General features: G+C 32.9%; 7 protein-coding genes, 4 long non-coding RNA genes and 1 pseudogene across 20 annotated transcripts in view; 5 read left to right on the forward strand and 7 right to left on the reverse strand.

The window, feature by feature from the left end:
• The window catches only part of LOC132303244 (uncharacterized), a 10799-nt gene extending 758 nt beyond the window's left edge, over positions 1-10041 (reverse strand). The window contains exons 1-7 of one of the 3 annotated variants that reach the window (XR_009481153.1): positions 9739-10041; positions 8478-8542; positions 8164-8221; positions 4040-4078; positions 3563-3925; positions 3388-3480; positions 1-500 (exon numbers count right to left, since the gene is read on the reverse strand). The exon at positions 1-500 is cut by the window's left edge and continues 758 nt beyond it. This is a non-coding gene — a long non-coding RNA (uncharacterized LOC132303244). Of the gene's footprint in view, positions 501-3387; positions 3481-3562; positions 4079-8163; positions 8222-8477; positions 8543-9738 lie in introns of all 3 variants that reach the window. The other 2 variants (XR_009481151.1, XR_009481152.1) reach the window with 2 other exon arrangements.
• Positions 10042-11353: 1312 nt separating this feature from the next.
• LOC132304965 (PRA1 family protein B3-like) lies at positions 11354-11922 on the reverse strand (annotated as a pseudogene).
• A 6567-nt stretch (positions 11923-18489) lies between these two features.
• LOC132304966 (receptor-like protein EIX1) lies at positions 18490-30945 on the reverse strand. Its single transcript, XM_059802660.1, has 4 exons — positions 30879-30945; positions 30480-30676; positions 30309-30371; positions 18490-20247 (listed from the first exon to the last, which is right to left on the reverse strand). Exons 1-4 carry the CDS (start codon positions 30943-30945, stop codon positions 18490-18492), a joined length of 2085 nt encoding a protein of 694 aa, XP_059658643.1.
• Positions 30946-31218: 273 nt separating this feature from the next.
• Positions 31219-42067, forward strand: LOC132303245 (uncharacterized). The gene is made up of 6 exons (XR_009481154.1): positions 31219-31376; positions 32084-32169; positions 39645-39850; positions 39933-40158; positions 40923-40994; positions 41502-42067. It is a non-coding gene; the product is annotated as an uncharacterized LOC132303245 (long non-coding RNA).
• An 8340-nt stretch (positions 42068-50407) lies between these two features.
• LOC132304967 (uncharacterized) lies at positions 50408-63891 on the reverse strand. The gene is made up of 10 exons (XM_059802661.1): positions 63595-63891; positions 56465-56605; positions 54491-55105; positions 54221-54400; positions 53598-54079; positions 53424-53508; positions 53266-53346; positions 52614-52696; positions 52453-52525; positions 50408-50984 (listed from the first exon to the last, which is right to left on the reverse strand). The coding sequence occupies exons 3-10, from the start codon at positions 55103-55105 to the stop codon at positions 50868-50870; spliced, it is 1716 nt and encodes a 571-aa protein (XP_059658644.1). The 5' UTR covers positions 56465-56605; positions 63595-63891; the 3' UTR covers positions 50408-50867.
• A 4113-nt stretch (positions 63892-68004) lies between these two features.
• Positions 68005-78298, forward strand: LOC132303247 (uncharacterized). Its single transcript, XR_009481155.1, has 2 exons — positions 68005-68726; positions 77884-78298. It is a non-coding gene; the product is annotated as an uncharacterized LOC132303247 (long non-coding RNA).
• LOC132303246 (receptor-like protein EIX2) lies at positions 69101-73025 on the reverse strand. Its single transcript, XM_059800428.1, has 2 exons — positions 69988-73025; positions 69101-69741 (listed from the first exon to the last, which is right to left on the reverse strand). Exons 1-2 carry the CDS (start codon positions 72332-72334, stop codon positions 69569-69571), a joined length of 2520 nt encoding a protein of 839 aa, XP_059656411.1. The 5' UTR covers positions 72335-73025; the 3' UTR covers positions 69101-69568.
• A 1252-nt stretch (positions 78299-79550) lies between the features above and the next one.
• On the forward strand, positions 79551-86211 carry LOC132302231 (uncharacterized). The gene is made up of 2 exons (XR_009480781.1): positions 79551-79911; positions 85730-86211. It is a non-coding gene; the product is annotated as an uncharacterized LOC132302231 (long non-coding RNA).
• Positions 86212-92324: 6113 nt separating this feature from the next.
• Positions 92325-94754, reverse strand: LOC132304968 (receptor-like protein EIX2). The gene is made up of 2 exons (XM_059802662.1): positions 92645-94754; positions 92325-92557 (listed from the first exon to the last, which is right to left on the reverse strand). The coding sequence occupies exons 1-2, from the start codon at positions 94752-94754 to the stop codon at positions 92325-92327; spliced, it is 2343 nt and encodes a 780-aa protein (XP_059658645.1).
• Positions 94755-96397: 1643 nt separating this feature from the next.
• On the forward strand, positions 96398-99340 carry LOC132303248 (F-box/LRR-repeat protein 14). 4 transcript variants are annotated; one of them, XM_059800430.1, is made up of 3 exons: positions 96405-96464; positions 97451-97514; positions 97721-99340. In XM_059800430.1, exon 3 carries the CDS (start codon positions 97776-97778, stop codon positions 99177-99179), a length of 1404 nt encoding a protein of 467 aa, XP_059656413.1. In that variant the 5' UTR covers positions 96405-96464; positions 97451-97514; positions 97721-97775; the 3' UTR covers positions 99180-99340. The 4 variants fall into 4 exon arrangements, with proteins under 4 accessions (XP_059656412.1, XP_059656413.1, XP_059656415.1 ...); XM_059800432.1 differs by having other exon boundaries at positions 97761-99340; XM_059800429.1 differs by lacking the exon at positions 97451-97514 and having other exon boundaries at positions 96398-96464; positions 97761-99340.
• Positions 99341-120237: 20897 nt separating this feature from the next.
• LOC132304970 (olee1-like protein) lies at positions 120238-122174 on the forward strand. Its single transcript, XM_059802663.1, has 2 exons — positions 120238-120406; positions 121816-122174. Exons 1-2 carry the CDS (start codon positions 120238-120240, stop codon positions 122172-122174), a joined length of 528 nt encoding a protein of 175 aa, XP_059658646.1.
• An 8775-nt stretch (positions 122175-130949) lies between these two features.
• Positions 130950-138780, reverse strand: LOC132303250 (GPI mannosyltransferase 1-like). 5 transcript variants are annotated; one of them, XM_059800435.1, is made up of 7 exons: positions 138287-138780; positions 136589-136654; positions 134066-134190; positions 133461-133733; positions 133205-133387; positions 131987-132531; positions 130950-131711 (listed from the first exon to the last, which is right to left on the reverse strand). In XM_059800435.1, exons 4-7 carry the CDS (start codon positions 133729-133731, stop codon positions 131403-131405), a joined length of 1308 nt encoding a protein of 435 aa, XP_059656418.1. In that variant the 5' UTR covers positions 133732-133733; positions 134066-134190; positions 136589-136654; positions 138287-138780; the 3' UTR covers positions 130950-131402. The 5 variants fall into 5 exon arrangements, with proteins under 5 accessions (XP_059656418.1, XP_059656419.1, XP_059656416.1 ...); XM_059800436.1 differs by lacking the exon at positions 138287-138780 and adding an exon at positions 136267-136327 and having other exon boundaries at positions 136589-136629; XM_059800433.1 differs by lacking the exon at positions 134066-134190.
• Between the last annotated feature and the right edge of the window lie 5399 nt (positions 138781-144179).

The raw sequence follows: 144179 nt of genomic DNA on the forward strand, positions 1-144179 counted from the left end.
CATTGAATACACTAATACTCCTCTGCTGCAGCTTGTATAACATTGGTTCACACTTAAATATAATCACAACACAGTGATGTAACACTCCAGGAATGTGTAACCATGTTGTATACACATGTAGAAAGACAATAATGCCCCTGTGACTACTTAGAATAGGAACCAAGTGTGCTTGTGTTGAACCATGAGCTTCATTAACCTGGACAGCACATTATATCTCTGAATTGATAATGCTGTATAATCTCACCAACATGGCATGGTGAGGTAATGACTGTAATACCCTTAAGGTTATAACAAATAACTTATGACATTGAAAGTGCAAAACACTTGATCAAACATACAGTCGGCCCTGGTCTCTGGGTGAAATCTAGGAGAACAAATTCACTCCGATCTTCCGAAGTTGTCGTGCATGCTCGATCTTGAGTTTTCTTTCTCTCTCGATCACAACATTGTGCTCAACAAGTCTTGGTATGAGGTAGGTGTTATTTTTTTGTGCAAACACCCTGTCATAACAAAATTCATGGATTGTAATTAACACGTGTCCCTTATATATATATTAATTATCCATGATTTAATTAAATATGTTATGTATATAATTGGTGAATTCTATGTATTAGTCGATTCGAGAATCAAACTGAAGTTATCCATTTAGCAACGTATGTAATTTGTATTTACATAAAGGGGTTCATGTACTAAATATACAAATTATGGGTATTGCGTTATCATAAATGGTTCATTGTTAGTGATAAATGATACATTCTTTATCAATAAAGAAATAAGCCGGATCAAAGATAAGTCGAGTTGTGAGAGACATTGTAGCAATTGCTCCTTGTTATCGTCATGACAAATGTCCACCTTTCCATTTTTGGCTATCCCAAAATAATTGTCCCAATTCAAAATTTAATGTACTATTTCTTTAATATTCCTAATTTATCATTCTTGCCTAGGAGTTGTAAAAGCAATTAAAGTTTAAAATAAGACCTCATGTGGACCCGCCATAGAAGGGTATATTTGAAAATTCATTTCCTACTATTATAATTAAAAAATATTAAAAACTATGCTCTTAAAAAGTTAGGTTCCCAAAAAGAGACATTTTTTGTGGGATGGACGGAGTACATTGATTTATTCGGTGAGTCATAGGATCTAATATCCATACTTTGGGTAATATTAATTAATAGTTTGGAAATATACTCTTAGTAGTTGCATCGGTGGTATATTATTTATTTTAACTTAACTAGTTTGATCAAGAAAAAATTTGGGGGCCTCCATTTTTTTTTATTATATAAAATTTGTTTTATAAATATTTATTTATAAAACAAATTAATTGATTTACGTGATCAAATAGAAAATAATCAAGGAATCAAAAAAAATGGATTAACTAAGTGGTCGGATTGATGAAATTTATTTATTCGATAGCTAATTAAACATAGAAAGGTCATTACATAAATTGACTTAGTGATTAGTCATTTTTAAATTGGAATTCAACTATTCTTATTTAGTGGAATTGATAATAATTTATGGGCTAATTGAATTGGATCAATAAAAATTGATAGGGTTAATTATTATTCCACTGAAACCATGAATAAAATGAGCCCAATGAATTTTTATTCCTAGGCTAAAGGTAATGATTTAAGCTTGAGATTGGATTTAAGCTTTTTGGTTAAAGATATTATCAAGGGAGCACTTCTATCTATTGGTTTTTGATTTTTCAAAATTCGAAAGAGTGTTATAGATAGCCTAGCCTATGTGATATTATGATATCAGATATATACACCCTCTCAACCAGTTAATTGTTAGCTTCTAAATATCTCCTTTGTTCCCACAAATAAGTTTAAGGTTCTTCATCATAGAGAAAAATTGATAGGTAAATTATTTTTGTTAAGTTTTAATATTTTTTTTCCATAAAAATGGTGTACTAAAACTAAGAGTGTGTCATTTTATTTGTTTGATCAAGTATGATCACGAGTGCAGCAGCTGCAACTGTTACTCAACCATCGTATTATATTTTTGAGTGTCATGTTTTATTTTATGTTGTGATTTTCTCTCTCTGCTTTTCTTTCATCTCAGTCTTCAACAAACCAATTCAATTTTTGTCCTCAAAACTCATCTATTTCCAATTCATCCCTCAAAAGTTAAAACCAATTCTGAAACAATAAACCACTTGAATATCTTTAAAACTCCTCTGTTTCTAATATTGGTCTCTAAATTTGGGCATATATCATTTTGGAACAACTTATATTGATTTGGAATAGTTCGTAACATATCAGATTTTTTTTTAACTCAAACCCATATCACCGAATTGATAATATTGTGTGTTTTGGTACTATAGCGAAAGAACTAAAGCAACTTTTTTAATTTTCCAAAATAAATTTTCATTATCAAATATGGTTCCAATTTCTACTCAAAACACTTCTACAACAAAACAATTATTTTGGTATTAACCAAAAACATAACACCTAAATATATCAAACGGGCCTTAAAACATATATATTGTTGATATATTTTATCAGTGGCCTTATCGCAGTACTTGTATATCTCAGTCACACATAACTAAGACCTTTTTTTTATGGTACTGCCACACTTAGAATAAAACTTCCACTGGGGATATCTATCTCCAATTAATGGAGATTTTAGCAACATACATTTCTGACATTTAGATGAAAACATAAGAACATTAGTTCAATACACACACAGCATGAACAATAAAACTAACATAAACACATATCATTGCACTTGGTTCTAAAATCCAAATCGAAAGATAGCAATACGTATAAATTCTCCACTTAGGTACTAAGAGAAATAAGCCTTCAGTAACTATAATTCTCAAAAATCTGAACCTGACAAGTCAAAAGTATCCTATTATTTCCTTAAAAGATGTCCAAGTACCAACAATTGCTGTGAAGATACCCATTAAGATGATGGCACCTATAACCACCAATTCCAATCCAACCCTCTTATAACTAATGCAAGGCAGTAAAATAAATGTGAAACCCATAAAAGCTCCAACAAGTGACATGAGAGATCCAAAAAGGGGAACCGTCACAGCCACAACAATCGTGCTAATCACCAAGCAGGTCTTGAAAAATAAGCTAAGTAGTCTCCTATTGTTAGAATGGTGAAATAGACCTTCAATCAGGTGCACTATTGGCGGACCGGATTGATCCAGGTAGTGTAGATGGTCACTTTTGAACTAATCTTTTTAGTAGGAAAACTTAAGCTCGTCTACAAAAAAATTATGTGAGGGCAGGGCACTAGTGAATTTTTTTAGTAATTTCAGCGGGGGCAAAAGTGAAATTCTATAGGTATATAATTCAAAAATAAAGAATCAATAGAGGCATAATACTAAACAAAAAAAATTTAGTGGGGCTACACAGGTCCGTGTCTGCTTACCTGTGACTCCACCTTTGAGCCAAACATTAGATACCCGATGACTGCCATGGACACATTCGCTAAGATACAAAAGAGAAAACACAGCATCATAACCTACAAGGAGAAAGCATAACATTAGACCGCCAATCACTTGTGAAAAAAGAACCTTAATTAGTTCGATGACATTGGTACATACCTTTGTAAATTGAAGCTTGTCTGCCATATAAGTGTAGAGGGTTGGGAAAACAGGATGTGCGCTGTAGCAAAAAGCATATAAGCCGGTAACGGTAGGGATTTCCTTCAAATGTAGAGTCGTCCCCTTCTCATTAAACCCAATCCCACCAAATGCACTAGTCCACAAAGTCGAGCCAAGGATTATAGCAGATGTCAGCACTCCAGTGGCAGAGATAAGGTCGTTGAACCAGACAGTAGGCATTACCACAAGGCCAACTATCACTACGAAACTTTGTCTTCCTCCCATGTGTAGTCATCTAATCTTACTTGTCACTTTGGGAGCCTAATATGAGTCATCGACATCTTATTCCAAATGCACGTTCACCTATGTTATAATAGGTTGTGAGGTTCAGATCCACGTCCATGCATCTTTTAATTAACAATACCGTATAAAACGTCGCAACGGCAATGGCTAAAAGAAATGTCAAACTCCCCCAACCTCTAGATGACTGTACATATGGGATAGATAGTAACCCAACTACAAAAATACAAGACAAAAAAAAAATTTAGTTTCCATCTGGCCTACATTTCAAGAAACAAACAAAAATAGGAAATATATATATATATAGGTGGCATAAAAATTTTGATAAGTGGTTCATGTGATGTGTGTGAGCCAATTGTGTGAATTGTATGATCTAACTGAATCCCGACCATAATTTTTGGGCTTCGGTTATTTTTTTTGGGCCTAGTGAAGTTTCAATCATCTAGAATCTGGAAAATGTACCTAAACAATAACTTTTAGGATTCTGGAGCTTCCAATGAGTTTAAGTTGCTTACAACCATTAAAAAGGTTCTTGGTATACTTGTTCTCTCTTGTCTAAATTGTTTATTTTCATTTTATTTAAATTATTATTTTATATTAATTTTGAAAGAAAATAAAAGCAAATCTTGTAAAAGTGTTGAGTTATAATTATTAAATTGATGTATCAATTACTATAAAATAAAGATGATAAAATTGACGACATGTTTTACGGACTGACTAATATAAATATATACAGTACTACAGCAGTCTCTTCCCTTTTGAATCTTCGCGAAAAAAGACCCCTCTTTTTCTCTCTATTCTTTTCTTTCATCTCACTCTTCAACAAACCAATTCAATTTTTGTCCTCAAAACTCATCTATTTCCAATTCATCCCTCAAAAGTTAAAACCAATTCTGAAACATTAAACCAATTGAATATCCTTAAAACTCCTCTCTTTCCAACCCATTCCTCGTTAACCAAACACATCTTCCTTAGGACCCGTTTGAAATGTGTTATGATATTATTTTTCTAATACTAGTCTCTAAATTTGGGTACGTATCATGTTTGGAACAACTAATATTGGGTTTGGAATAGTTCGTAACATATCAGATTTATTAACTCAAACCCATATCACAAAATTGATAATATTGTGTGTGTTGGTACTATAGCGAAGGAATTAAAGCAAATTTATTAATTTCCCAAAATAATTTTTCATTATCAAAAATGGTTCCGATTCCTACTCAAAACACTCCTACAACAAAACGGTTATTTTGGTATTAACCAAAAACATAACGCCTAAAACATATTACATGTCAAACGGCCTTTAAAGCATATATATTGTTGATATGTTTTATCATTTTCCCACCGTGGTAAACATCAATATAATTTAAAGGAACAAATAAAATTAATTTATTAAAATGGAACTAGACTGCCTTTTGTGAAAGATGGATACAGAATAGAGAGAGAGAGTCGTTCAGTCATAGACTCATAAATTATAATGGCTTATATAGCTTTAGAAATGCAATTGGGCCTCATTTATTTTATTGGGCTGATTCTTTTTTGGTGTCTAGCGTGTCTTTGGGCCATGCTATTGTTATTTTTTTTGTTATGGGCCAAATGGCCTTATTGCAATACTTGCATATCTCAGTCACACATAACTAGACCTTTTTTTTTATGGTACTGTCACACTTTGAATTAAACTTCCACTGAGGATATCAATCAACAATTAATGGAGATTTTAGCAACATACATTTCTGCTGAGTTTAGGCAAAAGATTCAGAATAAAAGTAATAATGATTTTAGAACTATTTACAAGTGTCTTATTATATATCTATTGCAGTTAATATGCCAATTGTATTAACTGCAATACATATATAAAAAGACATTAGTAAATAGTGGAGCTATTTGAATTTGAACTTGTTTAATATGGAAAGGAGGTGATGATGGGGTGCAGATAGAAGATTGTCGGATAAACAAATTAACAAAACAAACAAAAACATATATATAATCACAAAGCACATCAGTGTGTTGTGTGTGTGTGTGTGTGTAGATGGCATAAAAAAATTGATCAGTGATTCATGCGATGTGTGTGAGTCAATTGTGTGAATTGTATGATCTAACTGAATCCCAACCATACTGAAATAATGGATCCACAGAGATTCAACTCACCATAAGTTTTGGGCTTCGGTTATTTTTTGGGCCTAAATGTGCGGCCAGCTAACTAATACCATATGTTAGGCTTTTGTTCTTGGGTGCCACTGTAAATTTATACATTTAATCAAAGCTAAGATTTGGATCTTTTTACAAGTAAATGAAAAGCCTTTTTGTGTAAAATATATAATTATAAAAGTGATTCACACTGTATCGGTAAACCAACACCTTTTTCACAGCTATACCTAACCAAAAAAAAAAAATTAAAGAAAATGAAAGGAAAAGAAAAAAGTGATTGTTAAATATGGTGTAGCCCATTGATTTATAAAAAGTGTTTCTTAATCTTGAGATTGCTCACGGTATAAATGACTCAAACTTAAAAATTACGCACATACACACACAATATATATTGCCATGACAGACAGCACAAAGATTTCGATTCCCCCACTTGCGAAGTCTTCAAATCTTGTTTCCTACCAGTAAAATTTTTTCTCCTCCATCTTTTTGTAGAATCCAATTGTCCAAAGACACGATTATAAATATATTAAGTATTTGCACATTTTGTGCATAGCAAAAAAAAATTAATTCTTATAGATGGATGTGGATGGTTATTGATTTGGGTGCTCAAATTATTTATTTTTATTTTTCTTTAGCCAATCTTTGCTTAACCATGAGATTGTGTTTGACACTTCCATTTCAAGTCCCAAAATTATGTGATATTGTGAAAATTAAGAGCTAGCTTGTTTTGTCACTCAGAAAATAGTTTTTAAAAAATTTTAAAATAAAAAAACTGTTTTCAAAAACTATAAAAGATGATTCTCCAAAAACATTCAATTTTTTAACTTTAATTTTCATAATACAATTCTTAGAATCTATCTACAATTTTTTGCTTTTCAATTTTGCAAAAAAAAAAAAAAAAAAAAAAAAATTTAGAAAAACAGAAACAAGCAAACCAAGTTGACTTTCATATTCAGAAAAAAGACTTCCAAATTATTTGTTAATAATGATCTGTTGTCAATATAATGCGCATTTTGCCGATTCATTACGAAAGATTGAATAAAGTAAGGTTAAAATAAGAATATCTTTCACCAAAATTATTAGCCAGAAAGGAAAATGAGCATTTGAAGGATAATAATGAAATAATATTTTATAAGCTTGTTAGTTTGTTTCTATTTAAACTTTATGATGATAAGCAAGGGCGGATCCAGGAGGTGGGCTAAATCAAAATATACCCAAGTCTAAGTATAAAGTTACACACACACACACAAATATATATATATATATATATATGTGTGTGTGTGTATGATATACGTAGTATCATATTAGATTAGTAAGGTAAGTTATAAATATATAATATTAATTATTGTATCTGTCAGTAACTTTGAGTGCATCAGAGCTTTCCATTTCGTTGTTGTACACTTCCTAGATCCGATGCATGATACAAGCAAAGCTCACAACCCTATCGTTGGTTCACAGTTGTCGTAAACTTTTGTGCCCCCAACCATATATCTTTCTCTCTACAAGTCCATAACTATAGAAGTCTCCCGTGCCAATATTAGTCAAGACGCTCAGAGAGCTTATTTTGTCCTAAGTTGGGTAATTCTTATTGGTGGACTCTCTCTTCTTTGTTGTTTCAGTTTCAACATTTCAGAAGCTCTGTCAATGCTTAAGCTGATAAAGTTAAATTAAAATTGCATAGTCTTCTTTTTCTTTTTCACAAATAAAATTAGGGTTTAGAGAAATGAAAAAAAGAGATAGCCCAAGTAGATAAACCAAATTACACACCATTGTTTCGGAATTTCAGGAACTGAAAAATAGTGTGTGAAGTGACCAAAGATTCTTGTAACTAAAAGAATTAGACACTATGCTCAATAGTATGTCTTCAATTCTAAGTGCTTTGACTTAATTTGAGTGCATCAACATATTATCAACATCATCAGTCGTCATCACTAAAGTCAACGTTGACATCAACATCCTCATAACGTTGATATTAACATCCTCATTTAGAATCGTCATCTAGAATCACGTAATCCTCTTGCACAAATATACATTTGATTAAGAAAAACTGAAAAGAGACTTCCTATCATAATTGGTCATTTTAAATCCAACATCACTGCTAAAACGGCAAAGGGATTTTTATAATTCAATTAGCTAGGCAAAAAAAAACATACCTTTTCTTTTTCCCTACTCCACCCATTCCAATCAACTCTCTTCTTTCAGAAAAGAGACCTATATTATTATGACAGAAAGAGGAAAAGTTTTAAAAGCGTTAAAAAACTTGTAAAACATATATTCTGAAATTGAAAACTAAACTTCCAATTCTTTAATTCCCATTAATAAATTGTTCGAGCAGCTGCATCACATCATAACAATATTATATATATGTACATAGAAACAAAAAATCAGTATGTAAAACATGAATAAATAAATGTAACCAATAGCTAAAAATGCCAATTAAAATTTTAAAAAAGTAAGAGTTTGTTACCTGATGACCGAGGAGGCATATTTCTTAACCTTGTTCTTGCTAAATGTTATGGCCCGATGCTAACCCTAAAAATAAGAAAACACTCAAAGTTGTGAGGAAGAGGTTTCACAATCTCACTCATAACAATTAAAACACCACCATCTAAGTACTATCTGTATCATGTATCAACCCAACCCAACTATGCTTTCAGTCAAAATGTTGGACACCTATCCGTAGAAAGAGGTGTAATTACGGATAGGTGTGATTAGCACATATTATACTCAACTCTTATGTTAAATTAATCCAATAACAAAGTACAATGCATCAATTTAGGAATAATCTTCAAAATTAACAAATCAATATCCTGATATTCTGCATTCTAATAACAAAAGAAAATCAAAAACCAAAATTTGAAAATAAAAATATGGCAGAAAGATTGAATATATCCTCCGTGCATTATTAGTAGGGCGGGTCCAGATTTTTTCAATGGGGTGGGCTAAATCAAAATATATCAACCAAAATCAACATTCAATTTTAGCTAACTAACTATGTTTGTTTAGACAATTGACTGATTAAGGCATAGAAAATCCTATTTGGGTAATTAATAAAACAAATTACCAATTTATTTCTGAACAATTCACCACTCAGTACCCTATCTCTTCTTTAAACCAATTTACTAATCCTATTTGAGAATCTACTAGTGGAAGCAGAGTGTGAGGTAGTTCATGGCAAGCCCCTTCCAACACTATGAAATTCACTCAAAAGCATGCTTTTTGTAAGTATTTTAATTTTCAAAGAAGTAAATTTAGAGATTTACCCTATATTAAGTACTTTTGCTTGTCAAAGTTCTTGCTATGATTTTTTTTTTTTTAGTTCTGAAAAGATTTCCATCTTCAAAAATCTTGGCACGTTGATAAAAATTGTTTCAGATTCAATCTCTGCAGATTTCTAATCCAATTCAAATTCTTTTCTTTTTTTTTTCTTTTTTCATGCCCAGATTCAAATGTTCTTGTAGACATAATTGAAATGAAAAAAAAAAACAGAAATAGAAGTTATAGAAATAAAAAATATATATATTTGTTTTGCTAAAATAAAATGTAGATTACGGTGATTACCTCAAAATGCAATGCAAATTTTGTTACTTTATATTGTTCAAAAAAAAAAATTGATATATAAAAGATCATAAAAAAAATCACCAAATAGGATTTAGTATGCAAAACAAGAATTACAGAGCTTGATTAGTTGATTTAGAAAGAAAAAAAAATTAAAACAAAATACATACAAGTTAGCAGTTGCAGAGAGAGAGGGGGCAAGCTTGAGAGTTGAGAGACAGCGGGACAGCGGCTGAAGCTTGCGAATTTGCGAATCCGAACTGGAACAGCGGGCGATGGAAACTGAAAGATATGGGTTCTGATTTTTTGAACAATCTGAAAATGATATGCCGATATCGGTTTTGATATAGGTAATAGGCCTTGAAATTTTGATTCTTGCAGGAAGATAGATAAACTGAAAACCTTCTGATTCTTGTAGATTTTGTAGTTTGCAGTTGCAGAGGGGGGGAGGGGGGGGGAGATAATAGGGATGGAGGCGATTGGGGAGGCTGAAATGATTTGCCCTAAAAATCTGTTTTTTCCTGGCGGCCCATCATCCATAGGCCTATAAATTTTGAGTTCCGTAAATTTTCTTGGGCCTTTAATTTAGTACACTTGTGTCTTCGACTCTAAAAAAGGTTCAGGCTTATATGGAGGACATAAATTGATGTCACTGATCCAAAATAAAATATTACATGGAATAGAATGGAATAAGGCTGCTGCAGCGCTGCTATTCATGCGAAGTGGAATGTTACATACAGTATTAAAGAGAAAAAAAGAAAAGAACAACACAGTATGTAAAAACCCCAAAAATCGGTTTCTGGAATTTATTTTCAGCCAAACAGGCCTTTGCATGGCTTTTTGGCATTTTGGGCCACAAATAAAATTAAAAAAAAACGGATCCGCGCATGGCAGGCCGTGATCGCCATATGGGTCGCCTTCTTGACGACCCATTCCCCAATCCAATAAACATGACCCACAATGACAACCCACATTGGAGTAATTGGGTCGTCATTTATGGGCCCAAATCGCCGAATTTAAAGACGCCGGAGTCGCTCTTATTATTAATCTGGTGTGCCATGTGAAATTGGCTTTTTAAATTTATTTAATTGTAGTAATTTAATTGCTATTCAGGCCTACTTTCGTTCTGATATTTTTAGTGATTCTTTTCTTGGTCATTTATTTTTTGTTTCATGGAGTAAATCTGAATCAATATTTATTAATAATTTGATTAAATTATTAATTTTTTGAAATAAAATGGTCCCATGTGAATTTGGCTTTTTGTTATTTAATTCATTAATTGTAGTGCTTTAATTACTATTTAGCTCCTATCTTTTTTATTCAGTACTGTGTATATATACGCGTAAGTAAAATCGAAATCAATTTTAATATGGGCAAATTTCGTAAAACCTCCATTACTTTCATTTTTTGATCATAAAACCTCAACATGTTTCTAAAAATCCCTATACTTTTAAAAAGTATTCACATTGCCCCAATATCCGTATCCGACCCATTAATTCGGCTGTGAAATGACAAATTTGACCTTATCATTTAATATTAAATTAAAAAATAAAAAATATTTTTATTAAATTACAAAAACACCCTTAAATAGTAAGCATAGGCCCACCTGAGTCAACTCAGTTCCTTCAAAAGTCGGTTTCAAACTCACCAAACCAACCCTTATCTGTGTGTGGTGGTCTCTGCAATGGTGAATTGGGTGGTATGAGAGGAATCGATTTTTTAATCCTGACAAACCTCAGTGGCCTCTAGCCAGATCGAATCAGATCAGATCTAATTCCAACTTCATCATACGCGTACGACAATGGCCGGAGCTGCAGCTTCGGCAACGGATAAGGCGGCGCTGCCTAGGAAAGAGAGGAATCCGGCATTGGCAGGTTCTTGATCGTCAAGAAAGAGGTCATCCAGAACCCTAAAAGCTCCGTGGGTGCACACAATCGCCAATCCGACGAGGAAAGCAGAGATCAGAAACGATCCAACGTTGGTGAGGAACACCACAACTATAGTGGAGACCACCAACACGTTGAGTGTTTCTCAGTCGGTGAACGTGCGACCGAAGAGGACGATAGGGTGATCGGAGGGTCGGAAAAGGTAGAGAAAGAACCAGGAGACGAGAGTCCGAGAAGGACGAGGAGTGAGAGAAGAGAGAGAGAGCCAAGACGAGGGTGAGTAGAGTGACGTAGTAAACGCGAAAGTAGGAGAAGTTCTTGCAGATGCGAGAAGCAGAATCGATGAAGGAGTCAGGGAGGGCGAGGGAGGAGCGATCTACAAGCTCTAACCAAGGGCGGCGTTGGGCTAAGCCTACAAAGGGAGGAGGTGAGGGGCGTGATGAAGGAGCGAAAGGCTGGGGTGGCGATAGGCGCGTGAAGAGGGTAATTTTGTAATTTAATAAAAATATTTTTTATTTTTAATTTAATATTAAATAGCAAGGTCAAATTTGTCATTTTACAGCCCAATTAACGGGTCGGATACGGATATTGGGGCAATGTGAACACTTTTTAAAAGTATAGAGGTTTTTAGAAACAAGTTGGGGTTTTATGATCAAAAAATGAAAGTATTGGATGTTTTACGAAATTTGCCCTTTTAATATATATAATATATGTTAAGGGCTATTTTGGCATGTACTTTATTTTAGACGTTTTGTTTTTGCTTAAAATAGAAACAATGTTTTTGCTATAAGAGTATTTTGAAAAAAAAAAAATCAAAAGAACGTTTGGAACGATGTTTTGTTGTGGAAATGTCGGAAATAGAAACAAGAAAAACAACTTTTTAGTGTTTTAATTTTGGACCACCATTCACGAAGTGTTTTAACACTATGTAAAATAAAATAAGACCACACAAAATATGCTTTTGTTACTAAAATTGACACAATAGCAGCCCAAAAACAAAACAACAGGAAAAAACGCATGCCAAACGAGGCCTTAGTTTCTTATTCATTCTGATAGTTCACCAGTGGATTGCAGAAGAAGAAAAGCTTATTTTCTTGATTGCCTAGGTGGGTTGCTATTGGGCTGGGTTTACTCGTTTTGCATCTGCAGATGTCCTGCTGTTAGATTGGGCTTGTACAATTGTTTATGCTATATCTATAAAATTGAAAACTTACCTTTCAAAAACAATAAATAAATAAAGCTTATTTTCTTGGTCATTTATTCATAGTTTAATGGGCTAAAGGTTTCATAAATATTTATAACTAATTTGATTAAATTATTAATTTTTTGAAATGAAAATGGTCCCATGCTGTCATGCATGTTGAAAATTAATTCTTAATATAGGCCATCACAAATAGTAAGTACCTCTATCTCATTTTGTATATTGATTGCAGTTTCTTAGTTATTATAAAAATTAAATAAATTGATGGATTAAACTAATGATATGGGTAGCTAAATCCAAAAAAAGGAGAAAAAATTAACTGAAGTTTCTCCAGTTTTCATGAAAATCATAAATAAAACTATCATGGTGATTAATGAACTTTATTCGTAAATGGTTTCAGACCGTCTAATAATTTCATATCTCAATGATAAAAAGATAATACAACCGGGTTCACTAATAATGACAATTGCAACGGTCTTATTTGTATTTCAATTCTCTGGGCTATTTGGATTCCAGGGTCACACATGGGGGCATACCACATGTATATCTGTATTCGAGGAGTAACAATTGACGAAAAACATGTATAGGTGGTGCAAAAATGATGTACAGGTTGTGAATGGCCATGCCATCAATTTCCTAGTTGTAGATTTTGATGTTCTAGTACCATTGCATGGTCATGTTCGTGTGACCAGAAAAAAGAAGGAACAGGAAGTGTCACAAAGTAAAAAATGAGGAGGAGAAAAATAAATGGAAATTGGAAGAGAAAGTTATGATATTTTATTATCGAATTAATCACGGCACTGCCATGTAAAAAAGAAATAAATAAAATAAAATCAGAAAAAATAATTATCACATGCAATAGAAAGAAATTAAAGAGCCTGAAAGTATGTTACCGAAAACTAAAAAGCGTGTGTTATTTCTAAAAGCAGTCCACAGGACTGTGATAAGTGACTAATGGAAAAATATGAGATTGTTTTGGACCGAACAAAAAGGGGGTCCAGACAGTGAACAGAGAAGAAATATATAAATACAAAGATTTGGAGCAAGCTCACAATGGAACTCTATGTTTTATTTCTTCTTAAATTGTAAATAATTCGATCAAGATAAACTCTCAGCATTTTGAGCCCATTTGGACTGCTTTTTCTTCTTTTGGGCTCATTTCTTTTGTTGGGCTGATGTTTTTCTATTTCTGTGAGCATATGTTTGGGCCATGCTATTGTTATGGGCCTAATGGCCTTATTAAAGTACTTGCCTATCTCAGGCCCACTACATAATTATTCCTGGATCCAATTGCTTAGTCACGACACACAGAAAGAGAGTGTGAGTCCGTGTGGTTGTGTGTCTCTGAACTCTAAACATTTGAAGGCAAACATTTTTTTTTATTTATGGAAATATCACACTTCGAATAAAACGTTCCTCTGAATATCAACCATGTAAAAGTATGTAACGTACTATTAGTACACACAATCTTCAATAACTAAAACTCCCATTAATTCCATTAAGAGAAATCTGACCCTCCTCACCATTAATTCCACTAAGAGAAATCTGACCCTCCTCACAAGTAGTTACAAAGTGTCTCATTATTTATTTCAAAGACGTATAAGTACCAACAATTGTTGTGAAGATACCCGTTAACATGATGCCACTTATAATCCCCAATTCAATTAATCTGTAACTATTTGTAATCTTTAAGTAGCACAAACATGGCAGTAAAATAGATGTTAGAAAACCTAGAAAAGCTCCCACGAGTGACATGAGGTGTTCAAAAAGGGGGATAGTCACAACTATGACAACGGTGCTCATCACCAAGCAGGTCTTGAACAAAAGGCTAAAGAGTACTCTCTGATTGCAAGAATGGCAGAATCGGCTTTCAATAGTGTGCACAATTGGTATTACCGTCAATGCATACTTCGAGACTGGATTGAGCAATGTATCGTATACTGTAATCAATGTTCCTTTGATGCATATTATATTATTACCTTTCCAACAGTGTAGTCACAAAAATAAATAAATAACTAAATGCAGAGAAAAAAATAAATAAATTAGAAACTATAAATATTTTCAAACCAATACGTATATATAATATATTACCTGATAGAGTGTTGATTACGTTGAAGACAGTGGAGGCAGTACCTGCAGAGCCTCTAGAGTAGAGGAATCCTGATGAATAGGCTTCAACCATCTTCATGATTAAAAGTGTGTGAAGAATCCAAAGGTGGAATATTTAGTGTAGAAAACTGGTGGTAGGATATTTGTACCATTCCAAACTATGATGAAGTGTATTCTTAATTTCTTATTCATCCTAAATTTGAATTTTGTGCAGAGGAGGTAGTCGCTTGGTAGTAAGGCCCAAAGGGTAAAACTGACAACCATATTATGAGCTGTCTACTAGATCTTATGAGCTATCAATTTAATAAGTTTTCGAAAAAAAAAAAAAAAGGATAATCTTAAATTCCTCCTTACCACCATCTAATTCGTCTCCCTGTATGAAAAATTCTACATTTTTTCGTGTATACTTACCTCCGAGATGATGGGACTCACATGAATAATGATCCAACTGATCATTGAGATATTATAGAATTGCTCATAATGTCTATATTAAAATTGCATTAAAAAGTATATTGGTTATCCTTGTTTTCTTGTCTCCAAATTCTGTTCCTTTTCTAAACTTTAAATTTACTTTTGAAAGAGAATAAAATTAGAACTTGCAACAGTTTTGAGTTATATTTATTAAATTGATATATCAATTACTATTAAAAAAAAAAATTGATAAACACCCTCCCTGAATAATTCGAATGAGTTATTTATTTATTTATTTTCTTTCTTTCTTAGAACACGTGTATTTGCCTCATAACATACGTACCATTTAATTCAAAAGCGAGACATCACGGACTTATCTCCCGAATCCCTACTAACGCGGCTATGCCCTTAAAGCATTTGAATGAATTACTTACCAACTTTCTAAATAATTTGAATAATTATCCTCTCTACATTTGGAGTATGAGATTAACGTCTTCAAATTGGAAACCCTTAATAAATTGGTAGAAAATTTAAACTAATTAATTTTACTAATTTAATTGATCCAAGCTTCAGACTATTTTAATCTAATAGCATTGTAGATTACCATTTCCATGATGCCAGACATAGAATAAGTGTATGAGTTGTCTTTATAATTTCTCTACCCCAATTATCTATCTACACACAGTCATCTGTGAGTCAAGACATTAAAATGTGAGTCATGTTATGAGTGTGCTATATCTGTCACTGCTAAAGGTATATTTAGTTATTTTATTTTATTTGTCCTAAAAGGTATATTTAGTTGAGAAATTATTAAATTAGTCTGATTTACTTGATACTTGGTGGATTAATTTAATTACAACCTTTTCGATCATGGACTTTATTGTGATCTTATCTAGACACCATATACATTTAACATAAATTATTTGTGTTTCAATTTTATCTTAATGAATAAGATAAATTTGGGATACGAAATTTCAACTCTTATTATTAACCCAATGTCTAATTTTCACTGTTTTTTTTTTTTTTTTTTTCATGGCAGTAGCCATGATCCGATAATAAAACATATTCATTCTTTTCTTTTAACTTCATTTTATTTAAATATTAATGTATATTATTATTTTGGAGAACTAATTTCTTAATAATTTGTTTGTAATTTTTTTTTTTTAAATTTGAACCTTTTATGCTCAGGAGTCATTGAATCCAAAACTAGTGAACGATGAACTCTATTTTTAGCCAGATTTCTTTAACCTAAGTTCAATACAAAAACAAAGACTTGAATGTGAATTTCTCTCTCTCTATATATACCTGTGTGCAATAATATGGCCAGGTCTTTTATTTGCAAAAAAAAACTAAATTGCTGTGTGATTCATGTGAACCTAACCGTGATAGAGTTCAGGCTCCTCCTCACTCGGTGTCAACCCAACTTGGTCAACATTACTCATGGACCTCATGGTACGGTTTGGTTTTTAGGGTTGACCTTTGACCCATCATATAACCCGAAGTTTTGAGCTTTAAGTTTACACCACAATAAGTTTACAAAAAGAAATTAATAGGAGTATTTGCTCCAGATGCTGTTGAGTGTTTCTCACTTTCATGTGAAACCCAAACAGATGCTACATTCAGTTTTTTTCTCTTAATTTTTGGTTACCTAAATTGTATCAAAAACCAAATTATAAATAGAGCAAAGTGAAATTAGGATTTAGGGATAGGCATTACTCTGTCGATTATTAAGAGGCCTAGGGTTCCATATAATTGTGAATAAAACAGATTGGGGAAGATCCCAATCCTTGACCAGCCGAGTCTTTCAGATTACAGCATTGATGGAGGAGTTTCTCTCGAGGCGCGTTTGTTGCGTTCGGCCCACATGTAGTATGCGGAGGCAGCAAGAGCAAGTTTGCAAACCCAAACTAGGTAATTCTTTGAAAAGAAATATATATATATATATATATATATATATATATATATATATATTTGGGCACATTCTTTGAAGATCATTTCCAACAAAACCTTGGTTAATTTTATTATTATTATTATTATTTGGGTGAATAAGTATCATTTTTCTTGTATGCATACTCTTCTTGTTGTTTAATTGGAATTTGCTTCAATATATTACACTTTTGCAGAATAAAATTTCAGCTTAGTCTACAATTGAATGATGATCACCACTCAATTAAAATAACATCATCTATTTATAGATACCTATAAGAACACAGAATTTATGCCATAGGCTATCCATCAACTCACAGCATACCAATCTCCGTTACCTTTTGAACAGTACAAGACCAAATACACCCCAAAAGCCCATAGTAAAACCAAGTGCCATGCTTACATAAAACCCAACCAATCCACTTCAGGTCCATTGCCTCCCTTGCCTTCATTACCGCCTCCATTTCTAGCAGTAGGTGTTGCATCATTTACACCGAACAAGTGGAGGCCCACAAAGATTATTGCCAACAAAACAAGATGCATTAAGACTTTGGAACTGAGTGCTTACTGGTCAGTGGACTCTAATAGTCCCATAGAACCTATATTCTCAGGAATCCTTCTCGTCAACCTATTATGTGACAAATTTAAAGATAGAAGCCCAAGAAGAAGTGTCAATTCCTTGGGAATCTCTCCTGATAAAATGTTGTCTGAAAGGTCCATACTCGTTACGAGTTGAAGGATGGTGCTATATCCAAGCACTTTTCCTTTCATCACCAGTACGGCATTCTCCAAAATACCTTTAAAGAAGTAGGCAACGGTAGCATTAGAGCCATATAACATCTGGTCACTTGATTTCTGCTCTACGTACATGCCACTTAGATTCATGAAACATCGTGGAATGCTTCCCCATAAATTGTTATGTGCAATGTCCAAGATTTGAAGTGAAATGAGTGCACAAAGTTCTTCTGGAATGTTGTCGTGCAACTTATTTGACACCGTAGGATAAGGATCTTGAGATTCCCAGGTCTTTCTCTTATCCATGTTGGTATGCTTCCTGAAAATTCATTTTCACCTAAGTCTATAGCCGTTAACTCTGCACATTTTTGTAATGACAAAGGTAGTTCTCCAAAAAGGCTATTGTTACGCAAATGCAATTATTTGAGGTGACTTAGAGATCCCATGGAGTTTGGAATTTTTCCTGTTAGATTGTTGTTTCCTAAATTTAGGAATTCAAGCCATAGCCAACTCATCCAACAATCGGGAATTTCTCTTGATAAAATATTTCCCTCGAGATTCAGAAGATGGAATTTCTCTTGATCAATCTTGTAGCACAGGAAGTGGGAAATACCTGAAGATGAATTGCTAGAAAGATCCAACGTAATTGAATTTTAGGATACATGGGGTAATCTACCTCTGAAATGGTTAGGACTTAGATCAACTATTGTAGAAATAGAAAAAACTAAAGGCATATCGACAATCTCACCATAGAAATGATTGCGAGAGAGATTTAAAAAATAAACCTTGGAAGATAAGTTCCAAAACCAATTAGGAATGACATCTGAAATCCCATTATTGGATATATCTAAAACTGCTAAATTCTTTTGTGAACAAAGCCACGGGGGGAATTTTGGACCCAATTGGCCTGATCCTAATGTTAGCATATCAAGGTGAAATTGAGGAACCCAAGTTGGATCCACTTGCAAGACCAAATGATTTTCGGTACAACTGAATTCTCTAAGTCTTGTGAGGTTGGCAAAGTGAACTTCAGATATAACACCTTGTAATGAATTTCCAGACATCCAAAATACTTCTAGCTTTGCAAGTTGTCCAAGACTTTCAGGAACAGGTCCGCTGAAGTTATTATCAGCAAAATCTAAATATTTCAAGGATGACAATTCTCCTAATGACGCTGGAATGTGACCAGAAAGAGAATTATTATTAATATCTAAATATTGCAAGGTCGATAATCCCTCCAAAGATACTGGAATGTAATTGAAAAGAAGACAACTAGAAAGCACGAGGGCTGCCATATTTTTAGATTGCGTGAGTTGCTGAGTAGCATCATGAAAATTGCCAGAAAGTCGAGTCCCTGATAAATCAAGAGTTTTCAATCCACCTAAAATGCATTTGGAGAAAATATTGAAAACTTCTGATACACTGCCACCAATGCTAGTACCTGATAAAACGATTTCTTTCAAGTTGCAAAGATTTTCAAAAGGTCTAGGTAATTTTCCCACAAGCTTGTTAAATGAGAAGTCAAGCATAGCTACAGAAGTCAGGTTTCCAATTGCACTAGCGATCACACTTTGAAAGTCACAGAACGACAAGTCAAGGTATTCAAGATGGCTAAAACTATACAGCCAGTCAGGTATGGTAGAACTGAACGAATTATAGGACAGAACTAGATTCCTAAGAACAGTCATGTTTCGAAGACCACTTGGAATTGGCCCATGAAAACCACAGAATTGAAGATTAAGAGTATCGAGGCCATTGAGACTAATAAACAACCAATCGAGGATTGAAGATTGAAAGGAATTGAAGGAAAGATCAAGGGTTGCAAGAGAAGTAAAATTAACGACAGGTAGAGCAGGAAAGTGAACAAGACCGCAACCAGACAATCGTAAAACTACCAAAGAAGGGAGCATATTTGTCACCTGAAGCCAGTTAGATGCTTTGGTAAGGTTGACATAACTCAAGTCAACATGCTTCAACAAGGAATGACCATTAAGCCATTGGAGATTCTCAACAAAACCACCACGGTGTTTGAGATAACACAAACTTGAAAGATTTCCCTGTTGATGAGGAACTAGTCCCTCGAAATCTCCAGGAAGATCAAGATATCTCAAACTTGAGAGGTTCCCGAGTTGATGAGGGATTACTCCCCCAAACCCTGCATAGGAGAGGTTAAGATATCTTAAGCTCCCAAAGGAACTAATGAAGCTTGGAATTGGAATTCCCCTGAAATCGTTGTTGCTCAGGTCAAAGTGACTCAGTTGCTTCAGTTTGAGTAAGGTAGGGTTTACCTTACCACCCAGCCTGGACCTCACATATGCGTCACAATCAGCATAATTTGTGCAATCCGTGAGTGGATTTTGAAGGTGGAACTCCTTGACATTACCAGTTAAGTTGTCACAGACAACTCCAACCTATTTGCAGCAGTCCCCTTCACCACCCCAAGAGGAGAGCAGGTTTGTTGGATCAATAAGATCCTGTTTGAACCTCAAAAGGGCTTGCTTCTCACTATCAAAACGAGTTCCTTTTAAGTTTTCAATGCAGGAGATGATATCAATAGTTTCTGCTGTGAGAAACATGAGTAGAAGAAGAAGAATGTTAGCTTGTCTCATGGATCTATCCACGATCACAACTACAATAGGTTTATTATGTGTTATGCATGAGAAAGGAAAGAAGATGTGATATTTATAGTGGCTCTCATTTGTCACTTCGCGACAAAATTTCAAATTTGCTACGTGGAATAGGGGTTAATTAGCATGTAATCTACTTTGGTTCAGATAAGAGCTCATATTTTGATTGTAGCATCTCCCTCAAAAGTCTTAGAAATGTTAGTGGATGGCTAGAGACTTGATCTAAGATTAACGCATGCACAGAAAATCTTTGCAGCTAGAGATTTCCACTTTTATTTTTAGTCCCTAGCGTTAATCTTACGAGTGATTAGAGACTTCTTCCACTTCTAATTTTAGTGGCAAAAGCTAGTGCTTTCCTTTTCAAGAAAGTCTAACTTCTAGTCTTCCACTTTTATGTTTTTTTAGTGCCAAAAGCTCTTTCCTTTTTAAGAAAGTCTTAACTTCCTTAGTCTTCCACTTTCATGTGTGGTGCCAAAAGTAGTCGATCTTGTGGAAATTTTCTGCTCCCATTTATATTTTGTGTCAGTCCAGATTTCAATCATGAGAAAATCTTAGTCTAAAATATTTTTCAAACAAGAATCATGGAAAGCCCATCAGTATCTCTTTAAACCTCTTGCACATACTGAATTAGTGTGTGTGTGTGTATATATATATATATATATATATATATATATATATATTTGGGTTGTTTCTTTTTTATTTCACGGTTTTGGGGATGCTTGAAAATAAACAAAAATCATCTATTTTATTTGTCCTATTCTATCATGTTAAATTATTATTATTATTTATTTTTAGTTTTGATAGATTTTACCTTCAGTGTCAGCAATGGGTGAATAATTTAAATACCACTTATTTATTGAGAAGCATTACTTAGGACTTTTTACTGAAATGAAATTTTAATAAATATTGAAATGGAGAGAGATCATAAGTTACAAACTTAAAAGTAATCCGGAAATCAGCATAAAAGAGTGAGTGGGGTTTGCTTATAAAAGTGCAACCTGGGTTCATTATGTGACATAATAAAGAACCAGTGAATCATGAACGTGAAAGGTCGGGGTGCAATTTGGGTGAGCTAATCCGGTCTAACCCAAACCCAGCCTAAAATTTTTGAAATTTAGGCTCTTTTTTTTTTTTTTTTTTTTCCTACTTATAGGAGAGGAGGGAGAGAGAGAGAGAGCGAATTGTTTATGTATGAAATAGCTAGCCTAAGTAGACGTACGTTCAAGAAACAATATTACTATATTCATTGATTAATACTTATTTGATTTGATACACTGATTTTTCTTGATCGGGTGGTCCAGATTGGTTCTCCGGAATTTTTTTGGCATTGGTCTCATCCATCCATCCATAAAATGATAAAATGTCTGTGTGAGACATGTTTGGCCAGCCCAACTAGTAATGAAAGGTGAAAAGAATTATCAAGAACCAAACTCAATGGTAGACCACTAAAAATTTCCATAAGAATGTAAGTAGAACCAACCTGGATGTGGATGGTTATTGAATTGGGTGCTCAAGTCTTTTTTATTTTTCGGTAGCCACAGTCTTTGCTCAACCATAAGATCGTGTTTTACACTAACATTTCAAGTCTCAAATTTATGTAATATTGTGGAAGTTAAGTTTTTGCTTTCATTTACGGAAAAGAAGACTAAAACTTATTGGTTAATGATTTATTGTCATATAGTGTGCATTTTGCCGATGCAAATATGATGCAGGAAATTAGCCACTAGGTTTCAGCTTCGGAAGAAAAATGAGAATTTAATGGATCAGAATGAAGTAATATTGATAAAATCATTCAATTGAACTTCTAAGTTTGTTATCTTTTTAAAACTTGGTTAGGCCAATATGCCCAATTTGATCCTCATAGTTCTTCTATTTGTGCCTATAACTGTTCCACACCAAATATATATATATATATATATATATATATATATATATATATATATATATATATAAAATAAAAAAATAAAAAAAAATTTGTGGTTTTCATATGCCAATAGGTTTTTGTGTTATTCATGAGAAAGAAAGGAAGATGTGAAATTAATTTATAGTGCCTTTGATTTGTCATTTTGCTACAAAAATTCAAAAACAAGAAAAATTATGTCGTTTTAGATTATGTTTTCAATATTTTTTGAAAAACCAGTAAACTGTGCAAGAAATTTCAAACCATTTTATGCTTTGTATGCATTCTTAGCTCACTCATTGGCATTGCAAATTTGTAGAAGAAGAGCTCAAGTAGCTGTTAAGTAAGAACCAGGGACTTCCAATCAATTTTAACACATGAAAAGCCCATCAATCTCTCTTTCAAACAAAAATGAACCTTGCAGGCACTTCTATCTAACACAATTGTTAAGATATCATACATTTCAAACTAGCTAAAAAATTACTCTAATATTCCCCAAGGTTGATAGAAGTCGTAGATTTCTACTGGACTGACCTTAAATATTTAAGGTGAAGTATCATTATTACCGTTTTGTTCAATTAGATTACAAAATTAACCTTGTAATTATTTGAAGTGTTTGATATACTCTATAATGATATGACAAAAATGCTCTCAAGATATAAACTTGCCCTAGATTTTTCTGTTTTTAAAGATTAAATTAAATAAACTTAAAAAAAAAAACCCAGCTAAGCTTTTGCTACTATATAGTTCACATGCAGTTTTATCTAACACCAGGCTTGTTACTTTGTTAGAAACGTCATACAGCATTGCACACTTAAAGCTAACTAACACACATTCTTTTTAATTCTCTAATTCACTCACTCACAATTATTTTCCTCACCCTTTAATATATACTAGTAAAAGGCACGTGCGATGCACGTGATGAATGTTTTGTAATTTATGGAATTTTTCTTTTCATATATTTTTTAATTATTTTATAGAAATTATTTTATTTTATTTATATATATCCTTATCTAATTGGATTTTTTTTATTAAAAAAATTATAATAAATAGATAAATACATAGGTTATATGTGATACAGTTCTATTTTAAAATTAATTAATAATTTTTTTATATTAAAAAATAAATACTGAAATGCTAAAATCTTTACACTTATACTTTATTTATATGTATTATTATATCATTATATATTTTCTTTAAATATATCCATATATAGCTTGTTTTTATTTTCTTTTATTAAAAAACTCATACTAAAAGGTAATTTGAGGTAGAGTTTTAGAAAAATTATTTTATTTTTTATATCAATTGTTAAACATTTTTAATATTAATAATTCTTATCCAGTTATTATATTTTCTTTTATTAAAAAACTCATAATAAATACAAAAATAGGTAATTTCTATTAGAGTTTTATATAAACTTTTTTTTAAAAAATATTTTATTTTCTTTAAATATAATAGATAAATAGGTAATTTGTGTTAGAGTTTTATAGAAACTCTTTAAATACACCTTTGTCTAATGTGATAGAGTTTTATTCAAAATAAACTATGTAATTTGTGATAGAGTTTTATAGAAATTATTTTATTTTCTTTGAATATTTCTTTCTCTAATTAGATTTAATTTTATTAAGAAAAATAAAACTAAAATATGTAATTTGTGATAGAGTTTAATAGAAATTATTTTATTTTCTTTAAATATATCCTTATCTAATTAGATTTCATTTTATTAAGAAACTCATAATAAAAGCTAATTTGTAGTAGAGTTTTAGAAAACAATTATTTTGTTTTATATATCAATTAATAAATATTTTTATATTAATAATTCTTGTCTAATTAGATTTTATTTTATTTAAAAATTCATAATAATAAATAGATAAATAGATTAATTTGAATTTTATTAAATAGATTTTAGAGTTTTATAAAGTTCTTTTTAAAAAATAAAAAAAAAATAACTCTTTTCATATGAATCAATAAATATTTTTTTATATAAATAAATAAGTTCTGAAATACTGAAACTCTTTGCACATTTAATAATAAAACTCTTTTTTGCCATAGCTTCTCTATTTTATAGATAAAAACTATTTTTATATCAATTAATAAATATTTTTTTTATATAAATAAATAAATACTGAAACTTTTTGGCAAAGCTTTGTAATTCTTGATCTATGCCCCCACTGAATTTCTAGAATTCTAAATTTTTTTTAGGAAAAACTATTTTATTTTTTACATCAATTAAAAAATATTTTTTACATTAATAATTCTAGTCTAAATAGATTTTCATTTATTAAAAAATTATAATAAATAAATAAATAGGTAATTTGTTTTAGAGTTTAATAGAAACTCTTTTAAAAACACTTTTTATATCAATTAATAAATAGTTTTTATATTAATAATTCTAAATGAATATTTTTGATATTAATAATTCTTATCTAATTAAATTTCATTTTATTAAAAAACTCATAATAAATAGATAAATAATAGAGTTTTATAGAAACTCTTTTAAAACCACTTTTTAGATCAATTAATAAATAATATTTTATATTAATAATATTTGTCTAATTAGATTTCCTTTTATTAAAAAACTCTTAATAAATATATAAATATGTAATTTGTGTTAGAATTTAATAGAAACTCTTTAAATATTATATCTTTATCTAATGTGATAGAGTTTTATTAAAAATAAAATATGTAATTTGTGATAGAGTTTTATATAAATTATTTTATTTTCTTTAAGTATATCATTGTCTAATTAGATTTAATTTTATTAAGAAAGTCATAATAAAAGTTAATTTGTGGTAGAGTTTTAGAAAAATTATTTTATAATATATCAATTAATAAATATTTTTTGTCTAATTAGATTTTCTTTTATTAAAAAATTCAAAATAGTAAATAGATAAATAGGTTAATTTAAATTTTATCAAATAGATTTTAGAGTTTGATAGACTTTTTTTTATTTTCCAAATAAACTCTTTGCATATCAATTAATAAATATTTTTTTTATATAAATAGATACTTAAATACTGAAACTCATTGCATATTTAATAATAGTATAGATAAAAACTTTTTTTTTTTATTTCAATTAATAAATACTTTTTATATATAAATATATAAATACTGAAACAACTTGGCAGAGTTTCTGTATTTTACTGCGAAAATTAGATTTTCTTTTATTAAAAAATTCATAATAATAAATAGGTTAATTTGAATTTTATTAGGAATATTTTAAAGTTTTATAGAGTTTATATATATATATATATATATAAACTCTTTTCATACCAATTAATAAATATTTTTTTATATAAATTCATAAATACTGAAACTCTTTAAACATTTAATGAATATTTTTAAAATAAATAAATAAATACTAAAACTTTAGATTTACTTTTATTAAAAAATTCATAATAATAAATAGATAAATAGGTTAATTTTAATTTTATTAGGTAGATTTTAGAGTTTTATAGAGTATTTTTTTCGTCTATTTATTTTTTTATATATAAAAACGCTTTTCATATAAGTTAATAAATACTCTTTATATAAATTAATAAATACTGAAACTTTTTACACATTAAAAATTTTATTTTCTTTAAATATATCCTTGTGTAATTAGATTTAATTTTATTAAGAAACTCGTAATAGAAGTTAATTTGTGGTATTTTAGAAAAAATATTTTATTTTATATATCAATTAATAAATATTTTTTATATTAATAATTCTTGTGTAATTAGATTTTCTTTTATTAAAAAATTTATAATAATAAAAAGATAAATAGGTTAATTTAAATTTTATTAGATAGATTTTGGAGTTTGATAGAGTTTTTTTTTTTTTTTATTTAGAAAAACACTTTTATATCAATTAATAAATATATTTTAATATAAATAGATACTTAAATACTGAAACTCTTTGAATATTTAATAGTAGTATAGATAAAAACGCTTTTTATATCAATTAATAAATATTTTTTATATAAATATATAAATTCTGAAATACTTTGGTAGAGCTTCTGTATTTTACTCTGAAAATTAGATTTTCTTTTATTAAACAATTGTAATATGTAATACGTGTTAGAGTGTTATAGAAAATATTTTTAAAACTCTTTTTATATGAATTAATAAATATTTTTATATTTTAATAATTCCTGTCTAATTAGATTATCTTTTATTATTAAAAAAAAAAAAAACTCATAATAAAAGGTAAATTGTGTTAGAGGTTTAGAAAAATTATTTTATTTTTTATATCAATTAAAAAATATTTTTTATAATAAGAATTCTTGTCTTGTTAGATTTTATTTTATTAAAAACTTATAATAAATAAATAAATAAATAGGTAATTTGTGTTAAAGTTTAATATAAACTCTTTTAAAAACTCTTTTTCTATCAATTAATAAATATTTTTTATTTTAATAATTCTTGTCTAATTAGGTTTCCATTTATTAAAAAACTTATAATAAATAGATAAATAGGTAATTTGTGTTAGAGTTTTATAGAATCTCTTTAAATATATTTTTATTGATAGAGTTTTATTGAAAATAAAATAAGTAATTTGTAATAGAGTTTTATAGAAATTATTTTATTTTCTTTAAATATATCCTTGTCTAATTAGATTTAATTTTATTAAGAAACTCATAATAAAAGCTTATTTGTGGTAGAGTTTTATAAAAATTATTTTATTTTATATATCAATTAATAAATATTTTTTATATTAATAATTTTTGTCTAATTAGATTTTCTTTTATTAAAAAATTCACAATAATTAATAGATAAATACGTTAATTTAAATTTTATTACGTAGATTTTATATCAATTAATAAATAAATACTGAAACTCTTTGCATAAAGGCCGAGAAAGTAGTACTACACTTGATCTTAGCCAAAAAACCAAGAAAAGTTAGCCAAAAGGCCGACCCAAAAAAATTTAATACTACACTTGATCTTAACCAAAAGGCCGAGAAGGTGTGATTATTATTTCTTTAACTCTATAGTTTTATAAGAGGCTTTTATGTAATCTTTTTTACTTAAAACCAATGTAGGACTTTGTAATTTGAATTAAACTCTTTTTATATTTTGTTAATTTGAATTAATTTTAATTTTATTAGGTAATTTAAATACTGAAATACTATTCTATATATCGTGGGATATAATAATTAATGAGAGCTCTTTATTGTGAATTAAACTCTTTTTATATTTTGTTAATTTGAATTTTATTAGGTAATTTTGAGTTTTATAGAATTTATATCAATTAATAAATAAATACTGAAACTCTTTGCACAAAGGTCAAGAAAATAGTATTACACTTGATCTTAGCCAAAAGACCAAGAAAGGTTAGCCAAAAGGCCGACCCAAAAAAATTTAGTATTACACTTGATCTTAGCCAAAAAGCTGAAAAGGTGTGATTATTATTTCTTTAACTCTATAGTTTTATAAGAAGCTTTCATGTAATCTTTTTTACTTAAAACGAATGTGGGACTTTGTAATTTGAATTAAACTATTTTTATATTTTGTTAATTTGAGTTAATTTTAATTTTATTAGGTAATTTTGAGTTTTATAGAATTTATATCAATTAATAAATAAATACTGAAATATTGAACTTGATCTTAGCCAAAAGACCAAGAAAGGTTAGCCAAAAGGCCGACCCAATAATTTTCAGCAAAGAGAAGTTCTATTTAAATAATAATAACTACAGGATTCTGGTTGTGCGGCAAATGGATTGAAAACATGTTTCAAGTAAATTGTTTTCTTGTATGTATATATCAAATATGGTGAATTTTTTGTCCACAGATTTTTCCCAAAGATCTTAGTTAGTTAACTGCGTTAGGTACGAGACTACGCCATATATAACAGAACAATATTTTAAACAAAATATCTACTTTTTCAGATTTTATTCCAACGATCCTGAGAAAATTGTAGGCTTGAATTATTGGAGTCTAGTTTTTGTTGAGATATTTGAAAGAAATACAATCTTTTAGTTGTCTCTTCTTCACTAATGAGCATCTTTTAATAAGGGTACACTTGATCTTAGCCAAAAAGCTGAGAAGGTGTGAATATTATTTCTTTAGCTTTATAATTTTATAAGAGGCTTTCATGTAATCTTTTTTTACTTTAAACCAATATGGGACTTTGTAATTTGAATTAAACTCTTTTTATATTTTGTTAATTTGAATTAATTTTAATTTTATTAGGTAATTTAAATACTAAAATACTATTATATTTATCGTGGGATATAATAATTAATGAGAGCTCTTTATTGTGAATTAAACCCTTTTTATATTTTGTTAATTTGAATTAATTTAAATTTTATTAGGTAATTTTGAGTTTTATATAATTTATATTAATTAATAAATAAATACTGAAAACTCTTTGCACAAAGGCCAAGAAAGTAGTACTACACTTGATCTTAGCCAAAAGACCAAGAAAGATTAGCCAAAAGGCTGACCAAAAAAAATTTAGTACTACACTTAATCTTAGCCAAAAGGCCAAGAAGGTGTGATTATTATTTATTTAGCTCTATACTTTTATAAGAGACTTTCATGTAATCCTTTTTACTTAAAACCAATGTGGGATTTTGTAATTGGAATTAAACTATTTTTATATTTTGTTAATTTAAGTTAATTTTAATTTTATTAGGTAATTTTGAGTTTTATAGAATTTATATCAATTAATAAATAAATACTGAAATACTAAATACTGAAACACTTTGCACATATATATATATATATATATATATATATCTCTCTCTCTCTCTCACCATTTGTGAATTCTTATTTTGTCTCTCTCTCTTTGGCATTTTTTACTTTTTTTGACTACTTCATGTTCCTTTTTAATCTGCCATGAATATATGACCCTTCAACAGCAGAAGAACAAATTCAATCTTCAACCAAGAAATTGATGGCATGCTCAATCACAACCAGTACATTATTTTTACACCACCGGCATACATGTGTACTTCATTTCTAGCCAACATGTCTGATCTCTATTATTTCACATTTTTAATTTTTCCAACCCATCGATTACACCATAACCACCTTTATAATCAACACCATTATTAATTGTAGCTCTCTGTCCCATGTTTTTTTTGTTTGGATATCTCATGTTTGAAGCTCTTCTAAGTCTCACAACATCGATTTTATGATTTTTTTTTTTTTTTAGTAATATATTCTTATAATTTGTTTATTTTCAGTATTATACTTATAAAATATTACATTTGCTCCTCCTAAAATTACTAAAAAAATAATTATTGCTTCCTTACCTTACATCCTGTCTCCATTTCTGCAATAATTGGTACTTACATGTCTTTAGTAGAAACAATGGGACATTTGTAAGCTAACCAACCGAAAATATTAGCTCAAAAATGGTCATATACTTTGTACTCTGGGGAGGAGCAGCAGTCCGACCCATGCTAGCTCATTAGTTTTAATTACAAATTGGTTTATGATTTATAAAAGTTTTCAAAATGGCCCCCTAAAATAAAATTTTTTTTTCTAGAAAACAACCATTAATTTTTATTACACAAATGCCCCCTAAAATAATTATTTACCCTTGGGCCAGTTAGTTTTTATTGCGAATAGGCCTATAATTTTTTTTTTTTTTTTTTTTTTTAAATATCTTTAATTTTTCCTTTCTTTTCATTCTTACTTTTCTTCTTCTTCTTTTTTTATATTCTCTTAAAATAAAAAAGTTGCATTCCTTTATTCAAACTAATTTTTTTTTTTTTTTTCTCTCTTCAAAGTTTGGTAATTAAATTTGTTGCTAAAAGTACTCTTAAGGTCGGTATTTTATGTTTTCATTTTTTTTTAAATAATTATTTTTTAAATTATTAAATGTTATTATTCTACTATTATTAGAGTTCTATTTTTCGGCTTATTGTCTTGCGTCATTATTCATTTGAAAAAAATATAATTTATCCTCTTTAATACGACGTCCTTAAAAAAAATATAATTTATCCACTTTAATACCGAATTTCTAGTTCCACCCCGCACTGCACTGGTCAATCCGGTAGCAGAGACCACCAATGCATACTATTGAAAGCAGGTTCCAACATTGTTGCAATAGGGGACTCTTTAACCTCTTGTTCAGGACCACCCAATATTTGCAGTCGCTACAAATAACACTCCACCGGGATTCACGCTGGATGGAATAAGGCGTTTTGAACCATATACTAGTGTTGCAATGAAACGCAACCTCGAAACAAAATTATGCTGCTTTCTGGGCCCTGATGGTGGAACGGGAATTTTTGGAGGGAAGAATGGAACGGGAATTTTTGGAGGGAAGAATGCGGCAGAGTGGGTAGCATCGCTTTCCCTCTTGTAGCTATGATGCCATTCTAAAACAACACAAGAAGAACAAAAATAAAAAAAGTAGTACAACGAAAGAGTTGTTGCCATTTGGGAAGGAAGGAAAAAAAGTGAACCAGAGGAAGAGGTGGTGGGATTCCGTAAGATAAAAGAAAAGATAAAATTTCAAGTTATTTTTACCTTAAAATTAGGGATTATTACATATAAATGGGGTTAGGGTTTCATATTTACCAAGAGGCTGAGTCAAAGTCTCATATTTCTTAAAAATGAGGTTGACTAAATTGATGACATGGCACATGAATTATTACTGTTTAAAACTTGTGGTGCCTAAAATGCCCTTCTCACTATTCCAGCACATTTACCTTATTGCCCCCGTTTAATTTAGTCACTCAACTCTAAAGCATTGTTGCCCTAAAATACACAGTCGTGCGTCACAAATCCAGCGAAGCAAGCCCAGGCAAACACAGCATCACCGAACATGGAACCCTAACCCTCCCTCATCTCATTCGTGAAGAGCCCTTAAGAGCCCTCTCTCTCTCTCCCCCCATCTCTATAACAGGATTGAAGCGTAGCCGTTGAGCCCTAACCCTCATTCAAGCCCTCTCTCTTTCCCCCTCTGTAACAGCAAAGCACTTCTCCACGTCTAACCGTCGTTGGTGCGCCCTCTCTGTAACCCAGCGAAGCACTTCTCCACTTCTGCCATTCATTTATTGTTGTTCTAGTAATATGGTAAGTACTCTCTCCCTCTTAACACACACACGTTTATTTTTTAGATGATTATGGTCCTGATTTAGTGTTATAATTTTTTTTTTTTCCAATTGGATGTCTGATTTTCATGTAGGTTATGTTTATATATATTCTCCTCTTATAATTTCTATTATGCAATCATATATATATAATTTCTATTCTGCAATCAAGATTGTTGTTGCTCTGTTTGTTGTATATGTTTGAAATGTGCGTAACAAAATGTTGCTCTCTTGTGCGTGACAAAATTAATTTTTAAAACTCAGTTTTATCCCACCAACAAAGGCAAAATTTTCATAAAGTAGATACTTAATTAATCAAATGTTTTTTTTATTTTTTATTTTTTATTTTTTATTTTTCTTCTTCTTCTTTTGTAATTAGGTTTGCTTGTTTTTGAAGAGTTCATGCTTTCTTTATACGTTGACTGAACTGAAATCCCAAATGTTATCCTACAATCTTTCCACTAGCATGGGTTTTCATACTTAAAATACTCGGAATTTACTGAAGAAAACATAATTAAACAGGATAAAAAACAAATTTCCATGCATGTCCTTTGTTACCTGCTGAATTTTTTTTTATAGAACATTAATCTGATCTTAAAACTTAAACATTGTACTGTTAATGCCTACCTGTGTATAGTAGAGATTCAATGTCCCTAAATCCAAATAATTCATGTTCTTTAAATTTACTAGGACCATGTGGAAGCAAGTGGCAGTACGTGTGGTGCCTACAGGCTTTTTGTTGGATTTCACTAGTTAGCTAACTAGCTTGTGCCAAGGTAACAAGCTTAAATCCTATCTTCATAAGTCATTTGCTCTGGAGACCTTATGATACAATCAATAAATGTAAACTGTAAAGAGGCATGCATGTGATAGTCTTTGGGTAGGGACACTTGTTATCAAATGTTTGTGAAATCTACATTCCCATTTGCATTTGCTTAGTAAAAGAATTGTTTAAGATTACTAGTATTGGTTCTACAATATTAAATAAAAAACAAGTTTTTCATACATACTATATTTGTTGTGGTTTAGTGGTTGAAATGTAATTAAATATAAAATTTGAGTTTGGTTCAATTAAATGAAAATGCTTTATAATAATTTCATGATTAATATCTTGGGTGTTAAGAATCACTAATAAAGATTTTAGTTCTCAATATAAAACAAAAGGGAAGAAGCTACTCTGTTTGGATCTTTGGACTGTGACTCAGAGATGAAGTAACAAATCTTCATGGTTATGCTATGATTTGTGCCTTAGCTTACAAGGTTGGAAGTCTTTGGTAAATGTTTTCACTAGGGAAACATAGCATTTTAGAGCATGTCAGTGATGGCCTTGGTGTCTGATAATTACCAACATTTAAATAAATTAGATAAATAATTCTTTTTAGTAGACTGATTGAATATGTTAACATTTTTAAACGATTAAAAAATTTAGTCTAAGATATTGCCATGCAATGACCAGAAATGGAAAAGATTTCTTTACCATCTGTTCATGAAATTTGAATGGTTTTAAACAACAAATTTCTAGATATGCTTACAAGTTCCCCCCGCGCCCCCCCCCCCCCCCCCCCCCAACCGGTGAAGAGTGCAAGCTGCTTTATACCTAAGCCCAAATTCAGTTGAAAATACAAGACACGAACAATAATGGGAAAACTGTTATATGACCTTTACGTCTAAATTGTATTTACGGGAAAAGAAAGAGAGAATGAAAGAAAGAAGTAAATTTCGATCAAAATTCTGTCCAAGACTGATGCTTTGGAAGTTATTTAGTTTCTAACGAGATGAAAAAGAGAAAATATAAAGCAGTAGGTAGTTATCTAAACACCAGTTATATAAATAATAATAAATAAATAAATTAAGTACTTATTCAGTTTTATCAAAAGGGATGCAGAAAAACCCAAAAAGATAAACATATTGTCATAAAACAAGACATAGCATTGGTAATACTAATACCTCTTCGGGCGTTGATTCTCTTCTTGAATAGCCGAATTGGGTCATAACCCTCCAAACACGCCGCATAAATAATTATCCTGACATTGAAATTCAAGCAATTTTCAACCCATCAAAGAACGAAAACAAATAGCCCGAACTTTCTATATATATACACACACAGAAAAACAAAAATTGGTAAGAGGGGGACATAGAAGGTGATCTCTCTGGCGGCTCTGGGGCTGCAAAACCTGCCACTCTCGTCAATTCTGGGCAGCATTTCTCTGGGAGATGAGAGAGAGTTTGCCGATTTTTCAAGAACTTCCCCAACAGCCGTGAGAGCTGAAGAAGTGCGAAGAGGAGAGCTTAATAGAGAAATTAAGCTTTCTGAGAATTAGGTTTTGAGTAGCATTCTCTATACCAGATCAGAATATGACACCTCTTTGCATTATTTGGAATCAAAGTAGAAATAGAAGTTAGAACTAAATTGAAGAGTAACACTACTTTTTGTATAAATTGAAGAGTAACACTACTTTTTTATCTAATATATTCTACACCCGTACATATATATAAATATATTGTGGAACATACATATTAAATTGATGACTTAATATGAATGCCACAATTAAACACACTACCTTAGGGGGGGTATTCCCAAAGTTTCTCATTTTATCTGTTCGATTTTCTAATAATAGATAATAAATAATCTCCTATTGTGTACAGAATCACAACACTTACTCCAAAAACATATTTTATATATATATATATATATATATATATATATATATATATAATATTGTGAGTTGAGTTGAGAATTTCACTTGATAGAGCTTTGATGTCAAATAAATAAAGAAAGACAGGTTTCATAAATGAGGAGTGAAGAGGTTGAGGGAACACTGACAATATTTCTTTGTATTTTGCTCTGTTTTGAAAAGGCTACATGAGAGAGCTCTCTCTCTCTCTTTGAGGTGGATATGATTTTTTTGGTCCAAAACTCTGGCACTACAATCAAACCAAAGACACCACCTTTATGTGAAGGTGAATACGGATACTACATGTCTTTGCACTAGGAAAGGAATCAAAATCAAAATCAAAATCAAAATAGCTAATGGGTGATTTAAAGTTTTCAATGGGAAACAGATAAGTTTAGTACTACTAAAGTCTTTTTTAAGAGAAAAGCCTTCAAACATGGTAGAGTTTATAGATTTTTGTGGGGATTGCTTTATTAAATCTGCCTATGCTCTTTTAGCTGCATTATATATTTTTCTCGCAATCGAGATATACATGGTTTTACCCCACTAATTCTCGGGGCTCCCAAAGAATTATTTGTACTCATGAAAGCGTAGTCTCAAAGAATTATTTGTACTTATGAGGAATCTAATTTTAAATCTGGTGCTTCATGTACTTTTATTTTTTGATTTTCAATTGTATCCAAACATCTTATTTTTTTATATTTCCATTAAAATGGTATCTCTCTTTGATTTTGGATCATGTGTGTGATTATGAAATTATGTGTTGATTTGTAAGGTTGCTTTCAGCTTTGGACAAAAATAAAATGAAATGCTCTTTGAATTATCGACTCTCAATTAACTATGTTGGCAGCCTATTACAATCGATTAGAGTGATTAATAAATTCTTAAAATTTTGTTTCTTGTGAGGGAGGGTCTAATTTTGTAATTTTGCTTTAATGGTATTTGATAGTAACAGAAAAATTCAGTAAGTTAATATTTATATTTGGTTTTATACTAAGTCGCATAAAGTGGTAGATAGAGCGCAAAAGCAACAAAATTAAATTACAAACAAATCGTGAGAATGGGAGCTAGATTTACACCTGTTAAAAAGAATTGTATGACCTAGATTTTAACACAAACACACTTGTCATAGGCTAGCTACACCTATTGTAACTTCTGCGGCTAGCTATTGGTCACTGTTCTTGTTTGTTTGAGTGTGTTTGGATCATAAAAAAACAAACATATTTCAGCCACTACATGAATAGCTTCCCAATGAGACTGAGGAAAAACTTCAAGACAAAATGGCTGAGCTAAATCTAGTTTATGATTATGTTAAGTGCTGTTAGGAGGAGATTGAAACAGCACTGGACCGTCAATAAGCACATCAATCTTAAGAATCATAGTGTGAACTATACTCTAATACAGGTCCATAGAACACGTGTGCCATTAGGGGAGAAAAAACCCTAACGTACCTCGATTTGGAAGGAGAAAGAGAAGGAATGAGAGAAATGGTATAATAATACTTGTTTAATCTTCCAAAAAAAAAAACCTTTAGGAGTCATCCAAACCAACATGAATTTGTTCTAATTTTTACAAGAGTTAGGCTGAAATATTTAAACATAACACGACTTTGTCATATATATGTATGTTTATACATGATTTTAACACACACACACTGGCCATAAGCCTAAATACCACACATTAACTAGTACATAATGGAACACATACACAAAACTAGTAGTAATCATGATGCAACTAATAAGCTCCATATGATCAAAGTAGTTTCACGGCTTATTTATCATTAAGCAGTAGTTGCCATGGACTGATATAGATATATATTCAAAGCATATAATTTTAAAATTTTAAGCTCATTACATCAACAAACTATCAAGACTTTCATTTTATTTTTGTCCAAATCTGAAAGCAACCTTACAAATCAACACATAATTTAATAACCACACACATGATCCAAAATCAAAGAGAGATACCATTTTAATGGAAATATCAAAATTTAGTTAAAACCATTAATACTGACCATGGTTATATCCATTTGAAATTTTAAATTCACATTGTCAGTTACAACCAATACACACCACAATATTGGTCGATAGCTATGAGTAGTATCAATTCACTCCGTTAGAAAATAATATCTATGTAAAATCAGCTATATCTGTATCTTCCTACAAAAAGAGTCAGACTAAATTAGCTATATCTGTATTCAAGCTATATATTCAAGGCTCTTTGATGACTGCAGACTAAATCCTCAGCAGAACGTAGGAATTTAGGAGTTAAAATTCAAAGCCACCAACACATAGGTAGTCCAATTAGTTTTTATGTATAATTAATTATTATAACTCAATTTAGATCAAGAATTATTCAAGATTGTTGCCTCTTTCTCAAATGGCATGTAGAGTATACCTCTGTGTAATATGTCTTTAGGCATCTACGCACATGATAGAATTGATGCAAAAGCTAGCAAACTCTATAAATGAGGCTTTTTTAATATATGTATTTAGCATTAATTTATCAAAAAAATGTATTTAGTATTAATTTATTATTCCAACATTCCCTTGTACTTGTCTCCCCCATTTTCAAGACTTACACATATAATTTTTGTGTGTGAAAAATATTCAACACTCTGCTCTCTCTCTATTTAACTCTCAATTTTTTATTTTCAATCTATATTGTCCCATTTAACTCTCTATTCATCTCATAATCTCCCTCATCTTGTATATATGTTTGTTGTACACATAGTGATACAATTATCTAGTAATCAATGGCATTGATTTTGTGGTTGTATTTTGATTTGAAAAAGGTCTGTAGTGTGTGTTTAGGAAAAGTTTAATCTTGACACCGCCTATCCCTATTGAGGGAATTAGTAGTGTTTCGGTGTAAATAGATCTCTAAATTACATTATATAATTATGATATTTAATTGTTTTATATTTCATTTTTTTTTGAACTTCATATTTAGTTTTTTTTTTAAAACTAATGAGTCAATTTTCGAAGCAGTTGGACAAATGGATGAGAGACAAATTATATGCTATTGTCGATTTGATGGGAAAATTGACAAAAATGAGAATGGGGAAATTATATACATCGGCGGTGTCACAGACCCTTTTATGATAACAACAACAACAACATACGAATCATTTATAAATGAGTTACAACAACGTTCATCTTCAAACATGAGTGGTAAAGTCATATATTATACCACCGAATCTAACAAGAATGAACTTTTGAGGATGACTGGAGAATCTGGATTTAGAGTGATGCTTCTAGTGAGTGGTCCCATGCTAAATGTGTATATGGAAGATGCAGAGCCTGTAATTGCATCATGCACAATTCCTACTGATCATAGTGAGAGGTAAGACACATATATTTAAAGTAATACATTGATGTATGCGCTGCATAGGTTATGTGATTTTTAATATACCTTTTTATCCACTTGTAGACAATTTGTTGAAGCCACATCGCCAATTGGTCTTCTACAAAGTGTTGCGTCAACGTCTTCATTTCCTCCGATAAATGCGCATCGGGATTCTTTCCGACACATTGATGACATTCTTTGCGTGGATCAGCTTTTTGACAGCCCAAATGATTTCAAAGATGCACTCGTTTTGTTTGGTCTTCGTAATCATTTTCGGTTCAAGTACTTGGACAATAGCAGAAAATATTATAGAGTTGTGTGCGAGGTTAATAATTGTCCATGGAAATTATCAGCTGGTTGTGAAGGAAGTGGTGATATAGTGAGAATCAAGCGGTTTAATAATGTTCACACTCACACTGCTCAAGACATTTCAGATTATAAAGCCATTTTTTGGTCGAAGGAAATGGGTCGAGCTATTGTGAACAAGGTTAGGGACAATCCTAAATGCACCCCCAAGACTATTTCCACAGACATAAACGGTGAATTTTCTGCTTAAATGACTTACATGCAATCGTGGAGAGCTAAGGAGTGTGCACGTCATATCATTGAGGGAAATCCCAAGGATAGCTATATTTTAGTCCCGTGGTTGTGTGAACGAATAGCAGAATATATTCCTGGGACAATTACATCGTGGGAGTGCACGGATGATAGAAGATTTAAGCGAGTGTTTGTAGCTTATGGGTGCTCCATACAAGGTTTCATCAACTATTGCAGGCCCATGTTAGCAATCGATGCTTGCCACTTGAGTGGCAATTATAAAGGAACAATGCTTGGTGCAACGGGGTTCGATGCGAATGATGGCTTGTGGCCTTTGGCGTATGCTGTTATTTCTTCTGAGAATGATGATGATTGGCATTGGTTCTTGAGCAAGGTGAAAGAGATTCTAGATGGTCGCATTGTGACAATCTTAACCGACAGGCATCCGAGCCTAATAAGTTGTATTAGAGATATTTTTGGCTCCCAGTACCACTCATGGTGTCTTCGTCACCTAACGGCGAATTTTTCTACATCCATTCTTGGGAGACAAAGTTTAGGATTGAGGGCTTCGGGTAAAGAGCATGCGAAAAAATTACTCGATAAAATTGCATATGCTCGAACTGTAGATGAGTATAAGAATGCATTGGCTGCCATGCGGGTATTTCGAGGGGAGTTATGCGATTGGGTTTTGGCGAATTCACCTGAACATTGGTCAAATGCTATGTTTACTTCCAAGCGTTGGGATAAATTATACACCAATCAAGCAGAGTCCTTCAATGCATGGGTGAAAGAAGAGAGGGTTTTTTCAATCACAAGGTTGATGGATACACACATGCAAAGACTCAGCAAATTTTTATACCAAAAGAGTTTGGACGTTCAGAAGTGGACTATCCCGGTTGGGGATTGTATTGAGGAGAAAATAAAAAAAGAGCAAGAGTTAGCTCTTGGTTTTCAGTCGATGCGTGTTTCGCCTACTGAGTGTACAATATATGATCGAGACAGAAAACCATTCAGGGTGGTATTTGGCAGTGAAAATTCTTGTAGTTGTTTGAAGTGGACCATAAGTGGGATTCCTTGTTCGCATGCATGCTATGCCATCCATGAATTATCTTTAAATATTTATGAGATGGTTGATCCATGGTTTAGGGTTGAAACACAACAAAAACTATGTGAACATCTCATGTCTTCTGTCCCCATGCATGATATGCCAAATGCAGCTGCTGTTGCTGCTGCTGACGGTGAAGGTGCTTCCCATCTTAGGCCTCCTGCGGTAACACGTCCCCCTGGACGACCTCGTATTAAACGAATCGAATCACAATTTCAAAATGTAAGGTCGTTACACTGTTCGCGATGCGGCGAGAATGGTCATAATCGTCGAAAGTGCAAGGCTCCTATACTTGGATAGAATAGTTATATAATTGCTAATTCTAGTGGAGTTATTTTGTAAGGTGTTAAGGCCTTAAATATGGAATTATTTTGTAATTACTATTAATTCCTTGGAGCTCCCCTACTGCATTAGTATAACTATGTTGTGATAGTATTTCTAACTTATTTAGAAAACATTTCTAAGTATGATGTAACTTATTCTAAGTTGAATCTGTATTATTCGTCTGGTGGTTTATTTTGGTATTGAAATTATTTTCCTGGGTCCTCGTATGAGTCTCATGTGGAGTGTTATTTAAAAATCATAGGTGTGTGAGTTTTCTGGCAGCTGGAGGGTCGTGAAAGCAAGGAGGTTATGGGATTATGTGACAATGGACGGGCTTACATGTTACATGCTTACGGAAGGCTAGGAAAATAACATCATATTAAAGTCATTATGACTTGTTTCCTCACTATTAATTCCTTGGAGCTCCCCTACTGCATTATGACTGTTATTTCAACCACAATTTACCTCGTGAGTCTCTCTCTTCCTCACTTTCTTTGTGTCTCAAAAATTATATGAACATTGTGTTTACATTATCAACATTGTTTGACAGATGAGGCTGAATGGATAAATCAGTACAAAGGAAGAGTGTTCAGTTTAAACGACAAGCCTGTGGTGCATAAAATTTGGCTGCCGAATGAGGAATGCCCCAGATTGGCAATGTCTAGAGCCTTTGGGGACTACTTTATTAAGGATTTTGGACTTATATCCGTCCCTGAAGTGAGGTGTTGTCACATATAACCAGCAGAGACCAATTTGTTGTGTTGCGAACCGATGAGGTATGTATGGCACTTTTTGGTATTTATCACTTGTTCTTTTTTATACAATGACAAAGAAAAAGACTTGTTTGTTTCTCTATTAAATGTCCAAAAGATCACGTGAACGAATACGTTTCAAACTCACGAGCATAATTGACAATAATCACTTCAAATTATGTGATATCAGCTATTATTAATGAGTTTACAGGTTTTTGTTTTGGCTCAAATTGATTGGATTTTGAAATTAGTATGGATTTTTGAAGTTAATCTTAACATGCTGTGATCCTTGTTTTGTAAGCAGAATTTTTCCTATCTTTTCCTTCAAACCTTATTTAATCGGTAAGAAAATTTATTGATTTAAATTGATAGAAGAAAAATTGTGTGTTTAAGCTTCCAATGGACTTGGTTTCATGCAAATTGTTTGAGAATTTCTTTTTTATTGATTTTTCAAAGGGAAGTATGTATTTCTGGGAAAAATTGTTTCAAATAGATTTTTGGGCTTCCTTCTGATTTTTTGTTGTCCAAATTGTCCAATCATGTTTGATAGAATAAAAAAATAAATAAACAATAATAAAAAGGATTTTGCTATAATCTTAGTTGACTACTGTTACCCCATTTATTTATTTATTTTGTTTAGAGTCTTGCTTTTGGTTACTAGCGCCTAATAAAAAAGTTGTTTGCTCATATGTCCCTTATTTTTGAGTTTTTTCATTTAACCATCTCCACTTGTACAATATTTTGGTTTTATATTTTGTTTAATTGATTTGCATGTACTTCAAATGTAGTCTTCCCGCTAGGGGCTGGGAAGAGATAACAACGGGAGCGTCGATTGCATGGCTATCAAGTACATCAAATTTGTAAGTTATATGGTCTTTATGTTCGATAAAAATCTTTTATGATTGCACATTTGTAATGCTTTTTATACTCATACTCGGGGGGGGTCACATGCCTTTAAGTGACCAATTTTATGGTGTATCTTGAACTTTATTACCTTATTGCTACATCGGCCCATGTGGAGGCCATTTTTTTTTTTTCTTGTTTTAAAATGTTGAAAGCATGGGAGTATGGGATCATCGTATGTGGAGGTTTTGATTGATTGTTGTGGAGGAGAAGTTGTTGATATGTTGTTTAATGAGTTAATGCAAGTTCTCACGTTCTTCGTACATGTTGATATGTGGAGGTTTTGCTAATTTTCTCTTAAACCCAACTCATTCATCAACGCTCTCTTGCTCTCTCTCTCTCTCTCTCTAGTCTTGTTCATCGTTTTGCTAGGATTTCTACTCTGTTTTTATACAATTTTGATCCCTATATATATATATATATATATATATATGCTGTTCCTAAAACATCAATTTTGGATTCAGGAATTGGACACAAAAATGTCGCGATTCCCTCTCTCCGATCAGAAACTTCGAAGGCAAAATTTGTGCGAAAAAGTATGTGTTTCCATCTGCTTGTGTGTGTTTATGTATGTTCGCCAACCAATTGATATTTTCGGCTTTCTGTTTCGTTGCAATGAATTCAAGAAAACGAGAAAAGTTTAAATTCTTTTAGCTTTTGTATCGAATTCCTTTTGATTTTCTTTCTTTTGTTTGTCTTCGTGAATTTGTTGGACTTTTGGATTTACTGTGAACTACGGTTTCTTCGTCTACTATTTGAATGTTTCTTTTTTTTAGACGATATCTAGTGTTGTTTGCAATATCTTTAGATTTTTGTGGTTGATGTTCCCATTAATTTCTTGGATTTTGATTTTTTTTTACGTAAGGGTTTCTTTAGCATATTTGGATGGTTTATTGTCTACGAATATGAGTTTTCAGGAATTTAGGGTTTATTTGTTCAACTTGTATAGATTCTGCACGACTAGAATTTTTGACATCATTAGATAATTTTTTAAGTCATAGTCCTGTAGGTTTCTTGGTTTGGATTTCCATGGGATTCAACATGAGGATTCAGGGAAAACACACTCAATATGTTTTTGTTTCTATTTGTATAAATTTGGATTTACGTAGTTCTTTCTTTATTCAGAGAAATAGACCCAATAAAGTTTAAATAATCAATAGGTCCCATAATCTCTTGAGAGAGGTGCAATGAGATTGTGATCAAAGACACATCAAAAGAAGAAGTGAATTCAAATATATTTGATAATGAAGCAATAGGTATAGCCATTTTAGGGCTTTCCTTTCACAATTCCTCATTGGGGGGATCCACAACACTTCTCCCTTTTCCCCTTATAACTTCCTCCCACTAATTCGAATTAGGTCTAGCCGTCCTCCTTCATTCTCCATTTTTGTGTATGCTTAGTAGTGGGCTTAGAAGAGCAAGATTGGGTTGAATGACCAAAAGATTCACAATCTAACATCTGTGACTTCTCATATAGCTTCCTCTCTATATATACCAGTCTCGAACCTTGACCAGTGGGTTTATAATTCAAACCATAAGCCAACAGGCTATAAGGTGAACCGGTAAGCATTTTCATTTCTCCAGTTGTTAGGTTTCTAAGTGAGGAAAATAGATAATAATGTAATATTATCATATGTCCTATTGTCTTGGATTACAAAGAATTTTTACTCGAAAGGAACCAAAATAGTTGTAGAAGACAGTAACGATAGTTTCAGGTTTTGTTTTTGTGTTCCATATAAAGAAAATATTACATTTCAAAATATACTCTCTTTATTTATTTAATTTTTTTTTTAATATCTTTGCCTGCCTTCTTTTGTCATCGCAATAGGCTTCACACTAATCTTGCTCCTGGGTTTTAAACTCTATGGCTGATTTTTTCCTGTCATTTTGCCTTTATATATATATATATATAGGTTTTATTGGAAATTCACACTAATCTTGTTCTTTTGGGATGGCAGCTGGATAGGTTTATTCCTAACCGATCTGCAATGGATTTTGATTTTGCACATTACATGCTCAACGGTGGGATGGTAAGAAAGGAAAGCCCAACACCATGCTCTCCAGCCAAAGAAGCTTACAGGAAGAGGATCCTTGCATTTTGTGTGGAAAAAGAAATTGGGCTTCTGTCAGTTTCTTTAACTGCATTTTGTGTGGAAAAAGAAAAACTTAAAGAAAAACATGGGTTTAAATGCAACACAACATGCATTTTTATATCCCATTTAAGTTCTGATAAAGTTGGTAGTTTCTTTTACGTTTTTTTTAGTTTGGAAGAGAACAAAGTCCAGTTTAGTGGTGAAGTGCAAGGTTGAATGAGGCATGTATCATTGAAGATTTTATTATACTGATATAATGCATAAAGTGAACTACTATGAAGGATTATGGCTTGTATAGTTGGCCTATATTTTAGAAAACAAATATTAGAACTAAGAGTATTATATTCTTTATTTGGAGTGAAATGAAATGTATTTATTGCAAATTGTCACATTTCTCATGATCTAGGCATTAGATTTGATTTTTCTGGTGCCACCTCTCCATCCTGTACTCTATTTTTCATGGTTTTTCTGAACAGCTGAGGACTTTGCAAGACGGGCATAGTTCAAGGGTTGGTTCTCTTGATTGGAACAATCACACACTGTATTAGAAAACTGTATTAGAAAATTAAAAGAAACCAAAAACTGTCTTGGTATGGATGATGGCTTTAGGATACTGCTGAAGAAAATACTAAAAAAAAATAAAATAAAATAACTGTGTTGGTGTAGGAGTGATCCCAAAGTAGGGTTATTAAAGAAATTAAAGACTCAAAAGGTGATGTTTAACTGGTTAATCTTGAAATATAGTTGCAGTTTCTTTGTCCAGTTCTTTTATGATCTTGTTTTCTTACCCCTTGCTGAAAATATCCTATACTGGATCTTGGTTCCCTTTACTATTTAGTCTATTACTACTTACATATCTTGTTCACTGATAATCAAGTTAAATTATACTTGTACTTGAGAATCCAATATAATTAATTGGTCTTTCTGGGTGTATACCAAAATTTACATGAAAATACAAAACCTTTGGAATTAAATTAGGCGGGTCACGGGGATTTAGACCTCCATTACCCAAATTAATTGTATGGGAAAACAGTATTGTTTATCAGGAGAAGGCGGAATTAAGTTGCCTACTGCCCAAATTAGCACTAGGCTCTCTTATCTTGGTTTTGTTTATTTATGTATGTTATTTTGTTCGTACGTTTTGGTAGTAGTTTCTTCGCTACTTTTTGTTTGTCAATGATGATGATATCTATTTGATTCATAAATGACATTATAATAGTTTTGTTAAAATAAAGACATTAGATTAGTAAATTGTAATTACAAATAGGGATGTCAATAGTCTGCCTCATGACAACAATGGCACTATTTATAACTTTTTCAAACACTAAGGCTTTTTCTTGATGATGTGACCATACCTCTTTATCTGCCATGGTGTAAGGCTGTTTTACATTATTTGGCTTTTTGTTCAATCACATGGCTAGACACAGAATGGGACTCTTACTGAATAAATCAGCTCTTGTAGATAAACAAAAGCAACCCACTTTCATATCTTATCATCACATGGCTAAAGTTAAAAATAGTGGTGCTAGGTGCATGAACTATTATGCAAAACACCCCACTTCCTGCCAAAGAGAGAGAGAGAGGTGTAAGTCCCTTTTGTCAAATCATCACATGGGTAAAACTCATTCACATGTCTGTGAATTGGGCTTTGTAAATAGACATATGGCATATGCACAATGCCATAACATTAGCACTAGTAAATCTCAAGGACTGAGTTTTTTTGAGCAATAACGGGGAGGTGGAATTCATACAAAATACTGCATAAAATAAATAAAAAATACATACATTTCATATACATACTGCATAAAATTTAACTCAACTACTAAGTTTTTTTTAGCAATAACGGGGAGGTGGAATTACAAAGTCATCATCCCCTGTATCTGAATAATCTGACAACTCTGAAGCAACTTATAAGTCTGGATCATTAGTAATGGCTTGAATAACTTCAATTGGATCCTTATGCATCTTCTTTGCAATGGAAATGCTCTCATTCCTGCAACATCTGACATATAGATTTTTTAATAGCTTTGATCAAATATGAGAAAAAATAAAGATACTACATAATCAAAGTGCACTTAGAAATCTATTTAAAAAATAAATTAACATTATAATAGTTTTGTTAAAATAAAAACTTTAGATTAGTAAATTGTAATTACAAATACGGATGTCAATACTCTGCCTCATGACAACAATGCCACTATTTATAACTTTTTCAGACACTAAGGCTTTTTCTTGATGATGTGACCATTCATCTTTATCTGCCATGGTGTAAGGCCACTTCAAATTATTTGGCTTTTTTTTCAATCACATGGCTAGTCACAGAATATGACTCTCACTGAAAAAATCAGCTCTTGTAGATACACAAAACCAATCCACTTTCTCATCTTATCATCACATGGGTAAAGTTAAAAATAGTGGTGTTAGGTGTATAACACGACAACTATTATGAAGACACCCCTATCATGCCAAAGAGAGAGATGTGTAAGTCCCTTTTGCCAAATCATGATATGGGTAAAATTCATTCACATGTCTGTGAATTGGGCTCTATAAATAGACATATGGCATATGCACAAAACCATAACATTAGCACTAGTAAATCTCAGTTGTTGATCTATGGATCGAAAGTATATAGAACGAAAGTACTCGTTAAGAGATGCATGGATTGAAAGTAGTTGTTTTACATTCTCAATCGTTCTCAAAACTATTCCATTTATAATTCCTCACATTGATGGTTCATTTTTTTTTGTAAAACTAACCTGGCATGTAATCGTCGTCACCTCCATCGAGATTTGGTGTGTATTTATTTTTCAATGTGTTCAAGTGTGTATTTATTTTTCCCTCAATAAACGTTTCAAAAGTGTTTTTACAAATGTACCCTGTATTTATTTTGCTATTATTTGGCTTCTATTCATTATAGCATTATAAGCTATTCCATTTTTAACTCCTCATATTTGAAACTATTCCATTTTTAACTCCTCACGACATTTCGTGAGGCCATGAGACCCCTCCGACGTATAGGATTTTGCTGCTTGCCATTGTCTTCAACCATCAAATGTTCTTCCTTCATATATAAGAAAAAGTATATATAATAAGATACTAGGAAATTTTCGAACTCTAGTGAATTGTCTTCCATAAATTCATGCTAACCCTTGTAAAAATATTTTGTGTTATTAACCTCTCTCACTTCAACCCGCTACGATTTGCTTGCATAACTCCTAATTATAGACTTGGAAGATAAAACTCTATCAAATTGCTTAAGGAACGCTGGTGGAAGTTGTAGTCGTTGAGAGCTCCGTTCCGGGAGAAAAACTTTGAAGAACTATGGACACAAATCAGGTAAGGAGAACTTTTTGCAAAGTACTATTTCATAATGGAACTGGCTTAAAAGCAGCTTCTTTACCTATTAGGGAGAGAATAATTGTTTCTAGGATATCTTATAGAATAAAAAAAAAAAAATTAGCTTATGTGTAATGTTTTAATTGATGTTGGACTATATTTTGTATTACTCATTCCCTCAAGTTAGATAGATTGGAATAAAGTTTGTACTCTTTATGGCACTAATGGATTTATTTATGGATGTAATGTGCAACCTAATTAGCGGTGTGGGTTATAATACCATTTTCAATTGCAAAAATAAATCCCTTTTGCGAAGGTAACACTTTTTTTCCAAAGGTACCACATTTTTGAACTGAAGGTACCACTTTTTGGCGTCAAGGTACCACGTTTTCTCTAAACACTTATTCATGGCGCTAATGGAGCTATTTATGGATGTAATGTGCAAGAAAATTAGCGGTGTGGGGTGCAATACCATTTTCAATTGCAAAAATAAATCTCTTTTGCAAAGGTACCACTTTTTTTCCAAAGGTACCATGTTATTGAACTAAATGTACCACTTTTTGGCGTCAAGGTACCACGTTTTCTCTAAACACTTATTCATGGCGCTAATGGAGCTATTTATGGATGTAATGTGCAAGAAAATTAGCGGTGTGGGGTGCAATACCATTTTCAATTGCAAAAATAAATCTCTTTTGCAAAGGTACCACTTTTTTTCCAAAGGTACCATGTTATTGAACTAAAGGTACCACTTTTTGGCGTCAAGGTACCACGTTTTCTCTAAACACTTATTCATGGCGCTAATGGAGCTATTTGTGGATGTAATGTGCAAGAAAATTAGCGGTGTGTGGTGCAATACCATTTTCAATTGCAAAAATAAATCTCTTTTGCAAAGGTACCACTTTTTTTACAAAGGTACCATGTTATTGAACTAAAGGTACCACTTTTTGGCATCAAGGTATCACGTTTTCTCTAAACACTTATTCATGGCGCTAATGGAGCTATTTATGGATGTAATGTGCAACTTAATTAGAAATGAGGGGTGTAATACCATTTTCAATTGCAAAAATAAGTCTCTTTTGCGGAGGTACCATTTCTTTTCCAAAGGTACCACGTTTTTTAACTGAAGGTATCACTTTTTGGAAAAAAGGTACCACTTTTTGTCTAAACACTTATTCATGGCGCTAACGGGAGCTATTTATGGGTGTAATGTGCAACTCAATTAGCACTGTGGGGTGTAATACCATTTTCAATTGCAAAAATAAGTCCCTTTTACGAAGGTACCACGTTTTTGAACTGAAGGTACTTCTTTTTGGCGTCAGGGTACCACATTTTCTCTAAACACTTATTCATGGCGCTAATGGAGCTATTTGTGGATGTAATGTGCAAGAAAATTAGCGGTGTGGGGTGCAATATCATTTTTAATTGCAAAAATAAATCTCTTTTGCAAAGGTACCACTTTTTTTCCAAAGGTACCATGTTATTGAACTAAAGGTACCACTTTTTGGCGTTAAGGTACCACGTTTTCTCTAAACACTTATTCATGGCGCTAATGGAGCTATTTGTGGATGTAATGTGCAAGAAAATTAGCGATGTGGGGTGCAATACCATTTTCAATTGCAAAAATAAATCTCTTTTGTAAAGGTACCACTTTTTTTCCAAAGGTACCATGTTATTGAACTAAAGGTACCACTTTTTTGCATCAAGGTATCACGTTTTCTCTAAACACTTATTCATGGCGCTAATGGAGCTATTTATGGATGTAATGTGCAACTTAATTAGAAATGAGGGGTGTAATACCATTTTCAATTGCAAAAATAAGTCTCTTTTGCGGAGGTACCATTTCTTTTCCAAAGGTACCACGTTTTTTAACTGAAGGTACCACTTTTTGGAAAAAAGGTACCACTTTTTGTCTAAACACTTATTCATGGCGCTAACGGGAGCTATTTATGGGTGTAATGTGCAACTCAATTAGCACTGTGGGGTGTAATACCATTTTCAATTGCAAAAATAAGTCCCTTTTACGAAGGTACCACGTTTTTGAACTGAAGGTACTTCTTTTTGGCGTCAGGGTACCACATTTTCTCTAAACACTTATTCATGGCGCTAATGGAGCTATTTGTGGATGTAATGTGCAAGAAAATTAGCGGTGTGGGGTGCAATATCATTTTCAATTGCAAAAATAAATCTCTTTTGCAAAGGTACCACTTTTTTTCCAAAGGTACCATGTTATTGAACTAAAGGTACCACTTTTTGGCGTCAAGGTACCACGTTTTCTCTAAACACTTATTCATGGCGCTAATGGAGCTATTTGTGGATGTAATGTGCAAGAAAATTAGCGGTGTGGGGTGCAATACCATTTTCAATTGCAAAAATAAATCTCTTTTGCAAAGGTACCACTTTTTTTCCAAAGGTACCATGTTATTGAACTAAAGGTACCACTTTTTGGCGTCAAGGTACCACGTTTTCTCTAAACACTTATTCATGGCGCTAATGGAGCTATTTGTGGATGTAATGTGCAAGAAAATTAGCGGTGTGGGGTGCAATACCATTTTCAATTGCAAAAATAAATCTCTTTTGCAAAGGTACCACTTTTTTTCCAAAGGTACCATGTTATTGAACTAAAGGTACCACTTTTTGGCGTCAAGGTACCACGTTTTCTCTAAACACTTATTCATGGCGCTAATGGAGCTATTTGTGGATGTAATGTGCAACTTAATTAGCGATGTGGGGTGTAATACCATTTTCAATTGCAAAAATAAGTCTCTTTTGCGGAGGTACCATTTCTTTTCCAAAGGTACCACGTTTTTTAACTGAAGGTACCACTTTTTGGAAAAAAGGTACCACGTTTTGTCTAAACACTTATTCATGGCGCTAACGGGAGCTATTTATGGGTGTAATGTGCAACTTAATTAGCGCTGTGGGGTGTAATACCATTTTCAATTGCAAAAATAAGTCCCTTTTGCGAAGGTACCACGTTTTTGAACTGAAGGTACTTCTTTTTGGCGTCAGGGTACCACATTTTCTCTAAACACTTATTCATGGCGCTAATGGATTTATTTATGGATGTAATGTGCAACCTAATTAGCGGTGTGGGGTATAACCATTTTCAATTGCAAAAATAAATCTCTTTTGCAATGGTACCACTTTTTTTCCAAAGGTACCATATTATTGAACTAAAGGTACCACTTTTTGGCGTCAAGGTACCACGTTTTCTCTAAACACTTATTCATGGCGCTAATGGAGCTGTTTGTGGATGTAATGTGCAACTTAATTAGCGATGCGGGGTGTAATACCATTTTCAATTGCAAAAATAGGTACATTTTGTAAAGGTACTACTTTTTTCCCAAATGGACCACGTTTTTTGAACTGAAGGTACTTCTTTTTGGCGTCAAGGTACCACGTTTTCTCTAAACACTTATTTATGGATGTAATGTGCAACCTAATTAGCGGTGTGGGGTATAAAACCACATTTTCAACTGCAAAAATAAATTCCTTTTGCGAAGGTACCACTTTTTTTCCAAAGGTACCACGTTTTTGAACTGAAGGTACTCATTTTTGGCGTCAAGGTACCACGTTTTCTCTAAACACTTATTCATGGCGCTAATGGAGCTGTTTGTGGATGTAATGTGCAACTTAATTAGCGATGTGGGGTGTAATACCATTTTCAATTGCAAAAATAGGTACCTTTTGTAAAGGTACTACTTTTTTCCCAAAGGGACCACGTTTTTTGAACTGAAGGTACTTCTTTTTGGCGTCAAGGTACCACGTTTTCTCTAAGGAAGATCCAAACCAATTTTTCATTCATTAAACTATCCATTTATCGACACCATGGAACCAAGGAAGACCAAAACCAATTTTTCATTCATTATAAACTGCTTCAGTTTTAAACTCCATCAAATTTGAAATTAGTACATTAATATAGTAGTGAAAGAAATTTCATTGAGACCCTAATATAATAAGCCATACAATACTAATTCCTGAGAACCCAAAAGAGCAACTTCATTTGATTTCATGTAAGGTAGATGCCAATATAATAAGCCATACAATAGTTGCAAAAATATACCAACCTAATCCACAATCAAAAGTTGCAAAGCTACTATTCTTTAAAACTTTAAAAATAGCTAACACCAACAGAGTGCAAAATACATGAAAAAAAAATGACACTATTCAACAATACAAATGTCCCATATCCCACATCATTTCAGGTACCACTTTTTAGAAAATTCAACGATCGTCCTATCCCACTTCCTCTAGCTTCCAACTGGGCAAATACTGGTATGTGAGGTTCCTTGAGGTAAATGGTACCTTGTTGGCTGATGGAGGTGATGTTAGAATCATAAAAATAAAAAAAAATAAAAAAAATTACTAACCACAAGTAAGCTGATGGAAGCTTACTTGAAATCAACATGCTTGACCAAATGGATAAAGTGCTTTGTTCTTTACAAAATCCTTCATTTTGTTATTGTCATCTGAAAGCAAATTTGAAGCAATAATTGCACGTAATCTATCAACATCCACCTGCAAATTAAACCAGTTAAAGACAAATCATGAATATAGGATAGGGAAATGGACTTCATGCGTGAATACATATAAGTGTAAATAGATAGGAATCTAGTGTTGCAGAAACTATATATTTGATAAAGAAAACTTTTTCAACAATGTTGAATTTGGCATATGCACAAAATCTCGGTGATACTAAACTTTTATATGTGAAATATTGCATAAACAGGTAGCTTCATCCTTGGGAAATATGTTAGCAATTTGGTCAGATCAGCACAGAGACAGAACATAAACAAAACCAAAACAAATCTAATAATACGAAAGATCTCCCTGTCCCAAAATAGTTATCCCTTTTTACTGATTCCAAACACTCAATGGCACACACCTTTTTTCTGACATTCCAAAAGTAATCTTAAAGTGACTATTTATTTTGAAATTTTTTAATCATTCATTTCAATATGTCGTAGTTTCAGTATCTTTTGTGTTCGGTTCATTTTTAATGAGCATCACTAAGTACAGTGAAGTGACCATATAAACTGCAATATGTTCATTTAAAATGACAGGAGTCCAGTATTTGCGTATCTAATTGGTTAGGTGATGTAGGAAAAACAAGGTTGACTGATGATTTAAGCTACTGATCTCATACTGAATTCTTTGACAATGAAAAACTGTCTGAAAATATTTAAGAATATGCTATTCATTTAAACCTCATCTAGCAAAGCTGGTTTCTACTCGATAGGACCCATTATACAGTGGATGTCAAACATTTTCTATATCATTCATTACATGGTTCATTTTATTGCTTACTTCATGTTAGATTAAAACTCACTAGAGCTGGATGCTTTCTCTTTCAAAAAAATGGCACACATTAAGGGTATACTGCATTAGGGGGTTCTAAGGTTGAAAATTTTGTTGCCTAAAGGGGGTGCTTACCGCTCTCTTTGTTTCAACACGTGCCATAGTCCCCTGGTCTTCCCGCTATTGACACTACGACATTGCAGCCTAGCGGGGAGAGATCGGAAAGCGAAGTACTTGCACACAAACATGGGTTTAAAAGATGCAAAAAGAAAAAAGAAAGGTATAAGCTGGAAAACGTGTAAAAACAGAATGGGGAGTGCAGTGAAGAGGAAGGAAAACGTTATAGTGGATGCATTTTGTGGTTGCATTAATTTTTTAAATTATGTTTGCATGTATTGGAATTGAAGACCCTCCAGTTTCAACCCTTGAACAAAAGTATGTAGGAATGTGGATCAGTTTTACAAATATATTTTTTGAAACCTTTAAAGGCAAGACCCATTTCTTCCTTTGAAGACTAATGACCAGTGGGTGCTTAGATTAACAATGCACCAATGGTTTAGAAGAAAACAGAGAATTAAATGATTAACGAAGAGTATCGAGGAGATTGTGTGATTTAGTAATTCGGTATTTTCTTCATTCGGGGAAAAAAATAAATAAGACCCATGTAAAAAATAGAATTGGGCTTCACCTTCTCTTTTGGGTGACTGAGTGAACCATCCCATTTCTCCATGAAGTCCAACATGAAAGCACCACAACTATCACTGAATAAAAGACTGTTTAGGTATCTGTTAATTATAATTGTGAACATAATCAGTACACCAAACTAGGAACATTAAGTGATAAAATTACCTATCGGGCTGTTGAGGTACGTTGGGCACATTGTATATGAAGTTTTGTAGATCTCTTCCGGTGAATACCTCAACCAACATTACCTACAAATGCACAATATATAAATGATTAGAGTAAAAAATTCAGTACCACGTTCTTCAACTTGTATACTTTACCGTCCTAATTTAACAATAAATGAATACATAATCAAAAAAATGAGCTCATATGTAATAAGCGTTTACCAAATCTTTTGACATCTTATCTGGAGTACGCTTATCATGCGAAGAATGTTTGTTTGAATCCAACACATCCATACGACTATCGCAAATGTTAAAGACATACAAGCACCAATGTTTCTCATTTACAAGTATTGGAAAGAAAAGCTGCATATTTAACAATGTAAAAATTTAATTACTTTTAGAATCATATTTTTTTGATAAAAGTATAATAATTATTTATGTTTGCAAGCGATAAATATTACCATATTGAATTGGCAAACTTTGTTATCATCGACATTCCTTATCCTTTTATAGTTGTTCCAAACTGCTTGTATTTTACCTTTCCTATCAACCACTTTTGAAGGTATCTTGGAAAGTTCAATCTGAAAATGCACACAATTGATAACCTAATATGTGTCAAACAAACATTCACTATAGATAGAAGAATTTGTTACCCCAATCGAAGGCGGAAAGAAAAATTTGGTTCCTCTACGCTTTTGTTTCAGCTGGAGCATTTGGCAATAGACTTCAACCACCTACAATGATCACATTTAAACCATTAATGCATGCGTGTGATTGTTTTGAAAAATCAATGAACTTTAAGTGAACATACCATATTTGATATCCAATGATTGTAAGAGATTGTTCTCATCTCTTTTCTTGTGAGGAAAATATCATTTATGTTCACCAGCATTTCACTATAATTAAACAATAACATATTAAGTGTTTGAACATAGAAAGTAAGTAAATATAGAGCAAATAAGAAATTATTTATATAATTTCTCACTCATCATTTCTGCTCTCATCCATGGCATATGAGATGACTGCCTTTGCTTCTGGACGAAGGACACGCAATCGGTTGACCTTCATTTCAACCCAAGGTGATCCCTTATGGCGCCCAGGCTTTATAACACGTAATAAAGGGATCACTGCTTCTTGCACATCACGCTCCTCTTCCATTGCTGTGGAGGTTCCCACTTCCTCCTCCATTGGTGCGGGGATTTCTCCTTCCTCCTCCATGGGATCGTGTTTTGTAAAAGATTGCCAGGGTGAGTTTGCTTGTCTTGTGGAGGTTTCGAATTCCTCCTCCACTGGTATGTGGGATTCATCTTCCTCCTCAATCGGATTGTGTTGTGCAAACAATTGCGAAGATGGGTTAGGTTGTCGTGTGGATGAACTGGGTTCTGAGGATCTCGACCCCCTGCCTTGGCCTACATTGTGCCGTTGCTTCCATTTCTTAACAACTTTAATAATTTCATATGCCAACTCCTAACAATTTTAAACAAGTTTAATAAATATATATATCAGTTAATATATAAATGTAACCGTAGAGTTCCAAGTAATTATGAATATGCAAATATAACCGTATATTTAGTACCAATTATAAAAAGCCATAATTGACGTGATTACCTTATCGGCATCTTCAGATGTATCAGTTGTAAACTTTACCTCACCGAAGCCGAAACCATTATATTTATGCTTCTCCAAATTCAATCTCTCGCCTATTAATTTGTTGGTCCATCCACGTACGCATGACATCTCAGGCTTCGGTTTTGGTCCATTGACATCCACACGGTGTAGGTAGAAAAGCTACAACATATAAGCCATTATGATAATGACATTATAGCTATTTAAAATAAAATGATAGACACATTACAAATATTATATCTTAGAACATACCATGAGAAAGAACAAGCATCCATGTATGTATGTACAACCTTCTCTTCCTTCCTTTCCTTTATAGGACGCAATTCCTTTTTTCAACCAATCTAAAACAAACTTCCCCCAATTATACGATTTAATAGCATCCACATTGTCAACCGCTGCCAATAACCTTTTGCTTGTCTCATTTTTCGATATGGGTGCTAGAAGTGATCCGCAAGCGAAAAGGACAAAAGCCCTCTTGAAGTCATCCCCAACAGGAAGAACGTCTAATTGATGCACTAAGTTTGGCACTTCTATTACACCGTCCTTTAAAAAAATGCCATTTTCTAACCAATGCACACTTTGTACAATATAATTTGGCACATCTTCTCCTCTTCCCGAGGGTAGGCCAAGTACCTCTTCAACGTCACTTGGCGTAACATGGATCCGAGCGCCAGATTCAAGGGTGAGATGAGATGTTCTAGGGTCAAAGTGTTCTACCAACCATAAGCACAGGTTGCGCTTCAAAATGGTACACTCGATGTCTAAAAGGGACCCAAACCCAATCTCTTGTACGGCAACCTTTTTGTCTTCACTTAAATTGCAAACCGTTTCCTTGAATTTATTTGGAGAACACCGGGTATTCAACATCTACAAATAAATTACCAACACAGGCACATTAGATACAAAAAGGAAGGATAGAGCACATATATGGACATAACAGTCCAACTTAAATTTACCAATTTGCACTTCTACACATTACATGTTGAAAAGATTCAATCTCAAATTTGCTAGCTTACAAAGGCACTTGGGAGTACTCATATATTCCTAATTCATTAATTCAATACACATTCTTCGGAATTAATCCAACTAAGCACGTTAATGATAGGTAAAACACACAAAAATAAGCATATATAAAGCATCACTTAACCCAATCGAATAGATAAAAGGAAAAAAAAAAAAAACACTTACAGTTTTTATTTTTATTTCTTTTATTGAAATTGTTGAAAAGTTCTTTTCCTTGGATGTTAATGGTTGTATGGTTTACCTAATAAGGGAAGGAGGAAGGATCCAATGTCCTCATACCATTTGTTATAGGAATGAAGGTTCTACCCCGTATTTTTAATTAGAGAATAACTCTAGGGGGTTTCGATTACCATTGGAAATGCTCAGCTCAGAGGATAAGTAATGGACCTTTTTGTTGATGATCTTATGTTAATCGCAGCTGGGATGTTGAATCTGTTAAAATACTGACAGAATCAATAGCTCAATTTAGTTTTAACTTCTATTTCTAGCTTGATTCCAAATAATGCAAAGAGGTGTCATATTCTGATCTGGTATATAGACTGCTACTCAAAACCTAATTCTCCCAATTAGATATTTGGGAGTTTTATTATTGTCTAATAGACTGAATAAGCAGCACTGTGATCCTTTAATTGAGGAGTTTTGGACTACCAACTACTCATTTTGTGCTGGAAGGTTACAACTTATAAAGTCTATGCCATTCTCAGTGCAAGTTTATGTGGCTTCCCCCTTTGAATCTAGGACATTCAAAATTCAAACACACAATCAATTACCAATTAAGCACCCAAATTGGCCCACAAATATTAATAACATCAGTTTCTCGAGTCAAATAAATAAGTTAAGAATTATCCTTTTTCAAATAAAGTTTTATGACAACACCATGATAATGATGATTTTTATTTTTGGGAAGCACTGGAAGTGTTTTTGTTGCTTCTACAACTGAATAACTACACAAATCTTTCAACCTTCAAACACAAAAACACACACACAAAAGAAAATAAAAAAATAAAAAAATGAAAATTTTGTTGTTTATATATTAATAAATTTTGTTACTTTATATTGTACTTTGTTTCATATACAATTGGGTGCCTGTCTTAATTGACAGATTTATGCTTCATGCGGTTAACATCCAATTTATTATTAGCATGAAAAAAACTGGAATAAAAAATATATATATATATTTAAATAATTAAAGATATGACTTACCAGTATGAAGTGATGAAAGCACTCTAAAATATGGTAAGACCGTAGGGTGCTGCAATTGTAAAAATTATAATCCACAATAAGGGCCTTCAGCTTGTTCAAGACTAAAGTTCAACCCAAATTTACCAATTAGTCTTTCAAATCCTGCAAAGGGAGATCCTGTTTCAGTCATTATCTTCACAAATATTTATAACTAAAATTCATAAATAAAAAAAAAAGTATATAAAAAAGATCATAAAAATTTTCACCAAATAGGATTTAGTTTGCAAAACAAGAATTACAGTTACAAATCTCAGAACAAGATAACCATAAACACGAGAAGCTAGAATGAACACGAACAGTCATCTTAAGACATATACACCAACTTATTAACTATTAATAGAAAATCGAACATGACACAGATATTCAAATTTATAAGTCCAGTCTTCATTTAAGCTGAGTCTTATGCAGTAGTTATGCTACAAAATACGAACCACATGCTTTAGCTTTTATGTTACTATAATTGTAAATTAAGGAAGGCTATTCTAAGTGTAAAGAAATAAGAAAGTGTGCATCAGAAACAAAGAAATAAAGAAAGAATTAATGAAAGAAAATAGAGTTAGCATGCTTAGGAATGCAAGGCTCTCTTCAAACTGGCAACTGTATGCTAAACTAAAAACTACTTCAACCCTTGTTTTCTTTAGATATACTCTTGTTGAAACTCAGAATTTGTAATTTGGTGGTTTGACAAATCTCACACATACATGTTACTTTCAGAAATATATGTGTACATGAGTCCAGTTAACTGATGGGAGATATTCTGATGACGTTTTCTTGAGTCTCCGTTCAAGTTTCAAGTTTAAATAATTTATCCTATAATGAATTTATAAATAAGGTCACATCAAATCCAACTTCTAAATATTAATTTTTTTGTCTTTCTTAAAGGGCAATAAGAAAATTGAAGACCCAATCAGGGTCATCTCTCCTTTCTGCATTTCGATCAGCAAAAGGAGAAAAGGTTTTGGAAGTGGAAGGGACAATCACCAGCCAGCCGGTTCTTCAAGACGTGGGAATTTCTACATGGCCTAGTATATTTTTGTGATAGTTCAACTCTTTAGTATTCAAAATGCTACTTTATATATATATATATATATATATATATATTTGATAAAAAAAAGGGGTCAGGTGACATGGTGAAAGCTTAAACTGGCCACTATAAGGAGACATATTTAAGTATGAGATCAGCCATTTCGTAGGCTGTAAACAAGCTGAGTCAAGCCAACTTTATAGAGCTTATGCTCAGCTTGGCTGGTTAGAAGCAGTGTCTGAGCTTAGTTTGAGCTTGGTTAATTTTTAAACAGTTGTGATCAAACTTGACTCACTCAAATAAACCAATTACTCAGCTCGGTTCGCATAAATGAATTGAGTTCTTAAGAAGTTCTGGAGGATGGGAAATTTGGAGCCTTGTTATCATAATTGTTAGTCAAAATAAAATACGCGCGTCATGCTTTGCAACTTCTCACTGTTGGAGCAAAAGATTGAGAAAATGTGTCTGTGTGACTGTAGATTCTTAGTTTTAATTGTTGATTAAATTTGGACCATTGACTTCTTTTTCTGTAAACAAATGAATATCAAATCTAAAAGATAGGTGAAACGCATGAAAAACTTAAATTAACAGGATAATCTGCCAAGGAATGCTCTACGATGTCTCTAAATGCTAGTTCAAAGTTTCAAATTATGTATCCACATAAGGTATAAAGGAAAAAACAATCATGAGACTTGCTACATCAACAATATTCAAACATATATACAATAATAACAATGAAATAGTAAAAAAAGGTTCAATAATTGCTGTACTACTTTCACAAGTGATTGAAATTTGCAATAAATTGTACATTATGCATAAAAAGGCTTCCTAATAACTATTGGAAAATCTGAAAATTTGGATACAAGTCCATTCAACTAATCTTTTCCTAAGTCCTTATACTTTATACTATGTTTGGTTGCCAAGAAATTGGGAAAATAAGAAGAAATTAGGAAACATGGAATCTTGTAACAATTCTACTCCTTTATAGAAACTTGTTAATCTTAAAGTTTTTCTTCTTTCCTTATTTTCTCTGCTACCAAATAATGGACAGTTCAAAATTGTTGTGTTCTAGCCTAATTTAACCTACATCTTAACTTAAAAAGTCCAAGCAATGACTTAAACTTTTATAAAAGATTGGGATGATCAATACCAAAGTCCATGCCTTCTAGCAAACAAATTTAATGACATAGCTAGCCCTTTGTCCTACATTGTTAATTCTCAACATACACAAAGAAACATCATCCACATATGCTACAAAATGAAATTTTGCATAGACACCATTATTAGTAAGACAAATCCAACAAAATGAGATTAATTAATCAACAATAATCTACTTATCCTAAATTATTTTTCAGTCAACTTGTTCATTCTATAGAGAAAAGAGTATCACCCAGTGGCCTAATTGATAGAGTGGCCAGCTTCCTGTGTTCGAGTCCTTTCTCCTTCTAGTTTGCCAAGGAAAAAAAAATAGAGAGAAAATACTATTTTCATGGCTGGGAATAACATGCACTTCTACTGTTACGTTATTAGAAATAATTGTACTTTAGCTTGATGGAATGTCTGGAACAAAATTTTAGCAACTTGAGGTATAAAATCTACAAAAGAAGTACATTATTCGCTTGGAATTCAACATTTTAATAGAAAGAAATCTTTAGTATGCATATGTTTCTGGTAAGGGGAGAAAATTGTGACATTTCAGTAATCAAATAGGCATAATATGGAATCTAATCCCTAATAATTGAGAAGTAAAGTCATAAGATTAAAGATGCAAAACTAAGACAAAGATGAAATAATTAACACATTTATTGTATAAGATAACTGCAATTGTTGGTAGAATATATCAACTACTTATTCCTATATAAGAGATTATACCTAGTTGATACTTCCATAATCATTATATTCACCTTCTCACCAAAATTAAAGCACGTATGTAAAAAGCATGCTATTAACCACCATTAAACTTAACTAGAAAACTTAAAAATAATATTTTTGGAGTAATTATCTAAAAAAACAAAAGTGACTAAACAAGATTCTTGAAATTGTACCAAATAATTGAAGAAATATAATGTTAGTATCATTATTGGAGGTAGTGCATACTATGTCCCAGGAGGTAGTTAGTAGCCAATACATATATACTCCATATCTTGTAGCAAATATTTTGTAGTCGTAGTTCCTTATTTTGTAGCAGATTAAGGTACTACTTCTTTCCGATATTCCCTATGGCAACCACTTAGTTATCGCGTATGTGTCTAACTTCTGGCTATAAAATAGCACTTTTAACTACACAGTCAGACATAGCATAGGTACGTAGTCTCTTCTATACATACCAATATTGAAGAGCTTCTTCCTTACATAACTACTACTATATTAGGAACTACTTGACTGCCTTACCCATTATACATGGATTTGTGCTATATGGTAGATTGAGTTTATAAATTTGTATATAACCTCTCATCACATGGTACTAGTCACAGTTGTGAAGTCCTTGAAGAGAGTTCAGGCTTATGGGTTTTTGGTGAAGTAGCTCTGATTGTCTTTTTGGGTTAATATAATTTATAGTGATTTCGATTATATTCTTAAGAGGATTATAGAACCTAACCTTCTAAAGTTCACAAGAACAGGAATGACATCAGTTTAAAAAATCTTAATAACAACTTCCACTTTATCTTCACTAGCTGAGAACTTATCCTGTCATTATCTACAAAAAATTGAAGTCAGTGAAGGTTTCCTGTCTCGAAACAACAGAAATTTGAGATTTACCACAACTTTATGAAATTCTGCATGATTAGTTGCAAGTGTTTCCCAATGAGAACTCATTAACATCACAGTTATTTTTCCCTTAACTTTTGGATTTGACTTATTTACTTCCTTGCATAATATATAACCAATAATTTTATTGCCATCACACCTACCATGAACAGAGGAGTTATCAATAGTAATCATAGTCATATTTACAATGAGACTACAAAGAAATTACCAGTATTACTGGTATGCAGTTATTTTGAAAAATCCTCTAATATTTTTTTATCTTTTTTTTTTAAAGTAAAAAAAATCCTCTAATCTTATCTTTGGAGAAACAAGAAAGTTTAGTTCCACTTTTTATTGCAAATTAGTATGCACCCAATTGGAGCAGTAGCACAACCAAAACCAAAAAGGATAAAACTGAATCATTCTTCTATTAAAAAAATAAATAAATAAAAGAAAATAAAAAAAACCAGCAACTTCATAAGACAGAAAAACACAGCTTACAGCATATGAATCCTCAAATCTAGTGAATATGTAAACAACACATGAATTGAAATCATGTCAGCAGAAAGTAACAACAACTTAATTGATTAAAATTTTCAACACATAGTATCATTTACAGAGAGACTCTACAACTTTCTAGGGGAAGGCAGAGATGAAAGAGGAAATTGGAAAATAGTACCCGGGTTAGAGAGGGTTAGGGCTTATCCCTATGCTTGAAGAAATAACTTCTACGATTGAAGAAAAAATTAGAAAATTGATGAGAGTTCAGAGAAGGAAGAAAACAGAATAATAAAGATCAATGAATGTTTAGAAAAGGAAGAAAGGAGAACAAGGCCAGTACCTGGGCGATTTTCCTCTGAAGGTGAAACTTGCAAAAGACAAAGCTTCAAACAATCAGCCTTTGTGATTGAGGCAAAGTTATATCAGTGCTTAGAAAGGGTTAGGCTTTCATTGATGGATTCAATAGAGTGAGGGCTAGGTCTCATTTGAGAATGGGAGAGAGAAGGGTCTGCACAAATAGAAATATGAAAGAGCATTAGGGCTCTAATTAGGTCAAAGTACCTATTTCAAGAGTTATAACATGACCGGAGGCTGAGATGACGGTAAAAAACCCCAATTGTTTGCAACCGTCCAGTTATTGCCGCTACACCAGAAATTAGGAAGAGAAAGGTTAGGGTTTCAGCAAAGAGGGAAAGAGGAACCGTTGAGCCTGAGTATTTGATTTCCCTTTAGCAGATCGAAGATTGTTCGTGCCATGGCAGATTGTATCTGTATCGCAGGAAACAAGTGAGGGAGAAAGAGTCGTGAGAGAGGGTTACACCGAATGGAATATGAAAGGCCTTAGGGCTTGAAATTAGGCAAGTGTAGAAAAGGGCATTTTAGGCAACACATAAAATAGGAAGAAGGGTATTTTAGGCAACAGAAATATCAAACAGTATTTTTTCATGTGCCACCTCAGCTTTTGGGTCAAACCCATTTTAAAGAAACTATGGGACTTTGACTCAATCTCTTAGTAAATATGATACCCTAAGTCCATTTATGTGTAATAATCCCTATAATTTATAACGATTTCGATTATATATCCTAAAGAGTATGATAGTGTGCAGGGGTATTTTTCAGAGGATTATACATTCTTAAGAGGATTATAGAAACTAACCTTCTGAAGTTCACAATAACAGGAATGACATCAATTTAAAAAATCTTAATAACAACTTCCACTTTATCTTCACTAGATGAGAACTTATCCTGTCATTATTTACAAAAAATTGAAGTCAGTGAAGGTTTCCTGTCTCGAAACAACAGAAATTTGAGATATATCATTTTTCATATATTGGTCAAGTCAAATGCTCAAAGAATATTCTTTCAAAAGAACAAAGAGGCTCAAGAAAGATGCTGATTGCGAGTGTTAATCATCGAACACAGACAATTATGTTATGTGAAAACCATTGTAGCAGAAAGTACATAACCAATCCAATTATTTTAGTGCATAATAGGATATAGCTTATTTTAACAAATCAACCATTTAGTGGGTACATTCAATTTAAAGCCACTGTCTAGAAAGCACTAAGTTTAAAAAGTAAGGAACACATATTGGTTAGTATTTAAAGAGTATGATACGAGCACGATAAGAGTAATTCCTTGCTTCTTAAGTGACTACTCCTCAAATTTTAACTCTTGTTTTTCAATTGCAATGTAAAACATTTTATAAGTGCCAGCGATCCAACCCGTAAAATCACGCTCTCTACATTTTTCCTATTAAATTGAGTGAAAAAAAAAGGAGTTGCAGCCGGCTCCTTTTGTGTAGTCCCCTTATATCTAATAGTTTCTATCTTTCTTTTTAGAAAACCCAATAGCCTACAATAGCAAGATATTGACAAGATATTTAAATATTCTATACTCAAAAAACAGATAACACATTAACAAGATATATAAAGACTACCAAAAAAGAATATGGAGCTAGAGTCCCAAAAACTTTTAGGCCAATGATTAAATTGCAACGACCGTTCAAGACTCTATTTTATAAGGCCAAACTGAATATATATATAATATTACAAGCAATAGATAATAATCAAGTTTCTATTTTGTTTTCACTTATTAGATGCATGAAATGGATCAAAAAGTTAAGACAAACACTAACTTATGAAATTAGTGTTACATTTCTGCATTTCCAAATAAACCTTTTAAATTAATAGTAAAGCTATCCAAAGATCTCCAGTTGACAAGAGCCATGAATTCTCTTTATGGATAGGACTGATATAAGATTCTCAGACTGTGTTTTTACATTCACAAATTACGATATTTTTCTCAATCCAATAGCCAGTGAAGAGAGCTTATGACTCTTTTCAAGAGAGGGTGACTTCTCCTTTAAATTGATGTCTATTTCCAGCTGAAAGTAACTTTCTTTGATAAATTATCCACCACCAACAAAAGTTACTGATCATAATGTGTGAACAAAAAATGAATTCTGAAGTTTGAATGTCCATAGTGTAACATTAATGCCAGACACCCAATATGTTAATTATTATAAATATCATACTTTATCATCATATAAATAAGCCTAAATACTACAAGAAATTTCTTGAGACACCATGTATGTTCTCACCAGGACTAAAATGTTCTCATTTCATGACATCAACTGCTTTGTACTCATATTTGAGATCTATGTTGAAAGAGGCGATAACTAATGGTCAATAATTAACAAAAAAATTTTTTTTTTTAACTAAAATCAAATAAAAAATCAGGGTTTTAGAAAGTGAAACCGGCAGAAGAAATTGACTGATCAAAATTTAGAGAGCGAAAGTAGTAGAGTGAGAGAGACCTTTGAAGTTGAGAGCGATACGAACACGGCAAGAGCAAGAGCTCCCCCAGGAAGAATATAGCTTCAGCTTCATTGGCTCCTCACCATTACTCGCCTATTCACAAACAACCAATAGCTTGTTAGACAGTTAAATCAATCAGTTGAGTCTGTAGTGATTGATGTGATGGTGCTCTGTGCAATTGATTGATGATGAAGTAAGAAAATTTTAGTGACAATTTCTTTTAAAAAAAAAATAAAAATTAAAATAAATTGGAAACAGAGCAACTGATTCACAACGAATTTGAGAGACACCAACCATAGTGCACGATAAGAGTAATTCCTTGTTTCTTAAGTGACAACTCCTCAAATTTGAACTCTTGTTTTTCAAGTGCTATGTAAAACATTTTATAAGTGCCAGCGATCCATGATGTAAAATCACGCTCTCTACATTTTTCCTATTAGATTGAGTGAAAAAAAAAAAAAGGAGTTGCAGCTGGCTCCTGTTGTGTAGTTTCTATATTTATTTTTAGAAAACCCAATAGCCTACAATAGGAAGAAAACCCTAATTTTACAAAACCCAATAGCCTACAATAGGAAGAAAACCCTAATTTTAGAAAACCCAATAGCCTACAATAAGAAGAAAACACAAAAACAAGAACCATTACAACAAAAAAGCTTAAGAAACACCAAATCATCATAACTCAATCCAAATTTACAGCCGAAAAAAGAAAACAAGAAAAATTCAACTGAAACAATGAAAATGCACTGACAAATGTATGGTTTGAAGCTCACCGAGAACCCTTGATCCCTCTTCTGAGCCCATTGTAGCTGGACTGAAAATTGAGCTGGGTTTCTCAATTCCTACAGCGATAAAGCTAGAGAGAGAGGGTGGAGGGACCGGCTTAGAAAGAGTCGTGGAGAAAGAGAGAGAGAGAGAGCAGCGATGAGAGAGAGCAGCGAATGAGAGAATTTTATTTTTAGGGCCAAAGAAGATCGTATTTACCGAACGAATTAGGGCAATATATTAAATTATGGAGAAAGGGCATTTTAGGCAACACCGAAAAAAGTGAGAAGGACATTTTTGGCAAAACATTTCTTGAACAGTAATAATTCATGTGCCACGTCAGCAATTCATTTTAGGGAAATATGAAACTTTGACTCCGCCTCTGAGTAAATACGGAGCCCTAACCCCATTTATACGTAATTATCCCTTAAAATTATCCCTTACTTTATTTATGGAATTGATGAAAATTTGTGAAATTATTCTTTCTTTCCTTATATCATCTCTACCGAATTAAGGAAATTTGTTCTTTCGTTCCTATTTCTCTTCCGCCCCTCTTCTTTCTTTCTTAACAAACATAGCGTTAGGGACCGAATTCGGTAGTTCCTGAATTCAATTTATATAAAAAGAATGGTGAATTCCATCACATGATGTAATAATGACATTACACATGAATTGAATTCTATAACTAACTAATTGGATCGTTAAATTATTATTCATAAAGGGATCCTTAAATTATTATTCATAAAGGAATCATCTCCTTTAAGCAAATTGACCAATTGATTGTTTGTTAGCAAAGAATATTGAGAAATTGAATTGTTTGTAAGCAAAGAATATTTGACTATTTTATGTTGACTTTTGTAATGAATCTCTTGCCTAAATAAGAAATAATTTGGAAAATATTAATTTTAGTTTTATGTAAATATGGTTTTAATAGAGTTTCCACATACAAATCTTAACCGTACCTATATCTATCTATACTATTATTAAATGTGCAAAGTATTTCAATATTTATTTATATAAAAAAAGATTTTTTAATTGATATAAAAAAAATTAGTTTTTTTTTTATTTATTTATAGATAATTATCACAATATAACCAATCCAGCCCAGTTATGATATGTCATTATCAAGAAAGGACACATGTATATCATCTTATTAATCCAAGAAGCCTATAAATAGAGGTATTGAGGAAGGAGAAAGGGGTACAGGAATTGAGAATTCTAGAAATCCAGCATTCAAGAGTAAAATACAGAAGTTCTGCCAAAGAGTTTCAGTATTTATTTATATAAAATTTTAGTATTTATTTCTTTATATAAAAAAATATTTATTAATTGATATAAAAAGAGTTTTTATCTATATTATTATTAAATGTGTAAGAGTTTCCGTATTTATTTATTTATATAAAAAATATTTATTAATTGACATGAAAAAAGTTTTTTATTTATTTATTTATTTAAAAAAACCACTCTACGTAATAAAACTCAATTAGAAATTACCTATTTTATTTTCAATAAAACTCTATTACACTAGATAAAGATATATTTAAAGAGTTTCTATAAAACTCTAACACTAATTACTTATTTGTCTATTTATTATGAATTTTTTAATAAAAGAAAATCTATTTACACAAAAATTATTAATATAAAAAATATTTATTAATTGATATAAAAAGAGTTTTTAAAAGAGTTTCTATTAAACTCTAACACAAATTACTTATTTATTTATTTATTATCAGCTTTTTAACAAAAGAAAATCTAATTAGAGAAGAATTATTAATATAAAATTTTTATAAAAAGAGTTTTTATCCATACTATTATTAAACGTGTAAAGAGTTTCAGTATTTATTAACTTATATAAAAAATTATTTATTAATTGATATAACAAGAGTTTTTATATAAAAAAAAACTCTATAAAACTCTAAAATCTACATAATAAAATTTAAATTAACATATTTATCTATTTATTATTTTAAATTTTTTATTAAAAGGAAATTTAATTAAACAAGAATTATTAATATAAAAAATATTTATTAATTGATATATAAAATAAAATAATTTTTTTTAAAACTCTACGACAAATTAGCTTTTATTATGACTTTATTAATAAAATTAAATCTATTTATTATGAGTTTTTTAATAAAAGAAAATCTAATTAGATAATTATTATTAATATAAAAAATTATTTATTAATTGATACAAAAAGTGGCTTTAAAAGAGTTTTTATAAAACACTAACACAAATTACATATTTATCTATTTAATATGAGTTTTTTAATAAAAGAAAATCTAATTAGACAATTATTATTAATATAAAAAATTATTTATTAATTTATATAAAAAGAGGTTCTAACACAAATTACATACTTATTTATTTATTATGAGTTTTTTTTTAATAAAAAAAAATCTAATTAAACAAGAATTATTAATATAAAAAATAAAATATTTTTTTCTAAAACTCTATCACAAATTACCTATTATTATAATCTTTTTTATTAAAAGGTAATATAATTAGACAAAAATTATTAATATATTAAAATATTTATTAATTCATATAAAAAGTGTTTTTAAAAGATGTTTTATAAAAACTCTAATACATATTATTTATTTACCTATTTATTATGAGTTTTTTTAATAAAGGAAAATATAATTAGACAAGGATATATATATGTTTAAAGAAAATAAATAATTTATATAAAATTTTACTACAAATTACCTATTTTATTTTCAATGAAACTCTATTACATTAGATAATGATGTATTTAGAGAGTTTCTATAAAACTGTAACACAATTTAACTAAACTTTACCACAAATTAACTATTTTATTTTATTTAAAACTCTATCACATATAACATGTATTTATCTATTTATCATGAGTTTATTAATAAAAGAAAATCTAATTAGATAAAGATATATTTAAAGAAAATAAAATAATTTATTTAAAACTTTACCACAAATTACCTATTTTATTTTCTTTAAAATTTTATCACATTATACAAGAATATATTTAAAGAAAATATATAATAATACATATAAATAAAATATAAAAGTGTAAAGAATTTCAGCATTTTAATATTTATTTTTTAATATAAAAATAATTATTAATTAATATAAAAAGAGAACTCTATCACATATAACCTTGTATTTATCTATATATTATGAGTTTTTTAATAAAAGAAAATTTAATTTTAGAAGGATATATTTAAATAAAATAAAATAATTTCTATAAAACTCTTTTACAAATTACCTTATATATTTTCTTTAAAACTATATCACATTATAAAATGATATATTTAAAGAAAATAAAATATAACCTAGGGTCTTCCAAAAAATCACAAACTCCATACAATAAATTTTTATATCAATTTAAATCTAATGTATGATTAGTATAATTGAATTTCTATTGTAAATTTAAAATTATACTAAATTTCAAATTTTCTAATAAAATTCAAATTACAAATTACCTATTAAAATTCAAATCTTTAATATTATATATATATAATTTTTTAAATATTACCTAATAAAATTTAATTTACAAATTACTTAATAAAATTCAAATTAATTAAAAGAATTTATTACTATGCAAAACTTAAATATTTCAGTATTAAAATAAAAAAAAATTAAATATAAATATTTCCGTATTAATATAAAAATCTAAAAGAATTTATTACTCTACAAAAACTCAAACTCTACCACCAATTTCAAAATATTTCAGTATTTATTTATTAATATAAAAAAATATTTATTAATTAACATAAAAAGAGTTACAAAATTGCTATATTTTGTAAGGTTTATTATTACAAGTTTCAAATCAACAATTAGAAAAAAAAGAAAAAATGAAAAAAAAAATGAGAGAAGTTACAAAACATTCATTGCCTTTTCCTAGTGTGTGTATATATATATATATTTGTGTGTTTTTTTCCGGAAATTCAGATTGTATTAGGAAAAAAAAAAAATTAATGAACAGGTAGAAATGAAAAATGGAGCGGACCACCAAACAGTCTTGGAGAGGCCAGTCAAAAACCCAAACAAAAGGCAACATAAGAGAAGCAGCCCAACCCATCTTCTTCATTTAACCTTCTTCTCGGAGTCAATATTTTCGGGTAACAGAGAGATTGCAACGGTTGCTTCGTTGTTTCTACGCAAGGTTGGTTGATGAAGACGAATCTGGAAGATCACAGACATGGATAGCCCTAATTGCATCCTCTGATGAGATCGCAAATGCTCTGTAAAAAATTATTTGATTGGGTGGATACAGAGCCTCTGAAAATTCGAGCGTTGCGCTCTCTCTCCATAGGGCACATACAGTGGAAGATAGATCCAACTTGTTGATGGAGTTATAACATCTTCTTCCAATTCCATGATTCTTGCTGAGGTACGTTTATTTCTCAGAAATTACTTCCCCTAATTAGATGTGCTTTGTCCTCACTGTGCCCAAATTCTATTATCGTTGTTCGACACAATATTCCACATATATGCATTAGTATAGATGACTTATTTCATCTGCTTATACTGTAATGGAGTAGATTACTTTTCATCAGATGGTAAATTTTACTTCCAACGCCCTTTTTGTGTGTTTGTGTGTGCCCCTTGTGGTAAACAACTATCATTTTACCAATGGGCGAGTGTATCAGGTCCTTACTTTCTAAAAGAAGGTTAGGGGATCGAGCCTTCGTACGTGTGTGAGAATAGTATAATCATTACCAATTTATTCTACTAAAAAAAAAACAACAATTACTTTGGCCCACACCCTAACTTGAAACTTTGTTAGCATCCCAACATAGAAATAATCCAAAGCTTAAAGCTTAACAGGAGAATGCAAAGTGCAAACAAATATATATAATTTAGATATCATCCATGTAATCAACTTTTGCATAATTAAATTACAACATACTCTATAATTGAATGATGATCACCACTCAATCAAAATGACTACATAGAATTACACATACCTACAGAAACACAATTTATGCCACATGCTATGCATCACTCAAACCATACAAATCTCCAACACCTTTTGAACAGTATAGGACCAAATACACCCCAAAAGCCAATAACAAAACCAAGTGCCATGCTCACATAATACAAACCACACAATGCTCAATTTATTTTATAACTATAACAGCAAGAACAAAGTAGACACTTCAACTAAACAACCATTAAAGGAACTTTGAAGCCATTACCTCTAAAAACTTGATTGATGCCTGTCACTGGACATCACCTGGATCTCTTAAACTTCTTGCAAAACCAGTTCACTTGTAGCAGTGTGGCCACATAGATCCTGTCTTTCATGTCATCAAGAAATTTAAAATAAGCATGCCGCCAAGTCCTCTTAAAGAAAAGAACACCACAAACTCCCCAAAAGCCAGCAGCGAATCCAGGTCCCATCCCTATATAAAACCAAAACATTTCAGATTCTTCTTTATCTTGGCCCACAGGGATTTCACTTTGATATTCCCTCTCTGTTGTACAATTCTTTAAGAGAGGAGCTCCACAAAGTTCAGCATTGCCGATGAAGCTAGCTTCATCAAAGCTCTGAAGCTGGGTGCTTGAAGGGATTATTCCAGACAAGTTGTTGTAGGACAAATTCAAGTAATTAAGAAATGTCAAATTAGACATGCTCTGAGGAATTTCACCTGACAAATAATTTTTCGAAAGATCCAGGGATTCCAACATTGTCATGCCCCCGATTTTCTCTGGTATCTTACCTCTCAAGTGATTATGAGATAAGTTCAGAAAACGCAATGCATGAAGACCTGATAGCTGAGGAGGGATTGGCCCAGACAGTCTGTTACTTGAAAGGTCTATGCTCCTAACAAGTTTAAGAATGCCTCTGTACTCTGAGTTCCTCCCTTTTGTGACCAACCAGAGTGTCTCAATGTAGGAGCCATAGTCATTCCCATACTCTAAAGCTTCAAAATATTCAGAATCTAAAGTATCTATCTCAGCCATTGCGCTGATATTATTCAAACATTTTGGAATAGTTCCTGACAGACTATTGTTGGCAAGGTCCAGAACTATAATAGAAGAAAGCTGACATATTTGTGGAGGAATATTGCCGACAATTCTATTGGATTTCAAACGAAGGGCCATTAGAGTTGTTATTTCTCCCATCCAGCTTGGCATTACTCCTGTGAATTCATTTTCACCTAAATCAATGAGCCCCAATGACGTGCAGTTCTTCAACGATTCCGGTATCTCTCCTAAGAAGCTATTATCATGCAAGTGCAATGATTCAAGTTGAGATAAATAACTCATTGAGCTAGGAATTTTACCAGACAGGTTATTGCTCCCCAAATTTATATGGGTCAAAGATTGCCAATACATCCAACAATTAGAAAGTTCACCTGATAAAAGGTTATTTGACACGTCCAGAACTTCTAAATTATTGTCTCTATTCACCTTCTGGCACAGGAAAGAGGAAATGGATCCAGAAAATGTATTATTTGCCAAATTCAGGACTTTAACATTTGGTGATAGATGTGGCAGATGGCCTTTAAAGGAATTAGATCCCAATTCAATGACACTAGAATTTAGCAAGACGGTTGATATGTTACCGTTGATCTGGTTGTCAGAGAGATTGATCAACTCCATATGTGAAGCCAAATTCCAAATCCAGTCTGGAGCTGCATCAGAAATTCCCGACTGCGAAATGTCTAACTGCTTAAGAGATGTTTGTGTTCGTAGCCATGCAGGAAACTTTGGACCCATCTTGCAGGAACCCATTGCAATGGACTCGAGTCGAAAGGGAGGAACCCAATCAGAATTCACCTTAAAGGAGAAAGAGTTTAAAGAAATTTCGAGAACCTTCAATTTTGAGAGTTTCGCGAAATTCACTTCAGAAACAATGCCTCCTAAGGAGTTATTTCCAATGTGTAAGGTCTCTAGATTTGGAAGCCGCCCAATACTCTTTGGAAGAGTACCATTCAGTTGATTACTAGAAAGATACAACTCCCTTAAGGACAATAAGTTTCCGAGAGATGTAGGAATGGGACCGGACAATGAGTTCATATAAAGAAGAATATATTCGAGATGTTTCAGCTGGCCAATATTATTTGGAATTTGCCCAGAAAGATGATTGTCCTGCAAATACAGACTTTTCAACATGTGAAGATTTAATATGCTACTTGGTATGTGACCATATAGATAATTGAAGCTCAGATCAATGGAAACAAGACTATTGCTGAGATTAAACAACCAATTAGGTATCTTGCAATTAAAACGGTTGGCAGAAAAATCAAGGACTTCAAGAGATGTAAAATTAACATAACTCTGAGGAGGAGTCATTTTATCAAGTCGACAAAGGGACAAATGCAGTTCTGAAAGGGAAGGGAGCATGCTCAATGCTTGAAGCCAATCGGTTGCCTTGTGAAGATCAATGCTACTCATGTCAAGGTATTCCAAGGAATAAAGATGAGCAATCCAACTAGGGTTTTCCAAAGAAAGTTCATTTCCACCTAAATTGAGATAGCGAAGGCTTGAGAGATTCCCAAGCTGATGAGGAACCGCCCCCCCAAATACTGCTGTTGAGAGGTCAAGATATCTTAAACATTTCATAGAACCTAAGAAACTTGGAATACTCGCACCTGCAAAATCATTCCAGCTCAAGTTCAAGTAGCTTAGAAATTCTAATTCCAGCAACGAGGGAGTAATCTTACCACCCAACTTGTACATCTCATAAGAGTCATAACTGACGATATCATATGGATTGTGGAGGTCGAGCTCAATGACTCTGCCTGTTACATTGTCGCAGTGGACTCCTGTCCATTGACAACAGTCTTGATGAACAGACCATGACGATAGCCTGTTTGCAGGATCTGTGAGACCATGTTTGAAGCTTAGAAGGGCTCTTTTTTCCTTTTCGCTGCAAAGAATACCAGTTGGTGGTTGTCCATCACTTGAGCTAAAGATGGAAGTGTCTGCCAATAGAAACCAAAACAAGAGAAGCACAGCAAATGTTGCAATGAAGTTATTCATGATCATGTATGTGATGTGACCAAAAATGAAGAAAAGAACCGAACTAGTTCAGAAGGGCATTTAGGCTGGGGAAGAGGAACTGTGGTCTGGTAGTGGAGGAAGAGACTTTCATTCCAAGACTTAAAAATTCTCCTGGGCTGACTTGGACTCTCCTGCCTTGGGAGTTAACTTGTGGTTTTAAAATCTTATCATGTGAATGGAATTTTCTCAATAAGTGACAGGTTTATAACCATCTCCAACCCTTAATGCACCCCACCGGAATAACTTACTGTAATATTAATCTAATCAATTTAACCTACATATCCATCTACCAGAGTTCATGTTTTTCAGAAGAAAAAAAAAAAAAGTGGTTTTCATGGGCCAACAGATACCCTTTGGGAGAGCATTTGTCATTTTCTCAATAAATGACAGGTTTATAACCATCTCCAACCCTTAATGCACCCCACCAGAATAACTTACCCTAATATTAATCTAATCAATTTAACTTGGATATCTATCTACCAGAGTTATTGTTTTTCAGAAGAAAAAAAAAAAAAAAAGTGGTTTTCATGGGCCAACAGATACCCTTTGGGAGAGCATTGGTCATTTTGTGACTTCAGCATCTCCATCAAAAGTCTTAGAACAGAGCACCAAGTTTGTGAGACAAAACCAACCATGGACGCGGATGACTAGAGACCTAGAATGCACGGACATTGTACCTAGGGGTGTCTGAGGATGCTCAGACATGTGTCAGACTCGCGGATACTGCCGCGCACTAGAAGTGTCTTGGAATTTAAATATTATATATAGATATATATTTTAAACACGTAACACGACAAAAACACGCTTGAGACACTTTTAGGCCAGGGTAGGGGTAATGGAATTCAATGCAATTTAAAATATATTAGAAGAATAATATGAAATTTAAGAAAACAAAATTAACCAACATTTAGTTCTAAACTTCCAATTAGTGATTTCATTCACAAGTGTATGGATAAAATGTGTAAAAATTATTATTCTTTATATATAATGGTATATTATATTATTATTTTTTAACATATCCATGCTCGATTATTCTAAAATTTGCCGTATCATCTTAGCTAGAGACTTTAGCCAAAATTTGCCGTATCGTCTTAGGTAGAGACTTTAGCCAATAATAAGATCAACGCAAGTGCTTGTATAACAAGTCTATGCGTCTAGTCTTTAACTTTCATTTTCAAGGAACTCTTTTCTTCTGGTCTTCCACTTTCATTTTTAGTGCCAAAAGTTTTCCATCTCGTGGAAATTTTCTCCTCCAATTTGGATTTTGTGCCTGTACAATTATGTCATTTTAAAATAGCTATTACTGTAGTCTAAAATAATTTCAATAACCCCAAGAATATAAAATAATTTTTAGTATTCTAAAAAAATTATGTAGTTTTAAATTCCGTTTTCAAAAAAAGTTCAAAAAGGCATCTAGTGAAACTGTGAAAGAAATCAAACCATTTTCCTTTTTTCTGCTGTCTTTGAACAATAAATTATTCTTAAAAGGATAGGAACCCGTGATCTCAGCGGATATATATACACATGTATACACAAACAAAAAAACTCAGCAGCTGAAATGACCTACTTTCATAACTGATACAACATGAAATGGAAGTCCATCATCCAAGAGTCCAGCTCAGACCAAACAGGAGACGTTTTCTCTACTGGTTTCAACTAATCAAAGGAAATGGCTCTTTAACTTTCAGCATGTTCATTAATGACTGCAATAAGGGAAAAAGTAAACAGCAACCACCACCTACAATAAGAATGGGATAGAGAGGGAAAAAAGAAAAAAAAAAAAAAAAAAAAATCCGAGAATAAAATGACAATGTAGCGAAGAGATTTGAATCCGTGATCTCAAGGTGATGACTTTGCAAGCTACCAAACTACTCTACTCCGCACAATTGAGAACTAATAGACAAACAATAATATAATGTACCCCTCCACTATCCCAATCCAACAACAAGCAACGAGAAAAAACTAATCCATGACCTTTAAAACTTTCAAAATCAATCATTTGAATCTAAAAACCCTAGTTTTCCCCAGAAAACCTGGTTGTCTTCAGATACAGTGATAATACACACAATTGCCAATAATGAATTCACAAATAGATATAGAACACAAGGGATAAATAGTAGAAAATATAAAAAATTAAAATTAATTACATCTAGAAAATAGAAAGAATCAAAATTAATTACATCTTTCAATGAGAGACCTTTTATCTCAAATCGTCTAATAGTATCACCAACCTAATATGGAAAAATTGAATATCAAATTCATCTTCATTTGAAATTTTTTTCGATTCAAATCAAAATTCGATTCATTGACATGTCTAGCTACAAGGCCCTTGGTTACTATATATATAGTACAATAACTTCACTAGCATTTTATCTCTTTAGGGTCGGTAATCCGTTTAACTTAGTGGGATGAGGATGGAATACTTCTAAAAAACCCATATCGAATTAACTGTTTGTCATCCCTAATCCCATCGGACTTACTCAAGTTCTCTCCCAGATCTAACAAATAGTGCAAATCATATCATTACCAACTTTGTCACTCTAATTTTTTTTATTTAATTTTTCAAAGTCATTTTCAAATTAATTTTGTATCCATTACCTAAATTTCATTCTTTCATTATATTTAATTTTTAAAAACTATTTTAAAATCGCACTCAGGTTAAATAAAAAAGGTGGGGAAAAAAAAAAAAAATCTATACTATCTAGGAAATATGTACTACATCAATGCATTACAAAAACTGCTACTCTTGCTCTTGTTTAATAAGAGTTTGCTTAACAGGAGGATGCAAGCAAATATCTATGATTTAGATGTCATTCATATAATCAACTTTTGCAGAATAAAATTACAGCTTAGTCTACAGTTGAATGATGATCACCACTCAATTAAAATAACATCTATTTTCACACACCTATAAGAACAGAGAATTTATGCCACATTCTATCCATCAACTCAAAGCATACCAATCTCCATGACCTTTTGAACAGTACAGGACCAAATACACCCCAAAAGCCCATAATAAAACCAAGTGCCACGCTCACATAAAACCAATCCACCTCAGGTCCCTTGCCTTCATTGCCTCCTCCATTTCTAGAAGTAGGTGTTGCATCATTTACACTGCAATTGTGAACAAGTGGAGGCCCACAAAGATTGTTGCCAACAAAGCAAGATGCATTAAAACTTTGGAACTGAGTGCTTAGTGGTATTTCACCTTTCAAGTTGTTATTGGACAAGTTCAAGTGACTTAGGAATGTCAAACTTGCCATGCTTGGAGGGATTGCACCAATAAGATGGTTTGTAGAGAAATCAATGGACTCTAATAATATCATAGAACCAATATTCTCAGGAATCCTTCCCGTTAAAATATTATGCGACAAATTTAACGATCGAAGCCCGAGAAGCTTTGGGAATATCTCCTGATAAATTGTTACCTGAAAGGTCCATGCTCGTTACCAGTTGAAGGATGGTGCTATATCCAAGCACTTTCCCTTTCATCACTAGTAATGCATTCTCCATAATACCATTAAAGAAGTATGCAATGGTAGCATTAGAGCCATTAAACATCTGATCACTTGAGTTTTGCTGTATGTTCATGGCACTTAGATTCCTAAAACATCTTGGTATGCTTCCCCATAAATTATTATGTGCAAGGTCCAAGATTTGAAGTGAAATGAGTGCACAAAGTTCTTCGGGAATGCCGTTGTGCAACTTATTTGACCGTAGGATGAGGATCTTGAGATTAACAAGTCTCTCTCCAATCCATGTTGGTATGCTTCCTGAAAATTCATTTTCACCCAAGTCCATAGCCGCTAACCCAGTACAGTTATGTAATGAGATAGGTAGTTCTCCAAAAAGGCTATTATTACGCAAATGCAACGATTTGAGGTGATTTAATGATCCCATGGAGCTTGGAATTTTTCCAGTTAGATTGTTGTTTCCTAAATTTAGGAATTCAAGCCCAACCCAGCTCATCCAACAATTGGGAATTTCTCCTGATAAAAGATTTCCCTCTAGATTAAGAAGTTGCAAATTCTTTGGTTGATCCATCCTGTAACATAAGAAGGGGGAAATAGATCTTGAAAATGAATTGTTAGAGAGATCCAGTGTAATTGCACCTGAAGATATATGGGGTAACGTACATCTGAAGTGATTAGAACTTAGATCAACTATTGTCGAAATAGAAAAAACTAAAGGCATATCAACAATCTGACCATGGAAATGATTGCGAGAGAGATTTAAAATGTAAACCTCGGAAGATAAGTTCCAAAACCAATTGGGAATGACATCTGAAATCCATTGTTGGATGGATCCAGAACCGCTAAATTCTTTTGTGACTGAACTCTGAAGCCATGGTGGAAATTGTGGCCCCAGTTGGCATGCGCCTAGTGTTAGCATATCAAGTTGAAATTGAGGAACCCAAGTTGGACCCACTTGCAAGACCAAATGATTTTCAGCTCCACCGAATTGTCTTAATCTTGCAAAGTGAACTTAGATATAGCACCTTGGAAAATATCCATACTACATCCAGCTTTGCAAGTTGTCCAAGACTTTTCGGTACATGTCCACTCAAGTTATTATTAAAAATATCTAAATATTTCAAGGATGACAATCCTCCCAAAGACACTGGAATGTGACCAGAAAGAGAATTATTATAAACTTCAAAATATTGCAAAGTCGATAGTCCCCACAAAGATTCTGGAATGTGACCAAAAAGAAAATAACTTATAAGCACGAGGGCTACCAGATTTTTAGATTGTGCGATTTGATGAGCAGCATCAGGAAAATGGCCACAAAGTTGAGTCCCTGATAAATCTGGAGTTTCCAATACTTCTAAAATGCAGTTGGAGAATATATTGAAATATTCGGATATATTGCCACCAAAATATTACCATTGTGTGCAATTAGATTACAAAATTAGCCTTGTAATTATTTGAAGCGTTTGAGATACTCCATAATGATATGATGAAAATACCCTCAAGATATAAACTTGTAGATACATAGGAGGTATGCCATTGGCATCTTATTTATAACCATCAAGTCATCTCCATAATAAAGTACACCTGACTGCAATCATGTATGAAAAACACACGTTGTTAGGAACGTCATGCAAACCACATGCACTTTTATCTAACACAATAGGCTTTTTACTTTGTTTGGAGCGTCATACATAATGCATTGCACACTTCAGCTAACTAACACACAATTGTATTTAACCCATCGATTACACCACAACCACCTTCATAATCAGCACCATTATTAATTGTAGCTCTCACTGTCCCATTTTTTTTTTCGTTTGGATATCTCATGTCACTTGTACGTTGAAGCTCTTCTAAGTCTCACAACATCGATTTTACGTATACAGTAACTGCATTAGTTGGTACTTACATGTCTTTAGTAGATATAATGATGGAGACACTTGTAAGCTGACTGAAAATATTAGCTCAAAAGCAGTCATATACAGTGCACAGGTCAATTCCATAGCAAAGACCACCAATAATGCATACTATTGAAAGCAGTTTCCAACATTGTTGCAACAGGGGACTCTAAAACCTCTTGTTCAGGACCACCCAAGATTTGTCAGTCACGCCTCCATCATACTAGCGATGGAGGGAATTCGCGCCGGGATGGAACAAGGCCGTTTTGAACATATACTACTACTAGTGTTGCTGGAATGAAACGCAGGATTCGGAACAGAATTATGCTGCTTGCTGGCCCTGATAGTGGAAGAATGCGGCAGCAACGCTTTCTCTCGTGTAGCTGTGATAGCGGAATTGAATTGTTTGACTATTTTTTGTTGACTTTTATAATGAATAGCTTGCATAAATAAGAACTAGTTTGTAAAATATTAATTATTAGTTTTATTAGGAATCAAAGGGTTTATGTCTAAACTGTGTAGAAAAATATGTTGCATCATTTTCCGTTGTTGATATATCCAGAAAAAGTGTTAAATAATTTTTTTTTTAAAAAAAAATCCAGAAAAAGTGTTTAGATTTTTTTTTTTTTAAAAAATAAATCCAGAAAAAGGTGTTTGTAAGCAAAGAATGTTCGACTATTTTATGTTGACTTTTATAATGAATATCTTGCCTAAGTAAGAAATAGTTTGTAAAATATTAATTATTAGTTTTATTATGAATCTTTTGCCAATACTTAGGAACCAAAGGGTTTATGTCTAAACTGTGTAGAAAATATGTTGCATCATTTTCAGTTGTTGATATATATCCAGAAAAAGTGTTTAAATTTTTTTTTTTTAAAAAAAAAAATTCCAGAAAAAGTGTCACAGTTCTATAAAAAAAATGACTGCTTTAATTAAATGCATATTCTGGGTGTTTTTGAAGGAAAAAAAAAAAAAAAAAAACTACACATAAGTAGAGTTAGTCTTAAAAGACAAACTAGTTTATTTTTAAAGTTTATATTTTACATTGATTGAATTAGGCAAAGTAATTACATATAAATTGAGGACCGTTGATCAGGTCCAAAGTGTCCTTCATGTTGTGATAAAAAAATTTGGAAGAATGTATGATATTTCTTCCTTAAAGAGAAGGTTGAGAGTTGGAGTCTCGTTAGAAGCATGTTGGTAGTGGGTTTGCTTTAACTTCTGCTGAGAAAAAAATTAAATAAATAAAATTATTTGACCATTCATAGACAATAAAATAAAAATAAAAGCTTAGCTTCAAACACCAAAGTGAACGAATTGATTCAATTCTCAGTATAATAGTACTTTACTTTCAGGTCAATAATGACCTTCCCGAGCCATCATTTCACTGAATATCAATTCCTAACCATTCTCACAATTAAACACTTCTATTTGTCAAATCTCTAACGGTACACATAAATGGCTATCACCACATATCCTTAAGATAACAGTTCAATTAAATTGTTAATTAATTGGATATTCACTAGCATGCAGGGCATATTTGAAATAACTTAAAATCAGTTATATTTGAATGAATTTTTCTAAATTTTTTAACTGAAAAAATTATTTAATTTAAAAAAGATAATTTGGTATTTATAAGAATTTGGAGGGCATTTTGACCTTAAACAATAATTGTTGATGTGTATGTAATTATTTTACTTAATTTAACCAAAATAAAAAATATAATTTTTAAATAGAACAATTTGTAATTTAGGACTCCTGCTTCTGCTGAGAATTTTTTACCTTCAGATAATTGTATTAGTAAAAAAGAGGAAATGAAATGAAAACCCCAAACAAAAGCCAACGAAAGAGAAGCAGCCCAACCCATCTTCATATAACATTCTCAGAGTCGATAACGACTATATTTTCTGGTAACGGAGGAGATTGCAAGGCTTGCTTCGGTGTTTCTATGCAAGGTTGGTTGATGAAGACGAATATGGTGCACGAATCAGGAAGATCCCACACATGGATAACCCTAATTGCACCCTCTGATGAGATCGCAAATGCTCTGTAAAAAAAGCTTTGATTGGGCGGATGAAGAAGAGCCTCTGAAACTTCGAGCATTGCGCTCTCTCTCCATACAGTGGAAGATAGATCCAACTTGTTGATGGAGTAATAACAGATTTTTCCAATTCCATGATGCTTTGCTGAGGTACGTTTATTTCTCAGAAATTCCTTCCCCTAATTAGATGTGCTTTGCCCCACTGTGCCCATTTGCCTTTATGACTTATTTGATCTACATATACTGTAATGAAGTAAATTACTTTTCATGTTATGGTAAATTTTACTTCCAACGCCTTTTTATGGCACTGTCCTCACCTTTGCCTCAGACACACCATGTTTTTTTTTCAGTAATCGGTAGTAAGTTGTATAGAAGGAGAAAACTGTACAAACAAACATCCCTACAGCGAGCTGAGCAACATAGAAAGAGTCCAAAGCTTAAAGCTTGGAAGCAAAAGAAACAATCTATAGCCTAACAAGGGGCAAACACTTACTCGCAAATTGTTAATAAGGAATGTGCAACCACCTAAGTCCGAAGGTTTTGAAAGTTCCAGAATTCATCCAAATAGTTAAGATCCTTGATAGCTTTAATTAGAGTTTGAGGAGGAGAAACTTTCCCTATGAAAGCGGTAGCATTTCTCTCCAACCTGGTAGAGTAAAAACAGTGGCATTGAGGATTAACTTATGGATCAAAAACTTGGCAGATTTCTTGGAAGAATTCCAGTGAGCAATGATGTCAGGCCAAGAGTTAGGAGAGAGATGAAAGCCAACAAGGTGTTGAGAGTGAGTCTAAGGCTCCATTTGTTTTCACGTAAAATATTTTTTTTGAAATATATATATATTTTTAGGAAAATTATATATTTTTTATTTTTACTTTGTCGGTGTTTGGCAAAGGTCTACGTTGAGGTTAAGGTCGAGTCCATCAGGCGAGACATGTAAAATAACTTGCTGAAAATTTATGGATAAATTATTTTTGTTAAATTTTAATATTTTTTTATTCGTAAATATTTTACGACAACCAAACACCAGAAAATAAAAAAATATTTTACATCCAAACAAACGGAGCCTAAATGAAAGAGGTATATGGGCAGTTGAAGAAGAGATGATTAATGGACTCAAGGGTGACAGGTGCAAAGGAAACAAGTATTGGGGATCTGAAGGTAAGAAATTGAGTTACTATCAAGCGTATTAAAAGTCCATTCCTGAAAGCCAGCCAATAAATGAAGTTGTGCTTAAGAATACGATTTCTAAACCATAAAATGTGAGACCAACAGCACAAGGGAGCTGGGGAAGCCAAATATATTAGGGTGTTTAGGTACAGTTTAGAAATGCAGAGCTCTTGCTATTTTGATATAATCAAGCGCAAAAGAGTTATGCTGCGAAAGGATCGAATGGGGTTTATGAGAACAAGATAAATAATAACAATATAAATATAAATAGGCACACACACAATAGGAGATAAGGATTTATGTGGTTCGACTTTTGGCCTACATCCATGGAGAAGATAGACAGAATTTTGTTTTGGAATTCAAAATAAGGAGATTAAAAACAAGAAAAAAAAAAAAAAAAACCACAGAGTGTACAATTTATTGTAGAACTACCACAACAAGAACAAAGTAGACACTTCAACCAAACAACCTTTCAAGGAACTTTGGAGCCATACCTTCAAAAATTGATTGATGACTTTCAGTGGACATCACCTGGTCTCTTAAACTTCTTGCAAAACCAATTCACTTGTAGCAGTGTGGCCACGTAGATCCGGTCTTTCATATCATCAAGAAACTGAAAATAAGCATGCCTTCAAGTCCTCTTAAAGAAAAGACCACCGCAAACTCCCCAAAAGCCAGCAGCGAATCCAGGTCCCATCCCTATATAAAACCAAAACATTTCAGACTCTTCTTTATCTTGGCCCACAGGGATTTCACCTTGAGATTCTCTCTGTGTTGTGCAATTCTTTACGAGAGGAGCTCCGCAAAGTTCAGCGTTGCCGATGAAGCTAGCTTCACCAAAGGTTTGAAGTTGGGTGCTTGAAGGGATTATTTCGGAAAAGTAGTTGTATGACAAATTCAAGTAACTAAGAAATGTCAAATTAGACATGCTCTAAGGAATTTCACCTGACAAATAATTTTCCAAAAGATCAAGGGATTCCAACATTGTCATTCCCCCAATTTTCTCTGGTATCTTTCCTATCAAGTGATTAAACGACAAGTTTAGAAAACGCAATGCATGAAGACTTGATAGCTGAGGAGGGATTGGCCCAGACAGACTATTACTCGAAAGGTCTATGCTCCTAACAAGTTTAAGAATGCCTCTGTACTCTGAGTCCCTCCCTTTTGTGACCAACCGCATACCCTCAATGTAGAAGCTTTTAATGTAGTAGCCATTGATGTAGTAGTCATAGTTATACGTATAATCTAAAGCTTCAGAATAATCAGAATCTGAAGTATCTATTGCAGTCATCGCACTGAAATAATTCAAACAATTTGGAATAGTTCTTGACAGGCTATTGTTGGCAAGGTCCAGAACTATAATAGAAGAAAGTTGACATATTTGTGGAGGAATATTGCCGGTCATTTTATTGGATTTCAAGCGAAGAGCGATTAGAGTTGTGACATCTCCCATCCAGCTTGGTATGACTCCTGAAATTTCATTTTCACCTAAATCAATGAGCCTCAATAGTTTGCAGGTTTGCAATGACGCGGGTATCTCTCCGAAGAAGCTATTATCATGCAAGTGCAATGATTTGAGTTTAGTTAAATGACCCATTGAAGTAGGAATTTTACCAGACAACTTATTGCTCCCCAAGTTTAAATGGGTTAATGATTGCCAATACATCCAGTAATTAGAAAGTTCACCTGATAGAAGGTTATTTGACATGTCCAGAAGCTGTAAGTTATTGTTTCTATTCAACCTCTCGCACAGAAAAGAGGAAATAGGTCCGGAAAGAGTGTTGTTTACCATGTTCAACATTTGGAGATAGACGTGACAACTTGCCCTTGAAGCAGTTGGAACTCATTTTAATGACACTAGAGTTTAGGAGGACGGTTGATACGTCACCATTGATCCAGTTGTATGAGAGATCGATCAATTCCATATGTGAAGCCAAACTCCAAAACCAATCTGGAGCTTCATCAGAAATTCCCGAAAGCGAAATGTCTAATTGCTTAAGAGGTAACCATGCTGGAAACTTTGGACCCAACTTGCAGGAACTCATTGAAAGATACTCAAGTCGAAAAGGAGGAAACCAGTTGGAGCTGAAATTGAAGATGAAAGAGTTTGAAGACATTCCCAGAGCCTTCAATTTTGAGAGTGTAGCAAAATTCACTTCAGAAACAGTGATAGTGCCTTCTAAGGTATTATCTTCAATGGATAAGATCTTTGGATTTGTAAGAAGCCAAAGACTCTTTGGAAGAGTGCCATGTAGTTGATTATGAGAAAGATCAAATAGCCACAAGGATGACAAGTTTCCCATAGATACAGGAATGTGACCAGAAAATGAGTACATAGAAAGGCGAAGATATTCAAGATGTTTCAGCTGGCCAATCTCATCTGGTATGTGACCATGTAGAGAAGTGTACCACAGTTCAAGAGAACGAAGACTACTACTGAGATTAAACAGCCAATTAGGTATCTTGGAATTGAAAAGGTTGATAGAAAAATCAAGGACTTGAAGAGACGTAAAATTAACAAAACCACGAGGTGTAATCATTTTGTCAAGTAGGCAATTGGAGAGATGAAGTTCTGAAAGGGAAGGAAGCATGCTCACCACTTGAAGCCAATCAGTTGCCTTGTAAAGATCAACACTACTTATGTCAAGGTATTCCAAGGAATAAAAGCGAGCAATCCAACTAAGATTATCAACATAAAGTGTATATCCACCAAGATTAAGATATCGAAGGCTTGAGAGATTTCCAAGCTGATGAGGAATCGCCCCCACAAATCCTGCATATGAGAGGTCCAGAGACCTTAAACTTGTCATAGAACCTAAGAAACTTGGAATACTCATGCCATGAACGTCATTCAAGCTCAAGTCCAAGTATCTTAGAAATTCTAATTTGAGCAATGGGATAGTAATCTTGCCACCCAACTGGTAAGAATCATGTGCACTTAGGTGGAGCTCAGTGACTCTGCCTGTTACATTGTCGCAGCGGACTCCTGTCCATTGACAGCAGTCTTGATGTATACAGACCATGAGGATAGCCTGTTTGCAGGATCTGTGAGACCCTGTTTGAAGCTTGAAAGGGCTCTTTTTTCCTTTACATTGCAAATAACACCAGCTGCTGGTGGTCCATCAGTTGAGCTAAAGATGGAAGTGGCTGCTAATAGAAACCAAAACAAGAGAAGCACACCAAATGTTGCAATGAAGTTATTCATGATCATTTATGTGACCAAAAATGAAGAAAAGAACTAAACAAGTTCAGAATGTGATATTTCTGATTTTCCGCATTTTTCATTTTTTCCATAATTTTGTTAATGCGAGGGTATTTTCGTCATTTTTCATTTTACGTACCAGACACCGTGGGGTGTGCCGGATGGTTGGTTGGGGGCATTCCATGGAGTGCAGGACTTTTGGAAATGTAAGGTTAGGCATTTTCGCATTTTTTTTGTTTTTCGGGCTAGATGGTCCCGTGTGGGACCCGCTACCGGTATTGTCATGCATTGGGATTTTGGTTGGGTCCATTTGCATTTTATTTTATGTGACTTATGTGACATTTATATGGTGGTGCATTATTTATGTATGTGGTGTAGAATTAAAGATAAAAGAAAAAGGAAAAATAAAATATAATATGTGGGACCTACCATTATCACATAAATGGGTTAGAGACCACACTTTGGTCTCACTTTCTCAATTCTCTCTCCTGCTCCCGTTACTCTCTCTCTCTCTCCCCTTGCTTTGCTTTTTCTTTTCTTTTTTTTCAATTAAAACTTTAGAGCTTAATTACTCCTTCAATACTTGGAGTTTTTAGAAGCCGTTTGCGGCAAATCGAAGCCCACGACGAGGCCTTCGAATCCATACCAGCAATTTCAGTTTTGGTGCTCCCTAGTACTTTCGAAATTTGAGACCCATTTGAGGGTTTTGCATCACACTTGAGGTAGGGGTTCCTAATCCATGAAATTCTTGCTCCTTTGTGAATTATTCTTTGTTAATTATAGCTAAACATGCTTGATTTGAGATAAATGCCTCTAAAATGATTTGGTTTTGTATATGAAATTCATGATTATGTGTATATGTGGATTTGTGTGAAAAACATGCTTAAATGTTGATTTTATATGCTTGTGTGTTTGTAAACTTGTTAAAATTTACTATGTGGAAAGCATGTTTACGTGTAAATTCTTTTATGCCTATGGTGTTAGTAATTTATTAGCAATTGTTAAATGGAAGCATGTTAATTTGTGTAGTATAAAAGTCTTTCATTGTCATGACATTGAGAAAATCTGTAATGTTCATGCATGTCATTGGGCGTGAAAATGGAGAAAAGTGTTTCAAAATGAAAAAGGAGAATTTTGGGAAAGAAGTTTTGATTAAAGTGTTTTATGAAAAACTCGGTCGCCGCGGAGTCACCAAAGGGCCGGTAGGTTAATGTAACCTAGGGGGAACTAGGGAGATTGCCCTAGCGTGGTTGAGCTATCTGGGCCCAAATGACGATGCGGAGGTACCAACGGTCAGGGTCAGTAGCCAATCCTTCTCTCGGCGCTGAAGAGTTAATGAAGGGGGTTACATTAACGGTTTGAAAGTGATGGATTTGGATGTTGAAAATGGGGAGCGACATCGGCATGCTTCGCATTTTATAGCATCTCATTGTGTATGTTGAAATTGATTATTATGTTGTATATTTTTTTCGACATAGCATGACCCCGCCCCCTATTGTTCAATTCTTTGTTTGGATTTACGGGGACACAAGAGGTGTGTCTTAGGCACCGCCTACTGAGCAAAATGCTCACCCTATTATTTAATAATTTTTTTTCAGGAAATGGGAAAGAAGTGACGGATGACGTTCCACCACAGACTTAATTTGGATTTAGAATATTGTTTTGCTATTTTTGTACTAAGTCCCATATTTTTGTAAAACCTTAGTTTGTTATATTCGGTATAGAGGTTTGTAGACCCTTGTTATTGTAATCATAATTATGGACTGTAACTTTAGTATAAGTTGTCCAAACGTTGTAAGACATGTACTTTAGATCTTAACCATATATTTTGGGACTGTAATTATGATAATTTGGATTAAATGGTATGTGAATGTTCCACCATGAGATGAACCATGTTGAGGTATAATGAACGGATGAATGGGATGCCGAAATATATTATTTGTGTTGTGTGTTGGGACAGGTTGAATATGTCTTGAAGGGCCAAGAAGGGCCATTGCGTTTTTTTTTATTTGAACAGGTGGTTGTAAGCCCTTTTTTAGGAGAGGTCATGCTAAATTTATTTTAAAATCTTTTTTTTTTTATTTTTAAAAAAGGGTATCAGTTTAGGGTTGTTACACAGAAGAGCATTTAGACTGGGGAAGAGGAACTGTACGTGGTGAAGAGACTTCCGTTCAAGACTAAAAAAAAACTCATGGTTTGACTTGGACTCTCCTGCCCGGGGAGTTTACGCAAATTGTGGGTTCCTTTATATTAATCTAATCAATTTGACTCACACGTCTTCAAATTTGCTACATGGAATAAGAGTCTTATCCCTTTGGGAGAGCATTGATGATTTTGTGATCTCTTATCAAAACTCAGAAGTCTTAGAAATATTTGGACAAGCACCAAGTTGGTGAGACAAAACCAACCATCGATGTGGATGCCTAAAGACCTTAATCAAGTGTAAGATCAAGTCAAGTTCTTGTACAGAAAGTCTTTGCATCTACTCTTCCGCCCTCATTTTCAAGTCTGATCCCCCACCATGGCATCAGATTGCGATGCTCTCGCGGCTGTAATCAGACATCCACTATTCATATAGAATTTTTTTTATATTTTATACTTCTATATATTGAATTTTTTATATAATGTGCTCCTAAAATTATTTCTTATTTTTTTATATATTTTTTTCTAATTTACTTTTCAAATTCCTTAAACAAAAGTTAAATTTTCCTTGTTAAATTAAATTTTAATTGTTTTCTTTTTAAGTTGTCATTTTTCTTACTTTTTTTTTTCTCCTTCTCCTTCTCCTTCTCCTTTTTTTTTTTTTTTTTTTTTTACTTCTAGTCCTTTATATATATATATATATATATATATATATATATATATATATATATATTCTTAACATTGTGCCCCTCCTAAATTAAAATCCTGATTCCGTTCACAGGTGCATACTCGAAGAGGCTCGCATCGATGAAGACCGAACCCATCACTGAGGTGGAGGGTATTTTAGTCTTTTTTCGTTTTACGTACCGAATACCTTGGGGTGTGCCAGGTGTGTCAGAGATTTGATTGGGGGCATTTCCTTTCAGAGCTCTTGGAAATGCAATGGTCACCATTTCGGCATTTTCCGTTTTTCGAGCTGGGAGGTTCCAAGTGGAACTCGTTACTGGTATTGTTGTGTACGGGGATTATATTACGGTTACATTGCATTTCTTACATTGTTATTTTGTGCATAGATTATTTATTTATATGTTAATTGGTGTGGCAGTGAATTAGTTATTGTGTATATATATAAATATTTATAAGTTATGTTATTAAAGATTATTATAAAAGAAAAGAAAAAAAAGAAGTGGTGGGACCCGCAGGACATTATAACAATTATAATGGCTTCAGCAAAACCTCACTTTCTCTCACAACCAGTTCCCTCTCTCTCCCATTGACTTTTATTTTTTCTTTTTTTTTTACAACTTCAAACTTTGGTTTCTCTCAAACTATTGAGAATCTGATTTTACCACTTAGGGCAAATTTGATAAGCTTGTTGAGGCCTTCAATTTGATCGGAGCTGATTTCAATTTGGAGCATCCTTGGATTTCAAAATTCTAGGGTTTTGGGCTGAATTTGAGGCTTTGTTTGGCATAATCTCCAATTGAGGTACGGGTCTACCTAATGCACCTTGTTTTACCTTCCATTGAGCAAGCATCTAAGTCCTTTGCCATTTTATTTATTTATTTATTTTATGTTAAATTATGACATAATGTATATGATTGTATATTGAACATGTTTAAGGATGATTCTTGTACATGTTTACTTGGAATAGTGATGTTTTTGATGTGTTGGATTTCTAGAGCATGCAATGATTTTATTTGATTATTAAAAATGCCATGATTCTATTTGAGTATTATAAGTGCCATGGTGATATTGTTCTTGATATAGTGATGGAATTGAAATTATAAGGATGTAAATCATTACAAAGCATATCATGGCATAAAGGAGGGGTTCGGAGAAGAGGTGAAAGGAAAAATTTGATTCTTTTAAAGAGTAAAGTTTTTTTTTTTAAAAAAGATGGAAAGGTTTTTTTTTTAAAATGAACCGGATTTCGCAAGTCCAGGGCTAACTTGACCTAGAGGGAGCACGGCCCCGTGTAAGGCGTGAAAAAGTTAATACTAGGCCCTTTAACAGGTGCCGGATTTGGAACCAGGGATAATTATTAATTTCGTCTCGGTAAAGTCAGTCAGTGGATTTTTAAAAAAAGTGTGGGTTGGGTCGGTATAGATCAGATTTGGGACGAGTACATCACATCTCATTTCATTTCACGCACATTAATTCTAAAATTGTGCTTGTGACTAGGAAAATTACTTGTTAAATGGAAATGTTATTTGAACCCCATGGCATGACCCCAGCTCCATTTTCTATTCTCTTAGATGTTGTATAGCTCAAAGGAGTCCGAAACTAATGTCTTAGGCGATTTCTACTGAGTTTTATGCTCACCCCATTACTTAAACATTTTTTTTCAGGACACGGAAAAGAAGTGGCGGACAACGTTCCATCACAAGCTTAGTTTGAATTAGAAGACCGTTTTGTTAGTTTTTGCAACCAAAGTTTTACGTTGTAATGATATAATTATGTTCTTTATAATTTTGTGTTTGGAAACCTTGTAATTATAATGATGAGCATGGAGTAACTCTTGTAAAATGTCTCAGTGTATGTTAGGACTCTTAATCATGTTTTTGTGACTGTAATTATGATGTATTTGGATTAGATGGTATGTGGTTGTTGCACCAAAAAAATGAACTATGTTAGGGTATAATAAATGGATGAATGAAATGTTGGAATGTGTTATATTGCCAAGTGAGGCCATTGTATTCTTATATTTTTACAGCAGGTTGAAGTAGGACTTTTTTAGTAGAGGTTATGCCGAATTTTTGGGTTGTTACATGTGGGTTTTGTGGCCGTCGTTGTCTCTCGACGATTTTGACTCTTTGGAGAAGTGTGGCCTCGACTCCTTTCAAAAATTACATCGTACCGATAAGCTTTTAATTACAGTTCAATGAAGTGAAGTTTGTGCCTTCTTCGCATTGAATCTTCCAATAATTTTAAGTTCTGTTTTTCAAAATTATGTAGTAAACTAAAAAAGAGATCATAAAATTACGTAATTTTAAATTCCGTTTTCAAAAACAGTTGGTGAAACTGTGAAAGAAATTTTGATTCATTTTCTGCTTTGTATGAACAATAAATTATTCTTACAATTCTGAACCACGCATAGAATTTTAATATTCATCTTCATGGGTTTTGAAGGGACAAATATTGGCATTGGTAAACAAGCACTAAAGGATGGTAAAAAAAAGAGTTCAAGAAGCTGTTAATAAATTTATAAAAAAATAGAACACGAAACCAACAAACGTATTATATATATATATATATATATATATATATATATATATATGTATGTATGTATAATTTATAACCCTATTTAAATTAGGCCTATTAAATATTTATTTTCAACAGCAATCTATATATTGTGCAGATAATCTTTATTATTATTTCTCCAAATCTACTTTAGAAATGTGTTTTTTTTTTTTTTTATTACAATGAGAAACAAACATAACATCAAAAGACATTCTTCCTTTGCAACCGCGTCCACACACATGCAGTCTCCTTCCTTCCACCCTGGTGCCATCAAAGAGCATAGGAGTAATGTTAAGTCAAGTAAAAATTGTGAAGCCAATTAATCAAGTTTGAAAAATACAATTGTTAACGAGTGTCAAAAATACTACTATGCACACCTTGATTACTTATTTAATACAAATGTCATGGAGTTATATACAACATAAAAAATAAATATTTAGTAATTAGAAGGCCAAATCGATACTACTACGAATCATATTCTGCACTATATAGATAGAATTGAATCTAATTTGAGTATACTAATACTCTTGAACAACTAAGACAATAATTAAAAAAAAAAAAATTTTACCTTACTTTGACTAGTACAAAGAAAAAGAATAACATACAGGTTTTCTAAACAATTGCATCATAATTCGGAAAAGATAAGCTTGCAATTGAATCAATTACATTACGTTCAAGACAAGAATTTAAAGGTTAACATAAAAAATAATAAATAAATATAGTCTATAATTTAAAGGTTAACAAGACATGTGCCAAAGGTTGTTTTTACAAGCCAGTATCTTGTATAAATAAATTAAATATATGAAAAATATGTTGCCAAGACATTACTATTGAAAAAACTATTGATAAAAAATGTATCATATACTATAGTATAATTTATTTAAATATTATTTGTAAATATAATATTTATTATAATAATCTATATATATTTATATAGTTTAATATCAAGAAAATAAACTATAAAAGAACCTGATAAAGTCGAGGTTAGAATTTAATTCTATAGTCTTAAGACAGATACGCCCCGCTACGGTGCTAACGGACTCTCCGGCTTCTATCTCCCAGGATACAACGACTTTTCTTTCTTTGGTAGTAGCACTTCAAACCAATGGAATAGGTGAACCGGCTCAGTGAAGTACTCTCAGATTCGGATTCGGACTCGAAGTGAGTGACTAAGGTTTGAACCCAATTAGTTAGGGTTGAACCCAAACAGAATCCTTAAGGTTTGAACCCAATTGGTTAGGGTCGAACCCAAACAGATTATAAAAGAAAAAGAGGGAGAAGTAAATTCAGAAGAGAGAAGATTTTGTTCTGAATTTGGTGTGTCTTGAAATGAATCCAAAGAGGGCTATTTATAGGCTTAATGGTGCCTATTCCAAATGGGTGCACCCATCGTGGACCAATGAGACAAGTGTTCAAACAAAAATTGTTTTATGGTTTTTAATTTGAATTTAAACTCTTAATCCGATCCAGCCCAGCAAGCAAGCAAACTTCAACCATTAATAGATTTCAATCACACAGGATCCAAGCTAGCCTAGGTCTTCTTCCTCTTAAAAATTTGGGTGCCCTTGGGCCCAAATTCAAATCCCATACTAGATATATATATACTCAAGGTTGCTTTGCTACTTTTTCGATGTGGGACAAGTATTTCCCACTTTATTCACACCCATTTAGGCTTTATAAATCACTTACTTTGGAGCCAATTTCTCATTCACCCGGAAACGAATTTGAGAAAATAAATATACCACGTTCATCTCCTCGCAAAGAGGAACGCGCTCTTCAATAGATTCGCAAAAAATTCTTAGCAGAATCTATTTAAAAATCCTTCCAAAGTTTGCGTTTTCTAATGCCGTTTCCAACAAAAACATGTACCGTTATCCAAAGATTTTGAAACTAGTAGTGTCAAAATCATATTAGTTTGCTGTCTCCTCTTTGATACAGGGCTGTAAAATCTGGAGGGGAGGAGGTATGATTGAAATTCTAAATTCTATATTAGCATGTTTAGATACAGTTTGGAAAAGCAGAGATCTTGCTGTGATGAAATGAATAAAAGAAAAAGATTTCTTATTAACACAGCCATTTATAATTTTATACTATGTACAGGAAGATCAAAATGATGCTTGCCACCAAGCCACTCTGCTTTACATAGCTTCTTCTAGGTGAGTGGATTTGTTTTCGAAGTTCCTATTTCCAAATTATCTGCACTAATGTGTGGGAAGAAGTAAAAATATCTCCATTTACATATATTCTGTGAACATTATAGGTCTTAAGTAGATTTTAATTGATTTCCCAAACAAACAAAGACACCGACATTGAATCATTAAGGTTTAAGTGCTTGCAAGTATTATTATACAACTGGAACCCTCCTGTTGTGTACTATAAAATCCATGATCATTTAGAAGTACTAATTAGTATAAGTGTAATACAAACCACACTTGTGCACAATTTATTGTCAAACTATAACAGCAAGAACAAAATAGACACTTCAACCAAACAACCCTTCAAGGAACATCGAAGTCTTACCTTGTAGCAGTGTGTTCAAGTAGCAGTGTGTTCACCCGATCTCTTAAACTTGTTGCGAAACCAGTTCACTTGTAGCAGTGTTTTCAAGTAGATCCGGTCTTTCATGTCATCAAGAAACTGAAAATAAGCATGCCTCCAAGTCCTCTTAAAGAAAAGAACACCACAAACACCCCAAAAGCCAGCAGCGAATCCAGGTCCCATCCCTATATAAAACCAAAACATTTCAGGCTCTTCTTTGTCTTGGCCAGCCTGAGCTGCACCTTGAGATTTATCCTCTTCTGTGCAATTCTATGGGAGAGGAGCCCCACAAACTTCATCATTGCCGATGAAACTAGCTTCACCAAAGCTTTGAAGCTGTGTGCTTGAAGGGATTATTCCGGACAAGTTATTGTATGACAAATTCAAGTAACTAAGAAATGTCAAATTAGACATGCTCCGAGGAATTTCACCTGACAAATAATTGTTTGAAAGATCAAGGGATTCCAACGTTGTCATGCCCCCGATTTTCTCTGGTATCTTACCTATCAAGTGATTATGAGACAAGTTCAGATGCTGCAATGCATGAAGACTTGAGAGCTAAGGAGGGATTGGACCAGACAGGCTATTACTTGAAAGGTCTATGCTCCTAACAAGTCCAAGAATGGCTCTGTACTCCGAGTCCCTCCCTTTTGTGACCAACCAGAGTGTCTCCAAGTAGGAGCCATAGTCATAGCCATACTCCAAAGCTTCATAAGAATATGAGGTAGAATCTCTAGTATCTATTACAGTCATCGCACTGATATTATTCAAACATTTTGGAACAGTTCCTGATAGGCTATTGTTGGAAAAATCCAGAACTATAAGATAAGTAAGCTGACATATTTGTGGAGGAATATTACCCGTCATTTTATTGGATTTCAAGCGAAGAACTATTAGAGTTGCTCTTTCTCCCATCCAGCTTGGTATGACTCCCGTAAATTCATTTTCACCTAAATCAATGAGCCCCAATACAGTGCAATTTTGCAACGACGAGGGTATCTCTCCAAAGAAGCTATTATCACGCAAGTGCAATGATTTGAGTTGAGATAAATAACTCATTGAAGTGGGAATTTTACCGAACAGGTTATTGCTCCCCAAGTTTAAATGGGTCAACGATTGCCAATACATCCAGCAATTAGAAAGTTCACCTGATAAAAGGTTATTTGACACGTCCAGAACCTCTAAGGTATTGTTTCTGTTCACCCTCCGGCACAGAAGAGAGGAAATAGGTCCGGAAAGAGTGTTATTTGCCATATTCAACACTTTAACATTTGGAGATAGACGTGGCAATTGGCCTTTGAAGCAGTTAGAACTCATTTCAATTTCACTAGAGTTTAGCAAGACGGTTGATACATCACCACTGATCCTGTTGTCAGAGAGATTGATCAATTCTATGCGTGAAGCCAAACTCCAAAACCAGTCTGGAGCTACATCAGAAATTCCTGAACGCGAAATGTCTAACAGCTTAATAGAAGTTTGTGTTCGTAGCCATGCCGGAAATTTTGGTCCCAAGTTGCAGGAACTCATTGTAAGATACTCAAGTCGAAAGAGAGGAAACCAATTGGAGCTGAAATTGAAGACGAAAGAGTTCAAAAACATTTCCAGATTTTTCAATTTTGAGAGTCTAGCAAAATTCACTTCAGAAACAATGCCTCCTAAGGTATTATTTCCAACGTATAAAACCTCTAGACTTGGAAGAAGCCCAAGACTCTTCGGAAGAGTGCCATTCAGTTGATTATTAGAAAGATCTAATACCCTCAAGGATGATAAGTTTCCCATAGATCTAGGAATGGTACCAGACAATGAGTTTAAAGAAAGGGAAAGATATTCAAGATATTTCGACTGGCCAATCTCATCTGGTACGTGACCGTATAGAGAATTGATGGTCAGATCAAGAAAATGAAGACTACTACTGAGATTAAACAGCCAATTAGGCATCTTGCAATTCAAACGGTTCTCAAATAAATCAAGGACTTGAAGAGACGTAGAATTAACATGCCCAAGAGGTGGAATCATTTTGTCAAGTTGGCAATTGGAGAGATGAAGTTGTGAAAGGGAAGGAAGCATGCTCACCACTTGAAGCCAATCAGTTGCTTTGTGAAGATCAACGTAACTCATGTCAAGGTATTCCAAGGAATGAAGGCGAGTAATCCAACTAAGATTATCAACATAAAGTGTATTTCTACCAAGATTAAGATCGCAAAGGCTCGAGAGATTGCCAAGCTGATGAGGAATTGCCCCCTCAAAGTTTGCACTTGACAGGTTCAGAAATCTTAAACTTGTAATAGAACCCAAGAAACTTGGGATAGTCGCGCCTCCAAAATTATTCCAGCTCAAATCCAAGGATCTTAGAAATTTTAATTCGAGCAATAAGGTTGTAATATTGCCACGCAACTCGGAAGAATGCTCTATGTCGGGATCATATGGACTGAGGTGGAGCTTGATGACTCTGCCTGTTACATTGTGGCAGCGGACTCCTGTCCATTGACAGCAGTCTTGATGTGTAGACCACGACGATAGCCAGTTTGTAGGATCTGTGAGACCTTGTTTGAAGCTTAGAAGGGCTCTTTTTTCCTTTTCACTGCAAATAAAACCAGTTGGTGGTTGTCCATCAGTTGAGCTAAAGATGGAAGTGGCTGCTAATAGAAACCAAAACAAGAGAAGCACGCCAAATGTTGCAATGAAGTTATTCATGATCATCTATGTGACCAAAAATGAAGAAAAGAACAGAACAAGTTCAGAAGAGCATTTAGACTTGGGAAGAGGAACTGTACGTGGTGAAGAGACTTCCATTCAAGACTAAAAAAATACTCCTGGCTTCACTTGGACTCGCCTGCCTGGGGAGTTGACGCAAATTGTGGCTTTCCCTTATATTAATCTAATCAATTTGACTCACACGTCTTCAAATTTGCTACATGGAATAAGAGCCTTATCCCTCCTTTGGGAGAGCATTGATGATTTTGTGATCTCTATCAAAACTCAAAAGTCTTAGAAATATTTGGACAAGCTAGCACCAAGTTGGTGAGACAAAACCAACCATAGATGTGGATGCCTAAAGACTTTAATCAAGCGTTAGATCAAGTCAAGTTGTTGTACAGAGAGTCAAAGTCTTTGCGTCTACTCTTCCACCCTCATTTTCAAGTCTGATCCCCCACCATGACATCAGATTGCGATGCTCTCGCGGCTGTAATCTGACATTCACTATACATAAATTTTTTTTTTTTTTTTTTTATATTTTATACTTCTATATATGGAATTTTTTTATATAATGTCCTTCTAAAATTATCTCTAATTATTATTATTATTATTATTTTTTCTATTTTACTTTTCAAATTCCTCAAAAAAAAAAGAAAAGAAAAAGTTAAAATTTTCTTATTAAATTAAATTTAATTGTTTTCTTTTTAAGTTGTCATTTTTCTTACTTTTTTTCTTCTTCTTTTTCTTATTTCCCCCCCCCCCCCCCCCTTCTACTCCTTTAAATATATATATATACATATATATTTTCTTAACATTGTTGCAACGACCAAAATTCAAGGGTCCGAATCGGGTCCTTATCAGAACCCAATGTCAACTAAGGATGTCATTGTCCTTTCTTATGTCAATATATAATATACCTATTATCTTAGGGTTTATAAAAAATAATAATAATAATAATAAAATTAGATTATAGTTACAAAATATGTCAAAACAGTCCACTAACCCATCAAAACCTGTGGAGGAGCGTCATCCGCCACTTCCCTTACGTGTCCTGAAAAATATTAATAATCAAATGGGGTGAGCCAACTGCTCAGTAGGAAGTGTCTAAGACACACCTCTTACGACTCCGTGAATTCACATAAGAATAAAGTATAAGTGAACGAGATCATGCCTTGGGAAGCAAGGAAAACAATAATAATATCAACAAGTACGTATATAAGTCATCCGACTACCAAATGTGTAATATATGCCAATGAAATGACATGCCATGCAATGTCGCTCACCATTTTCAAAATAATACCGTTTTTTCTTTTCAAACTGTTAGTTTAGTCCAACATATGTCAACTCCATTACATCACAAGATGAGGATTGACTAGCTATCTACGACCACATAACAACTCCAAGGTATCGTTTCGGCCTAAGAATCTCAACCTCGCTAGGGTCTCTCCCTAACCTCTCTAGATCACACTAACGCCACGAATCACAGTGCATATTTTTCGCCCTTAGCACTCTGCATAGCAATGATGATGAGGTGGTTCATTTTGCGAAATAGAAAAAATATGAACACTTGAAGAGGTTACATAGCCGAGGACACCTCTAAGGACATTTTAGTAATTATGCATTAAACGGTATATCCATATCAAACTATTCTCTTGCACAAAATAGCGTCTCCTGTTTCACGACATGCTTAGCATCATCAAACCCTTGTACCAGGTAAAATTCAATGCCTTTGTTTTCATTTCTGTCATAGACACAAGTATCTGAATCTGCTATTTCAATCTAATTCGAGAACTCTTTTATTTCTGATATTTCTTCTTTAAGATTGTATATTCTTTGTAATATGAAACTGCTTCCCATACACTTTCTATCTGTAATCTCTTATGTTTTATTGATTTATACGCCCTTTTGAAATGAATTGTCACCTGGGTTCTTGCAATTGTTTGCTTTTGCATTAGATTTGCGTCAGTGAACTTATTTTTAGCCATTGAATATTGTTAATATTTTCCTTATAAGAGAAAATTTTGTTTGGGTATATATATATATATATATATATATATATATATATATATATATATTTTGGGTGCAGGATTAACGAATTCGTATGATCAATTTTCGTAGTCAACTATTGATTAAGATATTCATGACAAATGTCCTGGAGTGTTTCTTCTTGTATTTTGTTTCTCCCTTTTGAATTGAGAACACTTTTATTGCTTAAGTGCATTTTCGCTGGATTTTTGCTTGTTAATTTGGTGAACTTAGAAAGTGAAGGAAAATATAGGACCGTTTGGTTCAGTTTTTTAAAATAGTTCTGATAACTATAAAAGTAAGTTATCTGAAAACAAAAATTTTTTAATTGAGTATTTTAAAAACTGTTTTCAAAAACTGTAGACCAAATAGGTTTTGGTATAGTTTCTGATTTTCAGTTCTCTAAAAAGAAAAAATTGTTCTAAAAAAACTGAACCAAAAAGGCAGATTTTGACATTGTCAAGAATGTGAGTAGAACAATTCGTGGCTTGGGTTCCATGGAGATACAACCTTTGTTTTTGGTGAATTATTTCTTTGAATTTGAATTACTAAAGTGACTAGAATTGAGCCTTTCTTATAAGCATGTTATATGTACTTAAAAACGGAAATTTTAACTTCTATAATGATGATGTATTATGTGCTTAAAAACTGAATTTGAGCTTCTATGATGTTAGTTGTGCTCGGCCATTTAATTTGAAACGTGCTTTCAACATAAAGGATTTTCTATGAGAAAAAAAGGTTAGCAGTCTGGCACCGAACCTCATTTGTATTTCATGTTTTAGAATCGTTTTCTCTGTTCAAATACCCTCAGTTGCCTTTTCAGTTTTTACCATTATGAAAAATAAGCATCTCTAAACATCTTTCAAAATTGGGTGCTTATTTCTTTTATTTTTACATCATGTTTTATTGTATGTGATTAAGATTTTTGTACTTGGTTTTTCCAGAGTTTCAGGCTTTCTAATCTTTTTCATTTAACACGAAAAGGAAAATCTTGTTGCAATGGATGGTCTGCCAGATCAATTAGTTTGGGAGATTTTGGGCAGCATTGAGAAAACCATTGACAGAAACTCTGCCTCTTTGGCTTGTAAGCGCCTTCATGAACTGGATAATGAACAGAGCAAATCTCTGCGGATTGGTTGTGGGTTAGACCCGGCCAATGAAGCCTTAACTCGTCTCTGCAACAGGTTTCCCAACTTGACTAAAGTAGAAATAATTTACTCCGGTTGGATGTCTAGATTAGGGAAACAATTGGAGGATGAAGGAATTCTCATTCTTTCCAACAACTGCCCTTCTTTGACCAACCTCACCTTAAGTTACTGCACATTCATCACTGATGTAGGTCTTAGCTACTTGGCTTGTTGCTCCAATCTTTCAGCCTTGAAGTTGAATTTTACCCCGAGAATCACTGGTTTTGGCATATTATCTGTTGTTGTGGGCTGCAAAAACCTCACTACTCTCCACCTTATCCGATGCCTCAATATTAGCAGTGTTGAGTGGCTAGAATATCTTGGCAAGCTTGAAATGGTTGAAGATCTCTCCATTAGGAATTGTAGGGCAATTGGAGAAGGGGACCTAATTAAGCTTGGATCGAGTTGGCGTAAAATAAAACGGTTGAATTTTGAGGTCGATGCTAATTACCGTTATATGAAAGTTTACGATCGGTTGACTGTAGATCGATGGCAAAAACAGTGTGTCCCATGTGAAAGTATGCGAGAGCTTAGCTTGGTAAATTGCATCATCAGCCCCGGGAAAGGGCTTGCTTGTGTGTTGGGGAAGTGCAAGAACTTGGAGAGGGTTCAATTGGACCTTTGTGTGGGGTTGAGAGATTGTGACATAATTGTCTTGGCCCAAAACTCAAGTAATCTTCGGTCCCTTTCCCTCCGAGTCCCTTCAGATTTATCACTTCCGCTGTTAATTAACAATCCGTTAAGATTAACGGACAAGAGTTTAAAGGCAGTGGCTCAGAACTGCCCGCGGCTTGTGTCAGTCATGTTATCGTTTTCGGATGGGGAGTTTCTGTCCATCTCCTCATTTACTTTAAATGGAATATTGACTTTGTTACAGAAGTGCCCAATTCAGGAACTTGCTCTTGATCATGTGTATTCTTTTAATGATGCCGGGATGGAAGCTCTTTGCTCGGTTCAATATCTTCACACTCTAGAGCTGGTGAGATGCCAAGAAATTAGTGATGAGGGACTGCAGCTTGTGAGCCAGTTCCCTCAGTTGTGCGTTTTACGGCTTAACAGGTGTTTGGGAGTCACCGATGATGGGTTAAAGCCACTTGTGGGGTCAGAAAAATTGGAAGTTTTAGCTGTGGAAGATTGTCCACAAATATCTGAAAGGGGTGTTCAAGGAGCTGCAAAATCAGTAACTTACAAACAAGACTTGTCATGGATGTACTGACTTTTCAGGTAAAGTTGTTTCCTAAATATGCTGTATGGTTTATGCCATTGCCAATGTGTGTGTGTGTGTTGGAGATATATATATATATATTGTGAATCTTTGTAAGTATGTCTGTTGATTTTTGACCTTCTATTTATTTACTTTTAGTCGTTAACCATTTATTATACCTGTAATATGTGTATCTTGTGATCTACTGGATGCTTTTTTAGAATTAAAATGTGATTTACAGTGACATTTGCTGTGTTTGTTTGGAGGGAGGGATTGAGGAGGGATGGATGAGAGGGTGGATAAAGCTACTTTTCCGTGTTTGGTTGGAGGGAAGGGAAAAGAGGGAGGAAGCAACGAGGGATGAAGCATCCCTCCTTTCTTTGTATTTTTCTATCCACCCAAAATTGGGAGGAAGAGGAGAGAGAGAAGTAACAATTAACAAAAATATGTATTTTCCATTTCTAGCCTTCCTATAAACTTGGAATAAATATAGAATTTTTATAATTTTAAATAATAATGGTATATTGGTAAAAAGAATATAAAAACCCTCTTTCCCTTCCTTCCAACCAAAAAAAATTAACGTGTCACCTTATCCATCATTTCTACTATCCATTCCATCCAACCAAATAAAATTTGAAGGAGACATCTTCCCTTCCCTAGGGATGCCTCATCAATCCCTTCTCCTCTCCCTTTCATCAATTTTTCCATCCCTCCAATCAAAATCTTTGCCTAGTTTGAGTGATTCCAATCAACATAAAAGCCGATGACTGAATCATCCTTGTAGGCTGAAATTAAAATTTTTTTTTGGTCAACGATGGTAATGTCGGACCTCTTAGAGCACCCATAATCCATCATCGAGTATATGTAGTCCCTCGTCCCACATGCAAATTACCAAAAAAATCCCTGAGGTGGCCTCAAGTATGTGAAGGTTTGTAATTGACAATCAATAATGAGCTATAATTAAACTTCTACATGAAATTTTGTGAAACTTAGCATGCCAAACATCATAAGAGTGAGACATTAAGAAGGCCTCCATTTTGGTTTTCCATGAATCATAATTTAAACCACTAAACCCTGGAGCTTTGTTTGTAACTTGGCCTTTATCCATTGCAAGGATCAACTGCAGGCTTGTTAGAACCTTACAAAGTAGACCAAAGCTCTGATATCAATTGTTGGACCAAGAAGGGAGGGGGGGTTGAATTGGTCAAATCATTCAATTTATATTCTTGAAAGCAATTAAAACAAGTACACTAAGAGCACTGAAATAAGATATATAAGGAAACCCTCTAAATTAGGGAAAATCTTGGTTCTTGGCTACTGCCAATTCAATCATCCACTAGCTGTAAGTAAGTTGTTACACACTTAGATGTCTCACTCTCTGCACACACCTTTGTATAAGAATAGACACTAGTTTTCACACACTCTACTCACACACTAGCTCAATATAGTGTACACACGCACTCCCCCTGTCCTAAGCAACCTTTCTTGGACCAAATAAGCTCTCACAGCTCACCACATACACCATAGCAGATGTAAAACAATATAAACAAGTCCTTCCTATAATCGAAATAGGTAAATAGCTCAAAACTCCAAGATACAGCCTCCAAAACCCTTTATGTTGAAGCTAGGGTTTGAGGGGTGAAAATGAAATTTCCCTTCGAGAAGCAGCACCTTACATAGTCTTGTTTCACTGTATTACTCATGTTCATAAATTTAAACAATGAAGAACGGCATGAGTATATCACAAACTTTATTCTCAATACACAAATCAGCAAAACACAATTCACACTTAGGGTTTTGAACACTCAAGACAACAGCATACCACAATTCTGTCCCACAGCCAATTTCAACAGTTTTGATTCACCAAAATATACTTGCTAACACTTAGATAAATTATGGAATAACAAGACTTAATCATTTTAAACTTGAATCATAGAAATAAACTAGAAAACTAGCTTAAACACGGGTCTTAGAGTTTAAATTCACTTTCAGCATGTTTTGGTTCAAAACTCAAGGCTAAACAAGTGTAATAAGCTCAAATATACCTATGACAGCCCTCAGATGAAACCACAAAAGCTTGGAACAATTATTCACACCTCAATCCAGCCCTTACACCAGTAAAATTGACAGCATTAACATCTTCTCAATTAATACACTCATAAGGCTTGAATCAATGGGTTTTTCTGGCTTGGATCATCATCAAACAACACTGAAAAACTTGATCATATGAAGCTCTCAAGAGAAAATAGCTGCAGCTCACTTTTTCATAATTGTTTCAAGGCTTGAAACCCTAGAATCTCTATAACAACATTGACGAGGCCGCTTGATATACGCCAAAATAATGTAGTGAATGTGCGGTTCAAGAAAAGCCTTTTGAGTCAAGTTTAAATTTATAAAAACCACTACTAACACTACTACTAACGTAGCAAGGACGAGTAGGGATCGTCCCAAGGGATGGTTGTGGAATCGCTATTAGAGATAGTAGGTCGAGTGATCAAACAATTGGTTAGTTGGTTGATTAGACTAGAGAGCAATTAAATTAAACTAAGTGATAACAAAAGAATGCAACTAGGAGTAAGTAAGAGAGAGAAAAGTCTTGGGGTTTAGAGATCACCACCAAGCAATGCATTTCTATACCATTGACAAGTGACTAATGAGGGCAAATGGTGTGTTGCAATATTGGTGTGTGTGTGTGTTTGGTTGATTCAACAAGTAAGGATGACTAGTTAAGCATGTATTGTCTAAATATCACGTGAAAGGCACAATATATCTAAGTAATGAAGCATATATTGTCTAAACAACATGTGAAAGGCACAATAGATCAAAACAAGTTATTAATCATTTCATTAAGCTCACGATCCAAATACAACACAAAGTTAGAGACATATGCTACTTGCATTCAAAAGCTTGGATCATCAAACAACAAGCATGGATTGTCCTCCCATTTAACACTACACTACAACTACACTACATCTACATTACTAGCATGAAAATAAATTAGGGGAGAGGCATAATCCACCAAGGAATAAGTATGAACCATCAAGAAAATCACATGAGTATTCCATTAAGCACTATGTTTTGACAATCTCTAAATCTATAGCATCAATACACATAGACAACCATCAATAACACAAAATCTTGAGACAAACACATGAACATCTATTCTAACATACATAGACATATGGATAAAATGAAATGATCAATTGAAAGCATTTAATCACATAAATCATTGAATAATCAAGATCTATATATATATCAAAGAGTCAAAACATTAATTACAACACTAATCCCTCAATAATACACAAGATTAAGATATAGAAAGTATGATTGGGGCTAACTTTAGCCCCAAGAGGATGTCTAGCCACTCATGGTGATGTTGCTCCAACCCTCAAGGGCTAACTCCATGGAAGAAATCTGCTCCTTGTTGATGAAGAACTCCCCCTTTTGTGTCTCTAGCATCCTTCTCTTTTCTTCTACACTAAGAATAGCCTCTAAAGTTGTATCTACCAAATGCTAAGTGTCTCCCTCAAAAAGTGCATCATATTTCTTTTATAGGTAGGTCAAGTGACACACAAAATGAGCTGGGGTCGTGCAAAGAATATTCTCTAATGATTGGATAGAGGACGAATTGAACAGGCTGGCTTTTTGACTTTTTCGCATTGGAGGAAGTTCGATCGATCGAACTTAGCTGAGATCTATCGAACTTAGGCTGGATCGATCTAACTGGTTGAGCTTTTTGGGAAAAGACAAATCCGAGATATTTTGGGGAGATATTTATGGGAAAAAGGACAAAAGTGGTTAGTGAGTGGTACAGTTGTGGATAAGATCAATTATTTTAATAAGGACAAAAGTGTTCGATCGATCGAAGGGTGATGTTGGATCGATCGAACTTTGGACTTTCTGCTTTGGATTAAGGTTTGGATCTATCTTGAAGTACTGAGATCGATCAGTGTTCAATCGATCGAACCTTGAAATTGAATCGATTGAACTTTACTGCTTCCCACCTTTGGCTTCATTTGCTTCTTTCTTTATTTAATCCCAGAATTGCTTCAATTAAGCTCTTAATTGGCTGAGTTAGCTTACTTTCGGGATAAGTACTTGAAAATGAAAATAATACGAAATCAATCTAAAACGGTAAAGTAAGATAGATAAAGGTACTAGAATGCCTAAGTTTAAGGGGTTTAAATACGCACTTTTCAGTATTCATCACACCCCCAAACTTAAATATTGCTAGTCCTTAGTAATGAACTAGAAAGTAAAGGAATGAAATGAACAACTATACAAGTATGAATCTAGAAAACAATAAATGGATAATGCCACTTTCGTAGGGAACACGATTGCACTTAGCACATTCAACAAGCCTTTTAAACCCCTAGGTTACCCCTAGTGGACGAGTGAAGTCTCGTGAAGGTTTCCAGAAATGATACCCACAAACATTAAGCTCATTTTTTCAAAAGAGGTACCAATATTGCAAATAAGCATTGGGAGAAAACTACCTCAAGTATGCAATTTTTCAAATATTTCTAAGCAATCTCCCAAAATCTCAACATCAAGCAAACAAGTATGGACCTCCACACATCAAGAAAATGATCATGCAAATCAAAACAATTCTAGAATCCTTTTTGAGTGGACCACATCAAATGTGTTGTTATCTTAGTCAACTTGAGAAATGATCATATCCTTACCCTCAAACTAGCACACAAATCTAATACCGATCATCAAGACAAAAAGTGGACCTTTTATTAAAACTTTATTGTTCTAGGTGCGCTTATTCTTTTCACTCGATATTATTTATTTATTTATTTATTTTTTTATAGGATCAAAGATGGAAGCATGGTGCAATGTTTTGATCTATTAAGCTTTCTACCGATTCATGAGGTCGAGCGTTAGATCAATGACTCCCAAACCAGATGACTTTAAGGCATTAGGCTTTCAAATTCCCCTACGGACTTACAAGCTCAAATTAACTAGGTTACAAATCAAGACAACAATCATCTAATCATTTCTCACTTCTCACATTTTGGGAGAAGTCTCGCTTTTTATTACTTTTTCAACTTCTTTTTTTTTTTTTTTTTAAAATCACAATTATTAACCTAGAGTTTGGGCCCTCCACCTTTCGGCGCGAGAAATTCAGTGCTTGATGAGGCTAGAATCCCGGCTACTTAGTGAAAATGGGTTGTTATTCACCTTTATCAAGAATGAAATCTTTCAATACACTACTAGTCCAATTGGGATATAACCAATTCAACAATTAACAAAGCATGTACCCCACAAATGAATGTTAGTGTGCGCCGGTGCTAGTATAGAATATTAGAATGAATCTTAAAACAATCACAAAATCAAGATGATGTGGACCACAAGTGCAAGCAAGATATCAATCTTTCGAAAAATTTACTCCTAAATGGCTTTCACAAGGCATACAAGGAGTATTGAACTCTCAAGTCAATTAATTTTTAAATTTTAAGCAATATAGTCATCAAAAGATCAAAATCATCGCTAGATATGGACCAATCATAGAAAAATCCCTCAATTACATAAGTCATGCTCAAAATCTTGAAATTAAAACTAACACTGCAAAGCACCATTCCCCCAAACTTAAATGGCACAATGTCCTCAATGTGCAAGAGAACAAAGGAAAGAGTATACCAGTGCAACTAAGCAAGAATGATCGGGACTGAAGTATTCAAAGTGGGTGGCATGGCTCCCCCAAACTTGGGATGAACTGTGGTCCTGAAAATTGACACTTGGATAAACTCATTAAATAACAAAATGGGATAATTAGTGCACAGTGGACATGCAAGTGTAAATGGGATAAACAAATAAAGAGATGAGAGGTATAAGGGTGGTCTTGAAAATCGGATAGCACTCTCTCACTGAAGTCACTGTGATGCACCTGATGGGTTCAAACATACAGATATGAGAATAAAATCATATGACATCCATAACAAAAACAGATATATAAAACAGATAAAGTGCAGGTACAATAGAAATATCAAAGCTAACAGACCGGCTGCAAAAATAATAGTACTGTACAGTGACAAAAATAGAGATCAGAGATCAGAGATGGATAAAAAGATAGAAGGAACTGGGAACTCAGGACGATGAGGTAAGACGGGCAGGTCGGGCTCCGCGGATATCTCTGGATATTTCTGAATCTAAACTAATTATTCCTTGAAATATTGCGAACTATAAATTAAATAAACTCAACGATTCCTATTTCATCAATTAAAATGAATTCATTAATTAAAGAAAATAGACGAATTTAAACTAATTAAGACTTTGAAATCACAACAAACCCATTAATAAAAAATACAATTTTTATCTAAACTCATTTAAGCTACAAAATTAGGATAAACCCATTCATTAGAGACACTGATTGCAAACCAACTAGGATACTTAAATAAAAATCATATTTTTTAAAATTTTTAATACTCTTATGTATTGATAGACATACATTATTTATATTGAATACACATATACATATACATAATGACAAATAAATATAATATACAGGGGAAACATGAGACAGTGAAACTTACATAGTTTGTAACATTTGCTATTGTTTTACTTTTGGGGTAAGATAAAAAGAAAGTTAAGTGCATGTGGATATATATATGTAGAGAGAGAGTTTTGATCTCTTGCTCCCCATGGAGTAAGAAAATTAATGCATATTTTTTATATAACCTGTTAAATTAAATCAAACGAACATTTTTCAAACCCACCTATAGCCTTTCCTTTCAACATAAAACCACTCTCACCCTATTTTTAGTTTCAAACCCACCTATCACAGACTAAGGTACTATACATTTTTTCTGTTTCCTCTTCTTTATTTATTTTGTTTTGAAAAAGTAAATTTGTTTTGCCTTTAAATCTTTAAGTTCTGTGTGGCATTTTCACCATATTCAGTACATCATCATCATCATCATCCAATAATCAAACTCACAAATTCAGAAATTCAATAATGAATTTCACCAAATGCCCAACTTCAAATTGAAATAAAAAGAATTTTTGTTCAAACTTTAAATGAAATTTTTTTCATTTTCAATTTCAATGAATCAATTTGATATTCTAAAATGTAATATTACAATATATTTGTTGATAAATTTATTTATACTAGAGAAGTATATTAATTTACTTATACTGAGAACAACAAGATGTTTCTTTCGAAAAATGCTATAATATCATATTGTTGTTGCAAAATTGAAAGATACAGATATTGATATTGTTTTTCTTTCAAAGAAACATTTAAATAAAAACAAATTATATAATAAAATATACAGCTATTATTTTTTTTTCAAAGGTTTCTATTTTTTTTTTGATAATTACGTTTTATTGTTATAGTATGTGGTAATGGTAAATTAAATATAGAAACTAAAAATATGGTGAGAAAAAGCCGGTGGGTTTGATAAATGACCGTTAGATTTAATCTACAATCTAACGGCTTATATAGAAAGTGTGGATTAATTTTCTTGCTCCATATGGAGCAAGAGATCAGGACTCTCCATATATATATATATATATATATATATATATATATATATATATGATACATTATAGGATATTATGATATTCACACTCCACTTACCTTTTTCTTTTAAACAAGAAAATCTTCAAATTCATTAATGTACCATCCATTATTTTATAATGTCATAACTACCCTTTATACAATTTTTTTTTTTGACCTTCTTCACTTCCCTTACTATTTATTTTCTATGCTATACGTTTTTTTTTTTTTTTCGAGGTCCTCTCAAAGAAGATAATTTATTCTATACTAATAATTTTATTTTTAGCAGTCAAAAAGATATAATTAATTCAATAGTAACTTTTTATTTATTTTTTTTGGGTCCTGTTAAAAGAAAAAATTTATTCAGAAGGAATAATATATATATTTTTTTGTCTTGTCAAAAGAGATACTTTATTCAATAGAAATAGAAATAAATAAAAAATAAAAATTAATCCTCTTTTTTCATACTTTAATTTTTTTTTATTTTTTTATCTTGACAATAGATAATTTCTTCAATAAATATATATTTTTTTAGAGGTTTTTTTCTTGTTAAAAGAGATAATTTTTTTAATGGTTACTTGATGTCTTCTAAACTATCAACGAATGTAGATGTATAAAATGTGACAATTGAGAAACACCAACTTTTAAATTTATAAGCCACTACACAACTATATATGAGTATAACGAGTAAGGATCGAACACAGGGACTATAAGCTTGAAATGAACTTAGTATTAATGAACGTGAGATTGAAAAGATGATGATTGGTTTGATTAAACTAATGTTAAAATGTAACCATGTAAAGATTTCAAATGATATTGTATGAAAAGTAAATTGGAGTAGTGAAATGGTGAGAGGGCCTTGGGATATGGATTTCACCGCTAAACTCATACAATTGCATCAAGTACCTTCAATCAATGGGGAAAACAAGTTGTAATAAATATAATTGTAATAAATAAGCATGAATTATCAAATTCAAGTGTGAATTGTCTACCTAACTATTACTAATCTAATATGTAGAACAACCCATCAAGATTAAGTTTAATCCATCAAATTAAGAGCAATTGTATCTAATAAGAACAATCCATGGCCATCATTAAGCACAATTACAAAAAGTACTCAATGTAGAAACCAATCAACAATCAACCATATATAAGACAATATATAATCAATTGAAATATTAATAGAAATAATTATCAATGCAAATCTTTGTACAACCAAGTTTGAATTGACAAGACCAAGAAAAAAATATATACAACTTATAATTCCCCAAAATTAAAAGACAAGAGATACAATTATACAAGCTTAGGGCTCATCCAAGCCCTAAGTGACACTCTAGCCGGACATAGAGGTGATGGATGTCATCTTCATGGCTTCAATTCCCATCTCAATGCTTAACTTCATCTTTTTCTTCCACTTTGAGAGCAAACCCTAAGGAGAGAAAGAGACCCCTTTATGATAACCTAACTATTCCGTCCATTCTGTCAGTGCACAAAAGATCTCTAATAAGAGTAAGTTCCATAAATATGTCCTTAATTAGTGTAGGACTCATAAGTCAACTCCTTTAAAATAACGATGCACGGATGAAAAATCTTAAAAGATCGTCCATACAAATCCTTAAGCAAAGTCATACCAATAGGCAACTCCGAAAGTTTTATTTAATGCTCTCCACCAATCTTGGTGAAACTATTATTTATGACCCATATGGAAATAAAAAATCTTATCACAACATCGGTACTCCCATACTCTATTGCATGAAGGTACCCTCTTATATCCACTTTAGTATATGAAGTGATTACATTAACTCTATGATTTTCTCCTACCCTCCTGAATAATCGAGAACTGAGAATTAAGTTCCTCAATCATCATCACGTTCCTTAAAAGTTATCACGAAGACCTATTAGTCAATTCCTATAACCCATACCTTGTCGGATTCCACTAAGTAAAAATAAAAATTCTCCAAAAATCAACTTCCAAGTTGACCCATAGTTTTCTTGTGAGTAATTATAGGTGTACCAACTTTCTCATTATACCTAAACCAAATAACTTCTCAACAGGTTAACCATTTTGTATCGTGTTGACATTTGAGAATATCTGCAACTACTTTCATCCTCCCTAAACAATACTGAGCGTAAAAGTAATAACTTCACACAATTCAGTTATCTATCTTAATTTCGCACCTGTGTTTACTGTGTGAACGTAAACTATCGAACTTCGTAGCCTATGACATTCAATCAGTTTCCACAATAAATATTGTCTCCCTACATACTGACTTAGCATATGATCCTAACACCTACGCTCTTGTCTCCTCAAATACCTTCCAAATCGATGTCCTACCATATGCTGATAAGACTAAACGATTTAACGTTAGAACGCACTAACGGACCGAATATAGAATATAATGAATTCTAATTTAAGCTCTAAGTAAAAAAGTACACAACGCGGAAGTAACACAACGAAAGACACCCTAAGGATACTTGAACTTAGAGTGCTCTGATACCAACTGTGATACCCCCTGATTTCGGAACACGGATTGATCAAGTCAGCGCACAAAATTAGGGAAATATCAAAATAATTAAAGTATCTAAACAAGCACAGAATATAAAGATGAATAATAAAGAATAAATAAACCGCTGAAAAAACTAATAAATAAATATTAATTAATAATTCTCCAACAATTACAATTCGGAAATCCCGTAACTCAAGGACCCCTTAAAACATTATCCAATAATCCAATAGTACTTAAAAGTACACAAGATGAATAGATGAATGACAGTCTCCCAACTGCGAATCCTCAACCTCGAGACTGGAACCTCTAATAACCTTAAAAATAAATCGTGGGTTAAACCCTACGAGTAAGTTCTCTCTACCAGACCTCTGAAAACCAATAAGTAGATCATTTCTGATCAAAATCAACCCTAATAAAGTTTTAAATTTAATAAACAATGATACGTATATGTATAAATAATTATATACAGTATAACCTTCCCTTCCATTAATAGTTTCATTAATTTTCAAAATCATCAAACCATGATTAACCATAATCACACCTAAACCAACTCAAAACTCCTTATCTTTTAAAGAGAAACCCTTTTAACCCTAACTCCATTTTAAATAATTATTTAATCATTTAAATAATAAAATATAATTCAAGAAAAATTATATTTAATCCAAAAGCCAACAAGGAATTTAATTATTTAAACCATACAGCTAATACATAAGCTTTGACAAATTATCTATGTCTCTACCAATATTATTTTATTAATATATATAAAATAATACGCTAACATGTTACTACTAGATTATTCTAATTTAAGAATATCTAACCCTAATCCAACTTATACATACGGTATTCATAGATGAATTTTAATCATCTAATACACATAGAAATTTAATTATGCTTTAGCAGTTCAACCATGCCATTATAAATATTTGTTTATATATTGGTAACTCAACCATACCTCCTTAAGTATATTTATTTATACTTTTGACAAATCAACCATGCCATTATAAATATATTTATTTATATATTGGCAACTCAACCATGTCTCATATGTATGTATTTTATTCATACCAATACTTAGGCATTATATTTAAGCCTTTACCAACTCATCCATACCTATAATTTAACCATGTATCGATTTTAAACTTAACGATGAACTAAATCACATATAGACATCCCATGCATATCATACGCATAATATTAATTGAAAAATCAACCTATCCAGATATACCGATTAAATTAGAATAACTAATATTAAGTATCTTAGATAATATATACATATATACATATATATTATTTAATATATATATACGCACACACGCTTCCTTCCATACAAAACACACATTAATTAAACCATATATACATATAAATTATTGTTTCCATATATATATATATATATATATATATATCCACACCTCATTCCATCACAGAAAGTACTAATTAATTATGTACACACCAATTAAATGCTACTAGATATCGTAGTTTTACCTTATGACTCTCAAAACACCAAGAACATCTCCTTTTAGTGGTTGTTTCAACCCTAACAGGGTTAAAACCAATTCTGAAAATTCATCGGACCTCACAAAACCTTACCGGGACCCCAAACAGTGCCTCACGCGCCCCGCCGCGCCACCATACGGTCCTACAACCACTGCACGCGCTCCCACGTGCCTCCATAAGCTGCCATGTGTCATCACGCGCCTTCACGCGCTGCCCACACGCCTGATGACTCCTCTGGCTGATGTGGCGCACCTCCATTTGCTAGATGCATTCTTCCTTATGCGTCACGATGTACTGGATCGGATGCCCCTTCTTTAGCTAAATCCAAACACCAGATCCACTTGTGTACCATCTTTTTGTGAACCCCATCACACTGAAACATCCTACACCCATCAATTCTAACCAACGGCCCAGATCAGTGATTACAACATTTTTTCATGCATACACTCACACTGGATCTTTCTTTAATCATCAGGACCAACCTATGGTCCTGATTCGTGCGAACCGAAGCGTCGTGTGATGCGCTGCACTGAATCACCTCCCATATTAGAGGCGCCGATTTCTACAGGAGCGGCCTTACATATATATATATATAGGGTGAAGTGCAGAAAACACCCCTATACTATGCTTACAGTGCATATCACACCCCTCGCGTGCACAAAACACCCTCAAAGTATTGATTTGGTGCAAATAAGTCCCTCTAACACATTTAAGTTAGAGTTTGTCTAAATTGCCCTTCATGAGACATTTTATAAATTAATTAAAAATACATTATTGTGTAAAAAGACAAAAAAGGACACAAAATGAAAGACCATGTGACAGCAGCCTTATTGTGGATCTCCTTCTCTCTTTCTAACCGACAATGAGGGAAGCTCCGATGATAACTAGAGAATACTCCGGTAACAGTGATGAGACAGCGAAGAACGGGACAACAACGCTGAAGATGGCAGTGATCTGAATATGGACGCTGCATGGGGCGAGGAAAGCTTGATTGTCTTATCAAAGCCTGGTGTTTGAAGAGTTTGTTGTACGTTGACAATGGCATGGACTAAAACTGGAGTGAAGAATGGATCTTTGAGGAAGATTTTGTTCCCCACGACAATATATTGGACTTGATCAGCGACAATGTGGGAAAAATGTTAGATTAAAGCCATTGCAGCGAGGTGCTCAAATTGCCACCGGTAAGGTCATGGAGGACTTCGTTGGGGACTATGATCATGAGCAAGATTCCGGTGCCAGAAAATGCAACCAGTGTTTCGGGGTTGGCGTTAAATATTTGAATTCTTGAGATTCCGTTGGATTCGAGGAGGTTGCAGGCGATGAATGGTGGCCTTGGCATATTCCAATTGGTGCAGGATTTGCAAAAGCAGGGGAATGGGTAAAAGATAGATCTAGATAGAGAAGGAAGTGTTGAATTCCTATTCTTAATAGCATTAGTTTTGGTAGAAGATGCACTAATTGATTTCTTTTATGAAGATAAAGAGGAGGCCAATGACATGATCCATAATAAAGAAAAATGAAGCTATAGAGAGACCTGTGTGGGTTTTAGGAGAGAGAAAGACCACTTGTTTATTTGAGTCAAGTTTAATACAGAATTAATTCAAATTGTCAAGACAAAATAAATAAATAAATAAATTGTAAGTTAAATGTTAATTTAAATAATTTAATATTAAGTGTGTTAATTAAATGTTATATTGAAGGTGTTTTGACAACATTTTTGTATTTAAGTGTAGGATTCTTCAGTGTTGAACTAAAAAAAAATTAATGGGATTGAATTGAAAAAATATATAGGGTAAGTACATAAAACACCCTTATACTATATATTCTTAAGGTAGTGTGCACATAACACGCCTATAGTATGATATTAGTAGCATACATACCCCCTTGGGCATTTTCGGAAGTGTAAAAGGGCAAAACAGGTATTACAGCACTAATTTATGTCAGATTTCTAACCGAGGGATATTTTTGCACAATGTCAAAAGATGTGGGTGTGTTTGTTGCACACTTTTTTAAATAGGGGGTAAAAGTGTTATGAAAAGTATACTTCAGGGGTGTTTTCTGCACTTCTCCTATATATATATATAATATCCAAATACATATAGCAAAATAAATCAAATAAAGTCCTAAAAATTATAAAAAAATCTCAGAAAAATATAGAAAATTCTCCAAAACTTTTATAAACCCTAAATGACCTTCTTGGGTTATAGATCAAACATAATAGTTGATTCTAAATAAATATAACCAATAGATCTAACAATTTAAAATTCAAAGTTTAAAAATATATATATATATATAATAATTTAGTCTTTTGATTAAACCGTTTTAACCATGAATTAAACAAATCAATTTAATCTAACTATTGATATTCAAGGTGATAAGCTTATGGGTCCTAAGAGGAGAGTTAGAAAAAAACTTGCCCGAAGGTTTCGAAATGAAACCGACGCTTCAATCTTTGATTGTCTTTTCAAATTCCGGCATCTTCTTTCTCAAATCCGGCCTACTCCTTGTTAGCTTTCTCTTCTTCTTCTTCTCTCTGTCTCTCTTATTTTCTAACGTGTAAACTTTTTAACCCTAAACCTTATGTGTATATTTGTATACATTAAAACCTATATCCTATTCCTAATAGGACTTCCAAATAAAATAATAAAATAATACTCTTTAAATAATATAATATATATAAACATATATTATATTACATATACATATATATATCTCCTATAATTAACCATTGGTTAATTAAATCATATATATATATATAATTAAATATATATATATATTTATAACTATACAAAAATGATCATTTTAAATAATCACATAACCATGGACTTTTATTAATTAACCCAACTAGGCTTCACCCAAGCCCAAAACCATATCATTTGGTCCAACTTTCCTTAAACCCAAACCCATTAACTTAAATAAATAAAATAATCCAATTAAATCTAATAATAATAATTAATTCACAATAAAGTCACACTAGCATAAAAATCACACGTAATCAAAGAAACAACTTAAAACAGCACAATCATGACATTCTCACAAAACAAACCAACACACCAATTTATCAAATATAATCACGAAACATAATTTAATAAAAATAAGACCATTAACCATAACACTAAATTAAATAAAACAAATCATTTAAGAATAAAATAAAAGCAATTAATTCCAATTAAATCAAACAAATTATTTAAAAATAAAATAAAAGTAATTAATCCTAATTAATAAATCCTTTAAAATATCGGGTATTACAAAAAGACCGACCTAAAAAAATTTAATACTACACTTGATCTTAGCCAAAAGGTAGAAAAATGTGTGATTATTATTCCTTTAGGTCATAGTTTTATAAGAGGCTTCTATGTAACCATTTTTACTTAAAATCAATGTGGGACAAGAAAAATGAAATTTTATTAAGTAATTTGTAATTTGAATTAAACTCTTTAAATAATTTTTGGGTAATTTTTTGTTTATAAAAACTCTTTTTTTATATTAATAAATAAATACTGAAAGCCAAAAGGTCAAGAAAGTAATACTACACTTGATCTTAGCCAAAAGACCGAGAAAGGTGTGATTATTATTTTTTTAGGTCTATAATTTTATAAGAGACTTCTATGTAATCATTTTTACTTAAAATCAATTTGGGACAAGAAAAATGAATTTTATTAGATAATTTGTAATTTGAATTAAACCTTTTAAAATAATTTTTAGTTAATTTTTTTTTATAATGACTCTTTTTTATATTAATAAATAAATACTGAAAGTTAAAAGGTCAAGAAAGTAGTACTACACTTGATCTTAACAAAAAAAAAACCAAGAAAGGTTAGCTAAAAGGCCGACCCAAAATCATTTAGCACTACACTTTATCTTAGCCAAAAGGCTGAGAAAGGTGTGACTATTGTTTCTTTAGGTCTATAGTTTTATAAGAGGCTTCCATGTAATCTGGTGCGGTCGTGTCGTAACATCCCAAATTGCAATAAAAGTGTGGCCAAGTTTAAATTTATAAAGAGCCACTATTACCTTTAACTACTAATATAGTTAGGGTGAGTAGGGATCGTCCCAAGGGATTGAGTGCTATGTTAATATGGAAACAAAGTCGGATTAGTAGGTCGAGTGATCAAAAGATTATTTGTTGGTTAATTAAACTACGATGTAAATGAATTCAATACTAAACAACTAAAGTAAATAAAAGGGTAGAGAACAAGAGAGAAAGAGGTCTTGGGATCTAGAGGTCACCACTAAACATCACCATTTTAGACATTCAATGTATAATGAATGAGGGGAAACATGTGTTGCAATTCAAAGAGGTGTAATTAATTGAATTAACAAGCATTGATTGACTAATTAAGCATACATTGTCTAGACAACCTAGTGAACAACATAATATATCAAACTAAGACATTAATCATTCCTTTAAGCTCACAATCAACACACTAACAAGTTAGAGAATTATACTATTTGCATTCATAAATATGGAACATCAAATAATAAGCATGGATTGTCCTCACATCTAAGAAAGTAAAGCAACTACATTACTTCTAAGCTAAGGACATGAAAAATTAAACTAATTAAACTAAGGTAGAGGCACAATCCATCAAGAAATGAGTATAAACCATCAAATAAACCATAAGAGTATTCTATTTAAGCACTATGCCTTGACAATCTCTAGATTCATAGCATCAATATACATAGACATGCATCAATATCACAAAAACCAAGAGATAAACACATGAACATCTACTCTAGCATACATAGATATATGAATATAATGAAATGATCAATTGGAAGTATTGATCAACACAAATCATTGTAAGAACAAGATTCATATATAAATCAAGTGTCAAGACAACATTACAACACAAATTCCCTCAAAATACAAAGCATTAAGGTCTAGAAGGTATGCTTAGGGCTAACTCTAGCCCCAAGAAGATATTTAGCCACTCATTGATGTAATCATCCAACCCTCAAGGGCCATCTCCATGGTAGAAATGTTCTTCTTCTTGATGGAAATCCTAGAAGAATGGAAGAACTCCTAAAATAGTATATGTCTCTCTAAGCTTTAGTCTCCTCTCCAAGATATGTGATTCTAAGTTATGTTCTCTCAAGATATGATGATATTAAGATTATGATGTAAAAATGGCTCAAAATCCTTTTATAGGTAGCTCAAGTGTGACACCTAATGGTCAGGTCTCACGCACTAGGGTCCCTTCAATGATTGCACGATGAGCCATCTTTTAATGAGCTGGACTCTGTTTTAATTCGAACTTGAGGAGGTTCGATGGATCGAATTTAGATGAGATCAATCGAACTGTGGCTAGATCCATCGAATTTAGGCCAGATTGATCAATCCTTGGCGGCGCCTTTTTAGAATAAGACAAATCTGAGATGTTTTTGGGATATTTTGGGAAAAAGACAAAAGTGGTAGGTGGGGATAAGATCTAGGAAGTTCGATCGATCTGAAGAAAGTTAGATAGATCGAAGATTGAAATTCTTTGAGGATAAGGACAAGGGATCTGATTCATCTTGGTGAGGTGAGATCGATCAATATGAGATCGATCAAAGTTTGCTGATTTCCACCACTTTGCTCCATTCTTCCATTCAGCTTGAGATTGCTTCTTTTATGCTCTAATTTGGCTGAATTGACTTATTTGGGGGTAAGCACCTGAAAAGGATAATAACATGAAATTAGTCTAAAACGGGAAAGTAAGATAGATAAAGGTTCTAGAATACTTGAGCTCAAGGGGTTTAAATGCGCACTTTTCAGCGCTCATTATAATCCTTTTTACTTAAAACCAATGTGGGATAAGAAAAATGAAATTTTTTTAGGTAATTTGTAATTTGAATTAAACTCTTTAAATAATTTTTAAGTAAATTTTTGTTTATAAAAACTCTTTTTTTATATTAATAAATAAATACTGAAAGCCAAAAGGTCGAGATAATAGTACTACATTTGATTTTAGGCAAAAGACTAAGAAAGGTTAGCCAAAAGGCCGATCCAAAAAAATTTAGTACTACACTTGATCTTAGCCAAAGGGCCAAAAAATATGTGATTATTATTTTTGTAGGTCTATAGTTTTTATAAGAGGTTTTTATGTAATCCTTTTTACTTAAAACTAATGTGGAACAAAAAAAATGAATTTTATTAGGTAATTTGTAATTTGAATTAAACTCTTTAAATTAATTTTTATAAATTTTATTTGGTAATTTGTAATTTGAATTAAACTCTTTAAATAATTTTTAGATAATTTTTTGTTCATAAACACTCTTTTTTTTATATTAATAAATAAATACTGAAATACTTTAAACTCTTTAAATTAATTTTTATAAATTTTATTAAGTAATTTGTAATTTGAATTAAATTTTTTAAATAATTTTTAGGTAATTTTTTGATTATAAAAACTCTTTTTGTATATTAATAAATAAATATTGAAAGCCAAAAGGCCGAGAAAGTAGTACTACACTTGATCTTAGGCAAAAGACCAAGAAAGGTTAGCCAGAAGGCCGACCCAAAAAAATTTAGTACTACACTTGTTCTTAGCCAAAAGGTCGAAAAAGGTGTGATTATTATTTCTGTAAGTCTATAGTTTTATAAGAGGTTTCCATGTATTCCTTTTTACTTAAAACCAATGTGGGACAAGAAATATGAATTTTATTAGGTAATTTGTAATTTTAATTAAACTCTTTAACTTAATTTTTATAAATTTTATTAGGTAATTTGTAATTTGAGTTAAACTTTTTAAATAATTTTTAGGTAATTTTTTGTTTATAAAAATTCTTTTTTTATATTAAATACTGAAATACTGAAACACTGAAATACTTTGCACATTTAATAATAATATAGATATAGAAATAGATATAGATATATATTATACTTCTTTACTTTTTTTTTTTCTTTGCTAATAAAAGTTCATAAATATATATATATATATATATATATATATATATATATATAAGAGTTCAAAAATTTAGTCCAGTAGTCGTATTAGGACAAGTATTTTCCAACGCAAAAAATCATAAAGTAATCCAAACACATCAAGGGAAATGTAATGTCGAAATTAATACATAAACCCATGTGTATATAGAGACACATGTAGACACACCGAAATTGTCATGCTCACAACAGAAGACTTTTATACAATTACTAAGTCAAACGTAAGAGTTTTGGTTCAGTTGCTTAGAGCAATAATTTAGTAAGCGGGAGTTCCTGACCCTTCCCACTCAAAAACTCTATTTTTATCAAAGAATAATAGATTGACACTCCATGCAGCTGGGCATTTGCCTTTGGGGTATTGACCCAGCATGATGCAGTGGGCACTTACCTAGCTGAAACTCGTACAAATATGCGTATGATCAAATTTATTTTATTTTTTATTTATTATTATTTTTTTTTGTGTCTTAATACGATACCCATGCTAGAGGCCTAATGACCTAAATAAATATATGCATGATACTATTGCATGTGTAGATATTAATAAAGGCATTGAAGTACTGCAAATACAATGTGATGGGTAATTTTACTTATCTGTATTGAATACAGAGAATTTTGCCTCTTGGCAATGTACAATATTTGGATAATACGTCCAATATGACGTTAGGTTTGGAACCATTTCCTTTTTAAAAGTTTTTGTCGGGCTTTATTGTTAAGCTGTGTTGCTAAGCTCATTCCTTTAATAAGGGAAGGGTGTAGTTAGCCTCTTGCCTCTTTAATGAGGGAAGGAGGCGGGAGTCATCGGGTTTCGTCCCACCTATTCCTTTGGGGATGACAATTACTTAACTCGGACCCTTATAATACAGAGAATTTTGATTTTGACCCTCTTTAATAAAAATAATGATAATTGCGAGCTTTATTCAACACAGGACCCTTATAGTATGGGACGCTTTGATTTTGACCTTTTTTAATACGGAGAACAATAATTGCGAGCTTCATTCAGCTCGGGCTCTTATAGTACGGGGTGCTTTCATTTCGACCCCTTTTAATACGGGAGGACAATAATTACGAACTTCATTCAGCTCTGACCCTTATAGTACGGGGCACTTTAATTTTGACCTTTTTAATACGACGGACGATAATTACGAGTTTCATTCAGCTCGGACCCTTATTGTACGGGGCACTTTGATATTGACCTTTTTTAATATGGAGGAAAACAATTACAAGTTTCATTCAGCTCTCAAGCCCACATAGTACGGGGCGCTTTGATTTTGACCCCTTTAATTATGGGGAACAACAATTACGAGCTTTATTTAACTCGGCCCTTATAGTATAAGGTGCTTTGATTTCAACCCCTTTTAATACGTGAGACAATAATTGCGAGCTTCCTTCAACTCGGGCCCATATAGTATGGAGCGCTTTGATTTCAACCCCTTTTGATACTGGGGAAGATAATTACGAGCTTAATTCAGCTAGGGCCCTTATAGTACGGGACGCATTGATTTCAACCCCTTTTAATAGGGAAACAATAATTACGAGCTTCATTCAACTCGAACCCTTATAATACGAGGCACTTTGATTTTGTAACAACCCAAAATCGGAGATTCGGATCGCTAACCGGGTCCTTACCCGAACCTGATATCACATGTAATGTTTCTCATTTTTTTCATTTTTATTTTTTATTTTTTAAATTTATTTATTTTTACGCCTCATTTTGAGTGTCAAGCACAGCTTAGTGTGCCATGTAAATTTTGAGAGTAGTTTGAGATGTTTCTTTAAGTTTAGAATTGTTATAAATGTAATTGGAATCATTTTGACTTTTTTAGATTTTTGGACTAAGAGGTTCCGGTGAGTCCCGCACCTGAATTTTTTGCACTAGGATTACTTTACGGGATAATTTCATTTCATATATCATTATTTGAAGTGTATTTATGTGATTGGGTGTCCTATTTCATCGTTGTAGTATGTTATATGGTGTAATTGAATACCGGGGACATTTTAGACGTTTCTTGGGTCAAGGGGGGACTTGCGTTGACTAAGCCTTGTACATACGACCACATATATTAGATATTTTCCATTCTTTTCTTATCCAAATCGTGGCGCGCTCTCTCTCTCTCTCTCTCTCTCTCTATACATATATATATATATATATTTCATTAATCAAACCTCTATTTGATCATTTTCCCTTAGGATTTAAACTCTGTCGTTAAAGGCAACATTTACGAGCACAACGGGGGCTAGGATTTGATCGAACCCGATTTTCAATTAGACCACTTTGGAATTTTTTATTTTGGGGGAAATTTTGGGACTTTTACTTGATTTTGATTATACTAGTGTGTGGGTTAATAATAAAAATTCATATATAAATGAATGTGATTATTTAACTCGTTAAAATTTAGAATAACAAGCTTAATTCGCCATAATCAATCCTCAAGTGTAACGAAGGAGGTTGGAAGGTTGTTTAAAGCATATACCAGTATAATCGCTGAAAGTCTGTCGTAACAAAGCTCTGCCCTGTAGTACTAAAATTACCATTCAAAAATAAATGTTCAACCTCTCTTTCTTTCTTTCTCTCTCACTTCTTCATTCTATTCAAGGCATTTTGATACCCTCCGATTCCAATACACACCAAGAGAAGACAAAATGGCTAAGGCTGTAGCACTCATCACCTCTGCCTTCTGCCTCTTGGCCCTGTCTGGATTTGCCCATGCCGCTGGCAAGAAAAAAGATAGCAAGTTCACCGTCGAAGGCAAGGTTTACTGTGACCCATGCCGCGTCCAATTCGTCACCAAGTTGAGTCAATTCCTCGAAGGTAATTAAAACCATCAAATTCACCATGATCACCGTCCTTGTATTTGTTTCATATGGATGGAGTCGATCATGTCTTCTTAATTTAAAACTAATGTTTTGAAATCATTTTTAATCATTTCATCTTATATATGCTTTGGTCGGTAATTTTTTTGTCGTTTACCTTCCAAACAAAAAATTCTTCCTCTTTTAGTAAAATTATGAACACGAAACTTTTATATATATATATATAGACATAGAGAGGGTAAATTGTAAAAAAATTCCATCAATTATGTTTAAATTTGTAAATAACTCCCTGAATTATGTTTTGTGCATAAAACCCCTAAACTATTACTTTTAGTTACAAAATGTCCCATTGTCTTACCTATTTTTCCTTAAATGACCATAATATCCTTTCTTATTAAATTATACTTAATATATTTTTTTTGTTGAAATAAATTATGAAAAACATTCATACTAATTTGATGAAATATTTTCCATTAAATTTGCATAAGTTTGCTTTTAATTTTTTAAACTAATTATTTAAATAAAAATATTAAATAGAAAATTTTGAAACAATTTAAGTAATTTCTTAATTTTCATGAATATATTGTATTAAAAAGAATATATTTTTTATTTACGTAATTTATTCATTTTTCATTAAAATTGTTTGAAAAAGAAGATATTTTGTTTATACTAATTTTTTTTTTTAAAAAGTGAGTATAATAAGTTTTATTATAACAAGTTAATCATTTTAGAAAATGATAGTTACAAATCTATTTATTTTTTTTCCATTTTTATAATCAATTATACTAATTATAAAATTAAGGTAAATGGTATAATTATTGTTTAAATAAGAGAAAATATAAAAAAAATTAATTTAATAAGAAATGACAAATTCAATAAGAAAGGGTAAAATAGTCTTTTGTGATGAGTTTGTCCTTAATTACAACAAATTAATAGTTTATGGGGACAATCTTAAGTTCAGGGAGGTTAGTTGCAAAAAGTCGATAATTCAGGAAGATTTTTTTGCACTTTACCCACATATATATATATATATATATATATATATATATATATATAGTAATACTATTATTATTCAATGAGTGCGTGCAATGAATATAGAAAAAAATACTAGTGCAATACATAACAAGTTAATGCAAACATACCGAAAAAAATGTTAATGCACGGAATTTTTGCACAAGTGATACTGGGGTATGGAAATTGATATTTAGGCAGAAGAGTTCACACTTCGCATTTCTATAGAGGGGCCATCTCACAGAGGCAAAGTATTTGAGGGAAGACTTGAGCCGAAATAGTAATGTTCAAAATATATTTATTTTTATTATTACTTTAATTAGTAGTTGGTAATATCATGTCATTCAATACTTCAAGAATATTAAAGTATTTGTTCCCTCAATTGTGCATGTGCAGGTGAAGATGTGGTCCTGCTATGCAAAAATGAGGAGACTGGAAACGTGACATACTCCATTAACGGAAAATCTAGCAAAGATGGAAGCTATAGTCTAAAGGCAGAAGGAGATCACGGTGACGAGGTTTGTGAGGTGAAGGTGGCGACGAGCCCCCAACCTGACACCTGCGGTGAAGCCATGGATGAAACAGCCCCGGTCACCCTCACAGACAATGGCATGTCTAATGACATTCGCTATGCCAACTATATCGGCTTCATGAAGAAGGATCCCGATGCCGAGTGCCCTAAAGCGCTCGAGGAGTTGGTTATCTACCCCGATGATCCTGACGAGGATGTAGCTCCTGAAGAACCTGCTAATTAAATTAGATAAGCCAGCCACATAAAATAAGTTTGGCTATTTTTTTTTTTTTTTTTTTTGCAAGCATGTACAATATTAATGTATTTGGCTTTTGCATAACTTAATAACAATCCACTTCTCGTGCATGTATTCTCATGCATCTATCAACGTGTATGGCAATTTAATTGCTATATTTGTAGTTACGTGACAACAAGTACTTTTGGCCTTAATTTTCGTTTCGAGGGTGACAATTAATTGGAGAATATACTTGAGCTATGAATGAGTAAATTAAGTTTCTTAATTTCCATATATTATAAGATTGAGCTATGAATGAGTATATACTTGAGCTATGAATGAGTAAATTAAATTCCTTAATTTTCATATATTATAAGATTGCTGATGTGTGCAAAAGAAAAAAGATATTTTATAATTTCTATATAAGGGAAAGCTAACATCCGTATGTCGTAGAGATGTTAGCCTTTGTCCCCACATTTTTTTAAACAGAAAAGTCTAAACTTTTGTTATGTAATATTTCTATCATTTTACAAACAGATATATGTACTTAGAAAAGACACTTGCGCATGTGGTCAAAACTCAAAAGTTAATTTATAATATTAGTTAAAATTCTTTATAAAAACTATCAAAAAAATTATCTTTTTACAAATAATTAGTTAGTAATTTGTTTGAAAATTTGAAATTTTATATATTTATGATGTCAGGTGTATTGTCCTTCTAACAAACAAGATTCCAAGAATAAAAATTAAAATCTAAGGAGTTACACTTTTCCATTTGAATAATTCTTAACCATAAGAAATAAATATTAGTTTTAAATAATTGTTATAATTCATATTTTGAGCAACTAGATATAATTGTAAATTATAATATGTCAGCAAAATAAAATATTAAAAGACAAAAAGTAAATTCTAGATTAATTGTGTTGGTAAGGAAATTGAGATAGATAAATTATTCTAACATATAAAGAGTGATAAGAATAATATGATTCTTTTCTTTGCTAAGTGAAGAATTCGATTTGTTGATGTAAAAATCAGTACGGTGCGGAGTCGGGAGCCATTCTTGTAATATAAGGAAAGTGACGACCGGCATAGTGCCAGCCGAGTGTACTCCGACGATCAAGTTAATACTTGAGCCATTAAATGTCAAAGCAATACTCTGTATTTAATTTTTGGCGTACCTCTTTAAGTTCATCAACTAATTCTTTTATGGAAGTATTAATGGAGGTAGTGTCTCGTTATTGTGATACCCCTTGATTCTAGAGCCACGGGTGATCAAGTCCGAGCACAGATCCGAGGGATACCAAACAATTAATATGTAAAACGAACACGGAATACAAAACTGAAATAAAAAAATAATAAATAATATAGCTGAAAAGAAATCTAATTACAAATTCCTCAAAGGTTATTATTGTAAAACCAAAACTCCAAAACCTCCATTTATTTACAACTCGGGAATCCATCTCATGGACCCCTAACAAAATCCCAAACCGAAGAGAAAAGAACTGAAACAAGACCAAAGCTAAATAAAGAAAGTAATTCTACATAATCGGAGGAATAGAAGTCTGTATCTGCTCTGCATGATCAAACTCTAACCCTGGAACTAACGAGCACCTGAAAAATAAAAGAGTGGCCAGGCCCACATGCAAGTCCTGATCTACTACGATCCAAACAGGAATCCAATACGTAGATACATCCTAGATAGACTCAATAATAGCTAGAGTAATCCATATATGTATATAATACACACAATAGGACGCTCACTAGTCCAATAGGTCTGTCTCAGCCTGAGTAGAGATACCATACAAATTGCACATTACGTGGTCATGTATACCTAGACCTACCAAGGAACAACAACTACTGTCTAGCTATCCATCTTAGGCGATATACGCACCCTAACCATGGTCAGGAGACTCAAGCTCATACCATGGCATCATAACATAAATATATAAAGTCCGTTCCAAGTGTGTCATTCAAAAGGTTTATTGAACTGACGCCTAGTTATAAGTAGGACTTAACTTTTGTAGTTAATCTATCTTATTTCAATATAGATAGGACTTAGTGTTTGAACTAATCCATCCCCAATATAGGTAGGTCTCAGTGTTTTGAACTGAGCCGTCCCTATTATGCCACCGTCCCATGCCGGTGCATAGACATCTACATAAGTAGGACTTAACTTTTTTATAGTTAATCCAACTCATTCCAAAATAGGTAGGATTTAGTGTTTACTAATCCATCCTTAGTATGCCACCATCCTATACCAGTGCATACAGTCCTCCAATCCACATAGTTGATAAAAATAACATTACTGAATTTATCAACAATTCTCCGAAATATGCGTCAGTATAGTTTAATACATATACAATGTCATTAGGTATTCACTACAGAACCTAAAAATCATGCTCCAATTATTTAAACTGCTAAAATAAACCATAGCGTTCAAATCCTCCAAAACAGCCGATAAATCGATACAATTATAACAATTTGAGTATCAATTAATTCCAAACTAAGTATAGTTAAATATAATTAATTCACCATACTTATAACACTAAAAAAATATATGATTATATATAATTAGATTATATATAAAAACCGTGCCAAGTTCCAGTAAGTAAAACCAACAAGACAGTGTGCAAGTTACCAGTTTTCTCTTAGGTTTTTCTTGCACTATTCTTCAATCCAATTATGATTTTATATTTTTCCATCATAATACCAATCTTATACAGTCCCATACATTACTTAAAACAATTTAAACGAAGTGGAAACACCCTCTGTAGCCCAAACAAGCCCCAAAAATCAATTTTGTAACGTATAAGGATAGAGCAGGCTCTTTAAAAACTTAGAGCCTGCTCAAAACCACTTAGAGCCGGCTCCAACTCTTTGGGAGCCGGCTCTAAGGGTTTTGGGAGCCTGCTCTCCCTTCCTAAGCAGCCGTTGTCCGTTTTTCCTTTGTCTTCTTCGACTCCGGTAATTAACAGAGCCTCTGTATTGTGTTTTAATTCTCATTTTAGGTTCAATCTTAACCCTAGATAAATTTTAAACCACTAACATCCAATCAGAACATGTATGGAACACGAGTTTTGAAACAAGACTACAGAAACTCCGTTAAAAATTTTAAGCAACTAACCATAGATTAATTCAGCAAATTTTTTTATATATTGTTCTAAATACTTGTCCTTGAGTTCAAACTTAATCCCAGATTAGTTATAAGACATCCAATCGCATTACTAATCTCAACTAAAACAAGCTTAATCGTAAACCACAGAAGAAAACAAATAACAGATCATAAAAGGTAATGCAAAACAGTTATTTCAACGAGTCTAAACAAAATTCATGTATGCATAAAAGACTTGTTATAATGTTTATTTAAATCCGTTTTATCCTTGATTTAATTCCTTGAGTCTAACTAGGCATGCACATAACACGAATTAAAGGGAAAGAGAAGAACATAGACTTGCCTTTGAATTTCAGATTTGAAACTCAACACCACTGTTCTCTAAATTGTCTGTTAAACTCCCCACTGCTGTTCCACAAAACCATGTTCCTTCCTCCTTGATCCCACCTAGCCTTCCTCTCCTATCTCTCTTTGTTTTCCCTCTGTATCTCACGGTCTCTGCTTTTACAGAATTTACGTTTATTTTTCTAAAACCTTAAACCGTGTATTGCTTTATATTTATAGGTAAATACTAACCCTAATCCATGTACAATTAGAGACTAAGCCTAATTCCAATCCGAACCGGCCCATAAAACTATCTCAGTTCTAACCTACGGCGGCTCACATATACGTGAAATATAAACCAAAGTTATAACTGTAACCCTAAATTACCATAAAGAAAACAAATAAATATTATATTAACTAAATAAAACAATTAAATAAGTTTAGTAATTAAACAGGTAATTAATCCAAGTAATTAATTAAATCCAATTAAACAATTAACTCAATTTAATCACCACAATAAAACAATTAACTCAAATAAAAATATAAAAAAAAACAATTAAATCAGAAATTAAATACCAGAAATATCCTTTTAAAAATTAGGGGTATTACAATTATGAAATCGACTCTTTTTCCTTACCCATCACGAATTGGAAGAGTCATTAGATAAGATAGTAATAGTTATATCTACCTCCTTGAATTTATCTATGCCTTCTAAGTTTCATATCGATTGAACTTCTTAACCATTTAACAAGGGAAAGGTGTTGTTGGCCTCTTGCCCCTTTAATGAGCGAAGGAGGCCGCTAGTCATCGGGTTTCATCCCACCTATCCCTTTGGGGATGACAATTACTTAACCTGGACCCTTATGATATGGGAAACTTTGATTTTGAACGTACCCCTTTTAATACAGGTAAGGATAATTACGAGTTTTGTTCAGCTCGGGACCCTTATAGTACGTGGCACTTTGATTTTGAAACCTTTTAATACGGGAGACAATAATTACAAGCTTCATTCAGCTCAGACCCTTACAGTACGGGGCGTTTTGATTTCGACCCCTTTTAATACGGGGGATGATAATTACGATTTTCATTCATCTCGGGCCCTTATAATACGGAGTGCCTTGATTTCGACCCCTTTTAATATGGGGGACAATAATTACGAGCTTCATTCAGCCCGGGTCCTTATAGTACGGGACGCTTTAATTTCGACCCCTTTTAATACAGGGGATACAATTACAAGATTCATTTAGCTCGGGTCCTTATAGTACAAGGCGTTTTGATTTTGACCCCTTTAAATACGGGGGACGACAATTATAAGTTTTATTCAGCTCGGGCCCTTATAGTATGGGGTGCTTTTATTTCAACCCCTTTTAATACAGGGAATGATAATTACTAGCTTCATTCAACTCGGGCCCTTTTAGTACGGAGTACTTTGATTTTGACCACTTTTGATACGGGAGACGATAATTAGGAGCTTCATTTAGCTCGGACCCTTATAGTACGGGGCACATTGATTTCGACCCTTTTTAATATGGGAGCGATAATTACGAGTTTCATTCAGCTCGGACCCTTATAGTAAGGGACGCTTTGATCTCAACCCCTTTTAATACGGGAGACAATTACGAGCTTCGGCCCTTTAAAAAGGGAGTAGGTTCTTTCGAGCTTCATCAACTCGTTCCTTTAACAAGGGAGGTTGACTCTCTTGAGTTTCGTGATCTCATTACTTTGATAAGGTAGCGAGGTTGATTTTCCAGAGCTTCATGAGCAATAAGAGGTTAATTTTCCTGAGCTTCATATCATTCAAACTTTTTGTAGGACCTAAAATCCTATATTTAGGTGCCCACATTCCCAAGCTTGCTTGTCAGGTGCAAGAAACATTAAGCTGCCTATGTTTTCTGCTATTTGCCAAGTTAGCAAAACAGTAACGGAGATCTATGATGTGATTATATAAAATTAATAAGCGGTTGTACCAGAGTAGTCACATTAGCACAGTCAATTGAAATAAGACTCTGACATAAAAGTTTGTTTAATTCTCATAAAATCATGTGAACTGTGTATACATATATTTCGATATACACATAATGCATAGAACTCCATCTCAAGAAACTATACAGTAGTTGGGTGGTGTGATATGGATGTTCACTTGGAGCTTGTTAAAAGGTGCTACAACTTCCACTACCAAGGACTCTACTTTTCAAGACCCCTTTTATGCATTCCACCTCTGAAGGTATTTTCAATTGCCATTCTATTTAATACATTTAGAAAGGTGTACCAAGTGCAACTAGGAAAGGAATCATCTCAAAATAAGGATTCAATTTATTGGTTTATGCATCTAAAAGATGAATGGTAGTTCATTAAACTTGATATAAAGTCAAGCAAGAATCTGTGTATGACTCTGGTTGGTTCTTGGAAATAAGGAAAATAGAAAGAAATATCAATGAATTTGATTTTTTTTTTTTTTTTTTTTTTTTTTGACTGCTATGAAGAGTGGATACGAAAGGTACTGACCAAAAAATCAAGAGATCTTATTTTCCCTCATTTACAATGTTATTGCATCAATTTAAGGTTTTCCACAGTGAGGGATGATTCTAGAGCTCCTAGTCTAGTTTATTTTTCATTCTAGTCTAATTTGCTACTTGTGATTTTGAATGATGATTTACATATAAAGGAATATTTTTCTTGAAATAAATAATAAAAAAAAAAAAAGAAAAGAAAAAGAAAAAGTTCACTAGAAAACAAGGAAAACTTCAATACAGCTGATGCACTGATTAAAGTAGACAATTAAAATTAAAGGGAATAATAGACCAATAAAAGAGGAGAAAGAACTGTTACCAAGCCTTGCCTACATCAGGAAGTATATGGCATTACCGTAATAAATTGGCTCTGGCCAGCCCATTCAAGGAAACCAATTTGAATTTCCAATTTGAATTTTGTTGGTCGTTGAAGCTCTCCGGTTGATTAGTCGCTTCCAGGTCTCAAGAGTGTAGTTCTGTGCGTTTCACCGATTTATACGGTGTTAGAGCTTCTGGATACCCGTTTTTAGTTGTAACGGGTTCAAAGCTTAAACCCAAGTCACCCTCTTCAATGACTCACTGTATCCATGAGGGTCTGATAACCATTATGCTTATTGTACATGGATATGTAATGGTTTGGTCAAAGAAGAGAATATATATATATATATATATATATATATATAAAGATTTTAATTGATCTCTGCCATAGAGCTAGCAGACCCTACATACCTATATATGTTATCACTTTTTCTATTGACAATCACACTCTCTCTCCAAAGGATCTCATAGATGGTTGAGCACTCAATTGGAAGCTGTTAGATATGTCTTCAAATTTAACCCATAAGACCTTGAATATAATTATTAGTAAGAAAGAGGATTGTATCTATATTACTCACAGATCGTGCCTTTAGCAGACGACGTGATTGCACTAAATAATATCAGCCATTAAAAGTCAAAGCAAGGCTCTGTATTTTATTTTTGGCGTCTCAACAATTACTTCATTTACAGAAGTATTAATGGTTATGAAATCGACTCTATTTTCTTACCCATCACGAATTGGAAAGTTATTGGATAAGGGAGTAGTAGTTATCTCTACCTTCTTGAATTTACCTATGCCTTTTGAGTTTATTTTACATAAGTAAAGAAAGTTCTTGATAACAAGAGTTATGAGTAATCCATATTTTGTAGCCTACTGTTTAGAGTGGTTTTTCAAACGTTGTTTTTGGTTTTTGGGCTTAGAAGTTATTTTGGATAGTGTATGACTAGTTTCTAACGAGAGCTTTTGAGTCTTGGAAGAGCATTTTGGAAAATCTGGTACCCCTAATTTTTTCAAAACGATCTTCTAAAATACACTGGAAAAGTTTTTGGTGCCTTAATGAAACTTTTTAACTAACAACCGTACCATTTATATTATCTCATAAAAAAGATATAATTCCAACCGTATCCCTATAAAAGACCCCTTAATTTTATTTTCAAACCCTAGTGTCTAAAAAACTCACCTCGCTGTTCTCTGGCAATATATCCCTTCATACTCGATCGGAAGAAGACTTATGAAAAATTAGCAGCAATCCAACAAGCATTCAACCGGAGAAAATATTTGAAGAAGATTATTGTTGTTCTCTACCTATTTCTTCATGTTCATTCTTTTTTCTTGGTTTGCTCTAAATATTTTCATAGGCACCCAACGTTTCTTTATTTCAACGAACAATCGCCGGCATAGCTATTCCACATTGCAATATTTTTCTTTCTTCTTTTTCATTCATTTCCTTATAATATAATTAAGTTTCCTTAGTATATAATTAAGTTTGCTATTATAAGGAAACTTAATTATATATGTTGTTTACCTCATTTTATAGACATTAACAATGTTAAAAGAAAAAAAATTCATTTACGGGATTCTTAGAAGAAACCTTCAATATTTTATTATTCTTGCTGTTATATTATGGTAGAATCAAAATGTTCAATTAAAAAATTTTCTAAACCATTAAATAGTTGTTTTGCAATCTCTTAAATTTTATTTTTATTGTTATTATTAGTATTATTAATTATTATGTTGTATATGGCATATTGTGGATAAATTTGATTATATTGAGTGGTTTATTTGTACCTGTTTAAAAAATGAGTTATGAAAAAATAGGCTAAGTAGTAGAAGAGCTCTAATAAATGTTTTGCCAAACAGATTGAAAAATTCTTGTGGCATTAAAAACTCTTCTAAAATACAGTTTCCAAACACTAACAAATAAATTTAATAGAAGTAATAACTTCTACTTTTCTATTTCTTCATAAATAGAAGCAAAAACTATGTCAAACAAGTCATAAGACAATTAATGTCATTCAGATTCAGATTTGAGAACCTACTCATGAGAGATACCACCACAAAACAATTCTTAATTTTACTTTTAGGGAGAAAGCTTTTACATTTTTCTTTGCAGCTTATCGCTTTTCTGTGGAATTCTTTCATCTCACCTTCGTAAAACAGAGTTATTGGAAGTACACAAAATAAGAGAACAAAAAAAAATCACAAATAAACCTATTAAATAGAATTAAATTAAAAGAGAGGAAATTTATCTAATATAACAAACTATAGAACCTTTTCTCTTAAAACAATCCTAAAACACATTTGTTTTTTGAATTGGCCAGTGTTGCAACAGTAGAATATTTTCTCTTAATATAAGTTTGTCTTTTGAACTGGTTGAATAACCATTTCTGCAACAGTTGGTTATTTCGTAGTTCGTGTGTATATTATATAATAAAAAAATCAAAATAATAAAAAATCAAAAATCAAAAAGAAGAAGAAGAAGAAGAATGAGCATGCATCACATGATAAAGTCACAGGCCATCTGATCAAACAATTCATCATAAGCTTGTTGAACAAAGATGGTACCATCACACAATTCTTAAATTCCAGAATTTATATTGACATGGGCAAAATTTTGGTGATCTGCATCCCAATGGAGAGAAACTGGAAACCAATAAATTCAATCAGATTTCTACTATAAATCAAGTGATTTCTGCCTGACAGCTTACTGGCATAGCCAAACTTGAGAAAAGCCATAAACAAGTTCAATTTACTTCAAAATGCAGAACCACTCGACAAATGGCAAAGCGAAAACCACCGGAACTACATTCAGATTTCAACAAACATGGCGTCTCCTACCTATCCCAATAGAGAGGTTGGGCAAGGTTTGGCTCCAGCTAGGGGTCCGGGTTTTGCAGGGAAGGGAGCTGCGTTCTGGGGAGAAAGTTACGAAAAAAATAAAAGATTTCAGCGTGGTGATTGGGGCCCATTCCCTCATTCATGTTTCATTGTTTTCTTCGAACTTGCATGTCGATCGAATAACGGGACATATCTGTGGTGACGGATAATACCGATGAGGACAAAAGTATTAGCAGCTAAAAACATTAAGCCTGCCGCCCAGAGCTGAAGAAAGACTTGCTTGCCTTTAAATTCAAGCAGATAACCCCACATCAACCAATGAGTTTGAGCTCCCATCCATAATAAAATGTAGGACAACCCTTCCCATTTAATTTTAATATTGCACCATGGCAGTATTAGAGGCAACAGGCAGAAGAACCACACAAAGTACTGTGCTGTTATGACCTGACAAATTTGAAAACCAACAGTACGTAAGAAAACCAAATATCTGTATGCAGAACTTCTATTTTAGAAGTATGAAAACATGTTTTTAGAAGTAAAATTAATTCTGGAGGCAGATAGAGTATTGTTCTCTTATAAGACTCGATGGTCTGATTTGATACTCAATTAGAAGTATAAAAGAAAGACAAACAGTAAGATTCATTAGAGCTCCAGAATTTAATTTAAAAATATATTTCAATTTTAGTGACAGTACAAGGCACTATATCAAATTCACTAACCTTATTAAATGCTACAAATGCTACTGTCTGCAGAAAGAAACAGAACGGCAAATCCTGCGCGAAGCGGAAAATGAGAACTAGCTGCACAATAGTTTGGGGCAGAAAAGAGATGAGTTTTTCTAAGATTGAAAACTCATGGTTGTAGCGTAGATAGATGTGATAAAAATATATGGAAAAATTGTGTCTTGGATCTGTACGCGTAAGATGGTACAGCAGCGCCTCATGCAAGAACTCCCAACCATATAGATAGAAGGAAAACCAAGTACAAAAGAAGAAGACAGACCCAGAGATAAGCCCAAACATAATTCTCTCTCTAGAAAACATGTTTATCAATGCAACCCATAAATGGCATGGATCAGTAACTCCAATGCTACTTAGACTCTGAGCTGACCTTTCTTTACTAGAACTCCATTTCACAAGGGCAGGCTTCTGAACAGATTGGAAGTGAGGATCAAGAACTAAGATGATAGGAAGTGCATAGATTATAGGATAGATTCTCAAATGGACAACAAGTCCATACCAAAATGCAGCTTGGAAAATATTACCTGTAAACCAGAAATTATGATATAAAGAAAGTTAGGGATTATAATTATGTATATATAATGACACAGAGAAATCTGTATTTGGTGCATTAACCAAAGAGTGCCAAGAACTTGAACCTAAAACCTACTTTCCTTTTTCCAGTAATACAAAGGAGAAGTCAGTAAAGGAGAGTCTCTTACATTATTTTCAGATTCATTTTTTTTTTCCCCAGTAACTTCAACAAGATTAACCATTGCAAACACTATTGAACAAAATAGTGCTTCCACACCAACTCTCCCTTCCAAGTGCACTGTGAGCATGTGTACTTCAAAAGGCTACATTTCACTATTTCAAACAATTGGATTTTTAAATACAAATATTTATGGACCAGAAAGAACTCCTCCACCTTAAAGATGTTTAAGCATCTGAACAAGATTTTCCATTTAAAAATCATTTTCCCACCAAAGACTCTTTGAAAGGATCCTCTCCAAATATATATATTCCTTCTGTTTTTTCTTTTGGCTCTAATTTTGGTTGTTAAAAGTTCGACGGCTACAAATCAATGCTAGGGCATCAATCCTGAGTGATAACAAACTAGCACCTCAAGAAGCCACTGCACTGCAGTAGTACTTCAAAAAGTTGGTACAAAGAGGTAAAAGTTATACCTTTCATGAGACAAAGAAGTAGAAGTTATACCTTTCATGAGACAGATAATGATCCACAAAATCATGGCACAAACAATGGGCTCACAGTTCCCCCGGGTTCCAATTGTGAAGGTAAATGGATTCAGGAGCCACACCAACACAGAATAGGTGCATAGATTCTCAGGCACCCCTCGTAGCTTCAGAATAGTGTGGATAAACAACCCCACAAGTAAATCTGCAGAGAGAACATGGTATAACCACTAATTTTCTGAGAGAGAGAGATAGAGAAATAGAGAGAGAGACGATACCTGAAGCCGAGAAGAGAAATTTCCCCCATGAGCGATGGATTATTGAATTTGGCATAAGAAGAAATGCAATCAAAGGTGAGTACCGATATGTAGATCGTTTGTATGGGGACGTTCCAGAGGCCATTAAAGAAGCAGCATCAGAAAAGACAAGGTAATCAACATCTGTATATCTGACCTCCATATGAGTGTCTTGCCACTCACCATAAAGAATTAAAAAGAGGCGAAGAGCTGCTGAGAACATAAGTAGGGAACGAAAATTCATAGATGCCATTGCTGCAAGGAAATCAAAAACACATACACTTAAGTTCTATTTGCATCTTGGATACCATGCTGGTTCAGAGGAAATGGGAAGAAGTTCCATATTAAATTTATATTGAATCAAAATACTAAAATGAGTACTTAATCATTCAAAAGATTAGCCTGACTCATCCATTATTCTAGCTCAATTTTGATTCAGCACCACAATGGCCAGATATCAAGTCAAATACACGATATCATATTGTAAGGAAACAATGGTATGAACATATTCCCCTAAAATATAAACTATGTAAAGCACATCAAATTAACATTTGATAAAAGTATCAACTGACAGCAGAAGGATTTACCTGACAATGGCTCAGGAACCAGATGTCAGAGTTTGATTCCAACCAAATCACCTGAAGAACATCATTTGTGGGTGACTACGTGCATCTTTGGGTATTAGTGTTGACACAAAATGGCTTTAGGACATCTTGAAGGAAAAAAAAGAAACAAATAAAAGAAATTACTAGAACTATATAAACAATTAATGTAAATAAATTAAAAATGACTATAAATCCATACATGTCAAACCTTGTTTTCCTTTCTCAAAACCAGCACCAAGAAAATACAGCTAAAGCCCATCAAACTTTTCAACTGATTATTGGATTAAATTTTATGTTACAAACTTCCATCCAGACTTCATGGTATAAGGAATTAATTGACAATAAAACTAATTTGTCCACAGTCAGCTCCCCCTATTCGAATCTTTGCTTTCTATGTCGCATTATTTGATATTCAACTTCTCTAACTGACATAGGGACTGATGACATTAATAGTGAAAAAGTTCATCTACGACACAGCAGCACAATCATAGATTGCAGATAGGAGGAGGGGTGGCCAGTTTCATTAAGTATCACAATAAATTGAAAAAGAGAAACGGAACTATCGTTTTTTGCTTTGGTCAGAACTGAAAACAGATAAAACAATATGATCCATTCCAATAGACCACAATAGGTCGGATTGACAACCAGAGTTCCACCATACACATCAACACCTAAAGGAGGGGGAAAAAATGATTTCCAATGATACCATGTTTATCAAAAGAATCAAAATGCTCCAATTTCATTACTCCACGAAGTAAAGCCAAAAGCAGTTTCTCCTTCACTAGAAGCAAACACATAGATGTAAATATATGTAGAGATGTTGGCCATCACTGAGACAAAGCACAGCGTCATGAATTGTTTAAAAGTTAAAAAGAACATCATCTAGATGACTCTAGTGAACTAAATACCAAATACAAAAAAAGTTTTGCATAATCCACACCTACCGGGCAACTAGCCCAGATGGTATAATCACTCCTCCCCAAAGGGCGGTTGAGAATTCGAGCTGTTGTGGAAAGTTTGCACCACCCATGATTGAATTACACCCTTTTGTTAAGGCTTACGTTAATGTCAACATAGTAGTGCTTCTCCCTTTTCTGGGTGCTTGGCTGACATACTTAAAAATGGTAGTTTAGCTGAGGCATTTAATCAAACAGTGGTCGGACGGACTTGTTTAACAAGATCTAAAAACCACCATAATTCATGACCAAGGGCAGATCCAGGATTTCTCAATAGGGCGGGCTAACTCAAAATAAATCTAAGTCCAAGTATAAAGTTACAAACATATATATATGCATATATGTATGATATACGTAGTATCATAATAGATTAGTAAAGTAAGTTATAAATATATAATATTAATTATTGTCTCTGTCTGTAACTTTGAGTGCATCAAAGCTTTCAATTTCATTGTTGTACACTTCCTAGATCCGATGCATGAGCCAAAAGCTCACAACCCTATCGTTGGTTTACAGTTGTTGTACACTTTTGTGCCCCCAACCATATATCTTCTCTCTACAAGTCCATATCTATAGAAGTCTCCCATGCCAATATTAGTCAAGACGCTCAGAGAGCTTATTTTGTACTAAGTTGGGTAATTCTTATTGGTGGACTCTCTCTTCTTTGTTGTTTTAGTTTCAACATTTCAGAAGCTCTGTCAATGCTCAAACTGATAAAGTTAAATTAAAATTGCATAGAGTCTTCTTCTTTTTTTTCACAAATAAAATTAGGGTTTAGAGAGATGAAAAAGAAGAGAGCCTAAGTAGATGAATCATATTACACACCATTGTTTCAGAATTTCAGGAACTGAAAAATCGTGTGTGAAGTGACCAAAGATTCTTGTAACTAAAAGAATTAAACAATATGCTCAATAGTATGTCTTCAACTCTAAATTTCCTTCAATTCTAAGTGCTTTGACTTAATTTGAGTGCATCAACATATTATCAACATCGTCAGTCGTCATCACTAGAGTCAACGTTGACATCAACATCCTCATAACGTTGACATTAACATCCTCATCTAGAATCGTCATCTAGAATCACGTAATCCTCTTGTATAGATATACATTTGATTAAATTAAACTGAAAAGAGACTTCCTATCATAATTGGTCATTTTAAAACCAACATCATTGCTACAACTGTAAGGGGATTTATATAATTCAATTAGCTAGGCAAAAAAAGCATACCTATTTTCTTTTTCCCTACTCCACCCATTCCAATCAACTCTCTTCTTTCAAAAAAAGAGACCTAATTATTAGGACAAAAGACGAAAAGTTTTAAAAGCATTAATAAACTTGTAAAACATATATTCTAAAATTGAAAACTAAACTTCCAAGTCTTTAATTCCCATTAATAAATTGTTCGAACATCACATCATAATAATATTATATATATGTATGTAGAAACAAAAACATAAACAAAAAATCAGTATGTAAAACATGAATAAATAAACGTAACCAATAACTAAAAATGCCAATTAAAATTTTAGAAAAATTAAGAGTTTGTTACCTGATGACTGAGAAGGCATGTTTCTTGAACCTTGTTCTTGCTAAATGTTAAGGCCCGATGCTAACCCTAAAAATAAGAAAACACTCAAGTTGTGAGGAAGAAGTTTCATAATCTCACTCATAATAATGAAAACACCACCATCTAAGTACTATCTGTATCATGTATCAACCCAACCCAACTATGCTTTCAGTCAAAATGTTGGACACATATCCGTAGAAAGAGGTGTGATTACGGAGAGGTGTGATTAGCACACATATTATACTTAGCTTTTATGTTAAATTAATCCAATAACAAAATACAATGCATCAGTTTAGGAATAATTTTCTAAATTAATAAATCAAAATCCTGATATTCTGCATTCTAATAACAAAAGAAAATCAAAAACCAAAATTTGAAAATAAAAATATGACAGAAAGATTGAATACATCCTTCATGCATTACACAGATTGGATTTCTATGTGAAACAAAACATCCAGGATTTCTAAATGGGGTGGGCTAAATTCACCACTCACTACCCTATCTCTTCTTTTGACTAATTTACTAAACCTATTTGAGAATCTACTAGTGGAAGCAGAGTGAGAGGTAGTTCATGGCAAGCCCCTTCCAACACTATGGAATTCACTCAAAAGCGTGCTTTTTGTAAGTATTTTAATTTTCAAGAAGTAACTTTAGAGCTTTACCCTATATTAAGTACTTTTGCTTGTCAAAGTTCTTGTTATGATTTTTTTTTTTTAGTTCTTAAAAGATTTCCATCTTCAAAAAGCTTGGCATGTTGATAAAAATTGTTTCAGATTCAATCTCTGCAGATTTCTAATCCAATTCAATCCAATTCAGATTCTTTTTTTTTTTTTTTTTTTTTTTTTTTTCTTTTTTCATGCCCAGATTCACATAATTGACAACAACAAAAAAAAAAATGGAAGTTATACAAATTAAAAAAAATATTTGTTTTGCTGAAATAAAATGTAGATTACGGTGATTAACTCAAAATATGCAATGCAAATTTTGTTACTTTATATTGTAAAAAATATATATATTTAAAAAAGATCATTAAAAATTTCACCTAATAGGATTTAGTTTGCAAAACAAGAATTACAGACCCTGATTAGTTGATTTAGAAAGAAAAAAAAAATTAAAACAAAACCCATACATACAAGTAAGCAGTTGCAGAGAGAGAGGGGGCAAGCTTGAGAGTTGAGAGACAGCGGGCCAGCGGCTGAAGCTTGCAAACGGCAAACCCGAACTGGAACAGCGGGCGATGGAAACTGAAAGATATGGGTTTTGATTTTTTGAACAATCTGAAATGATATGCCGATATGGGTTTTGAACTTTTGATTCTTGCAGACAGATAGATAAACTGAAATATATGGGTTTTGAACCTCTGATTCTTGTAGATTTTGTAGTTTGCAGTTGCAGAGAGAGACAGAGAGGGCAAGTTCAGGGTCGAGAACGAGAATAGGGATGGAGGCAACTGGGGAGGCTGAAATGATTTGCCCTAAAAATATTTTGTGTTTTTTGGTGACCCATCATCCATGGCCCTATAAATTATAAAGATTTTAAAATGGTCTCAAAGCCCACCCCTACATTCGAATTACAAATTTAAGAACATCTAAATCACAGAACCGAAAAACCCTTTTTTGCAGCTTTCTATCGATTGAATAATTGGAATGCAGAAAATAAGAAGGCAGTGCCGATGCCTACCTTTGTGCGAAGTCTCTCGGGTTTGTCTTTGATTCATGATCTCGTCGCCGTGTTCATCTCCTCTATTTCTATACCACATACAGTCGCAAACATTGAGAATACGATCCGTGGATCGTCGTCTCTCTCACTCCAAAAAGGTCAAAAATCAGAGATGGTTTTGGGAATCGATGAAAAAAATTGGTACACTTTGAAGTGTTATTCAAATCATTTTAGACAACCTGAAACTTGGGAAGTCTATGGTGATGATCACTGATGAAGAAGTAGCTGATAGACAGTTGTGAGCTCAAAAAATCCGGTCGTCGAAGCGATTGAGCGAGAGAGATTGGGTACTGAATCCGATTCGGTCATCGGTTTATGTGCCGATTCGGTCGAGGAAGTGATTGAGCAATGAGCGTTTCAACAGTGCGACAACGTTTGGGTGTGTTTGCCAATAAACTAAACTTGAGCAAGGGTTGGTATAATTCTTGTGTGGGGGTGTTGTACGACTTATAAAAAGGTGAGGCCTTTGGGCGTATATAAAGGCTTATCATTTTTTCGTTTGACAATTTTAATTCTGAAATAAGCCTGGTAAGAAAGAAGACCTTTGAAAGTATTCCTCTCAATTTTTTAGTTAATTTAAAATTATATGCAAACTTTTTAGTTGTATACCATTTAGTTGATTGCTAGAATTTAAAATTAAATAAAGTTATTAAATATATTTAACTGGTCTATTTGTGTCTTTTAGTGTTTTAACAATAAGCAAAGGGAAACATAAAACATTCATCCGAAAAAAAAAAAAAAAGGGAAATATAAAACACTACCTAAACCTTTTTAATTCTTAGAAATTTGGTATAATGTATTCGTAGAGTTTAAGTGTTGTTTGATTATTCAATTAAGCGCTTAATTTTGAATGGATTAAGTGCTTGTTAAATTAAATGTGTTTAATAACGCAATTTGAATATCACTGGAACAGTAAACGCCACTTAAAATGGGAGTAAAATTATAAATGGCGGGCACATCACTTAGCACTTAATGTTGAACCCTGAACACTAAAAATTCAAAAAAATATCAAAAAATATTTATTTTTAAATTACTACTTGAAAACTTCAGCACTTAAATTCAATCCTTAAAATTTTCGTACTTCATTTTCAGTTTTATCAAATAGCACTATCCTTTATCGATTCCGTACTTCACAGACACCTATTATCTCAAAAATGCTACTTTTCATTAAAAAATACTTCCTTTGTTCCATATTAATGGTTTGTCTTTTCTTTTAGGTTGTCCAAAATTCTTATACAATTTGAAAAGTAATTTTCAAAAAAATTGCAACTTGATAAAATAAGATGTAAACTTTAGAATGACAGCTTGGTAATTTTTCAAAATAGATAATGCATTATTTGTATTTCTTCTTAAAAGGTTGTAATACTGAAAAATTAACTATTAATAAGGAAATGAGGGAGTAGATAAGACCTGTTGTTAGAATTTATCATTTACAAATTTTAAGTTATTTAAAAATTATATTTATAGAATTTGAAAAGTTTTAATTTTGATTACTTATAAATATATTTGGTATTTACTGATTAGTACTTGACAGAAATCTATTAACGAAACTTGAAAAAACTAGTAATGAATATTATTATATATTGTTGACATATATTGTTGACCGAATCAAAGGTTTTTGATGATTATAATTCATTAATGATGTTTTATGATTACTAATGTCTTCTTGAGTGAAATTACAGAGCAAAGCATTTATCAAAACAAGTACTACAATACAAGAACAAATCTAAAGAAGCAACACCAAGGCACGAGCAAAGGACCAAGCAATCAAAAGTCAAAGTCAAGTCATCAAATGATATCAAAATGGGGTTAGCTAGGTTGGTAAGTTTCTTAGGAAGCTTTGTTAAAGTGTATATGAATATCTTGAAATTCAAACTCTCCAACATTATGCATATCATCTCAATCACCATGACTAAGGAACAAAGGACCTAAGCATATCCTTATCTGAAAATGTGAATCCATTTTAGTCTACCGAAATAAGAAGCTTTTGTATATCAGTCTACCGAAATGAACCAAGAGTTAGGATCAAAGCTTCAAGTTATTTCGGTCTACCGAAATAAATCATCATTTCATTTCGGTCTACGGAAATGAATATACAGATCCAACTAATAGTTATTTCGGTCGACCGAAATAACTAAGAGTTCACTTCGGTCTACCGAAATAGATATACCGAGAGGGTGAAGTTCAATCTTAAAACTATTTCGGTCGACCGAAATAAACATGGTTCCTCTTCGGTCTACCGAAGCTAAAGTACCGAGAAGGGTGTCCAAACAGAAAACCATTTCGGATGACCGAAACTCAAGGGAGTTTCACTTCGGTCGACCGAAGCTGCGCATTTCAAAATTCTAATTGGCATTTCTGTCTTGGGGTGTGTGTCCAACAGCTAGAAAAGTATCAGACATCATCTGAAAGTGTATATAATGACTGAATAACTTCATAAAAGGTAAGAGAATTTATTGCAAAAGATCTACTAGCAATTAAAGCTTTTTATCATCATTTTATACACATCATATATCATAAAAGAGAGTTGAGCTTCAAGTTATTTATACATACTCTAGAGTGAGCTATATCTTGTACTTCAGATCTGAAAGAGAGATCATCTTGTACTTCATCTATATATTTCAAAAACTTGTAAGAGCTGGTGTGGCTCAAGGAAGACTAAGAAAAGGTGTATCTCTTAGCACTTAGAAGCTAGAAAGTGCTTCTTGTAAAAGATTTGCTCTCCAACCGCAAGGAGAAGCCTTAGTGAATTGGGAAGTCTCAAGAGGGGTCTTGAGCCGAGGAGTAGGAGTTTTCGAACATCGCTAAAATCGCTGAGTACATGTTTGCAACTTCTATCTTTATCTCTCATATTTATTGCTTCATATATGTCTTGATATGCCTCTTTATAAATATTGACAATTAATGCTTAAATTCAGTTTGCATCATTCAATATTTGCCAAAGAAGTTAAGTTTAACTTTAGTTGATAAATCAATATTGAAAAATTGACCTTATTTTGCTTAGACCATATTCACCCCCCCCCCTCCCCCCCCTCTAGAGTCTATACTTGGGCAACATATATGTAAGGACCGGTTTCTTCTTTTCATTTTTTCTATTTTTCATTTTTCATTTTTCGGGTTTCCGATCATGTAGGCCCAATGCCAAGTCAAGTGCTTGGGAATAGTTCCCGACATTTCATTCATTCCATCGGAGCATACTTTATCTTCATGACATTATGGGATTTATTTTATACTTGTATACGATAATATTATTTTTATTTGGGGTACTTATGTGATTATCTTTGGAGATATTTTTATTTGGGGCGTTTGTATGATTATCTTTTGAGATATTTTCATGTAGGGACTTTTGTGAAATTCGTGAAAGTTATGTGACATGTGTAGGAGTTGGATTGGTGACAAGTGTAAGTAAGGATGAGTGGCATGTGGAGGGCTAGATGGATGACAAGTGGAGGGTGGCGCGGATTTGGGTGTGTGTTTGAGAGGTGGTGCTAGTGTGTGTGTGTGTGTGATGATATTATATCACAAATATCATACCCTTTCTTTTCTCATAAACTTCATCTTCTTCCTCTAACCAAAGCTTCCACCATTGTTACACAAACTTAGAGCTTTATTTCCATTGCCTTCCATTCACCTTCTTAACTAACCATAGAAGGGAAAAAGCTTGGGGACACCAATGCCATCATAACCCTTCCATCATCTTTGGGATCGAAGCATTTTTCACCTTGGATTCTAGGGTTTGCTTTCCTTGGTGAGGTAGGGATGTAGTATGGCTTTAACCTAATATTTTCCTTGTGTTTTGAGGTGTGGTGTATGTTATGCATGTCATAAGTGAGTTGTGAGTAATTTGCATATGTATATGTTGATAACCTAGGTTTATAATAATGGTTCATTGTTTAATCTTATTGAATTCCATATTTAAAGTGCGCATTAGATTCATAGTTGTTGATATTTGATGTAGCTTTAATGACCATGCTTGTATCTTCTTGAAATATCCTTGTGTAGGGACTAATTCATAAGATGTTTGTTTTATTGCTATATTTAGGGTATTGTTGATTCGTGTTTAAGTTAGCATGGTTATACGTTCTTTTTCATATTGTATAATCTTTCATTTCAAAAAAAATCTTACATGAGTAGTTTGAACTAGCTATGATTCCATATTGTTATGTTTATGTCTTTACATTGACAAGTATGCCATGGTAGTAACTTGGGACTATTGGGGATGGTATGCTTGATTTTCGTCGCTTATGTGCGCATGAGAAATGTTATATGTGAGCATTGGATATACAATCGTATTATGGTTTGGTCGATGATTTTAGGAGATACTTAAGACATTGGTTACTTTAAAAATGTTAGGGCTTGGCACTAGCGGGTGAAATCAGGGTTTTCTCAACTTTATAATGGCTATTAGGTTTGTTCCTTGCGGTTTAGTAGACCGAGAATAACTATTTTACCGGTTAAGGCAGTAAGTATGACCGAGGATGTGTGTGAGTCCAAGTTATCCCTGTTATGTGATTTTGGATCTTATTTTTCAAGTTGACATCCATGTGTAGTTGTAACTTGGTGCATTTTGGTTTCGTTGTATTTTCTTGTATTCGTATATACTTGAATGGATTTGTTATTTTCAATTCAATTGCTAGTTCTAAGATAATCCTTTAGAATTACCCTTGAATTAGACGTTAGGAGAATTACACCATACTTGTATACCATGTGCTACATTTGCGAGACCAATAAAACCTAGTTTAATTCCATATGCACTTTCTACAGAGTAATTTAAATTACTTACACCCGTTGATTAACATTTTTCAGGTAAGGACGTGCTCTATTTGGATACACCTCTGTCTTAACTCGAATATGCTTTACTTTTCATTTTGTGACTCATTTTGGATAATATAAACATGGTATGTGTTAAGCATGTTTTAAACGTACTTATTTTGGATGTATGTAGTACTCTTTTGAAGATAGAAATGGACCGGGAACTCATTTGCATCTTTTGGAGTTCCTGAGTCATTTTTACTGTAGCTTGATTATAATTGATATCATGGTAATGATGTAATGAGGCCAATGAGCCGTTTTCATTTCAATGTGTATTTCGTTCTTATATTGCACACTTGTATAACTATTTATCCGTGCACACTTGATATATGATGTTGGGTTTTGGTTATGCTTAGGACCTTGTAAGGCACCAAGAACGTACCCGGGACCTTAAGCATCATTTTCTGGAGTTTTTAGCACTTTCAAGGGCTTTGAGCTCGAGTACCACCCTTAGTGATTGAGCACAGACTTCTGGAGCTTGAGCACAACTTTTTTTGAGAGAAAAATCACCGTATCTGACCTTGAGCTTGAGCACTACCTTCTAGTACTCGAGCACCGAGTACTGAGCACTTTACTTATGCATTTCATCCCCCATCTTCAGATGGCTATATTTCTTTCATTTTTAACCCGATTTTGGTCATTCTTGAACCTAAATTTATGGATTTTGAGTTGGCTATCCAATGGTGTACACCCAATCCTCTATATTTATCATGTAATGACCATTTCACCCCTAGTTCCACAATATGTCTATTTTAACCTTAGCTTCCGCATTTTGTTATCCAGGTCATCGAGTCGAATTTGGTTTTACTTAGTTGATGTACCGGATTATAGGATTTGGAGCGTCACAATATACGCCGTTGATTATTATAATTTGTCATATACAATTTTTTAGTTATTTGAAAATTATATTTGTAGAGTTTGAAAATTTTAATTACTAATGATTTCTTATAAATGTAAAAGCTTGATAAGTCTAATTATTTCACCTTATTAATGTATTTAATTAATAATATATGTTTTAACTATGGTCAGAAAAATAATTTTA

The sequence above is a fragment of the Cornus florida genome, unplaced genomic scaffold (assembly GCF_030987335.1).
Source record: "Cornus florida cultivar Cherokee Brave unplaced genomic scaffold, ASM3098733v1 CherokeeBrave_3.0.0_Hap2_Chr04, whole genome shotgun sequence".
Taxonomy (NCBI): Eukaryota; Viridiplantae; Streptophyta; class Magnoliopsida; order Cornales; family Cornaceae; genus Cornus; species Cornus florida.

Bases quoted from the DNA above. Each gene is read 5' to 3' on its own strand.
- LOC132304966 (XM_059802660.1), bottom strand. From the start codon at position 30,945: ATGTGCCATGTCATCAATTTAGTCAACCTCATTTTTAAGAAATATGAG. The intron at 30,372-30,479 runs GTGAATCCCGGT...TGCTTTCAATAG, and splicing joins AACGCCTTATTCCATCCAGC to TATGCATTGGTGGTCTCTGC. The intron at 20,248-30,308 runs GTATTAAAGTGG...TGCTGCAAATAG, and splicing joins GGGGTGGAACTAGAAATTCG to GTTGGAGTTGTCTGTGACAA.
- LOC132304967 (XM_059802661.1), bottom strand. From the start codon at position 55,105: ATGTTGAATACCCGGTGTTCTCCAAATAAATTCAAGGAAACGGTTTGC. The intron at 54,401-54,490 runs GTATGTTCTAAG...TATATGTTGTAG, and splicing joins GATGCTTGTTCTTTCTCATG to CTTTTCTACCTACACCGTGT. The intron at 50,985-52,452 runs GTGAAGCCCAAT...TTTAATTTGCAG, and splicing joins TCAGTCACCCAAAAGAGAAG to GTGGATGTTGATAGATTACG.
- LOC132303246 (XM_059800428.1), bottom strand. From the start codon at position 72,334: ATGATCATGAATAACTTCATTGCAACATTTGCTGTGCTTCTCTTGTTT. The intron at 69,742-69,987 runs GTGAAATTCCTC...GGTTTTATATAG, and splicing joins TTCGAAAAATTATTTGTCAG to GGATGGGACCTGGATTCGCT.
- LOC132304968 (XM_059802662.1), bottom strand. From the start codon at position 94,754: ATGATCATGAATAACTTCATTGCAACATTTGGCGTGCTTCTCTTGTTT. The intron at 92,558-92,644 runs GTAATAGCCTGT...ATCACTTGATAG, and splicing joins TAGGAGCATAGACCTTTCAA to GTAAGATACCAGAGAAAATC.
- LOC132303248 (XM_059800429.1), top strand. From the start codon at position 96,435: ATGCTTAGCATCATCAAACCCTTGTACCAG. The intron at 96,465-97,760 runs GTAAAATTCAAT...TAACACGAAAAG, and splicing joins TCATCAAACCCTTGTACCAG to GAAAATCTTGTTGCAATGGA.
- LOC132304970 (XM_059802663.1), top strand. From the start codon at position 120,238: ATGGCTAAGGCTGTAGCACTCATCACCTCTGCCTTCTGCCTCTTGGCC. The intron at 120,407-121,815 runs GTAATTAAAACC...GTGCATGTGCAG, and splicing joins GTTGAGTCAATTCCTCGAAG to GTGAAGATGTGGTCCTGCTA.
- LOC132303250 (XM_059800433.1), bottom strand. The intron at 132,532-133,204 runs GTATAACTTCTA...TCTGGTTTACAG, and splicing joins CATTATCTGTCTCATGAAAG to GTAATATTTTCCAAGCTGCA. The intron at 131,712-131,986 runs GTTAGTGAATTT...CAAATTTGTCAG, and splicing joins CATTTGTAGCATTTAATAAG to GTCATAACAGCACAGTACTT.